The sequence below is a fragment of the Musca autumnalis genome, unplaced genomic scaffold (genome assembly GCF_047663935.1).
Source record: "Musca autumnalis isolate F117 unplaced genomic scaffold, ASM4766393v1 scaffold_3, whole genome shotgun sequence".
Lineage (NCBI taxonomy): Eukaryota > Metazoa > Arthropoda > Insecta > Diptera > Muscidae > Musca > Musca autumnalis.
The window spans coordinates 25,258,378-25,371,630 of NW_027411866.1; the positions used below are offsets into that span (position 1 = coordinate 25,258,378).

The 113,253-nt window shown below is 38.7% G+C and overlaps 10 protein-coding genes across 21 annotated transcripts; 4 read left to right on the forward strand and 6 right to left on the reverse strand.

The window, feature by feature from the left end:
* Window positions 1–16,683: 16,683 nt before the first annotated feature.
* temp (protein prenyltransferase alpha subunit repeat-containing protein tempura) lies at window positions 16,684–49,316 on the reverse strand. 6 transcript variants are annotated; one of them, XM_073979391.1, is made up of 4 exons: window positions 49,292–49,316; window positions 39,225–39,459; window positions 18,760–19,130; window positions 16,684–18,686 (listed from the first exon to the last, which is right to left on the reverse strand). In XM_073979391.1, the coding sequence occupies exons 1-4, from the start codon at window positions 49,299–49,301 to the stop codon at window positions 17,962–17,964; spliced, it is 1,341 nt and encodes a 446-aa protein (XP_073835492.1). In that variant the 5' UTR covers window positions 49,302–49,316; the 3' UTR covers window positions 16,684–17,961. The 6 variants fall into 6 exon arrangements, with proteins under 6 accessions (XP_073835492.1, XP_073835495.1, XP_073835498.1 ...); XM_073979394.1 differs by lacking the exon at window positions 49,292–49,316 and adding an exon at window positions 40,102–40,297; XM_073979397.1 differs by lacking the exon at window positions 49,292–49,316 and adding an exon at window positions 39,958–40,179.
* On the forward strand, window positions 46,881–49,286 carry MagR (Iron-sulfur cluster assembly 1 homolog MagR). Its single transcript, XM_073979399.1, has 5 exons — window positions 46,881–47,100; window positions 47,211–47,264; window positions 47,327–47,402; window positions 47,473–47,547; window positions 48,855–49,286. The coding sequence occupies exons 1-5, from the start codon at window positions 47,017–47,019 to the stop codon at window positions 48,956–48,958; spliced, it is 393 nt and encodes a 130-aa protein (XP_073835500.1). The 5' UTR covers window positions 46,881–47,016; the 3' UTR covers window positions 48,959–49,286.
* A 6-nt stretch (window positions 49,317–49,322) lies between the features above and the next one.
* On the reverse strand, window positions 49,323–50,897 carry Arp6 (Actin-related protein 6). The gene is made up of 2 exons (XM_073979398.1): window positions 50,462–50,897; window positions 49,323–50,404 (listed from the first exon to the last, which is right to left on the reverse strand). The coding sequence occupies exons 1-2, from the start codon at window positions 50,631–50,633 to the stop codon at window positions 49,347–49,349; spliced, it is 1,230 nt and encodes a 409-aa protein (XP_073835499.1). The 5' UTR covers window positions 50,634–50,897; the 3' UTR covers window positions 49,323–49,346.
* A 2,422-nt stretch (window positions 50,898–53,319) lies between these two features.
* ND-18 (NADH:ubiquinone oxidoreductase subunit 18) lies at window positions 53,320–54,194 on the forward strand. Its single transcript, XM_073971900.1, has 3 exons — window positions 53,320–53,477; window positions 53,540–53,848; window positions 53,908–54,194. The coding sequence occupies exons 1-3, from the start codon at window positions 53,428–53,430 to the stop codon at window positions 54,086–54,088; spliced, it is 540 nt and encodes a 179-aa protein (XP_073828001.1). The 5' UTR covers window positions 53,320–53,427; the 3' UTR covers window positions 54,089–54,194.
* Window positions 54,195–54,329: 135 nt separating this feature from the next.
* LOC141396433 (uncharacterized) lies at window positions 54,330–56,094 on the reverse strand. Its single transcript, XM_073971898.1, has 4 exons — window positions 55,955–56,094; window positions 55,628–55,751; window positions 55,409–55,568; window positions 54,330–55,346 (listed from the first exon to the last, which is right to left on the reverse strand). Exons 1-4 carry the CDS (start codon window positions 56,066–56,068, stop codon window positions 54,389–54,391), a joined length of 1,356 nt encoding a protein of 451 aa, XP_073827999.1. The 5' UTR covers window positions 56,069–56,094; the 3' UTR covers window positions 54,330–54,388.
* Window positions 56,095–56,204: 110 nt separating this feature from the next.
* Usf (upstream transcription factor usf) lies at window positions 56,205–75,013 on the forward strand. Its single transcript, XM_073971897.1, has 3 exons — window positions 56,205–56,853; window positions 56,924–57,973; window positions 74,643–75,013. Exons 1-3 carry the CDS (start codon window positions 56,735–56,737, stop codon window positions 74,995–74,997), a joined length of 1,524 nt encoding a protein of 507 aa, XP_073827998.1. The 5' UTR covers window positions 56,205–56,734; the 3' UTR covers window positions 74,998–75,013.
* On the reverse strand, window positions 71,719–85,584 carry LOC141396436 (uncharacterized). 2 transcript variants are annotated; one of them, XM_073971903.1, is made up of 5 exons: window positions 85,222–85,584; window positions 84,907–84,996; window positions 72,606–72,725; window positions 72,485–72,529; window positions 71,719–71,752 (listed from the first exon to the last, which is right to left on the reverse strand). In XM_073971903.1, exons 1-4 carry the CDS (start codon window positions 85,306–85,308, stop codon window positions 72,500–72,502), a joined length of 327 nt encoding a protein of 108 aa, XP_073828004.1. In that variant the 5' UTR covers window positions 85,309–85,584; the 3' UTR covers window positions 71,719–71,752; window positions 72,485–72,499. The 2 variants fall into 2 exon arrangements, with proteins under 2 accessions (XP_073828004.1, XP_073828003.1); XM_073971902.1 differs by lacking the exon at window positions 71,719–71,752 and having other exon boundaries at window positions 71,896–72,529.
* LOC141396435 (uncharacterized) lies at window positions 76,201–84,712 on the reverse strand. The gene is made up of 2 exons (XM_073971901.1): window positions 79,476–84,712; window positions 76,201–79,424 (listed from the first exon to the last, which is right to left on the reverse strand). Exons 1-2 carry the CDS (start codon window positions 79,586–79,588, stop codon window positions 79,124–79,126), a joined length of 414 nt encoding a protein of 137 aa, XP_073828002.1. The 5' UTR covers window positions 79,589–84,712; the 3' UTR covers window positions 76,201–79,123.
* Window positions 85,585–88,477: 2,893 nt separating the features above from the next.
* LOC141396405 (gamma-glutamylcyclotransferase-like) lies at window positions 88,478–89,761 on the forward strand. Of its 5 annotated transcripts, none has more exons than XM_073971850.1 (4): window positions 88,478–88,726; window positions 88,965–89,121; window positions 89,189–89,322; window positions 89,382–89,761. In XM_073971850.1, exons 2-4 carry the CDS (start codon window positions 89,017–89,019, stop codon window positions 89,695–89,697), a joined length of 555 nt encoding a protein of 184 aa, XP_073827951.1. In that variant the 5' UTR covers window positions 88,478–88,726; window positions 88,965–89,016; the 3' UTR covers window positions 89,698–89,761. The 5 variants fall into 5 exon arrangements, with proteins under 5 accessions (XP_073827951.1, XP_073827947.1, XP_073827948.1 ...); XM_073971846.1 differs by having other exon boundaries at window positions 88,479–88,726; window positions 88,828–89,121; XM_073971847.1 differs by having other exon boundaries at window positions 88,479–88,726; window positions 88,838–89,121.
* A 6,346-nt stretch (window positions 89,762–96,107) lies between these two features.
* Window positions 96,108–97,589, reverse strand: LOC141396404 (enoyl-CoA delta isomerase 2-like). 2 transcript variants are annotated; one of them, XM_073971843.1, is made up of 2 exons: window positions 96,463–97,588; window positions 96,108–96,405 (listed from the first exon to the last, which is right to left on the reverse strand). In XM_073971843.1, exon 1 carries the CDS (start codon window positions 97,374–97,376, stop codon window positions 96,480–96,482), a length of 897 nt encoding a protein of 298 aa, XP_073827944.1. In that variant the 5' UTR covers window positions 97,377–97,588; the 3' UTR covers window positions 96,108–96,405; window positions 96,463–96,479. The 2 variants fall into 2 exon arrangements, with proteins under 2 accessions (XP_073827944.1, XP_073827945.1); XM_073971844.1 differs by having other exon boundaries at window positions 96,280–96,405; window positions 96,491–97,589.
* Window positions 97,590–113,253: the final 15,664 nt, after the last annotated feature.

Below are 113,253 nucleotides of genomic sequence, written 5' to 3' on the forward strand. Positions count from 1 at the left end.
GACATGTCAAGTAAGTCAATTGTAGAGTTCATAAGGGGGAAGATAAACCATCAGTAATGCCAATATGGTGTTTTTTCTTGAATTTAACGATTTTTCAAAGTCAATGTAAACAAATGGAAACAAACTAGAATTAGTAAGTCCCAATTTACATTAGGCGAGTTTACTTGCGGCAATTGTCAGTTTGATGGAGAGAGAGGTGAGGCATATGGTAACCCTTTGCCTCTCAGCCCCCTCTCTCACCTACAAACTGACAATTGCCGCAAGTAAACTCGCCTAATGTAAATTGGGACTAATTAATAACAATCAGTAATGCCTCTATTGCGTTTTTTTATTTTTAAAGACCTTTTTGATGGTAACATTTAAAAATGTTATGTAAAATGACAATGTAATTATTTTAAGAGGTGCCAAAAAGACGATTATTTGAGAATATTGGCTGTTCTGGAATGCAATAAAGATGCTTTTTCTTGGTGAAAGATAAAAAATGGCTTTGTGTTTCTTATGGAGATTTAAACAAACAGTTATGTCAATATGGCATTTTTGAAAATTTGGAAAGCGGTGAAGACAATCTTCCTAATATACCTTGATGTCTACCTTTTTTTCAAAGTGACATTTATACAAATTCGATGCCAGACATCTAAATGATAAACATCATTAGATTTTGTCAATAGTTTAAAAACTTCAATATACATTCATTATTAGTTTTAGTTACTCTTTCTTTAATTAAATTATCTATGCATTACGTTGATACAATTACGTTTGCCAATGCAGCCATTTGACCTTGAACTTGTGGCATGTTTGTATGTTTGTTTGTGTTTATAAAGTGTCATATTTATCATGACATTGATATTGCTTCAAAGCATTTCATGTCAACAGCAATTTGTGTCAGTGACCCCATTATGAATGGCTATTTGTTTTTGTCTAAGAAAAAAAAGTAACATTCCTTTCATGGTGATATGTTTACCAATAATAGCTCCGTTCCTTTTGCGTACAAGAATCTCCAAGTTTATTACTCGAAAAGCGTTCCTTTACTTCAAACACCATACATTTCATATGGGAGCAGTTTACAACTTTTACTACATCTGCCGGTTTTACCATTTTTAGAAGTAAAGGAACAAACCAAATGTATATGTCTCCCTGCAATTATAGCTCTGTTCCTTTACGTGCAAGAATCTTCAAGTTTTACCAGTTTTTACTCGAAAAGCGTTCCTTTACTTTAGACACCCTACAATTATAAAATTATATGAGCGGTTTACAACTTTTACTACTTTTGCCGGTTTTACTATTTTCAAAAGTAAACGAACAGACCATATAAATAGTCATAAACTGTAATGGAAAATGAGGTTAGGTTATGTCTGTGAGTTTAAGTTTTTTTATTATTTTTTGCTGCAAATGAATTTCCATTAAGATAAAATGTAAAAAACTCTAAAATACTTACCCATAATAATTAAGTCGAAAGCAAGTCATAATTAAAGAAATTTAAAATAACCTCAGAAAAGTTATGGCTGAAGAAAAAATTGAGGTTAGGTTCATGGCAATCACGAATATTTCCCTCGGAATTTTCCGCACGGAAACTAATTTTAAAAACTGAAATTCCTTTAAAATCACTTTTTTGAAACATTGAAAATTACTAGAAATGTTTAATTATGGAATATTCTCTCCGACAAAAAAATTCCCTTTTTGAACATAGGTTAGGTTAGGATAGGTTGAAAGGAGGGGCGAGTAATCGCCACATGTCCTGGTGGACATACACATAAGCCATGAAGTAGGCCTGTTGTGCGCTCTAGTCTAAGTTTTTTGAAGAAGGGAACTCTACTATAATTTATTTAAGAAACTGTGTTCCCTTAACAAAATCCCGTAATTGTTTTAGGTAGTCTACAATTACCTGATTATGATCTGGTATTGTGTCGCTCCCTAAAAACTGGGATCTGATGTTTGCGAAAGCGGGGCATTTGCAGAGAAAATGCTCCAATGTTTCATCATCCTCTCCGCATGCCCTGCATACGCTGTTGTCTGCACAATTAATTTTTTGCAGATGAGCTTGTCAATCCAGGTGACCTGTAAGAACACCTGTAAGTCTACTCAACTCTGGTTTACCTAGCAGTAATAGGTTTTTAGTTTTTTCCTCATTTGGGTCTCCCCATAGGATTTTTGTGGTTTTCCCTAATTCCTCTCTATTCCATAGGGATAAATGGACATTTTTTGCCCAAATTTTTAACTCTAGTCGAGACGCGTTTAGTGGCTTTGCGTTCGCTAAGTTTACGGTTGCTAATTCCCTTCCCTTTGTCGCCAGAGAACTTGCTATCTCATTACCTCTATTCCCCGCATGTTATACGCTCCGTGCCATGTTGAGTATAGCTGTTGATTGAATTTATACAATCCAAGACTGTTTGCGATTTTACTGTCTTGGATGTTATTGCTTTGATTGCAGTTTTACTGTCCGTAAGGACGTTTACAGTAGTTGGTCTCGTGTTGGTATTAAGCCAGTTCAGACACTCTGTGATCGCTCGGATCTCCGCTTGATGGACCGTATTGTGATCCGGCAAACGAAGAGATATTTCGGTCCCTGGTTCTTCAATAAAGAGACCCAGTCCCGTTCTCTCACCTAGCATGGAGCCGTCTGTATTACAACAGTTTCCAGTCGGCATTTGTGCTGGATTTCCGCCTATTCACGAGTCTCCGTCTGGAATTAATGCCTCGCATGAGGTATACGGTCCGATACAATGTTATCCATTGACTCTCCCGTTGTTACCTGTAGAATGTTGTGATGGTATGTTACGTGGTCCTTACTGATCCACTCGTCCATCGCTTTAAGACGAATAGCTGCGACAGCCGCTATTGGGTGTATATATGTATAGAATAGTTTCTAATGCCCTCGTTGATGTTGTCCTCATTGCGCCGCTTACACTTAGACAGTACATTCATTGGACTTTCTGTAGTATATTACTATTACACTTTTTATCCATAGCTGTGCACCAGACTACTGAAGCGTATGTTAGAATAGGTCTAACTACGCTTTTGTATAGCCAGTGTGTCATCTTAGGATTAAGACCCCACTTGGCGCTTATAGCCCTTCTACAGGTTGACCAACATCTATGAGCTTCATTGGCTCCTTCTTGAATATGGTCTTTCCATTTAAGTTTCCTATCCAGAATTACTCCCAGATATTTGCCTTTGTTGGAAATATTGATCGTCTTGTTTAGGAAAACTGGTTCTTCAAAGTGTCCCAGTTTTGCTTTCCTAGTAAACAGACATATTTCCGTTTTTTCCGGGTTTACATTAAGACCTCTTGGTCTAGCCCAGTTGTACGCTAGTTTTGGGGCAGATTCAGCTCTTCTGCATAGCAAGTTTGGTTTCTTACCCCTCAGAAGTATTATAACGTCGTCTGCATAACAGACTGGGCCAAATCCCTCATCGGTTAAAGTCCTTAATAGGCTATTTATGGTAGTGACCCATAGGATTGGGGATAAAATCCCCCCTGTGGCGTACCCTGACCAACTTTGTCCTTTATTTTTACGTCAAGTAGCCCGCAGCTTATCCATCTATTCCTTAGCATGTGGCTTATCCAGTCCCTAAGGGCCCAATTCACCTGAAACTTATCTAAGGATTGGATAAGGGTTTCGGTGCTGACGTTGTTGAAAGCACCCTCGATATCAATGCATACCGCTAGTGTATACATCTTCCTGTCGAAGGTGCTCTCGATATGGTGTACAACCTCATGTAATGCGGTTTCCACTGATCTACCTTTAACGTATGCATGTTGTTTGTATTTAAGCATATCGTCTGAAATCTTGCTCTTAATCATGGTGTCGACTATTCGTTCCATGGTTAGGCTTATCGGACGGTAAGACTTAGGAATTGCGTAACTTGCCTTCCCAGGTTTGGGGATAAATACTACCCTCGCCTCCTGCCAGGCTTTAGGGGTATACGCAAGTTTTAAGCATGCGTTAAAAATTCCAGATAGTTTGGGCGCAATGTAGTCCATCTCTTTCTGGAGTAAGGCCGGAAATATCTCATCCGGCCCCGCTGCTTTGAAGAGTTTGAAGCTCTTGATGGCATCCTTTACCATCGCTTCATCAATTGTTGGTGCTTCCTCTGTAACACATTCCCTAACTACCGGCACCCCTGCGTGCGTCGCAGTGTTCGGCGAGAAGTGTGTATTCATCAAAAGCCCCAGCGTGTCCTCGATTGTTTCCATCTTATTTCCCATATCTTTCACCATGATCTCGGTTTGTGTATGGGTTTTCGATAGAAACTTTTTTATTTTGGATACATCATTTACGCTGTCTACCTGTTCACAGAAATGTTTCCAGGTATATATTGTCATTCCCCAGCTTCAGCACAGTTGCGTTCGATGTTGACAACTCTGGAGAGAAAAGAAAACATAAGTTTTTGTGACATATTATACAGGTTCTCGGTCGAGACCTCGTATTTGCATAAAACAGTTGGTAGTTTATATGGTTTAGTCCAGAGACCTTGTTCTGAATAGTCCAAGGTTCCTGGATCAAGCCAATATGGATTTTACCTGTATTAATTTGCTCCATCAGGGCCATGGTTGCCGTCTCGCTCCGATGGAGGTTTATCTGGATGACCTCAATCATTGGTCCTCCAGTAAACGGGCTTCTTGAGAGTCGGTGATTACGGCATCGACTCCCTTTTCATTGTTGCTGGGAGGTAAAACCTCTTCGCTATTTTGTTTGGCTTTCTCGCTTTCGCCGATTACCGCCTTTCCTGTTTTGAAGCGGACAGCGTTGGAGATATAGAAAGCCCTGCCCTTAGTCTTTGTCAGACTAGCCATGGAGAGATGGTCAATTCCGACCACAAGTAGAGTTCCGTCCTTCTGCTCCTCCCTGTGGAAGACCTCCCACCTCTTCACGTCCAAGTCCTTGTTTTGGCTACCAAAGACTTCGAGCATGCGTTCCGTCTCGAACTTGCTGCCCCATCCTCTGACGAATACCGAAGTTTTTGTTAGTTGAGGAATTTGGTCTTTCCTCACCAACTTTAGTTTGCCGCTTTCCCATGGAGGTATTATGCTGCTGATAATATCCTTGAGGGCGGCAACGTTTGCATGCTGGGCAAATTGGAACACCATCACTTCCCCTTTGACCCCGCTGCTGATAATTTGAATTGGATCACCTCCATTCATTATGTGATCCAATATTTTATTGTTGACCATTTCCTCAATTGCTGGAAGATGGTCTTTGGGTAGCTTTCCGGAACCTCTATTGGTATCGATCACTGCATAGCAGAGTTTGTCCCTGTAGCGTTTCTTGGCTACCTTGGCGTAAGATGGCGACTCTCTACCAGTCTCCGCAGCCCTCTTCCTCTTCTGTGGTCCGGGACTTCTTCGCAGAATCCCCAGGCACTGCAGTCGACTCCGCGGCTGGGCACACCCTCTTCACGTTCGAGCTGACTTTGTCGCCCTCTGCCAAAGGATTCTCGCAACAGTCTCCTTTGCGTGGTACTTGACGCGGTGCACTCGAGACGTTTGGGGATGTAGAGCTCTTTTTCTTCTTCGTCGGCTTTACAGTGTTCTGCTCTTCGGGGGATCTGATCCTCTTCGCCGCTTCCGAAGAAGTGGAGGGAGTGTTCATGATCCCTGTGGGAGCATCCTGCGATATAGCCTTTTTCCTTGCCCGTTGCTTCCTGAACTTGCGTCCAGGCAGCTGCTTCTTGTGTGTTGTGAGCTTTGAAATGCTGTCGCTCACTTCGTCTGCCATCTTGTGGACCTCCTCCTTTTCTGGGATTTCCATGACGGTTATATTATTTTTGCTTTCGCTATCGGTTTGGAGTCTGAGTCGCTACCTGTATCTGAAGGCTGGGTCGAGCATGAACTTCCCCTTAGCTTCTCAGTCTCTTCCTCCCTGTATCTGCCCTTAGGCTGTGTGCTTGTCACATTACCTTCGACCACAGGTGCCAAGGCACCCACACCTGTGGGAGAGATTTGCTCACGATCGCATGATGACGACGGGGTGTGACTCGTAGGCAGATCAACATCACCCGCCGGTACTGGGTTTATTAGGCCCTGCACCGTAACTTTTTCACTTTTGAACATAATATGGATATATAAAAAATTGTGAATTTGGGAAAAGAAAACAAATTCCGCTCGAAATTTTATTCATGATTGCCTTGGTTCTGACTTAGTTTTGTATAATAAATAGATTAAAAAATTAAGATTAATGGGCCGATTCCGTACAGCGAGGAGAGTCATGTCGCGTCGTCTATCGTCTCTGTGACAAAATTTAAAAAATGCACTACGTACAGCGCACAGTGCGAAATATGAGCACTTTAGTGGAACTTTACTCAAATTTTGAAGTACGTACAAATCATGATATTCATATGAAAATCCATAGGTATGTATCCCACCATAAATACCTCATACTTAATTTTGCAATTTTCCCCGCGAAACAACCAGAAATGATCGTAAAAGTTGAGCTTTTTATTCATTATTTTTTTTTATTTATAAATAGCACATCGATTTACTTAAGTTAATAAAGCGATAGTAACATATGTTAATCCAGTAGGCTATGACTTTTCGTTCTTGTTGTATTTTGGAGGAAATTGTGATTTTTTGGTGTTTACAGAATTGCAAAATATGATTTAGTTTTTTTGTTATTTGTCCGCAAAAAAATTGCTTGTTAAGAAGTTCTTGAGAAAAAAATATATATATTCTTTGGAAGATTTCTTTATACCCAGCGTGGACCAGCGTACTAAAATTTATATCATTTGAAAGGTAGGAACTTCCTCTATTGGGAAATTAAAAAATTAGCTGCGATTATTTGCGATTCTTAGTAATATGCCATGATTTTCAGTATGACCCCGAAAATATCAAATAACAGTATTTTTCAAAAGTGGAGAGAAGAACCGACATTGGAAGCTATTGTCGGTTTTGTTATAGAAAAAATGGGTTCGCCATTTCTAACAAATGATGCTCTTAGTAGTCTGAAAACTACTCTTGCTGTTGTAATTGATACTATAAAGAAAAAATGGAAGAAATGTGGTCGAAATTTGACTTTTTTTAGCAAAAAAAATGCTAAATGGCTTGGATGTAACGTTAAATTCTCGAAGGCGGTAAATGGTGGATTTCTTAGTAGTACAAATGCATGCAAACCTATAAAAGAATTTAAAAATTGTCATCCAAAAGTTCAAACCAGAAAAGTAAAACACATTGTGCAGACAACTAGCTACGAGGAGTTAGCTAAAGCAACTTCTACAAGCCTATACCAATCTGGAAAACGAAACTCTGCAGCTTTAGTAAGGGAACTAGCATTTGCTTCTCCAGAAAGGGGCAGCTCAATAAAAAAAGACTCGGAAATCTTTATCAAAATGTTCACCAAAATTAACACCAGACGAGGCTCTGGCGCTACTCATCGATACCAACTTATCATCAAACCAATATAACACTGTTAGAGATCAAGCTGAAAATCACGGTTGCACTTTGTATCCACCGTATTATTTAGTAAGGGAGGCAAAGCGGTTATGCTATCCTATGGACATTACTGTAACAGAAGTTTCAGCTGAAGTATCAGTCCAGTCCCTTCTAGACCATACTGTTGCGAGACTATGTTCAGGGCTAGAACACATTCTTTCTTCTTTATCAGACGTTAATAAACTAAATATTATCGTAAAATGGGGTTGTAATGGGTCAGAACAAATTAACTATCGCCAAAAGTTTACGGACACACAAAATTCCGATGACAGTATGTTCAGTTTATCAATGGTACCAATCCAATTATGCGCCGTAAATGATAATGGAGAAAGCCACGCAGTAATTTGGAAGAATCCTGCTCCTTCATCCACACGATATTGTCGACCAATAAAGTTTATGTTTGCTAAGGAAACAATCATTGTAATTACCTCAGAGGAAAACAAAGTGAAAACACAAATAAATCAACTTAATCCTACCACTATACTTGTTGATGGTAAGGCTTTCCAAGTTACAGCAAACATGATATTCTGTATGATAGACGGTAAAGTTGCAAATGCGATTTCGGGATGTACATCTTCACAAACGTGCTATTTATGTGGAGCTAAGCCAAGCGAAATGAACAACATAAGCAAAATATGTCAAAAAACTATAAATGAATCTCATTTATCCCTTGGACTATCACCCCTCCATGCATGGATACGATTTTTTGAATGTATATTGCATATATCATACAAGCAGGATATTCAGACATGGCAAGCTCGAGGAATTGAAAATAAAAACAAAGTTGCAGAGAGGAAAAAATATATTCAACGAAGGTTTAAGGAGGATTTTGGCTTGCTTATAGATTTCCCAAAGCAGCAGACCGGAAACACTAATAATGGCAATACTGCGAGAATATTTTTTAGAAATGCAGAAAAGTCTTTAGAAATTACGGGAGTTAATTTGCAATTGATCCAGCATTTTCATGTCATATTAGAATGTATAAATAGCGGTCGTAAAATTAATCCCGAAAAATTCGAAGAATACGCCAAAGAAACACTTAACATATATGTTAAAGAATATTACTGGTATCCAATGCCTGTGACTGTACATAAAGTACTGTGCCATGGAAGAGATATCATAAACTACAGCATTCTTCCAATCGGAGAACTTTCTGAAGAAGCCCAGGAAGCAAGAAATAAAGACAGTAGAAAATATCGCGAACTTTTTTCAAGAAAAACTTCGCGAATTGATACAAATGTGGACTTATTTCATCGACTCTTGATTTCATCGGATCCTCACATCACAAGTCTTCATGTTTTCCATTATATAGAACGTTCTAAACAACATTTTCTACTGATATATATATGTATATACATCTGTAGAAAATGTTGTTTAGAACGTTATATATACCTCAAATTTGTGTGTCCGTCATATCTGGGCGCACCGGAATGTGGCTCCACGTCCATAATATTTTACACAGAAGTTTTCTATCCACTATCGACATAAAATGCTTAAGTACATGTATATACATAAGAAAAAAGTGACTGAAACCTTGAAAATATGTCATATGGGGGGCTGCTCTTCAATGTGGGCTAAACCAAAACGCGAACAGATATTGACAATATTTTGTACACATGTTCCCCGTCCACTGAAACCCCAATATACCAATTTTCAGCAATATCGGCTGAAAAATGAACCAAATATCTAAAAATGATCACCACCGATACATGGGGGCTATAGGAAACCGCGGAGCTAAGTGGTCCATATATATCCACATACGACCCACAAATATAAGAAACATTTTTGGAAAATTTTAGTAACCTACGTCCTTTGCGTTAAAAGTTATGAGTAAAGTTCCACTAAAGTGCCCATATTTCGCACTGTGCAGCGATAGAAAATAATCGTCGATAACAAGTTATTTTTATTTTTTTTTTATTTTATTTTTATTCGTTAGTAAAAATGAACGGCGACAGCTAATTTGTTGTCGCCGGAAAATGAACATTACGGCGACAAAATTTAACGTCGTCGTGCGACTTTTGTCATACGTAATGGAAAAATTGTAACTGGCAACGCGACACGACTCGCCTCGCTGTACGGAATCGGCCCATAAATATACTTTTGTACAGAAAATTTAGAGCGAACATAAAAAATAATGATTTTGGTGTTTCTTTGGAAAAGCCGAAAAGTGAGTGGGATTCTCATTCATTTGGGAATACTAGACACTTAAAGAGTTCGGTTTTTCACTAAAAAGGCATCATTTCAAAAACTGAGAAGCCAATTGATAATTCCCTTCGCCGGGATGAAATCATGATACTGGTAGCGATCAGTAAAATTTTGCAACACTGTCAGTTCGTTTTGAAAAACATTACTCTCTGTAATAGAGGGTAATAAATGAAGTTGAGCCAATGGGGGGAATAATCCACTCAAGCAATCGAAATGAGATTGAATCTTCAACAATAAACAAAACAAACAATAAAAAAATAATTTTAAAATTACCAAGTAGACCACCACCGCTAGTTTTTAAAGCAATATAACGTTCTATAAAGAAGTTCCTCGTAATGTTACTTAATATTGCTAAACATACATTATGGCTAAACCATGGGTAGGGACAAGAACTATGTATCATTTTAAAAAGCTATGCTTAAGAAATCTTTTAAAACCCCTTATTTTTTAAAAGGTGTCAAAAAGACCCACATCGCTTTCATATAGAGGTATAAAATGTTCTACAAAAAATGTCTTCGTGCTGTTGTTGACAATATTGTCAAGTATACTTTACGTCTAAATCGTAGATGGGATAAGGGATATGTATGGTTCTATAGAGGCCTGCCTATGAAATCGTTTAAAATATCTCATTTTCTAAAAGTACCAAAATGGTCCCTATCGCGCAGGTAGAGGTTAGCAATGTTCTACAAAAAAATTCTTCGTACCGATTTTGACAATATTGTCAAGTATACTTCATGTCTAATATGTAAGGGAGGCGAGGAAAATGAAGGATTCTAAAGTGAACTGCTAAAGAAATCCTTTAAGAGCCTTACTTTTTTTTTTTAAATTATCTAAAGTGTCCACATCGCGGGCAGCTAGAGGGTTAAAATGTTCTACAAAAAAGTTCTTCGTACCGCTGTTGACAATATTGTCCAGTATATTTTATGTCTAAAATGTAAGTGAGGCAAGGAAAATGTAGGATTCTAAAGAGACATGCTTAAGAAATCTTTTAAGAACCTTACTTTTTTCAAAATTATCTAAAGGGTCCACATCGCGGGCAGCTAGAGTGTTAAAATATTCTACAAAAAAGCTCTTCGTATTGTTGTTAACAATATTGCCAAGTATACTTTATGTCTAAAATGTAAGGGAGCCAAGTAATATCTGGGATTCTAAAAAGGCCTGCTTAAAAAATCTTTCAAAACACCTCATTTTCTAAAAGTACCAAAATGACCCTTATAGCGCACAGCTAGAGGTTTACAATGTTCTACAAAAAAGTTCTTCCTACTGTTGGGGACAATATTGTCAAGTATACTGCATGTCTAATATGTAAGGGAAGCAAGGAAAATGTAGGATTCTAAATGAACTACTTAAGGAATCTTTTAATAACCTAACTTTTTTAATAATTATCTAAAGGGTCCACATCGCGGGCAGCTAGAGGGCTAAAATGTTCTACAAACCAGTTCTTCGTACTGTTGTGGACAATATTGCCGAACATACTATACACCTGAAATGTAAGGGAGGCAAGGAATATCTAGGATTCTGAAAGGGCCTGCTTAAGAAATCTTTTAAAACACCGCATTTTCTAAAAATACCGAAATGGTCCCTATCACGCATAGCTAGAGGTTAACAATGTTCTAAAAAAATACATCTTGCCACTGTTGACAATATTGCCGAACATACTTTACGTCTAAAATAAAGGGAGGCAAGGAATACGTAGGATTCTAAATGGCCTGCTTAAGAAATCTTGTAAGAATCTTATTGCTTTAAAAAATATCTATAGCACCCATCTCGCGTGCAGCTGGAGGTTTACAATGTTCTACAAAAAAGTTCTTCGTGCTTTTGTAGACAATATTGCCGAACATACTTTACGTCAAAATTATAAGGGGGGGCGAGGAATATCTACGATTCTAAAAAGGCCTGCTTAATAAATCTTTCAAAACACCTCATTTTCTAAAAGTACCAAAATGGCCCTTATCGCGCACAGCTAGAGGTTTACAATGTTCTACAAAAAAGTTCTTCCTACCGCTGTTGACAATATTGCCAAGTATATATTACGTCTAATATGTAGGAAAGGCAAGGAAAATGTAGGATTCTAAAGTGACCTGCTTAAGAAATCTTTTAAGAACCTTACTTTTTTAAAAATTATCAAAGGGTCCACATCGCGTCAGCTAGAGGGTTAAAATATTCTACAAAAAAGTTCTTCGTATTGTTGTTAACAATATTGCCAAGTATACTTTATGTCTAAAATGTAAGGGAGCCAAGGAATATGTAGGATTCTAAAAAGGCCTGCTTAAGAAATCTTTAAAAACACCACATTTTCTAAAAGTACCGAAATGACCCTTATCACGCATAGCTAGAGGTTTGCAATGTTCTACAAAAAAGTTCTTCGTGCAGTTATTGATAATATTGTCAGGTTAAGAAAGGCAAAGAAAATGTAGGATTCTAAAGTGACCTGCTTACAGAATCCTTTAAGTGCCTCACCTTTTTAAAAATTATCTAAAGGGTCCACATCGCGGGCAGCTAGAGGGTTAAAATATTCTACAAAAAAGTTCTTCGTACCGCTGTTGACAATATTGTCAAGTACACTTCATGTCTAATATGTAAGGGAGGCAAGGAAAATGTAGGATTCTAAAGAGACCTGCTTAAGAAATATTCTAAGAGCCTTAATTTTTTAAAAATTATCTAAAGGGTTCACATCGCGGGCAGCTAGAGGGTTAAAATAATCTACAAAAAAGTTCTTCGTATTGTTGTTAACAATATTGCCAAGTATACTTTATGTCTAAAATGTAAGGGAGCCAAGGAATATGTAGGATTCTAAAAATGCCTGCTTAAGAAGTCTTTTAAAATACCTCATTTTCTAAAAGTACCAAAATGGCCCTTACCGCGCACAGCTAGAGGTTAACAATGTTCTACAAAACAGTTTTTCGTACCGCTGTTGACAATATTGTCAAGTATACTGCACGTCTAATATGTAAGGGAAGCAAGGAAAATGTAGGATTCTAAATGAACTACTTAAGGAATCTTTTAATAACCTAACTTTTTTAATAATTATCTAAAGGGTCCACATCCCGGGCAGCTAGAGGGCTAAAATGTTCTACAAACCAGTTCTTCGTACTGTTGTGGACAATATTACCAAACACACATTATGTCTAAAATGTAAGGGAGGCAAATAATATGTAGGATTCTGAAAAGGCCTGCTTAATAAATCTTTTAAAACACCTAATTTTTTAAAGGAACCAAAATGGCCCCTATCGCGCTTTGCTAGAGGTTAACAATGTTCTACAAAAATGTTCTTCGTACCGCCGTTGACAATATTGTCAAGTATACTTCATGTCTAATATGTAAGGGAGGCATGGAAAATGTAGGATTATAAATGAACTGTTTAAGAAATCTTTTAATAACCTTACTTTTTTTAAAAATTATCTAAAGGGTCCACATCGCGGGCAGCTAGAGGGTTAAAATATTCTACAAAAAAGTTCTTCGCATTGTTGTTAACAATATTGCCAAGTATACTTTATGTCTATAATGTAAGGGAGCCAAGGAATATGTAGGATTCTAAAAAGGCCTGCTTAAGAAGTCTTTTAAAAGACCTCATTTTCTAAAAAAACTAAATGGCCTTTGCCGCGCACAGCGAGAGGTTAACAATGTTCTACAAAAAAGTTCTTCGTACCGCTGTTGACAACATTGCCAAGTATACTTTATGTCTAAAATGTAAGGGAGCCAAGGAATATGTAGGATTCTAAAAATGCCTGCTTAAGAAATCTTTTAAGAACCTTACTTTTTTCAAAATTATCTAAAGGGTCCACATCGCGGGCAGCTAGAGGGTTAAAATATTCTACAAAAAAGTTCTTCGTATTGTTGTTAACAATATTGCCAAGTATACTTTATGTCTAAAATGTAAGGGAGGCAAGGAATATCTAGGATTCTAAAAAGGCCTGCTTAAGATATCTTTTAAAATACCTTATTTTCTAAAAATACCAAAATGGCCCCTATCGCGAACAGCTAGAGGTTAACAATGTTCTTCAAAAAAAATTCTTCCTATCGCTGTTGACAATATTGCCAAGTATACTTCATGTCTAATATGTAAGGGTGGCAAGGAAAATGTAGGATTCTAAAGAGACCTGCTTAAGAAATCTTTTAAGAACCTTACTTTTTTAAAAATTATCTAAAGGGTCCACATCGCGGGCAGCTAGAGGGTTAAAATGTTCTACAAAAAAGTTCTTCGTATTGTTGTTAACAATTGTTCCGCAGTTGACTCCTTTTTTGGAAAAATCGTTTTATGTTAGAATTTCGCGTGTTTATAACTATCTGCCACCATGTCTCAAGACATTTAATTCCTCCTTAAAATGTTACAAGAATAAATTATGTGCTCATTTTAATCGTAATCAAATACAGCGTTCACAAATGTTGCCTTAGTTTGTAATGATATATTGTTGCATAGCTGATTCTATTAATGATTATTTTGTTATATATTTTCATTTCTTAATTTACATGCTTTTGCTTTTATTTATGTTTAATTCTATTCATGATATGCTAAGAAATATTGTTAGATATAAGTATCTGAGAGTAGTTATTGTATAGCTGTTTTTGGAACCGCTCATGGCCCTATGGGCTAGGTTACTGTGTTTGTCAAATAAAAATTAAATTAAATTAAAAAATTAAATTAAATTAAATATTGCCAAGTATACTTTATGTCTAAAATGTAAGGGAGCCAAGGAATATGTAGGATTCTAAAAAGGCCTGCTTAAGAAATCTTTTAAAAGACCTCATTTTCTAAAAGTACCAAATGCCCCGGGCACAGCTAGAGGTATACAATGTTCTACAAAACAGTTTTTCGTACCGCTGTTGACAATATTGTCAAGTATACTGCATGTCTAATATGTAAGGGTGGCAAGGAAAATGTAGGATTCTAAAGAGACCTGCTTAAGAAATCTTTTAAGAACCTTACTTTTTAAAAATTATCTAAAGGGCGCATATCTCGGGCAGCTAGAGGGCTAAAATGTTCTACAAACCAGTTCTTCGTACTGTTGTGGACAATATTACCAAACACACATTATGTCTAAAATGTAAGGTAGGCAAAGAATATGTAGGATTCTGAAAAGGCCTACTTAATAAATCTTTTAAGACACCTAATTTTTTAAAGGAACCAAAATGGCCCCTTTCGCGCTTTGCTAGAGGTTAACAATGTTCTACAAAAATGTTCTTCGTACCGCCGTTGACAATATTGTCAAGTATACTTCATGTCTAATATGTAAGGGAGGCATGGAAAATGTAGGATTATAAATGAACTGTTTAAGAAATCTATTAATAACCTTACTTTTTTTAAAAATTATCTAAAGGGTCCACATCGCGGGCAGCTAGAGGGTTAAAATATTCTACAAAAAAGTTCTTCGCATTGTTGTTAACAATATTGCCAAGTATACTTTATGTCTATAATGTAAGGGAGCCAAGGAATATGTAGGATTCTAAAAATGCCTGCTAAAGAAGTCTTTTAAAAGACCTCATTTTCTAAAAGTACCAAAATGGCCCTTACCGCGCACAGCAAAAGGTTAACAATGTTCTACAAAAAAGTTCTTCGTACCGCTGTTGACAGTATTGTCAAGTATACTTCATGTCTAATCTGTAAGGGCAGCCAGGAAAATGTAGGATTCCAAATGACCTGCTTAAGAAATATTCTAAGAGCCTTACTTTTTTAAAAATTATCTAAAGGGTGCACATCTCGGGCAGCTAGTGAGTTAAAATGTTCTACAAAAAAGTTGTTCGTGCTGTTGTTGACAATATTGCCGAACATACTTTATGTCTAAAATGTAGGGGAGGCAAGGCATATCTAGGATTCTGAAAGGGCCTGCTTAAGAAATCTTTTAAGAACCTTACTTTTTTAAAAATTATCTAAAGGGTCCACATCGCGGGCAGCTAGAGGGTTAAAATATTCTACAAAAAAGTTCTTTGTATTGTTGTTAACAATATTGCCAAATATACTATATGTCTAAAATGTAAGGGAGCCAAGGAATATGTTGGATTCTAAAAAGGCCTCCTTAAGAAATCTTTTAAAAGACCTCATTTTCTAAAAGTACCAAAATGGCCTTTACCGCGCACAGCTAGAGGTTAACAATGTTCTACAAAAAAGTTCTTCGTACTGTTGGGGACAATATTCCCAAACACACATTGTGTCTAAAATGTAAGGGAGGCAAGGAATATGTAGGATTCTAAAAATACCTGCTTAAGAATTCTTTTAAGATCCTTCCTTTTTTAAAAATTATCTAATGGGTCCACATCGCGGGAAGCTAGAGGGTTGAAATATTCTACAACAAAATTCTTCGTATTGTTGTTGACAATATCGCCAAACATACCTTATGCCTAAAATGTAGGGCAGGCAAGGATTATGTAGAATTCTATAAAGGTCAGCTTAAGAAAGCGTTTAAACACCTTATTTTTTAAAAATATCAAAATCACCCTACAAAAAAGTTTTTCGTACTATCGTTGACAATTTCTCCAAACATATTTTATATCTAAAACAAAGGGGAGACAATGAATATGTGTGAATCTAAAATGGTCTGTTTTATAAATCTTTAAAAACGTAATATTTTTTAAAGGTACCAATAATGACCCATATCGCTTGCAGCTAGTGGGTTAACATGTTCTACAAAAAATTTCTGCTTACTATTGTTGACAATATTGCCAAGTACACTTTTTGTCTAAAACGTGGGGAAAATAGGGAATATGTAGGATTCTAAAAAGGCCTGTTTAAGAACTTTTTAACCAAGGTATTTTAAATGACACCATAAAAAACCCAATCGAAAAGAGCTGGAGCAATATAGTGTTCTAGAAAATTTCTCCTGGTGGTGTTATTAACAATATCGTCAAGCAGATCTTGCAGCTAAAATGTAAGGAAACCGAAAAATCTACATGTTTTTTAATTACCTACCTATTTTATTTATAAAAATACTGTCTTTTTTAGATAACATTGCTATTTAAAAACTCTAAACGAATTCTTTGGTAACAAATCATGCAATTATTCCTATTATTGCTTCCTTTTCCTTTGTGTTAAACAATACATTTATAAATTTCAACAATTTTGTTTATAACATTTTTATTTATCTTAACATTTAAAATAAAATTACACATTTTTTTAGAGATAAACAAAGATTCATCATAATTATACAAATTCAAAGAGAATGAAAAGATATTTTAACATACCATTTCATATACATATAGATATATAACAAAACTACATACATACATACATATATTTAGAGATGGCAGAAGTTGAAACCGAAAAAAATAATTAAGCTAAATTTTACATGAAAATTAAAAACAAAACAAAGTTTAATTTTAGCTAAAAAAAATCTCTTGTTGTCTATGAGTTCGGCCAGCAGCAAATATTGTCGTTTTAGATGTTAATATTCTCCATAAAACAATTTCAAATTATATGAAAAAAGACTAGATAGATTACCAGAGTAAATCTTTGCAGGTTACAAATAGGATAGAATATAGAAAACCAGAAGGAAGTCTGTAGACTATGGCCGACTTTCGTATTGTCAGTTGTTCTTAAATCGATTTCCCCACTACTGCAATTTCATAAAATGACTCTAGTATGGAACTTTAAGAACCCCTAGTTTCAGGCACAAATACAAAGCAGCCTATCTAAAGAAAGTCCAGCATACCCTTGGTTTTTACAGGTAGACAACTTCTTTTCTATATATAGTTCAAATATTACTCTTTATAGACGAGCAGAATAGTCTTTATGAACTACTTCAAGGAATCTTTATGGACAACCTCTAGGATGTCTTTATAGAATACCTCAAGAACGTCTCTATATACAAACACATAGAAAGATGTTTTGTAGTATACACAAAGTTGATTTTGTTACTACCAATTGCCAAGAGCAGAGCAGCTTTTTGGCAGACTATCACATAGGAGACTTTCCGAACTAAAAAAACTTGAATGGAAAAATATGAAAAACGACAAACCTGCTGTGGAGCACATACATACATATGTATGTTGTATATAAAGGGAGTTAAAATGAGAGATAATCAAGTTGAACACCAGTATGTTTTTGTTGTTGTTGCTTGTATCATGTGCTGCTGGGAAGACATTAAGCTTACTATGACGCAAAAGTAAAGATATTCTTTTAATAATATGACCGTTGAAAAGTGAGGAGTACTCCAAAAAAAGGATCTTATTTCTCCATTATCAAACTAAAGCCAAGCCAAAGCATCTCCCAAAGTAACTCAAAACATGTGAAACAGACCCTCAACCCTCACAACATACACACACTTCCAGTTCTTCAACTCTTTTATCTTCTCAATTTCTTCCCTTCTAATAATTTCAAATAACTACCATAAACTAAACTAAGCAGCTCCCGATTCATAATCAAAACCCAAAAATAGTGAACACCATTTTCGATGTTTTGAACCCAAAAGACTTTCCGATTTCTTTAAGGCCCGCAAAAACTCATACGAATTATAATCGAATTTCTTTAAATGCGTATTAAATTGTTGCTGTTGTACCGGTGTGGCAGGCGGTGAATAGATACCCATCAGATCTCCACTTAGCAAACGGACACATTGTTCCACAATAAATTTGAGTGATGCACGACGATGCAACTCAAACGATTCCCTTTCGCCGTACATATTCTTTTGATCATCACACAAACGCATATCGTGGGCAGCCAAATTACAACAATAAAGGAACGATTTTAAACGGGCTTCACCAATTGCCGCCTGATCAACATCTGGCAGCATAATATTAATAATTTGTGCTGGACACTGGACATCGGCAATTAAATAGTAATTAATTAGCTCTTTAAGATCGCGTAGATGATGCAGTTCTTCCGTGTCATAATATGACATTTGATAGGCAAAGGTTATCAAAATTTGACGATAATGATAGCTGCTATAGTCGCTAATGTGTTTGCGCATGAATTTCTCGGTGCGCATTATTTCGGCTCTTATCAGCATGGGGGCATTGCGCAGCACCCATTGGCGGTGAGACCAGGCATGATAGTTACTCGAACTGCGATCAGCACAGCGTTCACAGATGCCGATCTCGTGATGCCAATCAATGGCATCGTGACCTGGAAAAGGGAACAAAAAAAAACACATTATTAGAAATCAGATTTTGAAACACCAATTTCCACTGCTACTCACTCTGAAATGAATATAACCACCGTCTATAGGCAAATGCCTCATTCGATTTGGGTTTCTTACTGAGAACCAAAGTGGAGAATTTCAATTCACGATTCATTTTTAAACGATTCTTTTGCACCAACTGCCGCCGTATATGCCAAAATGTTGTGACATCAGGATTTATTAGTAGCGCCACATTCAGGTACTTTAACAAATTATCACTTTGTTGAACATAACGTTGCACGGTTTGCTTCTTATAGCCCATCAGCATACGGTGAGCATGGTCGTAGACATGTTTGGCACACCATGATTCCAAACCGAGATTGTGCTCGACATGTATAACAGGGGATTTGTTGCGATTCAGCACTGTTGGTATGATTTCAAAGGAGGATCTGTAAGAAAGTGGACAAAAAGGAAAGAATTAAAGTAAGAAAAAGAAAAGAAAAAAATAAAGAAAAAGGAATAAAGAAAAGGAATAAGGAAAGAAATACAGGAAAAAGGGGTGATGTATGATCTAGAACACAAAGCCGACAAATAAACATCGCAAACCCACGGCAGCGGATTCTTTCGTACCGGATTGACCCGGAACAACACAAAATCATCGTTCCGGCCAGCGGCTGCCACCTCAGTGTACATATGTTTTTGTTTCGTTTTTCTGTGTTGGGAGCAGCATATCCCGGAATGCCTGCTCCGAATTATTTTGGTCCTTGCGGAGACGGAGGTAAACCCAGGACCAATTTATTTGTGCTCAGCAATTTGTCACATTCGCATCTTCACCCATATCCAACCTTCGGTAAGATGCAATAGGTGTCAGGAGTGGGTGCATCTAAGGGGTTGCTCTGAACTTGTTCACGTGAAGGACTACGACAGGGATTATGTTGCTGCATGCTGTGTAAATACAGTCCCCAGTGAGTCGTCATCGGATTACGAAACTCCCTCGTCGTCTGATTATGAGACTCCCCCGCAGTCCCCTCGACAACAACCGCACACGCAGCCTTTAACACCAGCCGTTGTTGTCCCAATCCCGGAAAATGCATTCTTTTTGCAATTTAATTGCAATGGACTCCGAGGTAAGTTCGAGGAAATAGTAGATTTCATGAGTCGGAGGAATATCAAGGTCGCTGCAGTGCAAGAAACCAAGCTCAACAACAACTGTAGCTTACAACGTTGTGATGATTACAACGTGTTAAGGAAGGATCGCACCAGAAGTAGAGGTGGGGGATTAGTAAACCAAACCTATCTCGCTTGAGCCTGTCTCTAATGACCCGTACATTTGGGGTTAGCAGTCAGGTGTGGAACTGCCGAGATGGAGTTGCTGTATCTCAGATTACGTGCCTAACATTAGCCCGCTTTTGGAAGGTCATAATCGTCTGGTCCTGGGAGACTTTAATGCGCATCATGAGATGTGATATTCGGCCCTCGGGAACGACCAGAGAGGTACAGCGCTGGCCGAGCAGATTGACAGCTCTACGTTTTGCACGGTCAATGAGGCCGCCACTACCAGAATTAGAGGAGAGTGTCACAGCTCGCCAGACATAACCATCGTGTCACCTGTCATTCCTATTGGGTGGGAATGGATCGCACCGTGCAAGACATCTGCCCAGTATGCGGCATGGGCCCGCACGATACTAAGCACCTATTCAACTGCCCCGCCAAGCCTATTCATCTGACTCCAGAGGATCTGTGGTTACATCCCATCGAAGTAGCCAACTTCCTGGAACTGGAGATAGACCTAGAGCCAGATTGAACAGGAGAACGAATATACATAATAATAAAACACTGTTACAACAACAACAACATCGTGTCACCTGGTCTGAAAAATGACGCCACCTGGCAACTCGTCATTTCCCTTAGATCAGACCATCCACCCATAATTGTCTCCATTAGCAGACCACCCGATTTCATCACTTCTGAAAGCCGCACGTTCGTCAATCATAGGAAAGCTGATTGGCCGAGTTTCAAAGAGTTCACCAATCACCGCTTCAGAGAACTGTCCAATCCTTCTGATGTTCCGGTAGCGGAAAGGACGTTCAGCAACGTCATCACTGCTGCAGCCGCTCGCCATATCCCTGCTGGTCGAATACCCGAAGTAAGACCAAACTTCCCAGCAGAGGCGACGGGATTAGCAAATGAGCGTGATGAGTGGTGGATGATCGTCGAGGACGATATTCGGGGTTAGCAGTCAGGTGTGGAACTGCCGAGATGGAGTTGCTGTATCTCAGATTACGTGCCTAACATTAGCCCGCTTTTGGAAGGTCATAATCGTCTGGGACTTTAATGCGCATCATGAGATGTGACATTCGGCCCTCGGGAACGACCAGAGAGGTACAGCGCTGGCCGAGCAGATTGACAGCTCTACGTTTTGCACGGTCAATGAGGACGCCGCTACCAGAATTAGAGGAGAGTGTCACAGCTCGCCAGACATAACCATCGTGTCACCTGTCATTCCTATTGGGTGGGAATGGATCGCACCGTGCAAGACATCTGTCCAGTATGCGGCATGGGCCCGCACGATACTAAGCACCTATTCAACTGCCCCGCCAAGCCTATTCATCTGACTCCAGTGGATCTGTGGTTACATCCCATCGAAGTAGCCAACTTCCTGGAACTGGAGATAGACCCAGAGCCAGATTGAACAGGAGAACGAACATACAAACATAATAATAAAACACTGTTACAACAACAACATCGTGTCACCTGGTCTGACAAATGACTTCACCTGGCAACCCGTAATTTCCCTTGGATCAGACCATCTCCCCATAATTGTCTCCATTAGCAGACCACCCGATTTCATCACCTCTGAACGCCACACGTTCGTCAATCATAGGAAAGCTGATTGGCCGAGTTTCAGAGAGTTCACCAATCACCGCTTCAGAGAACTGCCCAATCCTTCTGATGTTCCGGTAGCGGAAAGGACGTTCAGCAACATCATCACTGCTGCAGCCGCTCGCCATATCCCTGCTGGTCGAATACCCGAAATAAGACCAAACTTCCCAGCAGAGGCGACGGGATTAGCAAATGAGCGTGATGAGTGGTGGATGATCGTCGAGGACGATATTCGCACTGTAGGCTGCCAGAGCCTCTGCAACCGCATCAGTGTGAATGTCCCTTAGACCTGCCTGGTATGCACGTTGATCTAGAGGTTCTCTTTTATATCTTTGGACCTCTCTCTCCAGATAATCTCGATAATCCTTCCTAACTTGCCTGAGGGGTTCAGGCATATCCACCAGATGGTGATTTGGGTGGTCTTGCCTATAGCATCCAAGCAAGTACAGCATCGTCAACATCCTGTTGTGTCGACTCACAGGAAGGATCTTTGTCTCCTCATGTAAATGGTCCACTGCAGACATGAGGTGACACCCGGTAGCTGTTCTCAGGGCAGGATTCTGACAGATTTATAGTTTATCCCATTACGTATCACTTACGTTAGCAACCCACGCTGGCGCCGCAAAGCTTACCACAGACCGACCTATCGCGTTGAATGTGGTTAACAAGGTTTCTTTATCCGCACCCCAAGTGCTGCCGGCTAGGGACCTTGTTCCTGTTTCTCAGCTTATCGCAAATAACTGTAGTATGCTGGGACGACCTTTACATGCTATCGAATGTGACCCCTAGGACTTTGGGGTATTTTGAGGTCGGAATAACTGCACCGTCGACCTACACATTCAGTGGGAGCTTCATTTGCGCCGTCCATGTGGTGAACAGTGTGGCTGTTGAGTTAGTGGTGGGTATTTTCATATTCCTCGCGTGGAAAAACTCTACAAGATCAATGAGATAGGCATTTAGCCGCGTACGTAATTAACTCAATGCCGTCGGGAGGCGGTGGAATTGCAAAGAGGTAGAGGTTAAACAGTTCCGGAGATATCACCCCTGCTTGGGGAACTCCCTGCTTCACACTGCGGTGTTTGGACTTCCTGTCTTTGAATTCCACGTATGACTGGCGACCACACAAATAGTTGTTGACCCAGCGTTTCAGACAAGGCCTGATGGTAGTATTCTCGATATCCTCGAAAAGCCTAGCATGGCAGACCGTATCAAACGCTTTGGTCAGATCCAATGCTACCATTACTATTCTGTGACATGGTTTGTCCTGGTTGAGTCCTCGTCCAATATATGTGGAAATGGCGTGCAGTGCTGTTGTGGTAGTATGCTGCTTCCGGAATCCGTGTTGATGATCCGCAACTGGATAACACGTTCTGATGCTGGGGAGAAGTAATGCCTCGAGTATCTTTGCTACTGGCGATAGAAGAGAAATCGGCCTGTTTGACTCACCTCTACTGACATCTTTGCCAGGTTTCAGCAGCGGGACCACTCTACCCATCTTCCAGGCATCGGGAACTATTAGGATGGCTAGCTATAAGTTGAGGACCATGCTTAAATACTCGACTCCTGGGTCATCCAACTGTTTTAGCATCACCATAGAAATTCCGTCAGGTCCAAGCGCTTTGGATGACTTTGCGCCTCGGATAACATCTGCAACATCATATATCGTAAATTGTGGCAGTTCTTCCTCGGCTGGAAGAGATCGCAAACGACGAAAAACACTTCCCACGCCGTAAAACATGACAGATGTCCGTTCGTCTCTCCTACCAGGCTTCGATAGCGCCTTAACCGTTGTCCACAATTTATTACAGCCGGCTCCAATGTTGCAGCACTTCAGATGTTCTAGCCACTTTTTCCGCTTGTGTTTACCGAAAAACACCTCCCTTCGCCCGGTCGCTATCGGGGTGCTCGATAAATTGTCGGCAGAAATAGCCAGCGCAGCTCTTCGAATCTGTTACAGCCACGCCGTTAAACATGACATCCATGTCCGTTCGTCTCTCCTACCAGGGTTCGAGAGCGCCTTAACCGTTGTCCACAATTCATTACAGCCGGCTCCAATGTTGCAGCACTTCAGATGTTCTAGCCACTTTTTCCGCTTGTGTTTGCCGACTAATGTAGTGACTTCCATTGTCAGTTCCCTGACTTTAGGGGTCGTTAGGCTTCGTGCGGCGAAGCTCATCACGCTCATTAGCTAATCCCGTCGCCTCTGCTGGGAAATTTGGTCTTATTTCAGGTATTCGACCAGCAGGAATAAAGCGCGCGTCTGCAGCAGTGATGAAGTCTCGGAATTTCCTCTCTGCTAACCGAACATCAGGCGGATTGGGCAGTTCTCTGAAGCGTTGATTAGTGAACTCTCTGAAACCTTGCCAATCCGCTTTCCCATGATTAATGAAAGTGCGGCGTTCAGAGGTTATGAATTCTGGTGGTCTGTTTATGGAGATGAGAATTGGGACACGATAGATATGTCAGGCGAACTGTGGCAGTCTCCTCTAATCCTGGTGGGTGCGTCCTCGTTCGCAGTGCAGAATGTGGAGCTATCCATTTGCTCAGCCAGATCTGTACCTCTCTGGTCATTCCCTAGGGCTGAATGCCATAACTAATGATGCGCATTGAAGTCCCCCTAGGACCAGCCGGTTATCACCTCGCAACATAGATCTGATGTTAGGCAAATAACGCGGGGCACAGCTATTGACCGGCGTGATATATACATTCAGCAGTTCTATCTCGGCGGTTCCGCACCTTACCGCTACCCCTATACACTCCAAGTATGGGTCCCTAGATCCCCAGCTCAGGCGAGATAGGTCTGTACTAGACAGACTGGTGCAGTAGGAATGTAAGCCCTCCACCCTCACTTCTCGTACGATCCTGGCGAGGAACGTTGTATCCATCACAACTCCGAAGACTGCTGTTGTTGCTCAGCTTCGTTTCCTGGCTCTCCGCGACCATAATATTTCTACGACTCATAAAGTTCACGATCTCATTGATCTTGGTTCGAAGACCATTCGAAGACCAGTTATGCTGCAGGAATGTCACATCCTCGGGAACTGGGACAGCAATACGTGGTGTTAATGGCTGGGGTTGATACTGCTGTCGGGGAGATTGCGGGGGAGTTTCATAATCCGATGATGTTGATGATGAAGACTCACTGGGGTTCATGTTGCTTCAGCACGAAGCAATATAAACCCTGTCGTAATACTACCTCAGGAAGGTTAGGACTGAACAGTTCCTGAAACGCACATATCCTTGGCACCCGTTGCATCTCATTGACACTGACCTATGGTGGATGAGATGTTGACAAACGGTGCAAAACCGTGGCCCGGGGTTACTGTCAATCCGAAGCAGGCATTCCGGGACATGCCGCTCCCAAAATAAAAATAAAGACGAACACGAACAAGTAGTTGCTGAGGAAACGGCCCCTGGCCGAGAAGATGATTCCTAGGGTGAATCCGGTACATAGAACCGGCCGCCGCGGGATTGATTGTTGAGTTGGTCCACTTTTATTAATTTCTTAAAGTATTAGGCGCAATATCCTACCGGCATAGCTAAAAATGCAGTACATAGCCTTCGTTGCGGGTAAGAAACATTCCAGCAGCGAAGGGTCGGCGTTTTGGTATAGACCCCATAAAACGACACCTTTCGATTTTAGACATTTTCCCAATTTTGGCCACAATATGCAACACAGATTTTCGTCCACCAAAATGTGTGGAAAACATGATAAGGAAATCTTTCTACATTTTGGATTTGTGGACTTGTATTGAAGTACACTGACGTAGGGGATGGAAGATACCAAGCAACGGTCCTGACCGGTTTTAATCCCAGGATTTATCTTGGTCCCTCTTTCATCTCAAGTGGACACTGACCTCCCCGTGGTATCACCTGGGGAACTGCCTTTAACACCCGTTAAAGGTAGTGAGCTAACATGTGCCGCGAGTTCTCCTATAAGAACGTTAAAAACTTGGGTTTGGGCGTCGGGCTAGTAACCCTCCCCTAGAAAAAAGCAGCCTACTATGAAAAAACGAAAGAAAAGAAAAACAACCCCCTCTAAAGTTGACGAACCCCGCAAAAGTTTTAAGGACCATGATCTGCGAATCTGCACCTGGAATGTTCGCACTCTTTATAGAGAAGGTGCAGTCTTCGCATTGGCAGATGTACTTGAAAAGTACAAGGCCGATATTACTGCCATACAGGAAATACGATGGATTGGGAAAGGCGTCACAACAACACCTAAAGGTGACGCACTGTATTATAGCTGCCATGACGTAAAGCATGAGTTTGGTTGCGGATTCGTAGTTAGTCGGAGACTAAAACATCTGGTATCCAGCTTCACCCCAGTGAATGAAAGACTTGCTGCAATTCGAATAAAAGCTAAATTCTTCAACATCAGCTTTATTTGCGCTCATGCTCCCACTGAAGAGAAGGACGAACAGACCAAAGATATATTTTACGAGCACTTAGAAGAAACATATGACCGTTGCCCTGCCCATGACATTAAAATCATTCTAGGCGATTTTAATGCCAAAATTGGAAAGGAGAATATCTTTGGCCCAACAGTCGGGCGATTCAGTCTCCACAGTGAAACATCCGACAATGGTATGAGGCTGATAGACTTTGCAGCTGCAAGAAACATGGTAGTTAGCTGTAACAGATTTAAGCATCTCGATATTCATAAGGGCACCTGGCTGTCGCCAGATCAGAAAACTAGAAATCAAATTGATCATGTTGTGATAGATGGAAGACATTCATCGAGCGTGTTGGATGTACGATCGTTCCGAGGCGCAAACATTGATTCGGACCACTACCTTGTTGCAGCAAAGGTACGCACCCGCTTAAACGTAGCAAACAAAGTACGAACAGACACAACACGAAAGTTAGACATCGGTAAGCTGCAATCACAACGGATAGCCACAGCATATTCCACTCAACTAGCCCAATTGCTTAATCAAAGCACTCCTCATCCCGATAACATATCAGCGCAATGGCAAAGCATTGCCCACTCCATGCAAACAGCCGCAAAATCCATACTTGGATACCAGAGGCCTCCACCAAGGAATCCATGGTATGATCAGAAGTGTCGTGCTGCCACCGAAGAGAAAAATGCGGCAAATAGGGCTATTTTACAATCCGTAGCAACGCGTAGCGCACGAGAGAGATACAGGGAGAAAAGGTGAGAGGAGAAACGTCTTTTCCGCAGGAAAAAGAGAGAGATGGAAAAGCGGGAGTGTGAAAAAATCGAGATGTACAGGAGCCAGAATGAAGTCCGAAAATTCTACCAAAGAGTCAAGCATACAGATAGTGTACTCAGGATATGGAAAGAACATTTTTCAAATCTGTTGGTATCCAATAGCAGCGAAGACGAAGATACCACAGTCCCAATCCCAGAAGATGGTATTGAATGTATACCGCCCAGCCAAGATGAGGTAAAGACAGCAATAAATCGGCTGAAGAATAATAAGGCAGCAGGAGCCGATGGCTTGCCAGCCGAGCTGTTCAAAACCGGAGGCAATACGCTGATAAGGTGTATTCATCAGCTAGTTATCGCCATCTGGCAGGAAGAACGAGTACCCTACGATTGGAACCTGAGTATCCTGTGCCCCGTCCACAAGAAGGGAGATAAGACTGTATGCTCTAACTATAGGGGCATAAGTCTACTCCCTATTGCCTACAAGATCGTGTCAGGGATATTGTACGAACGACTAAAGACTATTGGCAACGAGATAATTGGACCATACCAATGCGGCTTTAGACCTGGCAAGTCCACCATTGACCAGATATTTACCCTGAGGCAAATCCTGGAGAAGACCCAAGAGATGCAGATCGACACATATCACCTTTTTGTCGATTATAAAGCCGCATTCGACAGTCCCCTCCGATCAAAGGTATTCCATGCAATGTCTGAATTTGGTATCCCGAAAAGCTCATCCGGCTTTGTAAAATGACTTTAAGTGATACGAGGTCCTCAGTTAAAATAGGAAAGAACCTCTCCGAAGAGTTTGGTACCAAAAGAGGTTTCAGACAAGGTGACAGCCTTTCGTGTGATCTCTTCAACATCCTGCTGGAAAAGGTTATACGAGAGGCAAACGTCAAAAGAAGTGGCACAATCTACACCAATAGTCACATGTTACTTGCTTATGCTGATGATATAGACATCATGGGCCGATCAGTAAAAGAAGTAACTGATACCTTTATAAAGGTCGAAGGAGAATCTGCTAAAGTGGGTCTGACGGTAAACGGTGAGAAGACCAAGTTGATGGTTTCGACGCGCAATGCGTCCATTGAGCTCGGACCGACTGTGGAAGTTGGTTCCTATAATATTGAGGTAGTAAAAGACTTCGTCTACCTCGGCACCTCCGTAAACACAACAAACGACATCAGTTGTGAAATAAAAAGAAGAATTGTATTGGCCAACAGATGCTACTTTGGATTAAGTAAGCAGTTTAAAAACAAAGCCACATCTCGTCAAACAAAAATAACGCTCTACAAAACACTGATACTACCGAAGCCTGGGTACTTGCGCAAGCAGACATGGCAGTGCTTGGTGTGTTTGAGAGAAAAATTCTTCGAAAGATCTACGGACCAATCTGCGTTGACGGTGAATATCGACGTCGCATGAACCACGAGCTGTATCTGCTATACAACGACATCAGTATAGTTAAACGTATCGAGATGCAGCGATTGCGTTGGCTAGGCCATATCATAAGAATGAGCGATGATGAACCCGCTAAAAAGGCGTATGAATACATGCCACATGGCGGTGCACGCAGAATTGGCAGGCCAAGGAATAGATGGCGCAAACAAGTGGATGATGAGATGAAAAGGCGCGGTATTCGAGAAAGCGAAGCACTAAACAGAGAGAATTGGAGATCTTTTCTTAGTTCGGTCTATGGAAAAAGTGTTCTGTAATGGGCCAGCTAAGCAAGTAAGTAATTGAAGCACCTTTAGTTCAGGATTACCTACAACACTAGAGACTCAAAATGTCCTGACAGAATCTTTTATTCATTATTATGATTATTCCACAGTGGTTAGAGAACACTTTACATTTACTTAAGCTTAATGCAAAGTGACATTGAAACGACAGCAGACGTCGCTGGGAGCAGATTAATAAAACGAACACAACAAAGCAGAAGATAAAAATATCATAAATATTTATACGTGTTTGTGTGGAAACATTTGTGGGAAGGTCTGTCCACTACAACAGTAATGCTGAGTAATGAAAAGATGCTATGGGAAATGTGATAAAAAGGTAGGCGCAGTCAGTTGCATAAAGTATTTAAATTAATCGATATTTTCTAGAGGTAGAGATGATGGATGAATAGGAATTTTTAAAATCCTCCCCGGAGAAAAGTTTTATAATGAAAAAAGAACTTTGTAAATAATGCCTATAGCATGTTTATTTATATGTAACTGGAAACATTACGTCAAATAAACTCCAATAAAGGATTTAATCCCGGCAAATATCTCTAAGGTTAACATGACGTTTGAGCCTTCAAACCTTTGAATTTCAAAAACTAAAATTCAAAACGAATTTCTTGGGAATTTCATAAATCTCTCTCACCTCAAATTCTAACAACAAAAATTCTCGATTGATATCAAAATCTATAAATTCCAAACCACAACAAAATGTTCGATAAAAAAAGTATTGAATGCCAGAAGATTTTGTTTTTTTGCTAAAATGCGCCAATAATTTATGCGGTGACAGTAACAACGCAATATAATTGTGTTTTGATGATGTCGGAGACTGGCGGCGGCCGCCACCCTCCTCCAAGAGCGTTTTGTATGTTCAATTGGTGAAACCTATTAAATGTTTTATTTTTTTTCTTACAGAGTGAGCAGCATGTATTTGTATGTTGATTTAAGTTGATCTTGATTTGTTTCAATTGTAACAAGAAATCCTAATAAATTGTAATAAAAACTTGTAGTGAATCTAATAAATTAAACCATTGACCAACTACGGTGAGGCGATATATTGGGGTGTAACGAAACATTGTTAAAAGTTAGCTGACAGATAGCTCTTAAAATGTTTGCATTGGATTATGTTTGAGGGTATACAGTTGCCACTTTATAAGATGGATAAACCATGCCGAATTATGCAACTATTTTTTCTACAAAAGTTCTACTTTGAGAAGCTGAGCCGTAGATGGCAACTGCAAAGCGTTTGCCTACTAACTAGAGCTATCTGGACCGCGAGTTCACAACGTGATGTACGTTTTCTACTTTCTCAGATAAGAACCTGTGTAGTTGCTAAGAAGAGTCTTAAACTAATATTTCTCTCTAATTTCAGCGGAGGTGATATTACGGCTGTAAGAATGGAATGCAGCCACCATATTCTCGTCCATATACATGCCATTCGAGAGCCCTGATCCACCGGGTAATGACGTGGAGAAGCTTGTCAAAGAGATGGGTAGCACTTGCCTCATCATCCTAGGATGTGATGCCAATGCTCACCATTTTCAGTGGGGCAGCAGCGACACAAATGCCAGAGGTGAGTCCGTATTCGATTTTATCTTAAAATATAATCTCAGAATATACAACAGGGGAAATGAATACACTTTTCAAAATAGAATCAGGGGGGAGGTTATAGACATAACCCTCACTAATAAAGACGAATCTATTATCAGTGACTGGAGGGTATCGGAAGAATGCTCCTTTTCGGATCATCGGAAGATACTCTTCCAAGTCTCTGTTAATGGTATTCGACAGCCACCATTTAGAAATCCACGGAAAACCGACTGGAACAAATTCAATGAACTAGTAAGCTCCAAGCTGGGAGTATCACGATACCCCCAAACAGCCACAGAGGTTAATAGTGCAGTGAAGCACGTGACAGAGGTTTTGGTGGACAGCTGTGAGACCGCCTGCCCACTCACTTACCCAGGCAGAAGATGTCAACCGGTCTGGTGGTCGAAAGATCTGGCTAATCTCAGGAAGACTAGCAGAAGGCTCTCTAACAAAGCCAACAAAACGAAGTTGTCCACAGATTGGGGGAACTACAAAGTATCTTTCAATAAGTACAACAGTGAAATAAAGAAGGCTAAACGCAGATCATGGGTCTGCTTTAGCGAGTCTATAGAGGGAGTAAAGGATGTAGCCAGGTTTCGTAGAGTACTGTCGAAGGACCCTAAATCCATCGGCAGTATCAAACGGGATGATGGCACATGGACTAACTCCGGTCTAGAAACTCTGGATCTCCTGGCCAAAACCCACTTTCCCAACTGCATGGATGCACCAGATCGCTCAGCCGATCCACCAATGTGCAACCAAGCCACAGGGGAAGTGAGTGTCATCGAGGAGATTATAAGTCACACCAAGATAGCTTGGGCGATAAACACTTTCAAGCCTTTTAAATCACCTGGTCCAGATAGTATCTTTCCTGCATTGGAGGTGTTGATCCCACACCTGGATCACATTTATAGGGCCTGTCTACGTCTATTGTTCACACCGGCTCTGTGGAGGGAGGTCACGGTGACATACATCCCCAAAGCGGGAAGTCAAGTCACACGCTTCCCAAAGACTACAGACCAATCAGCCTATCTTCCTTTCTATTGAAAACGTTAGAAAGATTGCTTGATCTAGGAATAAGGTCCAAGCTTGAAAACAGTGTTATTAGTCCTGCCCAACACGCCTACATCAAAAGCAGATCGGTGGAGACTGCACTTAATGAAGTCGTTGGTTTAATCGAGAGGAATATGATGGGCTAAAATTATACGTTAGCAGCGTTTCTCGATATAGAAGGCGCCTTTAATAACGTCAAACTCGAATCCATCCACAATTCACTTTTGAACTTAGGTGTTTCCACCACACTGATCAATTGGATCGATGGAATGCTTAGCGGCAGGATAATCAATTCAAATATCGGTGAGACCTCCATTCGGAAGTCTGTCACCAGGGGCACACCACAAGGTGGTGATTAACGAAATACTTAAGGAATTTGACCAACTACGTATAAAGACTGTAGCTTATGCTGATGACGTGGTCATAATGATCACCGGGAAGTTCCCACAAACGCTATCGGAACTCATGCAAGGAGCTTTGGCCAAACTATCAAGATGGGCACACAACAATGGACTTGGAGTGAACCCATCTAAGACAGAACTGGTTCTATTTACGAACAAGAGAAAAGTCAAACCATTCACCCTACCAACGCTGGATAGAGTGGCCCTAAAGCTCTCCCTAGAGGCCAAGTACCTTGGCATTCTCCTGGACCACCAACTAACGTGGAAAAGGAATGTCGAAGAACGTGCCAAGAGAGGCCTTATAGCCCTTTATTCTTGCAAGAACTCTATTGGTAAGAGTTGGGGTTTGAAACCACAGGTCATACACTGGATTTTTACGGCCATAGTTCGCCCCATTCTGACTTATGGTTCATTGGTATGGTGGAATGCACTAAGTAAGACATCCCTTCTCCATAAGATTAATGTCGTTCATAGAGCGGCATCTCTCCTAATTACCGGTGCCATGAAAAGCACTCCACAGGCTGCTCTCAATGTATTACTGGATCTTCATCCGATGAATCTCGTGGTGCAGGAGTTGGCAGCAATGAGAGCTCTCCGACTCAAGGAGTTAAGTTCATGGCGTAACTTCGACTACGGCCATGCTGCTATCTTACGACAATCTGGACTATCAGTGGGATTGGAGGTAATCAGTGACTATATATCACCACAATTACACTTCGACGATATTGAAGTTTGGATACCTGACAGAGAAGCCTGGACCCACAACTCCCCACCTCTACCCGGTATAGAGGTTTATACCGACGGATCCAAGATGGAAAAGGGAACAGGAGCGGGCGTCTACCGCGGTACCCTCAACTTACGGATCTCGTACAAGCTAAGCGAAAATTGTAGCGTCTTCCAAGCCGAAATCTTTGCGGTCACGAAAGCAGCAGAATTGATTAAAAACATGGAAGGGGATATAGCCGGACCGGTGACTATCTATGTGGATAGTCAAGCGGCCCTAAAATCACTTAGATCCCATTCAATCAAATCTGCTGCGGTCTTGCACTGCAGGAAAGCTTTGGAGGCCCTACGATCAATCGTTACCTTGTGCTGGGTCCCGGGGCATTGCGGCATCGAGGGAAATGAAAAGGCGGATGAACTGGCACGTCGCGGATCTGAGTCAAACGACATCGAAATCGATAACTCAATCAGGCCACCCTTGTGTCACTTCTTGCGGTTCCTAGAACAAGCATACAGGGAGAAGGCTGGTCAGATTTGGAATAACGAACCTGGCTGCAAGGTATCAAAGGCAATCTAGCCCAACCTCTCCAAACGGAAGACCACTTCTCTACTCTCTATGAGAAAACCCGACCTAAAACTAATGATTGGAGTTATCTCGGGACACTGCAGGATAAGATCAATGACCTGCAAATGGGATAGAGATGACCCCACGGACTACTGCAGATTATGCGAAGACGAAGAAGAAACTGAGACGATTGAGCACTTATTATGCCGTTGTCCAATGCTCAGGACCAGAAGAATTCAAACAATGGGTGAACATACGTTCTCCCATCTGAGACAACATTCTGCCAAGCCGAGCCGACAACACTGCTTCTTCTTGCCAAGGGTCTGAAGTGGCTTTAACATGAACAAACTACAGCATCTTAATACGGCAAAACCTCCTTACTCGCTCTCTCTTTAAAAATAATTTCTCAATCCGTAGCACTTACTTAATCATTCTCAACTATCTTCTAATTTACTTAATTATTCCTTTTTCTTACTTCTAAACTCGATACCTCCTATGCTATTATTTCTTTCTTTTCTCCTACCCTTACTATAGGATGAACACAATGGACCATAAGGTCTCCGAGTGGAGTGGCTGTCCAACACGACAGCTGCGCGTCCTTTAACCTAACCTACTTTCTCATTACTTTCTAGATTGAAGAGACAGAAGAAGATTGAGAAGAGGCACAGACGTTCGAGTCTTGCAAAGTGCAGGAGTTCCTTGTTGAAGATAAAAAGAAGCCTTCTTCTTGTCGATAATTCAAGATCCTTTTTGGACCTTTGTGGGAACAAAATGCCAAGTTTTTGGCCACCATATTTCAATGGTTAGCACGCCGGCTTTACACCCTGAATATCAAGTTTCGGGCCCCAGACAAGACAATTTCACCATTTGCCAACTTACCATGATCTTTCCTTAGTCACCTGATAAGATCAGACTATGTAACATGTTGTCTTAGGAGATGCTTTGGTTATACTCATCTTTAGTTATTTTCATCGTGTTCAGTTGGCCAAGGCACCCACACTTAGGACAATCCCACGGCAGCGGGTTATTTGTACCGGATTGACCCGGAACTACACAAACTCATTGTTCCGGCCAGCGGCTGCCACCTCAGTGTACATATGTTTGTATTTGTTTCGTTTTTCTGTATTGGGAGCAACATATCCCGGAGTGCCTGCTCCGAATCCTTTTGGTCCTTGCCGGGACGGAGGAAAACCCTCGGTTTGTCACATCCGCATCTTCACCCATATCCAGCCTTCGGTGAGATGCAATAGATGTAAGGAGTGGGTGCATCTAAGGTGTTGCTCTGGACTTGTCCACGTAAGGGACTACAACAGGGACTATGTTGCTGCATGCTGTGTGAATACAGTCCCCAGTGAGTCGTCATCGGATTACGAAACTCCCTCGTCATCTGATTATGAGACTCCCCTGCAGTCCTCTCGACAACAACCGCACATGCAGCCTTTAACACCAGCCGTTGTTGTCCCAATCCCGGAAAATGCATCCTTTTTACAATTGACTCCGAGGTAAGATCGAGGAAATAGTAGATTTCATGAGTCGGAGGAATATCAAGGCACCGCACGGCCAAGCTCAACAACAACTGCAGCTTACAAAGTTGCGATGGTTACAACGTGCTAAGGAAGGATCGCACCAGAAGTGGAGGTGGGGGATTAGCTTTCCTATCGCACCAGTCTGTCCAATACAGACCTATCTCGCTTGAGCCTGTCTCTAATGACCCGTACATGGAATGTATGGGGGTAGCAGTCAGGTGTGGAGCTGCCGAGATAGAGTTGCTGAATGTATACATCCCGCCGAGAAATAGCTGTATCTCAAATTACGTGCCTAACATAAGCCCCCTTTTGGAAGGTCATAATCGTCTGGTCCTGAGGGACTTAAATGCGCATCATGAGATGTGGCATTCGGCCCTCGGAAACGATCAGAGAGGTACAGCGCGGACTGAGCAGATTGACAGCTCTACGTTTTGCACGGTCAATGAGGACGCCCCTACCAGAATTAGAGGAGAGTGTCACAGCTCGTCAGACATAACCATCGTGTCACCTGTCATTCCTATTGGGCGGGAATGGATCGCACCGTGCAAGATGTCTGCTCCAGTATGCGGCATGAGCCCGCACGATACTAAGCACCTATTCAACTGACCCGCCAAGCCTACTCATCTGACTCCAGTGGATCTGTAGTTACATCCCATCGAAGTAGCCAACTTCCTGGAACTGGAGATAGACACAGAGCCAGATTGAACAGGAGAACGAACATACAAACATAATAATAAAACACTGTTACAACAACAACAACATCGTGTCACCTGTGGTCTGACAAATGACGTTACCAGGCAACCCGTCATTTCCCTTGGATCAGACCATCTCCCCATACTTGTCTCCATTAGCAGACCACCCGATTTCATTACCTCTGAACGCCGCACATTCGTCAATCATAAGAAGGCTGATTGGCTGGGTTTCAGAGAGTTCACCAATCACCGCTTCAGAGAACTGCCCAATCCTTCTGATGTTCGGGTAGCGGAAAGAACGTTCCGAGACATCATCACTGCTGCAGCCGCTCGCCATATCCCTGCTGATCGAATACCCGAAGTAAGGCCAAACTTCCCAGCAGAGGCGACGGGATTAGCAAATGAGCGTGATGAGCTTCGCCGAACCAACCCCAATGACCCCAGAGTCAGGAAGCTGACACTGGAAGTTAACAGGCTGGTCGGCGAACATGAGCGGAACATGTGGTTAAATCATCTGAAAAGTTGCAACATTGGAGCCGGTATAGGTGAATTATGGGCAACGGTTAAGTCACTCTCAAACCCTGGAAGAAGGGAAGATAGGACCTTAGTCACGTTTGGCGACGTTATGTTGACTGACCCTAAGAGGTGCGCATGGTATTTCAATCGACAGTTTGTCGAGCACCCCGAGAGTGACAGGGCGAAGAGAAGAGTATTACGTCGCATCAGATCTCTTCCTGCCGAGGATGAAACACCACAATTTACAATGGATGATGTTGCCAATGCCATCAGGAACGCTAAATCATTCAAAGCCTTGGGCCCTGATGGAATCTCCAAGGTAATGCTGAAGCAGCTGGATGAGCCGGGAGTGGAGTATCTCACTAAAGTTCTCAACTTGTCGCTATCCACCCTCATTGTTCCCGAAGTCTGAAAAATTCGCAGGGTGGTCCCACTACGGAAGCCCGGCAAGGATGCCAGCAAAAGTGAATCGTACAGATCGATTTCACTTTTGTCGCCCGTAGCAAAGACCCTTGAGGACTTAGTCCTCCCCAGTATCAGAAATAGCTATCAAGTTGCCGATCATCAGCATGGATTCCGTAAACAGCACAGCACGACAACTGCGCTGCACGCTATCTCCACATATATTTGTCAAGGACTCAACCAGAGACGACCGTGAACAGATGACGATAGAACAGTGATGGTGGCTCTTGACTTATTAAAAGCCTTTGATACAGTCAGGCACTCCACGCTGTTTGAGGACATTGAGCAGACAAACCTCCGGCCAAGCTTGAAACGTTGGATAGTCAATTATATTGTGGACGCCAGTCGTACGTGGAATTCAGGAACAAGAAGTCCAAACCCCGTAGAGTGAAACAGGGAGTTCCCCAATGTGGGGTAATATCTCCGGAACTGTTTAACCCCTACCACTCCTGTATTCCGTCCCGTCCAGACGGCATCGAGATCGTAACGTATGTGGATGATTGCACGATCCTGGCGTCGGGTACCTATCCTGATGACAGCTGTGAGAGACTGAACAACTATTTAAGGAATATGCATATTTCCGCCACAAAATCAACAGCCACTCTGTTCACCACATGTACAGCGCAGTTTGGAAGAGAATTGAATGTCGTGGTCGACGGTAGCAGAATTCCGACCACAAACTGCCCCAAAATCTTAGGGGTCACATTCGACACTACTTTCACGTCGTGCGCGCACGCCACAACTATCTGCGACAAACTGAAAAGTAGGAACCCTCAAGAGGCAACACTTGGGGTGCACATAAAGAAACCTTGTTGACCACATATAACGCGATAGGTCGGTCTGTGGTAAGCTAAGCGGCATCATCTTAAAAAACATATTTTGGGCCATTAAATCGATTTGGAAACTTGTTTAGAAAATTCCCACTTCTTGGCGTCAATATGGTTTATTAAAACCCATTTGGAAATCAAGGATATTCTTGAAAATTCTTTTAAAAATTCAATGTTTCTGTACTTCTAGACTCTATTGCGACTTTCTTTAGAAATCCAACGTCTCGGCATTTCTAGACTGTATTGAAACTTCCTTTAGAACCCCACGTTTCTATTCTTCAAGGCTATATTGAAACTTCATTTTGAAACTTCCTTTTGAAACTCAATTTTTATACTACAAGACTATATGGAAACTTCCGATAGTCTTTTTGGAGTCTTTACGTATCTGGACTTTTTTATGGGATTAAAAACTTCCTTTACAATCTCCAAGTGCCTGGGCAATTATATGTTCTAAATGATTGCTTTAGGAACTTCATGTGTCTGGGCTTTGAGATGGTCTTCAAAACCACCTTTAGAATCTTCAAGTGTCTGGGGCCTGTTATGGTTCTAAAAACCTCTTTTAGAAACATCACGTTTCTGGACTTTGAGGCAATCTTCAAAACTTTCTTTAGAATCTTCACGGGTCTGGGCTTTTATATGACCCTATAAACTTCATTTAGGATCTCTACGTTTCTGGGCTTTGAAATGGTCTTCAAAACCTCCTTTAGAACCTCGACGTGTCTGTGCTTTGGAATGGCCTTCAACACTATATTTAGAATCTTCAAGTGTCTGGGCTATGACTATTTGGTCCTAAAAATTTGCTTTAGAAACTCCAATACATGAAAAACACAAATACGTTTTCTTTAAAATTTCATTTAAAATCTTCATGAGTCTGGGTTAAGGTGGTCTTTAGAACTTCCTTTGGAAATTTAAGAGTTTGGCCTTTGAGGTGGTCTTCAAAACTTACTTTAGAATCTTCACGAGTATGGTCTTGAAAACTTCCTTTAGAATCTTTACGTGTCTGGGCTTTTATGTAATCCTAAAAACTTATTTTATAATCTCCAAGTCTGGACTTTGAGATGGTCTTCAAAACTTCTTTCGGAAACTCCGCCTGTGTAGTATTAGTATTGATGTGTTCTTAATAAAGTGGGCATAAATTGAATACTCTACCAGCTGGCGGAAATGTTTACCACAGGCAGATCTTTACGTCCTGATCACAAAAATATAAAGTTTGTTGGGGGGAAGTCCATACTTCCCGAGATATGGGCCTCTTAAGTTCCAAAAATTCCCTTGTTAAAGTAAGAAAAAAAGTTAAATTAAAAAAATTTTGTTTTCGTGCCCTAAATTAGCTCCTGTCCATAGGAGAAAGTCTTAAATTCGCGGCCAAAGGCCGGCCACTTAGAAAAAAAATTTACAATTTAAAAAACATTTTCAGATTTTTTCCGTCAGCTGGTAGAGTATTCAATTTGTTCCATAAAGTGTACATGTTTGGGCAGATTATCTTGAAGCTATCTATTCGATTTTTTTTTTTTTTTTTTTTTTTGAAAGAGCTAAAAAATCTTTCTTGGCTTCTGGCATAACATGGAATTTTCTTTGGAAATTAAACTTTCGTTTTTATAGAATATCTACGTTCCAGGGGTTTTGATTTTCTATAGATGTTCTATAGAACCTCCCTGAGCTTCTATGTATTTAAAATTTGCCAATTTAATATCCTTTTAGTTTCTTGCAAAATTCTCTCTCACTCTCTATCTCTTTTCTTTCTATAGAAAAAAAAACGAATTAAAAAAGTCACTGCAAATTAAATAAAAATTACCTTATTTTATTATCGCCCAAACTCTATGTTTTGTTCGTTACGCCCCAATATTGGTGCATGTTTGGTGCAGTAGTCGTAGTACCTATGACAACTGTCATAGGAAACATACGTTTGTCGCGCGTTAATTTAAATTTATTTACGCCGCTCATGTTCAATTTACGTTCAATAAAGAATATATTATGGCCCAAGTTAACCTTGACCTCTCCTCCATACAATAGAGGTTAGTTATGGTGACACAAGGTAGACAAACAAGGCAAATTTAAAATTTTTCTATGTGAAATTTTCGTGACAAAATTAATATCAAATTTTACATTTCAAAAAGATTAATTGACATAAATTACCGCTACGTGAAGGAGAGGAAAAGAGAGACTTACATTGAAAGGCAAAGGAAATAAATAACGGTTAGATTGAGAAAAAGGTTTTGTTTGATGACAAGTGTCGGAAAAAAGCAGAGAGAGAGAGAGAATTAGGGGGAGAGAGAACTCCATAAAGGTTATCTATAATTCTGCGGTAAACAAACCAAAGTAAAAAAAATGGATAGTAAGTAGGTAGCAAGGGTGAGGTATGGATACAAAGAGGAGGAAAAAGGTTGTTTATATTCTTTACTTACAATTCAGTGTCCTTGAGGAAAACGGCATGCATATCATTGATGATTTTTTCGCATAAAACCATGGATTCATTGTCAGAATCTGAATCCATGATTGGTGTACTTGTTTCTTTTTTTGCAGTTGTTTGTTTCTTTCTTATTTTTGCTTCTTTTTTATCGGTAAAAAATTTTACAACTGCATTAATTATTTTCCGTTTTTTGTTTTTTGGTGTGCTGGTGTGCTTTGCGTTTTTTATTTCTGCAAAATTAACAAAAAAAAATGGATACACGTTTTAGAACGAATAATTTAGGACATTGTTTTTCCCCAAAAAAAAAAAAAATCAACAACAACAAATAAAAAGAAAACAGAAGAAAATAGGAAAATTCCGCCAATAACAAAAAAAATGACCACTTCAGCTAAAAAACAACGTATGTTTGGTTTATGCTTTATATTTGTTTCTGTCTTATTTTTTATACCAAAAAAAATAATGTATTTTTAACAAATAATAAAAAACAATGAAGTCTCGTATCCCCTCACAAAACAACAACAACGGCAAACAAGACAAAAATTCACTCGCACACGACCGAACAACACACAAAACACTGACAACCAATTTCAATTTCAGCGGGCATCGAAGTCACTCGCCACTCTGTCGAGATGACAACAAATATTAATTCAATAAAATTAATTTAAATAAATTTTTTATTCTTGATACGCCCCAACAAGCCCCAACAACAACAGTAAACATAACAACACTTTAAATGACTCTCCACACAATGAGAGAGGGAGAGAGATTTTATCTAGCTCCCCTTCAAAGAGCCGCTTAATATGAAAAATATATTTTTTAACTTTATTAAAACTTTCTAAATTCAAAATTTTCCAGCAATAAATTTATTTTACTTTTTATTTTTTAATTGAAAAGAACTACTGAAAGAAACACCAAATGACAACAATCCCATATGTTGGGAGAGTAATGTCAACTGATTATTGCTATAAAAAGCGCCAAATTGATATCAATGTGGTACACGAAAAAACCGCAGTATTGTGTTTCCAAAGGTCAGAACAGAATCAATCGTCGCTTGATTCCCCAAATGTCAAATTATAAAGGAATGCCAGAGTCTCTTTGCAAATCCACCTGCGTTCCCCTTTATGAGGCTCTGGCATTCCTTTAGGCAGCCATCAGACCATCTGCTTTTTCACATGTATGTTGTCACTTTGGGTATACTAATATACACATAGCCCAGAAAGTCTGCGTTCACCTTACTACTTTTCAAAAATGATGCTAAAACTTTAATAAATAGGTAAATGAGATCAGTTTTTCTTTCATAAATATGTTATTGGCACTCTTTAGTACCAGAATAAAAAGAAATATTCCTGAAAATATATTATTATTGCGAAGACAACGATAGAAAAGTGTTACAACTGCTAAATTAGAGCCCCAAAAAGTCTGCGTTCACTTTGTATGTTGCAATAATACCGTTAGTTTTTTTGAATTTTTTTGAAGTTTTCTCCCATTTTTAATCAATATTGTCACAACTGGTCATTCTGTGAGGTCGCTTGCGCACTTAACTTAAAAAAGTAAGTTATTTCAAGAATGGAAAACAAGGCACAAGAAATTGGCATCAATAAAAGGAAAATTCTAGGTAAATTTTGGAAAAAGCTATCGAAATATTGGCGAAATTGTAGGTAGAACATATTAGTCCATACATAGAGTGATAATTAACTATATACAAACCAGAATTTTTATGTCAAAACCCAGATCTGGGCATTATATAGGAGCCAAAACCTTACAATCTCAGCAGTATGCTTTGAAACGTTATGTTGTTGCAACCAAAATTCCGTAGTCCTTCTGCATTTTGGTTCAAATTGCGCTTCATGATGTTTAGGTAACCATACTTGTCCATTGTCGATTCAATAAATACAAGTTGGCCCACTCCAGAAGCTGCTACACACCCCAAACCAAAACAGCACCATCGCCATTTTTTACAGTGGAAAACAAGATTTTGCTTTTCAAGCGCTGTTCGAGTTTTCTCCACACAGTTTGAAGTCCTTTCATTGCAAACATATAGAACATGCTTTCGGCCAAAAATATGACTTGATTCCGGAATACTTGAAGGCTTGTTTATGTATTCATTAGCAAATTCAACATGCTTCTGCCTGTTCACTAGTGATATTGCGGCTTTCGCCGTGCGACTATACCATGATATCCAGCTTTATGCAGTATTTTTCTGGCGGTTTGTGTACAAATACTTTTTTTGGATGCCATTTTCACATTTTCAACAATTTTTGAAGTAATTATCGGACTGTTTGTTTTAACTTTACTAGTTATGTTACGCTCCTGCCGTTCTGATAATATTTTTGACCATCTAACACTGAGCTTTGACCGTCCAGATCTGGGCATTGACTTCAAAATTCCGATTTTTTATAGTTAATTATCAGTCTATGTATGGACTAATGTGTTCTACCTACAGTTTCGCCAATATTTCGATAGCTTTTTCCAAAATTTACCTAGAATTTTCCTTTTATCGATGTCAATTTCTTGGCCCTTGTTTTCCATTCTTGAAATAACTTACTTTTTAAAGTTACGCCAAGTTTACACTTGCGCTCCAAAATCCACTGGATTTCACGAAATCCTGAAATACACCCCAGTGTTTACACTTATTTTTTGTTGATTTCAAACATATCACAATGATCAAGGTAGATGCATATGCGCAGCTGATCGAACATGAATTTTCAAAACAAGTTGTTTTAAATTGAATTAATCATAAGAAATATACGACAATATAGAACTTTACAACTTTATTTGGAAAATTATCCTAAAATTATCTATATATGGTATTAATTGTGTATAGTACTAACAAATGAAAAAATTAAAAAAATGATTTTATCGTTAAGTTATCATAATAATAAATTTTGATAGATAAAAGTTGTGCTCAGAACCTGCACAATATTAGTACTTGCAGTAGTTTTCCCGTTTAATGCTAAAAATACGTTCCCGTACTTCGAAATCTAGCAAGAATTGCACTTCTCTTTAAACAAATATAGCGCCGAATAACACCCTCTTCTCCTATTTTCTGCCATATAATTTTGGCCTAGTAGAAACTAGCAGCAAGCATGTTCATTGGCATCTAATATGATAGCTGATACGTTGATTTTGACATTTCTGCTCGAGTTTTTGCAATTTCCATCATGGTTCCGTTCCCGTATTTTTAGGAAATTTGTATGGGGGAGAAAATTTTGACAATTCGATCTATTTTCTAAAATTACTATTAAAAAGTACGGGAACACAATGAAAAATAGCATTGTAACAAAGTACAGTTGGACCTCGATTATCCGTGATGGTCGGGACCGGAGGCATTACGGATAATCGATTTTCCCGGATAATGGAGGCAATGCTTTTATGCAGTTTTTGAACATATTTTGAAGTAAAAATTGCATAGTATCGTACAATAATATGAAAATCTGCAATTTTTTCAAGTTTGTTACGGTAATCCACCAAAATTGTAAAAGATACTTAATATCATCATCATCAGGTTCATCTGAATTGACTTTGTCCCATGGTTTTTGTGATACAATAAATACACAAATTGTGTAATACGGGAGAATTTCCAGTTTTTGTTTGTTTACCTTTTGTTTGCTTAATCAAATTAATTGGAAAGTGTTCTTTTAATGCCGGGTAATGAAGTTTATAACGAAAAATAGAGGAAATGGAACAAAGTTTAACATTTCTTTTCTATCACGGATAATGGAGGTTCCCGGATAATCGATTCACGGATAATCGAGGTTCAACTGTAATTTAATATTTTTTCACGTTGTTTACAAATTTTGATACTAAAATTTTTTTGTTGCAGCAATTCGCACATCTACCTTGTTTATTGTGATACGTGAAAAGTGTTGCAACTTTTGGTACATTTTTAGACAAAAGCAAGGTTGTATATCATGTGTACTGTGATTTCGATGTTGATTTCGCTGAAATCACGAAATGAGATGATTTCATTTTTGTATGCGAAATCATGATAAATTTTGCTTGATTTCGCGCGAAATCACGAAATGCCTTCGAAATCACGAAACGACGCCGAATGTAAACCAAACATTAAGTATGCAAGCGACCTCACAGAATGACCAGTTGTGACAATATTGATTAAAAATGGGAGAAAACTGCAAAAAAAATCAAACAAACTAACGGTATTATTGCAACATACAAAGTGAACGCAGACTTTTTGGGGCTCTAATTTAGCAGTTGTAACACTTTTTTACCGTTATCTTCATAATAATAATATATTTTCAGGAATTTTTCGTTTTATTCTGGTAGTAAAGAGTGCCAATAAAATATTTATGAAAGAAAAACTGGTCTCATTTACCAATTTATTAAAGTTTTAGCATCGTTTTTGAAAAGCAGTAAGGTGAACGCAGACTTTCTGGGCTATGTGTACAGAGCAGCTGATGTCATACATGTGAAAAAGCAGATGGTCTGATGACGGCCTTATAATTGGACATTTGGGAAGCAAGCGGCGATTGATTATGTTCTGGCCATAATCTTGGAGTTCGTTTACACACAAGGCATATCGACCAGGGGCTGGATTCTTGTTCTATGAAAATTTGAAATGAAAAATATTTCCTTTATAATTTTTTTCATTTGACAGTTTTCTCCCATGGTAGAATAAGAAAAGGTAGCAGCAATACACAGCTGACTGAACTGGGTTGTAACGTTAGTGTCAAATTTCATATGACATTTTATACATTTATTTCTATTTCGATGTACATTAGGGACATATATTTTTTGAGAAAAAAAAATATATCATTCGGAAAAAACCATTTCCCAGAAAGACTTCTTCATATCAATGATATGTAACCTCCTCCAAGTTCGAACGATAAGCCGCGCAGTAAATCACCGCTTGTAGAGGCGATACAACGTTTGTTAATATGTGAGGTATTTTGTTAAAATTTAATAAAATAAAGCCCTAATAAACATGTGCTTCTTTGATTTCTAAAACAAAACATTGAAACAGCTTCTCCTTTTTCTATGAATTTCCAGCGACCCCAAACTTTTCTGCAAGAATTCTACTTTCTGCGAAAATTTATGCATTTAGTGGAATGATGTGGGAACATAAAAATTGAAAATGTAACGAATTTTCATTCATGTTTTCCAAAATATTCAACCAAATGTGAAAAATAATTAGTTTTTTAAATTCCAATAATTTATAGACATTTCCTTGTTTTGTTTACAAATACAACTGGCAGTTACGTTACAAACAAAAACAAATTCCTTTGTGGTTGTTGTTCGAGTTGTATTTGTTGTAGTATTAACTTTACCTTGTATTTGTTCTACCATGGTTTTCTCCTTTATAAAAGTTTTCATTTCACATTTTCATAGAAACAGAATTGAGCCCCTGGGCTACACTACAGTAATTTCATTGAAATTTTAATATGAAATTATGCGTCTCTAGATCGACGTCCATAGTAGAGTAAAATCATAAAATTGCTGTAGTGGGGAATTCGATTTAAGAACACCTAATTTCATGAAATTTTTTAATGAAATTCACGCTAGTGTGGACCGGGACTAAACGCTAGAGTAAATGTACTCTTACCTAATATTAGGTTTGTCTGGTTACCCTAAAATTTGTAACAACTTGTACCAATTGTTGCTGGAAGTCGTCTGTTAACACAAAAAACCAGCAAAAGAGAGCGATTTGAGAGAGACATTTTGACAGTTCTTTCACTGAGAGTTTGCAAATTCTTGCTGGACAAATTTCTTCTAGCAAGAACTTTTAACTCTTCTTCTTCCTGAAAACAATCAATCAGCTGTTGTTAATTTTTTTGTTGGTTTATGTTTGTGAAAATTAAAAGCAATTTTATTGTGGAAATAACAAGCCTAACTGTATTGTTTTTTTGGAGAACAAGTTTGCAAAGCGGAAAAATCCTTTTTTTGGTTAATTTTCCGTTTTATTTTTAATAAAAGACAACATGTTTGGTTCCTTTATTGGCGGACAAATTGTTCTGTTTTGGCAAGTCAGGTGTTTGCTTGCTGGTTTTTGCTGGGAAAGTGTCTGTTTACTTTTTACAATTTTCTAGCAAAAGAGAATAAAAACCCCTTAATCTCTGAGAAAGTTCTTGCTGGACAATTCTTGCTGGGAAAGTAACCAGACAGACTTATTGCTGCGCCAACAACTTTATAGTACGTCGATGGTCAGACTAGCACGATTTCAACATGGCGACGTCAAGTTTAAAGGCGAGGGGTATGAAGTAGTGAAACCCATGTACATGGTTTTCTGTGTTTGTTATGTTGCCTCTTCTTGTTTTTCGTTGCAAGATTATTTCTTCCATTTTCTTTCATTTTTATTTTCTCAAGCAAACGTTAACAACAAAACAAACATAAAAAGATTTAATAAAAACATTTAATTAATGAAATAGTGAAAATTTAACTATTAATATTAATTTAATTAATAATGTTAATTATTTTATGTTGTTTTTTTTGGTTTATTTATGTCTTTTTTGTTTTTATTGGTATGAGAAACACAACAAACGCGAACGGTAAAATAAAGAGGACACGCAAAAATCTTAAATTTCACGTTAACATGTGTGGACACTAACGAAACTTGAAAAGAAACTTTACCGAAATTGGTTTCAAGAAACCTTGCTAGTCTGACCATCGACTACGTTTACATTTTCGAAATCGAGTGGATTTCAGCTGTCAATTCCTTTGCGTATACGTGAAATGATAACTCATCTGAAATCTATTGGATTTCATTTGCCGTATAATGTTAGGTTTACATTTACGAAATCCAATTGGTTTTAACTGCCAATTCTATTGGATAAACCTCAAATGAAATCCAATGGATTTCAGATGAGATTTCATTTGACGTATACGCAAAGTCCCGGCCCACACTAGAGCAATTTCAATGAAATAATTTCATGAAATTAGACGTTCTTAGATCGAGTTTCCCACTACAGCAATTTCATAAAATTACTTTAGTATGTCCCGGTCCACACTAGAGTGATTTCATTGAAAAAATTGCATGAAATTATGCGTCTCTAGATCGACCTCCATAGTAGAGTAAAATCATAAAATTGCTGTAGTGGGGAATTCGATTTAAGAACACCTATTTTCATGAAATTTTTAATGAAATTCACGCTAGTGTGGACCGGGACTATGGAAATCGATCTAAAAACGCCTAATTTCATGAAATTATTTCATGGAAATCGCTTAAGTGTGAACCGAGACAAAGGAATTGAAAGTTGAAATCCACTCGATTTTGTAAATGTAAATGTATTTTAAGCAATGGAATTTACATTTGAAATCGAGTGGATTTTGTAAATATATGGTCTGTTCCTTTACTTCTGAAAATGGTAAAACCGGCAAAAGTAGTAAAAGTTGAAAACTGCTCCCATATGAATTGTATTGTGTCTGAAGTAAAGGAACGCTTTTCGAGTAAAAAGTTGTAAAACTTGAAGATTCTTGAACGTAAAGGAACAGGGCTATAAACGTACTATTAAAGAGCTTATAAAGGGGAAATAAAAAAATTTGCCTAATTTTAACGTATATGAAAATATAAACATGGGAAACCAGTTACTTCAACAACATGTCAATTGTCATTTGCATTACCACTAATCTGTCAAAATGTCTGATAAATTAGACATGGCAATCCAGTTGCAAATAAATGTGGTGACCCTATCATATGTTTCATAAATATCGATTTGACAGATAAAAACAAAAATACAAGTTTGGAGAGAAAGAACGCGAAAAAGTTACGTGCTTTAAAGAAAGGAAAACAAAAACCCAAAATTAACTAAATTTAAGTGAAAATTATTCGAAAAATGGCAACAAAAGTTGTAGCCACAGCAACAGTAAGAGCTTTGAAAGGCCGCAAACTATTCCCCACTCGGGCGGCTTTGACATTGGTAAGAAGAAAGAAATTGTAAACATTCAGACAGATTTCATAACAATTCACACAGAGAGAGGAGAAATAAATAAACATAATAAATGAAATTGTTGCTTTCCATTCCCACAGACTCCAGCAGCTGTACAACGTATTAAGGATTTGTTGAAAGGACAGCCGGAATTTGTAAGTTTATTTATTTTGGTGTCTTTGGGATGTGGTGAAATTAATTTGGAATTTTGTTACAGACTGGTCTCAAAGTTGGTGTACGGCAGCGTGGTTGTAATGGTCTATCGTATACCCTAAATTATGCCAAAGAAAAGGGTTTGTAGTTTCATATAATTTCAAAAATTAATGTAATTTATTAATGGTTTTATTTTATTCTTCCATTCAGATAAGCTGGATGAAGAAGTAGTGCAAGATGGAGTCAGAGTTTATATAGACAAAAAGGCCCAATTATCATTATTAGGTGAGTATTTGGATACCCTCAGACATTTTCCTGGCATCTACGTCTTTACCCGAAAATACAATGTTTTAATCTTGTGAAATGTTTTGGTAGACAAATGACGTATTAACGTTTTCTTAGTCTATGTTTTGTTGTTACGTTGCATTTATCACGTGGTTCATTATGGTGAGAAGATCTAAGCAATGATAAGCGTGCAACTAACATAATTAGGGGGTCGATTATCTATAGCAATTACAACGCCAAAATTACTTTATGTGTGGCAACTTTCAACTGAAGTTGCGAATCTCAGTTGACGAAGCGGCTATTTTTCTGCAACCACATATTTTCAGTTGTAGTGAACATTTTCGAAGAAAAATAGAAAGGAAAAAATATTTTCTTAACAATTGTTGATTCTTTGCATCATTAATTAATTTTGTGTATCAAAAATAGGGTGAAAACAACAGTTTGAAATATTAACTGATAAATTCAATTTTGGCACAATTTGTCCTGTATCAAGTGGACAACTTAATTCAATATGTTTGACAATGTAGATTAAGCCATGCACTTGTAAACATTGCCATGGGACTTTTGGAAACTTCCCTGCGCAAAAAATCTCAACGCTGCGCACACTTTTAAAAGTCATCCTTTAACGTTTCCTGTGGCAGTCGAAAATATACCTTAAACCTAAAATAATTTACTGATTATACAGATCTTTCCAACATGAGCATCAACAGTGCATATGGCAATTCCAATGGATTCGACTTGTCCTTCAAATTTCTTCTAATAGATGCAATGTCCTGTAAATTTTCTTCATCGTCAAAAAATAATTCCAACCATTGTTCCACAACATCCCATACGGGACAAGGGAGACTTCTCTCATATCAATGAGTGCACCCCGATTCATATTTAGCTCAATGATATGGGACCTACTGTTTATCGCCGAGTCCGAACGGCGTGTCTTAAGACACCACTTGTGGAGAAGTTTTTCAAGGCTGAAATACTCAGGAAATGTCGCCAACATTACTGAGGGGTATTTTGCCACCGTTGAAAAATGTTTTGATGTTGCTTGGACGAGGAATCAAACCCCCGACCTTCTGCGTGCAAGGCGGGCGTGCATACCATTGCACCACGGTGGCACCCAAAAAATAATTCCACTGAACTTATAATTGAATTGTGTGTTTGAAAAAACACTGATCGATAACAACATTTCAGTCGTGCTGGTAATTGACAATGCAACTCAAGTATAGTGGCAATGCATAATCGACCCCTATGATGCATTTGAATATCAAATTTAAAGCATTCTAAAACCAATTTTTTATTTATTTTTCTAGGTACCGAAATGGACTATGTTGAGTCTAAGCTTGCCAGTGAGTTTGTCTTTAACAATCCCAATATAAAAGGCACATGCGGCTGCGGCGAATCGTTTAGCATATAAATAGTTCATTTTGAAAGAGAATCAAACGTATGTGATCCCAATAGCTTGTTATTTTAGAAAAAAAAGAATATCTAAAGGATTGTAAAGAAATGAAAATAAAAAGTTAAATAAAAATCTAAATGTAAGGACGCTAGAGATTATCATCTCTTATTTACTCATAATGTGAACAACACAAATTCACTATTGTTGCCTAGATAATAGAGCTTTTTGCTTAATTTTTTTTCTTTGTTGTTTAGTACACTAGAATAGTTCAATGTTGCTTTAATTTCATAAATAATAAAATGTAAACAATGCAAAAATAAAGGAATGATTAGACACTAAAGCAAAACTAACCTTTTTCCATTTGAAAGAAAACCAAGGCGAATTTTTAATTCCTTCCATTTGTTTATTATCTTCCATTGCTACTTGCTGTATAACCATTTTCTTCATATTCATCTCGAGTGAAAAGGATTTCCTTGAAACCATCACTGCTGGCCATCTCTTTGCCACCATACCAACCATAGGTTATGGGATCATCGGGAAATATCAACGACACTTCTAAATCGTCAGGAGCCAAGGCCCGTATTTCTTTCTTAAGTCGTGGCACAAAGCCAGGAAACAGCGATGAACCACCAATAACTAAAATATTCCTCAGCAATTCATGATGGGCATATGGTGGACAATCTTTCAAGGCGTCTATGACAGCTTCAGGTATACCAACCTGTTGTATTCCCACATCAGAGGGGTTGAATAGCAATTCGGGTACAGTAAAACGTTCATTACACAAACGCATTGATTGCTGATCACTATCATCTTCTTCCTCTTCGGCATCTCCACCACTCTTCTTAGAAGGACTTTTACGTATATATCCCCTTTTGACGGTGGTAAAATCTGGCAGCATATATTCCACTGTAATTTCCGAACGTTTTTTCGCATCCGTATGAACCTTCATATCATCGGCGAAATTTTGTGATACAAAACAAACATCTTCTTTAATTTGATTTACCACATATGATTCATCCATTAGATTAATGTGGCGATATGATATGATTTCCTTCATGTGATTGGTTAAGGCCTTGCCACCCACTTCAATGCGCCGTATGCCTTTCAATACTCGTTTTCCTCTTACAAACGGTACTATGTGGGTGAAACTATAACCCACATCTACTACTATACAATTCAGTGCCTGCATTGAAGTCTCCTCGCCACTATCAGCACAGTAGTTATATGCAGCCAATTCTGCTGTGGTAGATTTATGTATACCACTACAATGATATTCTTCAAACAATATCTCCACCATTGTCTCCTGGATACTGGCGAAATTCAGCTGAGGTTCAGTTACTAGAATATTACGATCTTCCAAATTAATTCCTGAGCCTTCATTGCTAAAGAAATAATCCCAGACTGTTTTTTGTATATCCCAATTCAATAGATAGCCTTTTTGGAAGCATAATATGTAAAATAAACCTGAAGAAGTAGCTGATTAGTAAAGTACCCGCCTCTATGGAAGTGGGTTTAACAAACCTGAAGCATCCCTGCACTCATCGATTTGATTGCCAATAAAGGCACGTCGTCTCTCTGCTTTGGCTTTCATAATACAATTTAACGACACTTGGGGATCATCGTGGGAAGCCAAACCCAGTTTGGCAGTATAGGCTCCATTGTCCAACACCACAGTAGATCCACTATCGTCCATAATACTTCGAATTTAAGAAGGAAATAAATGCGGACGCGAGTCTTTTGCTCTCTCTCAATGGCTCTCACATGAAAACAAAACAACAAATTCTTCTTCTTTAAAATGTGTATCTCACTGAGGATTGTTAACATTCAATGTCTTCGAATTAAATCCGATCCATGGCAGAACTACGAGGTAGTGGCATCGTAAAATGTTGAATATGTTATGTCAAAACTTTCTTTATGTTGTTGAAGAAATTACAACAAAAATAATTTTTTTATAAATGGATTTGACTTTTCATATTCGATCAGCTGGTGTGATACCACTACCTGGTAGTTCTGCCATGATCCGATCCAATTTCATAATCATGGTAGAATAAAGTAAAGGTAGGCCACAGCTAAGAGCTGATTGCAATTTGTTTCTTTTTATGGCCTAATCTGTCAAAAGCAGGGTTGACATTTTGTACTGTTTTTGATATTATGCAATCATAAAGGTAGATGTATCGCTGAATTGTTCCAACAAAAAACTTCTGCTGTAACACTATAGCTTCGTTCCCGTACTTTTTAATGGCAAAACTCGTAAAAGAGAGAACTGCAAAAAATTTGTTCTCACACACAAGTTTTTTGAAATAGTTCGGGAACGGAAAAATGGAAAATACGTCAAAAAAAAAACTGGAACAAATGTCAAAGTCGGCGTATCAGCCAATCAGACGCCGGCAACCATGTTACTATTTTTTACTCGCCCAAATTTGACGTGTAAAAAGTTTTTAAAGAGAGTGTCATTCAGCGCCATTTTTGTTTAAAGAGAAGTGAACATTTTACAACTTTTTTGTGTTCGGGAACGCTTTTTCGAGTAAAATGTGTAAAAGTCGGTAAAATTGTAAAAACTTTTTAGTTCTGGAACACAGCTTATATCTTCAAATTGAAAACAAAAAATGTGTATTCGCGTGGCAAAATAAAATTGTTGATTTTTTTAGCAAAACTTACGAATGAACGATTTATCAAATATTGATATTAATTTAAATTTGTTCCAAAAGTACGGGAATGTAAAAATTACAATTTTTGTAAAAATTCTGCTGACATTTATCTGCAAATCGGATGCCAGCAATCACTATGTCAGATTAGCCAAACTTGTCAAGTAGAAAAAAAGTGAATTACATTTTTTCACTGTCATAAGTTTGGGAAGAACTTTTGCTGGAACACTTTTCTAACGAGAATATTCTGGAGCCTAGCTAAAGAAATGTTTTTACACTATATGGCACTTTTAACATATAAAAAATGAAGCTCTAAGTTCCATATGTTTTTGTAATACGGGATAGCTATGCAGGTACATCTACCATTATTATTGTACCATGCCATTTGACGTTTTAAGCCATGGCTGCAGGGTGACATTTCTCAGTGATTTTCATACCTGGCCTACCTCCACTTTATTGTACCATGTTCATAATTATGCTTGGTTTACATTAACGAAATCCACTCGATTTCAACTGTCAATTCCATTGCTTAAACGTCAAATGAAATCCAATGGATTTCGGATGAGTTTTGATTTGACGTATACGCAAAGGAATTGACAGTTGAAATCGAGTGGATTTCGTAATGTAAACCAAGCATTACTCCCATTATAATTCCATTATTCATTCGATGCCAATATGAATTAAAGAAAATGCAGATGTCTTTTTTTAACATCTTCATCTTTATTTCCAATTAACCCCTTTCAACTACAAAAAATAAACTCCTTTTCTTTGTTTAAATTGTTAATTCACAATCAACTATTGACATTTTATCGGCTTCCATATTTGTTTTTCAACAAGAAAATTAAAATTTTAAAGTTATTTGGGGGGTACAATCAAAGACACAACAAAATAAGACATATTTTGCTATCATTCTTCAGTGAATGGCTTTTGAATTATAGTCCCGGGCCACACTACAGTAATTTCACTGAAATTTTGATATGAAATTATGAGCCTCTAGATCGACGTCCATAGTAGAGTAAAATCATAAAATTGCTGTAGTGGGGAATTCGATTTAAGAACACCTAATTTCATGAAATTTTTCAATGAAATTCACGCTAGTGTGGACCGGGACTAACATAATGGTATATCACGATATGGTGAAATAACATTTTTTTTCTTTTATACAGTTTTACGTATTTAACCGAATTTACGGATCCAATTGACATAAAATTATTCTTGAATAGATCCTTGATTTCGTTTCTGATACCATTCCATGAAATGTTCCACCTTGGTTGCGATTTTGAATTAACTGCAACCTGTTAAAGGTAATGTTTCTATACAAAGTTTCATAAACATTTTTTTGTTGCATGCATTTTGTCAGATCTTTATTACTTACATGCTTTGTTCCAGAACCTGCAAGAAGCTACTATTTTTTACTACGATAACAATTTTTCCTTTATGTTATCGAAGAAAATAGTAACAAATAGTAGATTCTTGTAGTTCTGGAACAGACCATATGTCTTTGTTGAGTTTGTTAATTCACTATGAACTGCTTACAGTTTTAACAGCTTCCAATATGCTATAAGAATTGGGAGGATATTTGTGTTTCATCCTACGGTCACAGGAACCATTATTACACCTCATTCCTAACCAGCCAATATTTTTTATTTCATTCATGAAAAAGTCCTCTTCCCATTTGATGTTTTTTCTTCTTCTTACTTAGCAACACTCACAGAGACTTATTAACAAATAGCATTTGTCAAAAACATATGTTGTGATTTTGCTAAATTTGACAGTAGACAAATTATTTTTTTATGTAATAACTTTTTGTTTCGCTATTCCAAGTTCATTAGCACACAGAAAATGTCCTTGCTGAGGCAAATTGTCCAGGCCACCAAGAATACTCAACAATGGTAAGTTCGGTAGCGTTTTACACCTTGAACATGTTAATATTGAGACGAGATTTGTCAAATAGGTCTCCAGTGTTGAGTCGCGGCATGGCCTCAATGCGCGACACCCCAGTCATTGATGTGGACACCGCTTTGGCCAAACCTGAAGATCTTGAGCAGAAAAACAAATTACAAGGCACCATTACTGTGCCTGTTAAAGTTGATATCAGTCCCATTACTGGTGTTCCCGATGAACATGTTAAGACACGTCGTGTACGCATCTATATGCCACCCAAGAATGCCATGCAAAGTGGTACCAACAATTTGCATACCTGGCAAATTGATTTCGATAATCGTGAACGTTGGGAAAATCCCTTGATGGGTTGGACCTCAACGTAAGTAACACATTTTGTCCATAACGATGGTAAATTGTTATTGAATACTTTCTTTTTAGTGGTGATCCATTGTCCAACATGCACGTTAACTTCTCTTCTCCCGAAGAAGCTATTACCTTCTGTGAGAGAAACGGCTGGCGTTGGTTCATTGAACGCCCAGACAAGCCAAAAACTGACCGTGTCAAGAATTATGGCATTAACTTTGCCTGGAACAAACGTACCCGTGTCTCAACTAAGTAAACATTGTTAAAATTTTCTTTAGATTAATCAAGGAGTGATTGTATGTCGAAATGTGAAGTATAAAATTGCGATGGAATGCAAATAAAATTGAAATGAATTCCCAAAACTTGTAACGGCAAAGATAAGCCAATGACAATTTCTTCGAAACACAATATGAAACATGGAAAGGAATACAAGATTATTATCAAGATCAACAACTTTTCTTGGGATTTAGTATGAAACAAAATTTGAAACTGCCCGATTAAGTTTAGATTTCCATAGAGAAAGGTATTAAAAGGGTTTTATTTATTTATTTGGCATTTATCTCCATCCTTCGTATTTTTTATAAGATCTTCCATCAGCATATTTCTTCGATGGTCCAGGGCTTTTGCTTCTCCGACGATTATAATCCTTCGTATCTCTTCGATAATGTGGGCTCCTACTTCTGTTCCGCGAATATTGTTCCTTATGGTAACTTCTGGGGGTATCTTTGTCTCTATCTCTACTAGATTTCATATTGTCACGACTTCTGCTACGTTTGTGCCGATCACTTTCTTTTAGCGAACCTTTGTGTAATTCATTATACAAAGAATGGTCGCGTCTTTGATGGAGATCGTTGGAGGTATTTCTATATTTATCGTAATCTTTTGTTGTATGAGGACTTCTTGGCGAATATAGATGCTTTTCTGCTTCCCTATTAAGATATTTGCCATTACTTCTATTATACTCTTCGTTATACCATTTTTTCTCCCGTTCATGTTTTCTTTCCCTTCTTTCATAATATATATTAGAAGCTTCCTTATCCGGTTCATTGGTGCGTTTTCTTTCTTCACTCCTTCCATAAACGCCACTTGAAGTCTTGTTTATTTCCCCTTGGTATCTTTCTTCCTTCCTTTGATAATCCTTACCAGATTCTTCATATTTGCTATGTCTCGTCCTATAATCACTCTGCGTACTATGTTTGCGATCTTTTGATGTCTCTTTGTGGCTTTTATGGTCATTTTTATCCCTTGAGTGTTGTAAGAACCTATCTATATTTCTCTTATCAAAGTTCTTTCTATTTGATTCATGTTCAGTCTCATGTGTCACTTTTTCTTTGGCGCTCCCAAGGGCTCTTTGATTTCCTCTATATTGTTCCAATGCCTGCATTTGTAACAGGACTAACGCACGCATCTCCTCTTTAAGTGTTGGTTTGGTTTTACGGAATTTTCGCTTTTTACGTTTGGCCTCACGTTTCTTTTCGGCCACAATATCCGCCAGAGAAGATACTCCTTCAGGTCTATCAATAAGAGGGAAATTAGTCAGACAAAATGAACATTTTCCCCATATTTATCTACTTACACTTCTTCGACAACATTATTGTTTATTTTTGTTGTGTTTTCTATGGTAAATTCATAGATGGCCAATTTTTCATCACGACTAAAGTTTCCTTGCAACTCATTGAAGTTTTGTGGAGCTTCCACTGAGGAGTTTCCCAAAAGGTTTTGTAATTCAGGTGTTGCTAAAAGAGGGAAAGGAAAACGTGAATATATGGAAAAGGGTGTCTTGAGCTGTTCGTACATAGCGTAACAGAGTTGTCTGTAATAAGACTATCGGGATAGTTGGCCTTTTTGTTTTTGTGACATCTATCGGTGTGGGATATTTCGCCCTTTAAGACTGATGCTGATGAATTTGTGTTAAAACTCTGAAAAAGAAATTTTCAGTGATTATATATTTAGACATTGTCCATTGGGCAAGCGACAGAACGTTGATATACTTCAGAAAATTCACATCAACGTCCAGATTATATTAGAAAGTTTTTTTAACACTTTATATTCTTGGAATGTATAAAATTTGTGGAATGTGCTTTGAATGTACCAACTTTGGCGGTAATTTCATTTTTCTCACCTTAAGTACTCCTTCTTGCGTCCACTTTAAGCGTTCGAGCAGTCTTGCTAATCTGGCTTTGTATTCTAGAATAAATTCTGGGATTTCTTTAGTATTTCCGACTGAAACTTCCATTATTCAACTTTATTATTATTTATTATTTTTTACTTTTTTATAAACAAAACTAAACAGCTGATTCAGCTGATTGATTATCTCTCTCTTCTCTCCACTAAATACAACTCTGTAATAATTTTGGGACAATTTGTCAGCTGATTCACTCTTAATGGGACAAAATGAAAAAAGAAAAATTAATAAATAATTTTGTAGGCTGGAAAAAGAAAATATTTGTAGATATATAAAATGTAAAGGATCTATAGGAGCACCCTTTCCTATTTCCTAGCTCCTATTAAATTATGTCACAAACAGCTGATATTCTCCTGACAAAAAACAAATCATTCATCTTAAATTGATTGCAAAATATGAACTATGAAGTGACAGCAGAAAAAGGTACATCATTCACTGAAAAATGTCAACACATAACTCTATTTTTTCATAATAAACAAAAAATTATCGAAGAAAAAAATAAAAAAAATTCCAATAAGAACAAAAACTAACGCCCCTTTCGAATATGCTAAAAACATTGAAGACTACAGATAAATATTAAATGCTATTGTGTATGAGTGCTTGTGTATCATTTCCGAAATTCTTTGAAAACCTTATCTCCAGCTATTCTTAATCCCCGAAAACGACGAATAGGTTTCAAGATTGATTTCTTCTGACTTTCTTGTGGTCTAACTTCTTATGTTTACTATTATGGATAATCACCGTAAAAGGGCCCGCCTAGAGTTGGTGCCAACACAATCTACAAATGATTGTTTACAGGGAGTGGCAGGCACCACACTTGCAATTGGAGGACAAAGGTGAGAAATATCCCCGCTTCCCCTATAAATAGTTTATGTTTACACCCCTTATTTTGTTTTTGTCTTGCAGTTTCATACTAAGCAGCAATGGAGCATCATCACTTCCCGCCAATATTTTACTATCTATATGTGATGAAAATTCAGATGAATCGGAAGAGTATATTATAGATAGTTCAGTATTGCAACAAATCAAACAGGAGAATAATGTAGTGGCCGCCACACAGACAACATCCACATCCGGCTCCGGCCATACTTCACAACAACAGCCAGCCACGACTCAACTGTTGACCACAGTGCCACAATATCGTATTATTAATCAGTCAGGGAAAACAATAATAAACCACAGCAACAACAACAATAGCAATTTTACCACAACACCACCCACCACCAACAATAACACAGCACTGGTCAATACTTCCTTGTCCGCTAATACAACTCTTATCCCAACTAGTATGCAATTATCAAGTGGCTGTGAGATTTATGTTATCAAAGAAATTCAACAACAACCTCCTAAACAGTTGCTCTCTGATTCTATAACAACAAATAAGTTACCCAATAATACTACCATCAAACTGGAACCTATGTCACCAACTTCTTCCTCATCATCGGCTGGAACTATGCAAATATTGCGTACAAATGCTAACAATGTCACCACGTCATCCAATAACAAAAACAACAATAATCAACAGCCAAAGCAACAAACTATTGTCTCGAATCTTGTGGTGAATACCGCCAACATTACTGCTGCTGGCGGCGCTTCTGTACAACAAGAAGATTCAAGTAAACAGCGTAGCCTCATATTGGAAGCTTATAAGAAACGTGATGATAAACGTCGGGCAACCCATAATGAGGTGGAACGGCGACGCCGTGATAAAATTAATAGTTGGATATTTAAATTAAAAGAAATGTTACCCTCAGAAATGAATAATGCTGCTGTGCTTAGCAGTGGAGTATCACTCACAAAGGAGTGCATTAATGGTGTTAATAACACCCCACCACGTCTTTTAATACAACAACAACACCAACAAGGCTCAACTCGTACACCTCCAAGTGATTCAAAATCTCAGATATTAATAAAAGCATGTGAATACATTAAATCAATGCAAGAAGAAATTCAAAGGTAAGTAAAGTTGAAGAGGCTCAGAGAGAGAGAGAGAGAGAGAGAGAGAGGAGTAGTGATAATTGAATTGTTCTCTTTGAAATGTAGATTTTAAATGTATGGTAGATAGATGATCTTTTAGGTCTTCTCATGGGTGTGGATATATCTATAGGAAGCAAAAGAGGGTCCGAAATTGATGAGAATATTGTTGAGATGGCAAATTTCAATGCTTAGGATACTGCCACTAAAACTATTACTGAAGTATTTATATTGAAAGTGCTGAGTTTTGATGCTGAGGCTTCCGGCGTCGAAGCTACTTATAATGAAGTGTTCAACAATGTTTCTGCTGAAAGTAGAAATGTTGAGATTTTCGGCGCTGAAAATATAAACAATGAAAGTGAGTGCCAGGTTACCGAATGGCATGAGCATTCCATGTAATGCATTTATTCCACAACTTCGTAGAAGCATTGGCTAGTTCGAAAATTCGCTAGCGCAATGTACAAGCCGATGCTGAGAACCCACAAAATACATATATAGGCCACATTCTTACCGTGTAATTTCTCTCGGACTTTACAAGAAATTTTCTATGTAGTAAATGTCCTGTACAGTAAATGCCCTTCGTGGATATCGATTGCGCAGACTCTGTAGTATATTGTCTTTTTAGAATCCTAATGTAGATTTCGTTGTTGACTATCTTCTGTACACTAGCTGACCATTTGGGTATGTTCCTCTGAAAAATGCGTGATCTCGTTGGACATCTATTGTGTTGTAGATGATCTAATACGGTGGTGTTCAAAATATTTTGTACATTAGTCTCTCTGATCGAGTCTTTCTTTTGCTAAACCACGACAGGTGAGAATTGTAGCATACAACGAGTAAAAATGTGGCAGGTGTTGATGGGATACTCATTGATAGGAATGCACGCTTGGAGCCAGCCTTATAGCTCGTCGGAGGGGGGGTCCGAATGCCTTCAATGATCCCTACGCCACTGAGCATACATTTGAATATAAAAGATACGTGCATTTTTGCTTGAGTGTATAAAAGGAGATACAACAGAAAAGGAAACGGAAACAGCTGAATGAAACAAGGGTCATGTTAAGAGATTAACAGAACGGAAAAGGAAAGTATACAGAGATTGAAAATTGGACAGTGGAGAAAGAATGTAGAAATATTGAGAGGGAGAAACGAAAGAGATCAAATGATGTGGACAACGAGATGTTTTGTTGTCGTAGAAACCCACCCAACCATGGCTGCAACATGCTGCGTCCAAGCTAAGAGTAGTTAGTTGTTGCAGCCCCATAGATGTTCATAACAAACCTTTACCTACATTACAGGGAACACAAACAGATTATTTTTAACTTACTCGAAATTCATTTTTTTTTCTCTTTATTAAATAATTCAGAAACCAACATTTGACTCTCTTAGAAGTAAATTAATGAAGTTATAATATTCTGTAATCTCATCTATCATTATTTATGATTCCAAATGAAAAGTAAGGGCATATATATTAATGAAAGATGGACAAAATAATTTCATTAGATTCGCTCTACTAATTCAATTTATGATTTAAATGTTGTTTATATATTATGAAATTTAAAGGCTTTTAATCAAACAATGACGAAAGGTCGTAATGATGGAAACAGAAATATAGAGAAAAATACTAGTTTGAAATATAGAAGAGAAATAATGAAATTATTTTCCCGCGTACATATGCAATCTAGTCGATGGGTAATTTATATTTTAATTATAAGGGAACGGGATATTATTATTACCAAATAAAAATTAGAAAATTATAAAAAAAATTAAATAAATTATATATATATATATATCCATGAAAAATTAACACTATATAGTGGAATAATAATGAGACAAATTAAATCAAAAATAATATCTATCGGTTGTTGGACAATCTGTAAGTCGAGTGTTATTTGGAGGGAAAACAACAACAAAAGATCTTGAAAAGTGTATATTGAGTTTCTTTTGCTTTCAGTTTTTGTTTAGAAAAATGTATCTCGAATTTTGCTTAAAGTTGCATGTAGAGTGTAATTTTACTTTTCTTGTTACAAGGGAAAAAAACACTGTTCTAGTTATTTGGGCATGTTGGGTATCAAAACCATATTCATATTCCAAAATGCAACCAAAGGATAGAGAAAGGGTGACCATATAGTTCAGTAATAATTTCTAATAATTGTCAACATGTTATTTAAGGGAAAAGTATTACATTATTTTAACCAGTTTTAGCATTTAAAACGTAATTAGTTTTAGTATAGTATATTTAGTATATTTTAATAATAATGTTTGGCTAAAATCAACGAAAGATTACAAGTTAAATATCATTGGAAACTATATGTTTGCATGGTCACTCTTTCCCTTTCTCTCTTCATCATTATCATATGCAAATTTAAATAAAAGAGGTTCAATGACTTACGTTGGTTCTCTGTTGTGGTTTCTCCTTCGTTGAAAGCGCTTTCGACGTCGGCAGAGTGGAACCAATGGGGACCACGATAGTACAAAGAGACTGCAGGTAAAGGTGTGCTCTGTTGGTTGCGTTCTCAGAGAGTGTTATTCAATAATGAGAGAGTGTAGAGTTTTTGTGATGGTTGCTTAAAAATGTTAAGTTAACAGTAAGAAATGTTAAACAGCAGAGTTACAACATTCACACACACTTGTAATTATCATGTTGGTTAACAGTTGTAAAGGAACATCACTTAACATTGCACTGGCAGTAAATCTCAAATAGGTTGACACTGATTTTTTTAATGATCATTAATGGTCATAAATTCCAAAAATTTATATGCACAAGCTTGTGTATATTAGGTGATATTTCTTTTTTTTTACAAACAAACCAACGGTATCAAAAATTTGTACACTTCACTTTCTGCTGAAATATTCTGTAAAATTTTTATTTAAGATTTTTTTTCCTTATGCAAATGCGATTATTGTTTTCTTTCTTCTTTTTGTTTTATATATTTTTTTTTTTCTTAACATTCATGTAGAGACTTTTGTTGTATGTTTTCTTTCCATTTTTTTCGCACTCTATGACTTTTTTATTTTCAAACAAATTTCTTTTTTTTTTTTTTTTGAGAGCAAAAATTTAAACCAATTAACCAATGCTTATAACACTCGAAATCAATGTTTTGAAGAAGTTTAGGCAAATATATATAAAACACTATGTCGTGACTGAATTAAAGCAAAATTTCTCTGATTCTTGATTAGGTATAGGTAATTTAATGATATTTAGCAGCACTTATATGGACAATTAGAATGTCGGATTTTCGCAAATTTGTATTTCTTTTACATTAGTCGAATTTTCCGGCGGCACTTCTTTTCATGGAGGAAAAAGGCTAATTCGATAGATATTACACTACGATAAAATTGGTGTTTGGGGATTTCTCGCACTTTTCACAAAATGGAAACTTGGTTTGGGCTGGGATTTTTATGGATATTTGGGGTTTTCTTTCACTTCACATTTTTTTTGGACAATCAATGCGGCGGTAGAACACAGAACATTCGATTCGTTTACGTTGCGTTTGTTGAGATGACCAGTGAGAACTAAATCTGCATATGGGATCTCCACAAATTGAGCAAATTTTTGTGTGCCAGCAGCAGAATAGCTTGCAAAAATTTCGATCTCACCTAACCTTAGGCAGGTTAGCCTGTTGCAATATTAAGCAATTCAGCCTATAGGAATGAAGAAATATCAAATGAGAAAAATAAAACCAAAACCTGTGCGCAAAAGAAAAAAAAAAAATAATTACCAGTTGAGGTATTTTAAAGCGTATATTGTGAGAGAAATCAATCCAAATACATAACCATGTATTTATTTGAAAGGAAAAATCTCCTGACATAACCTCGTCATGGAATCCTATGCGAAAATGCTAATAAAATGAAAAAAAATTTTCTCTTAGTTTTTTCCTTTACCAAAAAAAATTAAATGGGAAAGAAAAACGAAAGGCGTACTTACTAGGCAAAATAGAGTAAACTCAAGAATAAAAATTATAATTTTTATAAGTGAAAATAATTTCCACTTAAGCACAACTTTAATGTAGGTTAAGAAAGACTTTTAACTTTTTATTAACTTTTCTTGTAGTTGACGGTATGAGCTTCACTAAACCAAATGAACGAGAAAATCTAAAAAATTCTAGAGGAACCTTGGTAATGATTTCAACTAACGTTTCTATTCCAAAAAATGTTGGTAAAAGCATAAAAATAAATAAGGGTAGAACGTCAATTGGCTGATAGGTAATTCGCATACGTTCACGCATATTGTTCACAGAGGTCGCCGTACTGAGCCGTTAAAATTTAAATGCAAAAAAAATTAATAAAAATGCAAAAAAAAATTAATAAATAGCTATTGCAAGAAAAATCCATAGTCAATGCAAGCGCCATTACAATTTCCCCCAGCCAAAATCAGCATTGGGGTAAACATTTTTTTTTTTTACATCCAAAGCTGATACCGCTTGCATTCACAACATCTACTGTCGTATGTCTTTTGCGTGGTATATGCCCACCAGGTTTCCCTGTAAATCCTCAAGCTCATAGTTGGAATTGCCGAGCTTTCGACGAATTCGAGACTTAAGAAAAGTTGGTGCCAGTTTCGCGTTGTAACCTTGAGAAAAGTTACTCTGTTTGAAATTTCGCCGATAGACCTCCTGACCTACATCATAGGACACCTCTTTGCTTCGAAGATTATAAGTCCTCTGATTCCTTTCAAATTGTTTTTGGATTAAATCCCTAGCTTTGTTGCCTACTATAGCAAGAGAATCATCTTTGCTAAAATTCACTGTTCTGTCTTCAAGCATATTTAATTGACGTAGAAGGGGATAAGTGGAACCATTTGTCACCATATGTTGACCGAAAACAAGATAATATGGTGCTGTCCCGATAGCAAAATGGAATGAGGATCTAAGTGCACAACAAATCTTACCAAGCATTTGATCCCAATCCTTCTGGTTCGGCGAAATATATGATTTGACTGCTGCGAGAACTGATCGATTTACTCGTTCAGAGGCGTTTGCTTGAGGAGCATGAACGGCAGTAAACATGTGGTGAACTTTATAACGCTGAAGAAACTTGCTGAATAGGTTGGATCTGAACTGAGACCCGTTGTCTGACACTATAGTTTCAGGGACGCCATATGTATAAAATAATTCGTTTTCCAGATAATCAATAATTATGTCAGAGGAAAACTTTTTCACTGCCTTTAGGAATGGAAATTTCGTCATATGATCCACGACCACAAATATACCTATGTTTCCAACTTTAGATCGCGGGTAGGGTCCCAAAAAATCTATAAATATCTTCTGAAAGAACCTGTATGTTTCTGCGGTTTTACCCATTGGTGGTCGTAGGGGCTGGTTAGGATGCTTTGTGGACTTACAAATTTCGCATCCGTTTACATAATTTTTCACATCAACTACCATGTTTGGCCAAAAGAAAAATTTCCTCAGAACATACAGAGTTTTATTTATACCACCATGAGCGGACAGAGGGTCATCATGGGCCCTCTTTAACACCTCGGGAATCATTTCCTGTGGGATCCATAATTTCCACGCAAGATCATCTTGGACTTGTTCCCCTGTTGCGTGTTCCATACGTCGATAAAGATACCCGTCAACTATGCGTAAGTCCGGCATCTTATCTATAGCCTTCTCTACTTTTCCTAAAAGTTGCTTATAGCTATCGGATTTAAAAATGGGAGAACTCAAGTCAACAAACATACCACTATAATCCTGAGAATCGCTTTTATCAGACACTTCAAAAACGGAGAAACTACTCACCTCAAGAGCGGACAAGTCATCTGAGTTGGTTCGGGAAAGTGCATCAGGCACTACGTTCTGACTACCACGCCTATGTTGTATTGAGAATTTGTAGCCTTGAAGCTTCAAAGCCCATCGAGCAAGCCGCGTGCTGAGGTCTGTTTGGGACATGAGCCACTTCAATGACGCGTGGTCAGTGATCACAGTAAACTCATGTCCTTCCACATACGCTCGAAATTTTTTAATGCTAAGCATTGCTGCCAAGCATTCTTGTTCGGTCACCGAATAGTTACGTTGGGCTTGGTTGAGTTTCTTTGACATAAAGGCAATAGGAAACTCTTCGCCCTCCGCATCTTTCTGGACCAATACACCTCCTATACCAGTTCTACTAGCATCACAGTGTATGTAAAACGGCTGTGAGAAATCTGGGCTATGTAGAACTGGGGCGGTGCTCAGGTGGGTCTTTAAAGTCTCAAACGCTTTTTGAGCTTCATTATTCCAAATAAACTTGCGTTTTGTCTTAGTGAGATCTGTCAGAGGCGTGGCAATAGAAGCGTAGTCCCTGATGAATTTCCTATACCACCCCGTCATCCCTAGGAATCTTCTAATTTGTTTAACAGAGTTCGGCACAGGAAAGTCAGTGATAGCTGACACCTTTTCTGGGTCAGTCTTTATGACACCACCTCCAACTAAATGGCCAAGATATTTCACCTCTGCCACGCAGAAGTTACTTTTCTCCACATTGATGGTTAGCCCTGATTCGCGTATCTTACCAGCCACTAGCCTTAGAACTTCCAGATGTCTTTCGAAAGATTCCGAAACAATCAGCAAGTCATCAAGATAAACAAACACTTCCGTCCTGAGAGCCGGTGGAATGACCTTATCCATGAGACGCGACATGGTCTGAGGCGCATTACACAAGCCGAATGACATGACCGTGTAATGGTACAACGGTCTCCCAGGAACGGTGAATGCTGTTTTCTCTTTTGACTGCCGATCCAACGGAATCTGCCAAAAGGCATCCTTCAGATCTAAGGCAGTTATATACTCGGCTTTTGGCAGACGACTTAAAATACCATCAATGTGGGGTAACGGATAAGCGTCGCCTACAGTAACTGAATTTAACTTTCGACTGTCCAAACACAATCTATTTTTCCCCGGTTTCCTGTGAAGGACAACAGGAGACGACCATGGACTGTTTGATTCTTCGATTACCCCAAGTTCAAGCATTCTATCTAGTTCATCGTATATCAATTTTTCAATGGCCGGTGAGACCGGAAAATGTCGTTGCTTAATTGGCTTGGCAGAACCAGTGTCTATAACATGTTCAAGGACACGAGTTCTCCCTAATCCTTCCTTAGCAAACGACGGAAAAAGAGCAACAATTTTATTTAGTTTTTGCCTTTGTAACTCAGAAAGCTGAACTTGTGGGGTAACCTCGGATATCATAGACATCGAATCAGACATGTAATCCTTACACAACAAACCTGACGGAAGCAAATCAAATAGGTTCCAAAAGTCCACCCCTAAGAACAGATCCCTATCTAAACTAGGTATAATAAAGATTGTAATATCCTTCTCCAATCCTTTGAACGTTATCTTTGTGTCTACGAAGCCTACAATATCCTGGGTCTTGCCATCTGCTGTTTTCACAAAAGATTTCAACTTTTTATAAAATTTCCCTGACTCCAAGTACTTCCTAGCAGCTCCTGCACCTACACAACTCAGAGAGGCTCCTGTATCCATCAACCCTAACATCTTCTCCCCAAAGAGGATGACCTCAGCATATGGTCGAATATCGGAAGGTTTATCTAAAACTGAGCACACAAATTTCTTATTGAAACTTTTCACCTTCTTCCAGAAGTCTCGAATCCGCCTAGCCGACCTAGATGTTTTTGGAATTTCGTTGAAGATCCTGTCTCGTGCTTCATAATACTCCTTTACACGTACATGTAAAGGTTTGAATGTGTGTGTGGTTGAAACAGACCTATCCGAATCAAGTTCATTAAAGTTTTTGGTACTAATTTTGTTATTGTCACATTCGGGTATGGTATCAATTGTAGGTATTTTTGGTCTTTGGAGTATCGTTACTCCACATCGGGTTTCTTTCTCGGTGCACTCGTTTGTGCACCCGAACGACAGTTTTTTGGGTTACATCTTTTGCATTGCGGTTTGTAAGTATCGGGAGCACCGCAACCATAACAAAAGATTGTCCTTTCAGACAGGCAGTCCTGGTAGCGATGTCCTTCCTGATGACAATTCCAGCAATTTAAGCTCAAAGCAGAAATTTGGTCGTTTTCGGCAGGTGGTAACTCTACATCGTCGTCTACCAACACTTCATCTATACCATAGACCTTTTTCCCTATCATAGCTGGTTTAGAAAACCCACTTCCATGCTTGCGTCGAATGTCCTGAAGGAAAAATTCCCTCCTCCTGCATACATCCCTGAGCTCTTGAATCGAGGTGATTTTTAAATTTAAAATCTCGTGTTGAATTTCGGGTAATAAATTTCTTCTTAAAACCTCCACTAACATACCACTCGATAAAGGCTCCTTCAATCTATCTGTTAATTCGACCACCGAATCATAGAAATTATCAAAGCTTTCGCCCTGTTTTTGTTTTCGGTCCCTAATGAGTTCCCTAATGTCAACATCAGATCGTGAATCACCATATTGTTGTCGCAAGGCCCTGCACAAGTCACTCCAAGATACATGGGATACTGACCGATGGTAACGCCAAAACCAATCGGCGGCCTTTCCTTCGAAAAGTGAACTTGCGTTTCGACAAAGCAAATCGAAATCTCCTTGCAGCGTTTGTACAGTAAGCGATTCGATCCTGTATATAAAGTTCTCTACACTAATGCCGGCCGTATTACCCGTGAATTTTATCCTCCAGTTTGCAATGATGTGAAGGACTTTGTCTGGTCTTGATGACAAATCTGAAGATGATGGCTGTTGAGAGCCAGGAGGTACAGAATTACTCGTATTCAAGCGACCATTGTTCTGAGAATTATTTAGAGGATTTCCGAACATTTCATGGAATGTGCGTTCAATCTCTTCTGCAGTCCGCATTCGGTTTGGAGGTGTTGGTTGGTTAGCGCCAGGCACAGCAGAAGCTGAGGTGCTTTGCCCGTTTAGGTTTAGTCTAGAAAAATGTGACTCAACATTGCTCTGAACTAAACGAGAGATTCGGTTGTCAAGGCTAGCAAGGAGTTGAGCCTGTTGTTCGGAAACAATCGAACTGATCATTTGGTGAAGATCACCAGAACGAATATTAAGAGTGTTATCTACAACAGTGGTATTCGTTGGCACCGCAGAAGCAGAGCTAGACTGGCCTTCAATTGGTAAACTGCCTGCTGGTTGAGCAGAGGCTGCCTTGGTTTGGGACCTAGTACAAGCACCGGATGAACTGGGGGTTGAAGGCTCGCTATACAGTCTTAAATTGCAGACTGGGCAGTACGGTCTTAATTTCTCGCATTTTGCCAGACAGGATTTATGGAATGTATGTCCACAATTGGTCTTGACAAATGTGGTTTTGTTCCTAATCAATGTCGCGCATCCTCCGCATACAGGAGTTTCCTCTGAAGGGTCGTTAATCGCCTCTTCATTACCTTGCACAAACGCCATATTGAAATAATATTATGAAATTAGGTAAGAACAAATGATCTATCAGGGAACGAAAATCCCCCTACTATTAACCGCTAATTAAACGAATAGTAAATAGGAACTTTAAAGCAATGGAATCAATCAAAAACTGAGAAAATTCCAGGTCCTTAAAAGGATATATTCAGGAAAGCCGACGTACTCTCTACCCCTGATCGTAAATATTGGGAAAACTATAAAAATTATGTCGGAGCTCAAGCTAAATATTAATCCGAAGCTTTTCGAATCGAGTAACTCTTGAGCAATAAATTTCCAAAATATTCATATAAAGTTAATCACAAAATAAACAAATAAAGTGATTTATTGTCCTTTGTCCAATACGATATATTTTGGAAACCACTTCAGGAAAAAGATCACCAATCTAATTCAAATTATATTTCTAAATAGTATTTTGAAAATAGTTTAGTACTTCTTTTCCTGTTAATGACCTATAATCAAGTTCAACGTTGAATAAAAAAAAAAAAACAAAAAAAAAATCTTGGTATAACCAAATGTATCTAAAATCGAAGTCGATTGGGAAAAATCAATGAAAATCGCTACAGGAAAAAAAGTATATTAGAAAAAGAAATCCTATCTCGATTGGACCTCGAGTATGCTTCGTGAAAATACAGCAAACAAACTATTACTATATACTTCGGTTCATTCGGGAAACAATTTGAAAAGAAAATACCCAAAACTGACTATTAAAATCAATCAAAGTGTTCGCTTTTTGGAATGGCCTTCAAGATCAAACGAATTCTCGATATTTCCGTTACTCTTTAGATTTCTAATGAAATGGGCTCAATATTGAAGAATGAAAACTGAAAAAAATTATTTTTTTATACAAATGTTTAAATTCTTAGTGAATTGAAAAACACCAGAGCAAACGAATAGAGAAATAAAGCCGTAAAAAAAATATTTAGTTATGCGATCCTTGAGTATATTTTCCTAAATTTATAAGACAGCCGATAACTATATTCAACCGTAACTAAATTCGATAACCATTCAACGGGAAAACCAGAACTGGGTTCCCAAATTACTTCGAAAATTTGACGTAAAGATAATTCCCAGAATGAAAACAAATTCTAAAAAAAAATCCCAAAAATGGTTGAACAACAATCACGTGATCAATATCTCAACAACGCAACAATAACTAATGTTTGTAGTATTAATGCATGAATAGCATTCAAAATATCGTCATATAAACGTTGAGTTCAGAACTCCACTTGAATGTGAAGGTAAGCGAATAATTTCTTATAAAATGGATATGCTGGCTGCTACTGCTAAAGTACCGATTAATTTTTCACTAGGTGTAAGTACAGAAATATTGGCATGTACTATAAACAGAATTAATAAGGGATCAGAAAAAATTATACCAAAAGCTTTAAAACTTTGAGTGGTAGTTAAAACAAAAATGTATAAACACTTGTAGAAGGTTAGAAAAAAACAAGACTAAATTTTGAGTAATAAATCAATTTCTGGACTCAGGTCCAAATTCTTGGAGTATATATAGAACAAAAGAAAAATTGGGAAAAAATTAAAATCGTTAACGCTTTACACTCGAAAAAGAAATTAGTTATAAAAAATATAATAATTTTCAAAAGAATAAAAGAAAATGATTAAAAAAAATACTTTCAATCAAGAAAACGGAATACCTGATTTCATATATCAATGTTAATCTGTTTGAGAACCCTATGGTAGCAAAGGTTTGTTATTTAAGGACATCATTTGACTCAAGGAAAGAAAAGAGAAAGTTGAGGATAGAAAGAAAAACTCATACACTGGTATGGAAATTCTATTCCATATTTCCAGAAGAATGATAAAGGCTATGGCTATATTGATCCAAAGTATTGGCAGGTTGGATCTAGCTAAATAAAGTCCAGAAGCGGAATTCCACACCAATCTCTGGTACCAACAAGACCATAGTGTAATTGAAAGGAAAGTATTTTAAACTAATGGCCATTTAAGGATGACTAACTGACCCAAAATGTATTCCTATTAGTTACTCAATACCTTAAAAGGGGGAAATAAAAACGAGATAGAATGATAGTATGTAAATGATTAACAAGTTTGAAAAGTATTTTTGGTGAAGCCGAATAACTGTGGCAAACTGCCAGATGGTGATCTTTAAAGTATACTATTCTTATTCGGGCCCCACGTTGGGCGCCATTTTATATTATATACTGTAGCATACAACGAGTAAAAATGTGGCAGGTGTTGATGGGATACTCATTGATAGGAATGCACGCTTGGAGCCAGCCTTATAGCTCGTCGGAGGGGGGGTCCGAATGCCTTCAATGATCCCTACGCCACTGAGCATACATTTGAATATAAAAGATACGTGCATTTTTGCTTGAGTGTATAAAAGGAGATACAACAGAAAAGGAAACGGAAACAGCTGAATGAAACAAGGGTCATGTTAAGAGATTAACAGAACGGAAAAGGAAAGTATACAGAGATTGAAAATTGGACAGTGGAGAAAGAATGTAGAAATATTGAGAGGGAGAAACGAAAGAGATCAAATGATGTGGACAACGAGATGTTTTGTTGTCGTAGAAACCCACCCAACCATGGCTGCAACATGCTGCGTCCAAGCTAAGAGTAGTTAGTTGTTGCAGCCCCATAGATGTTCATAACAAACCTTTACCTACATTACAGGGAACACAAACAGATTATTTTTAACTTACTCGGAATTCATTTTTTTTTTCTCTTTATTAAATAATTCAGAAACCAACATTTGACTCTCTTAGAAGTAAATTAATGAAGTTATAATATTCTGTAATCTCATCTATCATTATTTATGATTCCAAATGAAAAGTAAGGGCATATATATTAATGAAAGATGGACAAAATAATTTCATTAGATTCGCTCTACTAATTCAATTTATGATTTAAATGTTGTTTATATATTATGAAATTTAAAGGCTTTTAATCAAACAATGACGAAAGGTCGTAATGATGGAAACAGAAATATAGAGAAAAATACTAGTTTGAAATATAGAAGAGAAATAATGAAATTATTTTCCCGCGTACATATGCAATCTAGTCGATGGGTAATTTATATTTTAATTATAAGGGAACGGGATATTATTATTACCAAATAAAAATTAGAAAATTATAAAAAAAATTAAATAAATTATATATATATATATATATATATATATCCATGAAAAATTAACACTATATAGTGGAATAATAATGAGACAAATTAAATCAAAAATAATATCTATCGGTTGTTGGACAATCTGTAAGTCGAGTGTTATTTGGAGGGAAAACAACAACAAAAGATCTTGAAAAGTGTATATTGAGTTTCTTTTGCTTTCAGTTTTTGTTTAGAAAAATGTATCTCGAATTTTGCTTAAAGTTGCATGTAGAGTGTAATTTTACTTTTCTTGTTACAAGGGAAAAAAACACTGTTCTAGTTATTTGGGCATGTTGGGTATCAAAACCATATTCATATTCCAAAATGCAACCAAAGGATAGAGAAAGGGTGACCATATAGTTCAGTAATAATTTCTAATAATTGTCAACATGTTATTTAAGGGAAAAGTATTACATTATTTTAACCAGTTTTAGCATTTAAAACGTAATTAGTTTTAGTATAGTATATTTAGTATATTTTAATAATAATGTTTGGCTAAAATCAACGAAAGATTACAAGTTAAATATCATTGGAAACTATATGTTTGCATGGTCACTCTTTCCCTTTCTCTCTTCATCATTATCATATGCAAATTTAAATAAAAGAGGTTCAATGACTTACGTTGGTTCTCTGTTGTGGTTTCTCCTTCGTTGACGTTTCGTTTCGACGTCGGCAGAGTGGAACCAATGGGGACCACGATAGTACAAAGAGACTGCAGGTAAAGGTGTGCTCTGTTGGTTGCGTTCTCAGAGAGTGTTATTCAATAATGAGAGAGTGTAGAGTTTTTGTGATGGTTGCTTAAAAATGTTAAGTTAACAGTAAGAAATGTTAAACAGCAGAGTTACAACATTCACACACACTTGTAATTATCATGTTGGTTAACAGTTGTAAAGGAACATCACTTAACATTGCACTGGCAGTAAATCTCAAATAGGTTGACACTGATTTTTTTAATGATCATTAATGGTCATAAATTCCAAAAATTTATATGCACAAGCTTGTGTATATTAGGTGATATTTCTTTTTTTTTACAAACAAACCAACGGTATCAAAAATTTGTACACTTCACTTTCTGCTGAAATATTCTGTAAAATTTTTATTTAAGATTTTTTTTCCTTATGCAAATGCGATTATTGTTTTCTTTCTTCTTTTTGTTTTATATATTTTTTTTTTCTTAACATTCATGTAGAGACTTTTGTTGTATGTTTTCTTTCCATTTTTTTCGCACTCTATGACTTTTTTATTTTCAAACAAATTTCTTTTTTTTTTTTTTTTGAGAGCAAAAATTTAAACCAATTAACCAATGCTTATAAGGCCATGTTTATATTATAGACTTTTGCAGGGTTAACCTTCTTAATGAGGATTTATTTGACGTATACGCAAGGGAGTTGACATTTGAAACCCAGTGGGTTTGTTTAATCCGGTTATATATAAACGTACTATAACACTCGAAATCAATGTTTTGAAGAAGTTTAGGCAAATATATATAAAACACTATGTCGTGACTGAATTAAAGCAAAATTTCTCTGATTCTTGATTAGGTATAGGTAATTTAATGATATTTAGCAGCACTTATATGGACAATTAGAATGTCGGATTTTCGCAAATTTGTATTTCTTTTACATTAGTCGAATTTTCCGGCGGCACTTCTTTTCATGGAGGAAAAAGGCTAATTCGATAGATATTACACTACGATAAAATTGGTGTTTGGGGATTTCTCGCACTTTTCACAAAATGGAAACTTGGTTTGGGCTTGATTGTTACCGAACCGGCTATTTTAGCAGCGATTTTATTGGATATTTGGGGTTTTCTTTCACTTCACATTTTTTTTGGACAATCAATGCGGCGGTAGAACACAGAACATTCGATTCGTTTACGTTGCGTTTGTTGAGATGACCAGTGAGAACTAAATCTGCATATGGGATCTCCACAAATTGAGCAAATTTTTGTGTGCCAGCAGCAGAATAGCTTGCAAAAATTTCGATCTCACCTAACCTTAGGCAGGTTAGCCTGTTGCAATATTAAGCAATTCAGCCTATAGGAATGAAGAAATATCAAATGAGAAAAATAAAACCAAAACCTGTGCGCAAAAGAAAAAAAAAAATAATTACCAGTTGAGGTATTTTAAAGCGTATATTGTGAGAGAAATCAATCCAAATACATAACCATGTATTTATTTGAAAGGAAAAATCTCCTGACATAACCTCGTCATGGAATCCTATGCGAAAATGCTAATAAAATGAAAAAAAATTTTCTCTTAGTTTTTTCCTTTACCAAAAAAAATTAAATGGGAAAGAAAAACGAAAGGCGTACTTACTAGGCAAAATAGAGTAAACTCAAGAATAAAAATTATAATTTTTATAAGTGAAAATAATTTCCACTTAAGCACAACTTTAATGTAGGTTAAGAAAGACTTTTAACTTTTTATTAACTTTTCTTGTAGTTGACGGTATGAGCTTCACTAAACCAAATGAACGAGAAAATCTAAAAAATTCTAGAGGAACCTTGGTAATGATTTCAACTAACGTTTCTATTCCAAAAAATGTTGGTAAAAGCATAAAAATAAATAAGGGTAGAACGTCAATTGGCTGATAGGTAATTCGCATACGTTCACGCATATTGTTCACAGAGGTCGCCGTACTGAGCCGTTAAAATTTAAATGCAAAAAAAATTAATAAAAATGCAAAAAAAAATTAATAAATAGCTATTGCAAGAAAAATCCATAGTCAATGCAAGCGCCATTACAGAATAAAGAGAACATATGGTGATGTTGTAGTCACGTTAACGGGCTTAAATGTCGTTTAGGGGCACCTCTCGGATCGGGCTGAAATTTTTAAACTAGATAGCCCTTGGCATCCTGAATACAACAATATATAATTTTCCAGGGGAAAGTCCATACTTCCCGAGATATGGGTCTTGACATTTCGGAAATTTCGTATTTTCACACCTTTAGGTTGTTTATGGGCACTTCTCGGATCGGGCTGAAATTTTTAAACTAGATAGCCCTTGGCATCCTGAATACAACAATATATAATTTTCCAGGAGGATGTCCATACTTCCCGAGATATGGGTCTTGACATTTCGGAAATTTCGTACTTTCACACCTTTAGGTTGTTTATGGGCACCTCTAGGATCGGGCTGAAATTTTTACAATAGATAGCCCTTGGCATCCTGAATACAACGATATATAATTTTCCAGGGGGAAGTCCATCCTTCCCGAGATATGGGTCTTGACATTTTACAATTCTAACGTGGGCAATATGGGCATCGTTTTAAAGCTTATGGAGAGTACGTTTATCCACGCGACCTATTTTTACACCTGTTTATTGGAGAATGTATTAAATGTCTGTTCAAAGCCGGCTACTTAGGAAACTTTAAATTTACAAGAAAGTTTTGTTTGCGTAGCCCACTTTTGTCATTTGTCATTGTCCACTTTTGTCCCTGTCCATAGGAGAAAGCCTTAAATCCCCGGCCGAAGGCCGGCTACTTAAGAACACTTTCAATTTAAAAGAGAGTTTTGATCGCGTAGCCCACTTTTGCCCCTGTCCATAGGAGAAAGTCTTAAATCCCCGGCCGAAGGCCGGCTACTTAAGGTAGTCAAGACCCATATCTCGGGAAGTACGGACTTCCCCACGGAAAGCTATATATCGTTGTGTTCAGTATGCCAAGGGCTATCTACTGTAAAAATTTCAGTCCGATCCCAGAGGTGCCCATAAACAACATAAAGGTGTTACAAGTACGAAATTTCCGAAATGTCAAGACCCATATCTTGGGAAGTATGGACTTTCCCCTGGAAAATTATATATTGTTGTATTCAGGATGCCAAGGGCTATCTAGTTTAAAATTTTCAGCCCGATCCGTGAGGTGCCCATAAACAACCTAAAGGTGTTACAAGTACGAAATCTCCCAAACGTCAAGACCCATATCTCAGGAAGTATGGACTTCCCCCCGGAAAATTGTATATCGTTGTGTTCAGGATCCCAATGGCTACCTATGGTCAAAATTTCGGTACGATCCGAGAGGTGCCCCTAAACGACACTTGTTCCCGTTAACGTATATGGATGATCTTGACTGATCGATCCAGTAATTGTTTGTTGTAACTTAAAAAAAATTAACTAAATTTACTTTACTTATTTATTTCCCTCTAGCCTCCGCGAGTGCCTTACGGAAAATGAAAATTTACGTTTGAGCAATCAACGTTTACAGGATGAAATAAATGACTTGCGTAGCAAACAGCAGCAACAAACAGAACAAGCTCTCACCAATCACAACAAACACAATAGCAATACAAATTGTAACAGCAATGCCCTTTTACTTAGCCCCAGCGATGATGATGAATGTGAATTAACCTTAAATTCTTTAAATACCACATATGCCAATGTGCAACTTTTCTCACCTAATGCTAGGGCCATTATTGGTCCGGCAACAACAACGACAGTTAGCTCAAATACGGGTATAATTTATGCTAAGCGTGAATTAATTATAAGAGATTATGTGGATTAAAAGAAAATGAAGAAAAGAAGAAGTGGAATACAAGAAGAAAATGGAACGAGTCCGCAGGAAATACGATTTTATGTAGATTTCTATGTTATGTGATATTAAAAAAAAAGAAATGTCACACAAAAAGTTTTAGTTTTGAATTTTGTGTAGTTGAAATGTTTTTAATGTTATTATTTTTATTTTATTATTTAAAAATATTTAAATTTTTTAGTTTATTTTTATGTTTAATATTATTATTTTTATTTTATTATTTAAAAATATTTAAAATTCTTTTTTAGTTTATTTTTTATGTATTATTTTATTATTTTTTCTTTTTTTACCATTTGTAGTCTTAGTAAACATAATGATTTTATTCTGTATACCTCATTGTTTGTACGATTTTTTTATATTTTTATAAATTATTATTATTGTTAATATTAGGAATATGGCCAAAAAGAGAGTATCGTATGTAATCCCTTTAAAAGGAACAAATAATAATGCCGTTCTATGAAATATTTATTTCCGGCCATTTAGTTGTAGCAAGCTTTAATTGATCTTCAAATTATTTGAATTTATTTTTTTTTTGTTTTACAAAAAAATTATATTATTTTATATTTTTTTTTTACAAAAAAAAAAAATATATTATTTTTTATTTATTTTTTTTTTTATTTTACAAAAAAAATTTTTTCTGTGCAATATAGAAAGTTTTTGGTTTTGATTTACTTTTGTTTTAATTTCTTTGAAACAAAGAAAGAGAATAGTGCAATAATTCAATAAGAAAAAAATGTTAACATTGTTATGCCTAAGAAATTAACAAAAACTAAATACAAATATTAAAAATACACAAAAAATGTTAATTTTTAAATACAAAAAGTTAAACAGAAACATAACCTTTTTTCTTATACATAAAGAACTTAATAGTTTGCAAATATAAAATAAGAAAATTAAAAAAAAAATCAAATAAAAAACATTGTTACAATTTAATTATATGACAAAAAATGATCTAAAGTAGTGCTTCCTATTTCAAATTTCTTTCTAGCAAATAAACTGCAAAACACACATATAAACTCCTAGCGTTTCTAAATTCCTAAAGTATTTATTTTAGAATCTAAACGGTTTCTTTGTTCCAAAATTAAAATCCTAAAATAAAATTTCAAATTTTATACATAATAACCTAGCTTTTCTGAAATCCCACTTTCAAAATACATTATTTGTTTATTATTTAGCAAAAAAAAAAGAAAAAGAAAAAAAAAAAACAAATATTGAAAACAATAAACAATGCAATATAACACAAAATACTTTTAAAAATATATATCATAAAATAATATAGAAACACAAACAACACATGTTAACGAATGAACACATAATACACACAAAAACAAATATTAAAAGCCAAAACAAAACAACAAACCATAATGTTGTAAGGATGATTTTTTTCACATTGTTATAAAACAATTATATATCTCTAGTTATATATACAAACAATATATACATGAATGTATTAAAATGCAAAAAAAAAACATACAAACAAATCTAGTTATTATTATATATCATTGTTATAAAGATTTACATAAATTTTTATTAAAAACCAAAACAACAAATTTATTATAAAGAAAACAAATACCTACCTAGTTATCAAAACAACAAATAATTTCTTTTATATAGTCAAAAATTCTTAAAGAACAAATTTTAAATAAATTGCAAAATTTAATAAAAACAAAAACACAACATGTTAATATCAAAAAAGATAAAAATAAAAAAAAAAACAAAAAACACACATAATAACAAACAAGTTAAATAGTTGAATTTAATAGAACAAATAAAAACAACATTGTGAACAAAGAAAAACTAGCTCAAAATTGCAAGATTTTCAAAAATATTAACAAAATATTTCGCGCTTCATTGTAGTCGATTATTTAACTTTTTTGATTAAGCATAGTTAAAGAATCGATTTGAAATTTTTATCGAAGCTTGTTCTTGAGGTGCTGATTACAACAGTATAGTTCTTTCTCGTGGGCAAGCTTTAAAAATAAATATTTGATCAAGTGCAGTTTAAGACCTTTTCGAGGATAGTTTTGACATTTTAACCAAAGTTTTTTTTCGTGTTCTGGGCCATATCTCCAGGAAAAAGGCCCCAAAAGCTTAAAAAACAAGTAAAAAAGTATCAGTTAGCTTTGCGGACAGAGATATACCCTCAGCCTGTGTATATTGAAAAAATTTTTCTCAAAAAACGTATGTATTTAGGGGGTTTTTAAAATGTTGGATGTATGAGCCGACAAAAATGTTGATTAGGATTAAAGATCAAAAGTTTTGCGGAGGAGATACTTAAAGGAATGGATGGACATTGACCATTATGGAAGTGGATCTCCAGCCACCGCATATGGTGCCATAGGGAGTTTTTAAACCCTTCGGGCTGTTTGCTCAAGAAGCATGGACTTGCCCCTGAAAAAAATTTTACCATCGTAATTGAGGCAGCGAATGCAAGTTGCTTCAACAAAAATCAATGTGATTCGATTGCAGGTCTTAAAGTGAACTTATTCGAAATTTTGTGTGGGAGGTACCGGATGGAGTGGACAAATATAGTCCATATTTGAACATGATCTATATCTGGTAGATATATTAGGACGTGTAAAGCATGGACCAATTCGGCCACTCCCTTCAAGAGTTACCGTACGAATAATTTTTCCGAACATTTTTGAACTTTTGTGGGGGAGGTACCTGAAGGAGTGGACCGATATGGCTTATCTTCGAACTTATACTTATGCTTGGACAAAATATTACTAAGGCCAAATTTTGGACCGAATCGGCAAATCCGTTCGAGAGTTCTCTTGCGCTCCAACCACCTCAGACGGTGTCATAGGGGTTTTTTGCAACTTTCAGGCTATTTTTTCAGGAAGTATGGACTTGCCCCTGATGAAACTTGTACCGTCGTATGGGGGGCAGTGAATACAAGTTGCTAAAACAAAAATCAAAGCGATTCGAGACATGGCCCTAAACTGAACTTTTCCGAAAATTTGTGTGAGAGGTACCCGAAGGAGTGGACCGATTAAGTCCATATTGGAACCTTATATAAGTCTGGTAGACATTTCACGATTTGCAAAGTATGGACCAAATCGGTTACTCGCTTCAGAGTTATCGTACGTACAAATTTTCCGAACATTTTCGAACTTTTGTGGGAGAGGTAACGGAAGCAGTGGACCGATATAACTCATCTTCGAACTTAAACTAAGTTTGGACAAAATATTACGAAAGCCAAATTTTGGATCGAATCGGTTGATCCGTTCGAGAGTTATCGTGCGCTCCAGCCAGACAGACGGACGGACATTGCTCAATTGACTCCAAATTGTCTGAAACACATTTCGTCCAAACATACTTGTGGTCTAAAACCATTATTTCGATGAGGCACATTTTGCCCGTATGAAAGTGTATATACCCTCGTTAGCATAAATGCTGAAGGTATAATAAATATTTAGGGGTCGATCATCGATAACAATTACCGTTGAGTAGCGTTGCCAGTTGTCAAAATTGATCCACGTATAGCAACTCTCAACTGAAGTTGCGAATCTCAGTTGACGAACCGACTATTTTTCAGCAACCACCAATTTTCAGTTGCAGTGAACATTTTCGAAGAAACAAGAAGTAAAATAGAAGAAAAAATTAACATTTTGTTAACAATTATTGATTCTTTGCATCATTAATTAATTTTGTGTATCAATATGGTGAAAATAACGTCAAAGCAACAGTTCGAAATATTAATTGATAAACTGAGTGAAAATCCAAACTTAGCCCGAGGAGTTCGGGTTTTAGGTGAAACCAAAGACACAGCGGATGAAGCGTGGAGGTCCATTTCGGACAGTTTAAACAGCCATGGACCTCCAACACAAACACCTGAAGAGTGGCAGAGAGTCTGGATTCACTTTAAAGCAAAGTTGAAAAAGAAAATGGCTCAAAAATAAAGAAACTTCAACGCCACTGGTGGTGGTCCATCACAAGAAGTGAATTTATCGCCTTTGGAGCAGACAGCAGCAAATCTTTTGCAAATGAATTTGGTGACAAATACAGTAGGTTCTGTTTAAGTACAAATGACGAACATCCTCCATCTATATAGCCAACTACACCAGGGAATTTCGTTTTTGAATACAAATGGTTTTTATTTTGCCTTTTTTCCTCCTCTGTCATCTTCGAAACGATCCAATTTTGGCACAATTTGTCCTCTATCAAGTGGACAACTTCCTTCAATACTCTCGACAATGTAGATTGAGCCATGCAAATTGTTGAAATCATTGCCATGGGGCTTTTGGAAACTTCCGTCCTCCAAGAATCGCAACGCTGCGCACACTATTAAAAGTGGGGGTATTGTTGTTGATCTGCAACTTACTTTGAAGTCATCCTTTAACGTTTCCACAACGTAAACTACGGCATCCTTTGGCAATGGAAAATACGCCTTAAACCTGAAATAATTTACTGATTATACAGATCTTTCCACATGATCATCAGCTTACAATGCAGATGACAATTCCAATGGATTCGACTTGTCCCTCAAATTTCTTCTAATAGATGCAATGTCCTGTACATTTTCTTCATCATCAAAAAATAATTCCACCGAACTTATCATTTTTTGGGACAGCAAATAAAACTTGACGATCCGAAGATTCAATGGTTATATTCCAATCTTCGGTTGTTTTCCAAATTTGCTCGAAAACTAAGCCAAAATATTAAAATATTGTCCAGAATACACAAAAGACTTATCCAAAGCGGAATTATTTTTAAAATGTTTTTTTTTTTTTGGCGAATAGAGGTCACAAGTTTGAAAAAACACTGATCGATAACATGTTTATCGACCACCCAGTTGAGTTGACATTAATGGTACAACATTTCGTCTCAGTCGCGCAAACAACTGACAACGCAACTCAAGTTTAGTGGCAATACAAGATAGACCCATTAATTAACTAGGCGTTTACACCAGACTGTTTGTCTTCAAATACAACTCTGATTTACTAACACATACATACATTTGTCTCCCAGCTGTCCATCATTTGTTCACAGACAGTAAGGAAGACAAATTTTTGGCATTTTTGTAAAAATCAGTGAGATAATAGGTGTGTCTTTTTACGTGATAATTTGTAATAGGTGTGTCTTTTTACGTGATAATTTGTAATAATTATTACGAAATGTTACTAAATGCTGTCTTTTTACACAAAAGTTCAGTAAAAGAGAGCGAAGTGAGAGAACAAGTTTGACAGTTGTTTGCTGAGAAATTGCTAAAAGTTGCTGAAAGAATTTTTCCCAGCAACCTTTAGCAAGTTCGATCAGCTGTTTTTTAATCATCTGCAAATGGTCAGCTGCTCAATGTTTATCTTATTTTTTGTGGAAAAATACTATAAATATTACGACTCAGGTTTATTTATTGATTATTTTATTAATATATTAATAATTTTCTATTTATTTTGCTTAAAAATGAAGAATTTTTTCATTGCTTTGGAGTTATTTTTTCGTTCATGCATTGGCGCCAATGTTTTTGTTTTTGGTTATCAACTGTTATCTTGCTAAAGTTTACTAAATGCTGTCTTTTTACTTTTTTCTCTATTTTCGTATCAAAGAGTAAAATCTCTCTTACTCTCTGAAAAGAAGTTACTGAATAATTATTACTGAAAAAGTAAAAAGACACAACTAATAATTATTACGAAATGTTACTAAATGCCGTCTTTTTACATAAAAGTTCAGTAAAGAGAGCGAAGTGAGAGAACAATTTTGACAGTTGCTTGCTGAGAAATTGCTAAAAGTTGCTGAAAGAAATTTTCCCAGCAACATTTAGCAACTTCGATCAGCTGTTTTTTAATCATCTGCTAATGGTCAGCTGCCCAATGTTTACCTTATTTTTGTGGAAAAATATTATAAATATTAAGATTCAGCTACATATATTTATTGATTTTTTATTAATATATTAATAATTTTTGATTTATTTCGCTTAAAATTGAAGAACTTTTTCATTACTTTGGAGTTACTTTTTCTTTCATGCATTGGCGCCAATGTTTTTGTTTTGGTTATCAACTGTTATCTTGCTAAAGTTTACTAAATGCTGTCTTTTTACTTTTTTCTCTATTTTCGTATCAAAGTGTAGAGATTTTACTCTTTGATACTCTCTGAAAAGACGTTACTGAATAATTATTACTGAAAAAGTAAAAAGACACAACTAATAATTGAAATGTGTTGAAAACAAAAGAACATGAACAAAAACAAAATATGTAAACGGAAAACAAAAACAAATCGATGATTTTCATTAAAAATTTTACAACTGTTTTTGCAGTTGTCTGGACGCCTACGTCACAGATTTAAAACTTTTCAACGATTTAAGACCATACCCAGCGAAAAGTTTGCCTCCAAAGAGGCAGTTAAATGATACGTACAAGTGATTTGGAAGTGCATCAAATTATGCATTTTCACTCATGATTTTTACAAGGGAGTGACCACCGCATTTTAACTGACCCTTTGACATTGCATTTTAACTGAACCTTTGGGACTGCATTTTAACTGACCCCAAAGGGGTAAAATAGGAGGCAGTCCAGAGCACGTGTTTTGAATAACAAAATAAAATGCATTTATTATTTGTGTAAAACAAAAATATTAATAACTTTATTAAATTAACACAAATTATGAAAATTCTCTATTGAATTTAATCGCAAACATTTGTGTTTCCTCCGCTCTTCATTTAATCCAAGCTTAAGTGCTTTTGCTTCATCTGCTAAATGGGTTTGATATTGTCTTCCCATCACCAGTTAAGATTTCGACATGTACTCCGACAGCACTCCATTGGGAAATTTTCTTCTCGTGAGTTACCGGAAAAATGTTCACAAATTAAATATTATTTAGTTTGTATTAACAAATGTTTGGAAAAGTTAACACGATTATCTCTTTTTGGAAATATATTCCGCTGCCTGTAGAGATGTACAAACTGATTTATGTACATGTGGGGATCTCTAACAACTGGTAATAAAATGTAGTGAACGAAGTGCCTTTTTCACGACTCCGTTGAACTGCATCCGGATGCTGTTAAATTGTGAGGAATTGGAGTGCCTTTTTACGACTCCGTTGAACTGCCTCTGGATGTTGTTAAAATGTGACAAATGGGTGTGATTCTTTGGATTGCATCCAAATGCGGTTAAAATGTGAGGAATGGAGTGCCTTTTTCACGACTCCGTTTTAACTGCATAAAAACATGCCGTGAAAGAACTAGTCTACATTGCACTACTTCCAATTTATTTTGCTGGGTATATCCTAAGACGATGACCCAAAAAGTAAAAAAAAAAACTGCTGTAAAGGCCTTCTATAACAAAAGAGGCGTCTTCTATACAAAGGAGACTGTCGTAGGGGACTTCTGTAGCAAAGGAGACCAACATAGGGGGTCTTCTATAGCAAAGGAGACCGTCGTAGAGATCTCCTAAAGAATAGGAGACCACCGGGGGGTGGTGGAGTAGTTTAGAACTGTACAAAATAGCCCTGTTCCTTTACGTTCAAGAATCTTCAAGTTTTACAACTTTTTACTCGAAAAGCGTTCCTTTACTTCAGACACAATACAACTCATATGCGAGCAGTTTACAACCTTTACTACTATTGCCGGTTTTACTATTTTAAAAAGTAAAGGAACAGACCAAATGCATTCAAAGAATAGGAATAGAAAGAATATTTCTTATTCATTCACGCATTTCATATGCAAAATAATTTCACAGTATCTATATATAAAAATAATAAAAAATGTAATATATGTACACCTTTTTGATGTGTGCTATACTACAAATAAATTCATGCAATAGTTTATTTAAGGAAATGGCATCAAGAGCATCATTGGAAAATCCAAAATACTTTCAATGAACACCAAACAAAAGTGCAAATTTTTACTTTTGGTTTCGTGTACTCTGGTGGTATGGCTGATATCTTCGATTAACATTTTCGTTGTTGAAATAAAAAAGTTTAAATAAAATACAGATATCGTGGTATTGTAGGCATATAACTTCTCACGGTGGATTATATTCAGGGTGGAGCTCCCGAATTTGTTGATACTGATCTTGAGATATTTGATTGTATTTATTGGGCTTTATGTACGCCTTGATCTTCTTCAAGGCAAGAGCTATTCTAGTATGTGCTCCTGCCGGTTTAGCCACTGTTGTTATCTGGACATATGTACAAATCTTTGTTTAAATTGTTATAAACGGTATCTCCTGATTGCCACTTGGCTTCCTCCTCCGGACTTTTGAATGACCCCTGCCCATTAATTTTATGCGGCAATATATCTCTGTGTTATTTTCGAAACTCATCTCATCGGGCCCAGAAGTTGTCCCATATGTGAAATTGGGATAGTTTTGTATTGGCAGTGAGACCTTCTGTGTTTCTGTAATTATTTTATCATTCAGGAGATCTACGCCCTCGGTTACCTCTGGTCTTCCTGCTTCTATCGCTGTAAGTGAAACAAATTTAAGTAAATGATCCTAATGCTATGTTTACATTTACGAAATCCACTCGATTTCATCTGTCAAATCCATAGGTTAAACGTGAAATGAAATCCAATGGATTTCAGATGAGATTTCATTTGACGTTTGAGCTATGGAATTGACAGATGAAATCGAGTGGATTTCGTAAATGTAAACTTAGCATAATAATAATTATAAAAATGTTTACCATTTTTTTATTAATTCAACACATAATGGGAGATCTGTGTCATTTATTTTTCTCTTCATTTTCCAACGTATTCAGCATACTCGGAACTTGAATTTGGAGAGAAATTTTTGGAGGCGGCACTTGTTGAGGGTTAATAAAATAAAGAAAACTACATTGTTTTATTTATACAGTCGTAATCGCTTATAACGTCGGTCAAGGGAAGACGAAATTCGGACGCTTTAAGCGAAAGCCGTTACAAACGATATTAATAAAATGAGGTGACTTTGTACTATATATTGATTTCTGGGTATCAACAATAGCATCTATATCTTGTTCTTATGTGAATCAAAAACTCGACGAATTTACAAACGATTAGTTTTGTTTTTTTTTAATGTTTACATCTTTCCAATGATAAAGAAAGCGTAGTTCCCAATGATCTTTTAATGTGTTGTGCAATGATTAGCAAATTACTAATATCTTTCAATTTGTCAAGGTAGTTAAACTTTGTTTCACAATGTATATAATATATTTAAAAAAAGAAGAAATTAACCTCTCTAAATAAACAAACATTATCGGGTATGTGATTAAAACCGAATCGACTCGATTTGCAGAATCGAAATGGTATATAATCAGAGTGCCGTTGATGATATATATAGTTTTGCTTCGCAAACGCCCCTTATTTGAATAATATTTTTAAAATCCATTTTCGATTTCATTAAAATATACACCAAAATTGGAGATATACGATTTCGATTTATGGCAAAACGATGCGAATCGTTTTCCGTCACATACCTGACTATATACAAAACATGATTTACTTATTTCAAATTTATATATTTAATTCCCCCCAAAAAAACCTTTCATTTTGTTTAAATTGTTTGTTTCAAAATAACTCAATGAATAACAACAAATCTATATATACAGTAAAAAATATACCTTTACAGATATATACATATATAAATATATAAACTAAACGAAATTCCTAAAAATTTAAATCTTAATAACATCCATAATATATACATAAAAACAAACAGTTTTGAAAATAAATATTAACAATAACAAAATAAACAACAAGTTATTAAACAAAAAATGAGTAATAAAACAGAATAAAAAACATTTAATGAAAAAAAAAAACAACAAACAAATTAAAGTTCAATTAAATAAACAAATCTAATAAAACGAATATATATAATATGTGGTTTTTACTTATATAGGGTAATTATCAATTTTTCCTTGAACATTTTCCGTATAGTTTTTACTTATAAAGGGTATGGAACGTACCTTTAATGGAAAACGTGGAAAACTGTTGTCATAATTGTGTACAGGTGAATTGTATCTTAAAGATATATAAAATTCTGCCAAAATCAATTTCTTGAATAGAGAAAAAAAACGTACAAGAATCCATCAACAAAATCCAATTGGGGATTATTCTGAATAAAAACTCCCCGTGAGTTTTCTCACTTTCTCCTTTATGTTTGGCACGGCGGAAAGACAAAATTCACGGAAAGTTTTCATTCACAATAACCCCCATTATTTCATTATTGATAAATAAACTACATATAAAATATGAAAAAAAAATAGTTAAAATTGACTCACATTGACATTGTATATTGCCGTTTCGAAATGTTCGTTGACTATTATCCTTTTAAACCTAAACTGCATGTAATAGGTAGGTAGGATCATGAACGTAAACTCCCCATGAGTTTTGTCTCTCTGCCGTTGCAACTTAGTCCATATTTAGGTTAGGTTAGGTAAAAGGACGCGCAGCTGTCGTGTTGGACAGCCACTCCACTCGGAGACCTTATGGTATTGATGTCAACGCCTGCACGTTGTCGTAACAACAGAGAATAACGAATTCAAATGAGAGCGTGTCAGCCGTTGTTTAACAAATGGACATTACTCTCCCATCAATTCTCTCTCATTTATATTGGACATCAATGCCTTATGGTCCATTGTGTTCATCCTATAGTGTGGGTTGGAGAAAAGAAATAAATTGCATAGAAGGTATCGAGGAAAGAAGTAAGAATAATTAAGTACTATGGATTAAAAGACATTGAGAAATTATTTTAGATAGGAGAGCGAGTGAGGAGATTTTGCCATATTAAGGTGCTGTATTTCGTTCACGTTGAAGCTACTTCAGACCCTTGGCGAGAAGAAGCTGTGTTGTCGGCTCGGCTTGGCAGAATGTTGCCAGAGATGTTATTGTATGTTCACCCATTGTTTGAATTCTCCTGATCGTGAGCATTTGACAACGGCATAATAAGTGCTCAATCGTCTCTGTTTTTTCTTCATCTTCGCATAATCTGCAGTAGTCCGTGGAGTTATCTCTATCCCATTTGCAGGTCATTGATCTTATTCTGCAGTGTCCCGTGATTATTCCAACCATTAGTTTCAGGTAGGGTTTTCTCATAGAGAGTAGAGAAGTGGTCTTCCGCTTGGAGAGGTTGGGCCAGATTGCCAGCCAGGTTCGTTGTTCCAAATCTGACCAGTCTTCTCCCTGTATACTTGTTCTAAGAGCCGATTGAAATGACACAAGTATGGCTTGATTGAGTTATCGATTTCGATGTCGTTTGAAGCTGAAAATACATCCAACTTTTGGGTAAAGTTTTGTGTCATTTTGGCCGTTTTTACACTGTTCGGCATGATGCCGAAAAAATCAAATTCATTTAAAATATATGCCGGCAAACAGATCAACGCTGGATTTTGTTGTCGGCGTCGCCCCGTTGTTGTTGTTTTTTTTTTTCTCAACGCCCAACACAAAACTTTACTCAAACGTTGGATGTGTTTTCAGCTAGACTCAGATCCGCTTTTTCATTTCCCTCGATGTCGCAATGCTCCGGGACCCAGCACAAAGTAACGATTCATCTTAGGGCCTCCAAAGCTTTCCTGCAGTGCACGACCGCAGCAGAATTGATTGAGTGGGATCTAAGTGATTTTAGGGCCGCTTGACTATCCACATAGATAGTCACCGTTCCAGCTATGTCCCCTTCCATGTTTTTTATCAACTCTGCTGCTTTCGTGACCGCAAAGATTTCGGCTTGGAAGACGCTACAATTTTCGCTTAGCTTGTACGAGATCCGTAAGTTGAGGACATCGCTGTAGACGCCCGCTCCTATTCCCCTTTCCATCTTGGAGTCATCGGTATAAACCTCTATACCGGGTAGAGGAGTGGAGTTGTGGGTCCAGGCCTCTCTGTCAGGTATCCGAACTTCAATGTCGTCGAAGTGTAATTGTGGTGATATATAGTCACTAATTACCTCCAAACCCACTGATAGTCCAGATTGTCGTAAGATAGCAGCATGGCCGTAGTCGAAGTTACGCCATGAACTTAACTCCTTGAGTCGGAGAGCACTCTTTGCTGCCAACTCCTGCACCACGAGATTCATCGGATGAAGTTCCAGTAATACATTGAGGGCAGCCTGTGGAGTGCTTTTCATCACCGGTAATTAAGAGAGATGCCGCTCTTTGAATGGTATTTATCTTGTGGAGAAGGGATGTCTTACTCAATGCATACCACCATACCAATGAACCATAAGTAAGAATAGGGAGAACTATGGTCGTAGTCTATATTTACATTAGGCCATTTTTCTTGCGGCAAATGTTCAGTTTGTTGGTGATAGAGGGTGTTGTTTCACCCCTCTCTCTCCTTCAAACTGACAATTGCCGCAAGGAAAATTGCCTAATGTAAATATGGACTTAAAGGAGAGTGTATGAAAACTCTCGGGGAGTTGATATTCATGATATTAAAAGGGTTAATATTTTCATTAGTTTTGATGCTGTTCCATAATTATTATATATTTATAAATATACATTTATATTTTTGTTAAGTTTATTGTTTTTACAACCACAATCAAATTGTTGTTTGTTTATAGTTTTTTGTACTCCAAAAGTCAAAGTGCAAGGCATGGTAGAATAAAGTGAAGGTAGGCCACAGCTAACAGCTGATTACAATTTTTTTCTTTTTATGGCCTAATCTGTCAAAAGCTGGGTTGACATTTTGTACTGTTTTTGACATTATGCAATCATAAAGGTAGATGTATCGCTGAATTGTTCCAACAAAAAACTTCTGCTGTAACACTATATCTTAAAATTGAAAACAAGGGCAAAAAATATGTATTCGCGTGGCAAAATAAAATTGTTGATTTTTTTAACAAAACTTACGAATGAACAATATATCAAATATTGATATTAATTTAAATTTGTTCCAAAAGTATGGGAATGTAAAAATTACAATTTTTGTAAAAGTTCTGCTGACATTTATCTGCAAATAGGATACCAGCAATCACGATGTCAGATTAGCCAAACTTGTCAAGTAGAAAATAAGTGAATTACATTTTCACTGTCATAAGTTTGGGAAGAACTTTTGCTATTTTTGAAACTCTTTTCCAAAAAGAATTTTCTGGAGCCCAGCTAAAGAAATGTTTTTACACTATATGGCACTTTTAACATATAAAAAGTGAAGCTCTAAGTTCCATACATCTACCATTATTATTGTACCATGCCATTTGACGTTTTAAGCCACGGCTGCAGGGTGGCATTTCTCAGTGATTTTCATACCTGGCCTACCTCTACTTTATTGTACCATGGATATTTCATTATTAGTTGATACCATGGTGGAATAATAAGGTGTAATGCCAAAAACAGCTGATCTTCATACCAGTTGCCAAAATGCGTTATTGTGAATAAAATCACATACAAAATGCAAACAAGCAATTCACAGTAATGCATTATTGTGAACAAATTTGACGTTTGACATGATTTGATGTAACACCTTCTTATTCCACCATGGTTGATACCTAATAGAATAAGAGGCTAATAAAATATCATTTGTATTAAAAGAATCTTCTTCGTTTAAACATGTCTTTTTAAATTTCCACATGAAATTTGCGAAAATCCCGGAAATTCATTTATTGCCACTCGGTGGTAATATTGTTCTGACAACTACTATATAACAACAATAACCAAAACAAAAACACTCTCCGCCAGTAAGTGTCATTACATTGCCAGCAAAAGAAAGTCAATGCAAAAAACCTCTTTTCACATACGTTTAAGGAAACATTAATAAATAAATCAGATTTTTTTAAATCTTGTAAGACAGGTGGTAAGTCATATACAAGACATTTATTATTATTCACAAATTGTACACCGTAAAATGTGTGTGCGTTTATGTTCTCCTTAAATGACAATTAACATTTTGTTCAGCTGTTTTCAGTCTGTTTGGTCACATTACAGCCTAGACAACAACCCGATAAAATAAATTTAGTAGAATCTAAAACGCATTTTACACTTGCACTTAAAACAGGTGTTTTGGGAATTTACGTACGTAATTTATTTGATAGGCGCATGTTTTATAAAACACGTTAGATATAATTTGTGTTTAAAACCCATCAAATGGCAACTAAATTTTATTACTTTGGGTTTGGAAGTAATCTTTTGGCCAAGCGTTTACACTTACAAAACCCAACGGCCGTTAGAGTTGGTGCGGGAAAATTAGAGGTAAATATTAAACATTTTAAATGTAGTTTATGACTAATATAAACTTTGGTATCTCGTTTTGTTAAAGAACTATAGCTTGGATTTTTATTTCCCCTCAAAAAGATGGATGGGAGCGGCTGCAACAATTGTCCCAACTAAAAACGATCACGTTTGGGGCGCCATATGGGAAATTGATAGCTGTGATTTGGAACATTTGGATAAGTGGGTAAAAAATTTACTTTTACAATTCATATTTTTTAACTGATAATTCCACATTTTAGTCAAGAAGGTGTCCACGAAGGCATTTATACCCCAGTAAGCGTACAAGTTTATTGTCCCAGCTTAAATAATTCCATAGATTGTCGAGCCTATCATTTGTGTAAACAGCCACAGGGTCATTTGAAATCTATGCCCACAGAAAAAGTACCCGAGGAAAGGCAACCGTCATTGACCTATTTAAAGACCTTGGTAAAAGGAGCGGAAGAAACGGGCATACCTTTGGATTATGTACAGTGGTTAAGAAGTATTCGTCATAATTCCAAAATTGCAGAATATTTTGAAAAGGAACTGGAATTGGAAAATTTTCATTTACAATAAGAACAATAAGGAATGTTGTCAAACGATTATTCAAAATATAGTACAAAATTGAAAAACCATAAAATTTGATGGAATAAATGAAGGACCGCAAATCTGATAACAATAGGAAAATTAGGCGAACTAGGGGCGATCCTAAAATTGTATTTTTAGACATTTTTGTACATTATACTCGAAAAAGTCAAAATCTTGTCCATTGGGCCCCCAAAATGGCGTCATGATGTATTTCTGGATACCTCGGTGTCAGAAAGAAGAATTTCATATTCTTTCGTTCGAAGACCTTCCTGTTTTTTGACTTATGGCTATACTCCAATGACGATTGGTTTTTGTCGGCGACTCCAGTCAGAACTATCCCATGTATACATGTCCATCCCATCGAAACAGCCATATTCCTTCAGATACACCCAGAGCCAGAGTAAGCAAGAAAACGAGCACACAAACATATCAAATACTGTTACTACAACAACATCAAGAACTATCCCATTTGAAAATAATGAGAAGAAATGGAGGGGTGGACCTATTTGAGACCAAGCGATTCAATGGACGATAAACAGTCTCCAAAGATATTCTCGGCTTTTTGAACAAAATATTTGGCCTCTATTGATATTCGGTTGTTCCACCTAAGGTAGAAACAGAATCAGCTCGTTGCTTGCTTGGCTTGCTTTCCAAATGTCAAACTATAAAGGAATGATAGAGCCTCATCCCAATTCCGCCGTCGTTCCCCCATATAATTTGACATTTGGAAAGTAAGCCAAGCAAGCAACGAGCTGATTCTGTTTCTATCTTTATTCCTTCAGTTTGAAGCAACAGCAGGATTTCACTCCATTCTGTTTCCTTCGAAATCGCTTTTTGTGCCTTTACAGGCCCCTTTATAGTTGAGGCTGTTTTTTGTCCGGGCTGATCACTGGAACTGGCTTAGCTTTAGACTCCATCGAAAACCTTATCGGCCCTCCCTAACACAACCTTTTCTGTAGATTCGAACAGTACTGAAGCAACAGCAGGATTTCACTCCATTCTGTTTCCTTCCAAATCGTTTTTGGTCCTTTTACAGGACCCCTTTATAGTTGAGGCTGTTTTTTGTCGGGGCTTATCACTGGAACTGGCTTAGCTTTAGACTCCATCGAAAACCTTATCGGCCCTCCTTAACACAACCTTTTCTGTAGCTTTGAACAGTACTTTCCCATTGGTTGACTCATGGGGAGGTTGACTGCATAGCCTTCTTTCGGACCGTTTTGCCCCTTGGAAAGTCCTATTTCTTTGCTGCCGTTGCTGTAACAGCATATGCTACGATTGTATGTTCACTTTCTTGTTTAAGCCTGGTTCTATCTCCTGATTTAGAAATGTGACTGCTAAGATTGGTTGTACTAGAGTTATTTGAGTAGGATTGGCAGGGCAGTTGAAAAGGTGTAGTGTGTCGTGCGGGCCTGTACCGCATGCTGGGCAGTTGTTTTGAACGGTGGCACCAATCCTTGCCCTATACGAATATAGACGGCTGCATCATCCCGATGATACTGTGGTTTGTCGTGGCATATGCCGTTCTTCAGCTGCGATTATGCCGGATTGTAATCTGAGGAAAGCTTTTGTGTGGCTGCTATTTAAATATATTTGATAGGCTTGTTGACTTAGGGGTTATCTCTTGTAAAGTTGGATCTCCCTCTTTCTCTAGATCAAGAAGAGAATCCCTCCTGACATGGCTGGGTGGGGGAGTCCTCTCCACCATATGGTGATTAGCATATCTCTCACGGTAACACCCGAGCAAGAATTGCAACGAGGGCATGCTATTGCGTTTTATTTATTTTTTTACGTCTATGGAAATAAATAAATAAAATGTTCGACTCCTCATGCAGATGGTCCATTGATGACATGAAGGGGCATTCTGTTCCAGTTATCAGGTTGTCGTTCTGACAGATGTGTATACTTTTCCATGGTGTTGCATTCGCGTGCCGGCACGTCTAGGTATGCCTATATTGTTGTTGTTGTAACAGTGTTTTTGTTATGTTTATTTGTTCGTTCCTCTGTTCAATCTGGCTCTGGGTCTATCTCCAGTTCCAGAAAAGTGGCTGCTTCGATGGGATGTAGCCACAGATCCACTGGAGTTAGATGGGTAGGTTTGGCGGGGCAGTTAAAAAGACACTTCAGGGTTAGCCTAAAATCAACTCTAGCCAGGTATTTTTTTGTTTAATTCAAATATTTCGAGAAGTATGGACTTCCCCCTGAGAAAAAACTTATTTGGGCGAAAAAAAAAACGATTTGGTTGGAGCCACCAAATCAGACATGAATAACAAATGAAATGAATTTTTATCCTGCAAAGGTCCATGCATATCTTTCATATCTAGAAAAACATGGAGGATGGAGAATTTTCCGCACGAAAATAATTTAAAAAAGAGAAATTCATTCGAAATCAATATTTTAAAACTTTGAAAACTACTAGAATCTGTTAAATTTGGAATATTCTCGCCATAGAAGCAGGGTCTGTAGAAGAACCCTTTTTTTCAGAAGGGGTCTATAGAAGCACCCTTTTTTCAGAAGGGGTCTATAGAAGCACCCTTTCTTTCAGAAGGGGTCTATAGAAGCACCCTTTCTTTCAGAAAGGGGTTATAGAAGAACCCTTTCTTTCAGAAGGGGTCTATAAAAGCACCCTTTCTTTCAGAAAGGGGTCTATAGAAGCACCCTTTCTTTCAGAAGGGGTCTATAGAAGCACCCTTTCTTTCAAAAGGGGTCTATAGAAGCACCCTTTCTTTCAGAAGGGGTCTATAGAAGCACCCTTTCTTTCAAAAGGGGTCTATAGAAGCACCCTTTCTTTCAAAAGGGGTCTATAGAAGCACCCTTTCTTTCAAAAGGGGACTATAGAAGCACCCCTTCTTTCAGAAGGGGTCTATAGAAGCACCTTTTCTTTCAGAAGGGGTTCTATGGAAGCATCCTTCTTTCAGAAGGGGTTCTATGGAAGCATCCTTCTTTCAGAAAGCGCCTACAGAAGCACCCTTTCATTCAGAAAGGGGTTATAGAAGCACCCTTTCCTTCAGAAAGGGTCTATAGATGCACTTTTCTTTCAGAAAGGGTCTACAAAAGCACCCTTTCTTTTAGAAAGGGTCTATAGAAACACCCTTTCTTTTAGAAAGGGTCTGTAGAAGCACCTTTTCTTTCAGAAAGGGGTTATAGAAGCACCCTTTCCTTCAGAAAGGGGTTATAGAAGCACCCTTTCCTTCAGAAAGCGGTTATAGAAGCACCCTTTCCTTCAGAAAGCGGTTATAGAAGCACCCTTTCCTTCAGAAATGGTCTATAGATGCACCCTTCTTTCAGAACGGGTTTACAAAAGCATCCTTTCTTTCAGAAAGGGTCTAACGAAGCACACTTTCTTTCAGAAAGAGGTTATAGAAGCACCATTTCCTTCAGAAAGGAGCTATATATAAGCACCCTTTCCTTCAGAAAGGGTCTATAGATGCACCATTCTTTCAGAAAGGGTCTATAGATGCACCCTTCTTTCAGAAAGGGTCTACAAAAGCACCCTTTCTTTTAGAAAGGGTCTATAGAAACACCCTTTCTTTCAGAAAGGGTCTGTAGAAGCACCTCTTCTTTCAGAAAGGGGTTATAGAAGCACCCTTTCCTTCAGAAAGGGGTTATAGAAGCACCCTTCTTTCAGAAAGGGATTACAAAAGCACCCTTCTTTCAGAAAGGGATTACAAAAGCACCCTTCTTTCAGAAAGGGATTACAAAAGCACCCTTCTTTCAGAAAGGGATTACAAAAGCACCCTTTCTTTCAGAAAGGGTCTATAGAAACACCCTTTCTTTCAGAAAGGGTCTGTAGAAGCACCTCTTCTTTCAGAAAGGGGTTATAGAAGCACCCTTTCCTCCAGAAAAGGGTTATAGAAGCACCCTTTCCTTCAGAAAGGGGCTATATATAAGCACCCATTCCTTCAGAAAGGGTCTATAGATGCACCCTTCTTTCAGAAAGGGTCTATAGATGCACCCTTCTTTCAGAAAGGGTATACAAAAGCACCCTTTCTTTTAGAAAGGGGTTATAGAAGCACCCTTTCTTTTAGAAAGGGGTTATAGAAGCACCCTTTCCTTCAGAAAGCGGTTATAGAAGCACCCTTTCCTTCAGAAAGGGTCTATAGATGCACCCTTCTTTCAGAAAGGGTTTAAAAAAGCATCCTTTCTTTCAGAAAGAGTCTAACGAAGCACCATTTCTTTCAGAAAGGATCTAACGAAGCACCCTTTCTTTCAGAAAGGGGTTATAGAAGCACCCTTTCTTTCAGAAAGGGGTTATAGAAGCACCCTTTCTTTCAGAAAGGGGTTATAGAAGCACCCTTTCCTTCCGAAAGGGGTTATAGAAGCACCCTTTCCTTCAGAAAGGGGTTATAGAAGCACCTTTTCTTTCAGAAAGGGGTTATAGAAGCACCCTTTCCTTCAGAAAGGGGTTATAGAAGCACCCTTCTTTCAGAAAGGGGTTACAAAAGCATCCTTCTTTCAGAAAGGGATTACAAAAGCACCCTTTCTTTCAGAAAGGGTCTATAGAAACACCCTTTCTTTCAGAAAGGGTCTGTAGAAGCACCTTTTCTTTCAGAAAGGGGTTATAGAAGCACCCTTTCCTTCAGAAAGGGGTTATAGAAGCACCCTTTCCTTCAGAAAGCGGTTATAGAAGCACCCTTTCCTTCAGAAAGGGTCTATAGATGCACCCTTCTTTCAGAAAGGGTTTACAAAACCATCCTTTCTTTCAGAAAGAGTCTAACGAAGCACCCTTTCTTTCAGAAAGGATCTAACGAAGCACCCTTTCTTTCAGAAAGGGGTTATAGAAGCACCCTTTCTTTCAGAAAGGGGTTATAGAAGCACCCTTTCTTTCAGAAAGGGGTTATAGAAGCACCCTTTCCTTCCGAAAGTTGTTATAGAAGCACCCTTTCCTTCAGAAAGGGCTTATAGAAGCACCTTTTCTTTCAGAAAGGGGTTATAGAAGCACCCTTTCCTTCAGAAAGGGGTTATAGAAGCACCCTTCTTTCAGAAAGGGATTACAAAAGCACCCTTCTTTCAGAAAGGGATTACAAAAGCACCCTTTCTTTCAGAAAGGGTCTATAGAAACACCCTTTCTTTCAGAAAGGGTCTGTAGAAGCACCTTTTCTTTCAGAAAGGGTCTGTAGAAGCACCTTTTCTTTCAGAAAGGGGTTATAGAAGCACCCTTTCCTTCAGAAAGCGGTTATACAAGCACCCTTTCCTTCAGAAAGGGTCTATAGATGCACCCTTCTTTCAGAAAGGGTTTACAAAAGCATCCTTTCTTTCAGAAAGGGTCTACAAAAGCACCCTTTCTTTTAGAAAGGGTCTACAAAAGCAACCATTCTTTCAGAAAGGGTCTATAGAAACACCCTTTCTTTCAGAAAAGGGCTATAGAAGCACCATTTATTTTAAAAAGTGTATATAGAAGCACCCTTTCTTTTAGAAAGGGTCTATAGAAACACCCTTTCTTTCAGAAAAGGTCTGTAGAAGCACCCTTTCTTTTAGAAAGGGTCTATAGAAACACCCTTTCTTTCAGAAAAGGTCTGTAGAAGCACCCTTTCTTTTAGAAAGTGTCAATAGAAGCACCTTTTCTTTCAGAAAGGGTATATAGAAGCACCCTTTCTTTCAGAAAGGGTCTACAAAAGCACCCTTTGTTTCAGAAAGGGTCTACAAAAGCACCCTTTGTTTCAGAAAGGGTCTACAAAAGCACCCTTTGTTTCAGAAAGGGTCTAAAAAAGCACCCTTTTTTCAGAAAAGGTCTATGGAAGCACCCTTTCTTTTAGAAAGCGTCTATAGAATCACCCTTTCTTTTAGAGAGGGTCTAAAGAAGGACATTTCTTTCAGAAAGGGTCTAAAGAAGGACATTTCTTTCAGAAAAGGTCTATAGAAGCACCTTTTCTTTCAGAAAGGGTCTATAGAAGCACCCTTTCCTTTAGAAAGTGTCTAAAGATGCACCCTCCTTTCAGAAAGGGTCTACAGAAGCACCCTTTCTTTCAGAAAGGGTCTATAGAAGCACCCCTTTTTTTACCGAATCGACAAAAATATTTATTTCTTGGACATAAATATGGAAATAAAAAATTGTGAAATTGGGGAAAGGGAACAAATTCCGCACGGAATTTTTATTCATGATTGACCTGAAAGTAAATCCACAAAGTAAATAAACTCTCTGTCTCTGATAGAAGAATGACAAAGGGTGGGAATTCATAATATCCACAGATATCCATATTATATGTGAGAGAATTTATAGGAGATTATTGTCGCTTTACTAAACAACGAATGGCATAGGCAAAGAATAATTAATTTTGCGATATCTGACATTAAAGTGGAATTAGTAAATTCGAGATAAAACTTGTTGTTAAAAAGTGGAACACCTTATTGCAGGGGTCGAGGAGAGTAAGTGTGCTACAAAATGGTGTTTTTCCCATTACTTTACGTTTTGAATCTTTTCAAAGATTGTAATCTAGAAATAGACTTTATTAAATCAACATTGTCAATGTACTGAAAGTGTTTTAGCATTCTTCTTATTATTACAGGTGATAACCCCTTGGCATAACAGTGTTCGGACTGTATCAGAAAGTATATTCTACACTTGGAAGCAATCATAAAGGCAATTAATCGTTGACAGCTGTTTCGGAGCGTAGAGCATAGCTTTGGAAGAAGTCTTAGATCTTTGTCATAAGCAATCATTTCAGTACCTTGCTTGGGATGTTTAATTCTATCAATTTCCTATTAAAAAAGTAAAAAGTTTAAACGCTTTATTAAAAAACAGTCCTATATACATACTTCTTATAAATTAAAACTTAAAGTTTACTTTTTGATTTTTGTAAAAAATCAGCAACTGCCTTTTGATAGACGGGTCCGCGGCGTAAACGCCCCAGTTCCTTAAGTTCGGCTTGTAGGGCTTTTAAAAGTTGCTCCCTATGCTGTAAACGCATTAAACTCTTCGTTACCGTTACCGACTCCCATGGTAGCTGGGCGTACTCCATTAATTTAGGCCATAATCTCGATTCCACATCCTGCAAATCATCATAGATTCGAGTTACAAAACCCAATTGTTCTGCCTTTTCGGCAGACAACTTTTCACCAAATAACAACAGCTTGGAAGCCCAAGATTGTCCAAAATGCTGAGTAAAAGTATATGATGAGCAGGCTTCAGCACATAAACCCAACTGGGAAAATGGTGTCTGAAAGAAGGCTCCTTTGGTACAAACACAAATATCACACAAGGCTGCAAGGGTAAAACCAATGCCAATACAGGGTCCATTTATCAAACAAACAATAACTTTGGGACACACAATAATCGTCTTCACCAGGGAGCGTAGTATGTAATTTGCCCCAAAGAAATAATCTTCAGGATCACGATATTCCTGCAACTGCTTAAGATCTGTACCGGAACAAAAGAATTCCCCAGCACCAGTTAAGACAATCATTTTTACATTTTTGTTATGAGTGGCCTGTTCGATGGCTGCTATCAAATCGTAAACTGCATTGCGATTCAAGGCATTTCTGCTTGGAAGACGATTGATTTTGATCACTAAAATATTGCCACGAAGTTCCTTTATTAATTCACTTTTTCTTGGTTTATTGGATTTTCGTAAATCTTTATCACGTTTTATTATATCTTTCAGCGACATGGGTGGTGCTGGTTCCACAATGGGATCTTGCAAATCTTGTTGTTCGTACTTTAAACTTGCCATCTTGCTTCTTGGCTTTTAGTTCTCTACTGAATGAAGGAAAATAACAAGCTAATTGAAGAGGAGCGGACGGACTATCTTTAACAAGTTTGTATACTTGTTTGCTTTTGTTTTGTTTATTGTCTTGTTGACTTGCAGTGGAAAAGAGAATAACAACATACACACGTATTTATTTATTCACTGATAACAACTGATCACTGGATCAACTTGTCTTAAAGCTGGAGTACATACTACTGTTATAAGTGAAATGCATACCCACAGCCACCTACATACCTTTGCGGGCTACCATATACTTTACTTTACTCTCACTTTAATGATCATTATGTAGTCGCTTTGTTGTTTCTTAATTTGCCATGTTGTTTTTGTTTTATAAACAAATGTGTTTGGAGACTGTTAATTATTTTGTTTTTGATTAAGTTTTATTTTAAATTTGTCTCTAATTGATATTCAAAGCACAGCTTTAAAGAAAATAACATCTAGGCAATGCTCACAAGAGAATAACATAACATTGTAGTGCACTTTAAGCATTCCTATGTAAAGTGCATTACAGAATGCACAGTGGGATGCTCTCAAAACAACAGGGGAAGGAATGTTCTAACGAATTACCCTTTTTTTAGAAAGGGTCTAACGAAGTACCATTTCTTTCAGAAAGGGTCTAACTAAGCACCCTTTCTTTCAAAAAGGGTATATAGAAGCACGCTTTTTTAGACAGGGTCTGAAGAAGTACCCTTTTTTAGAAAGGGTCTAACGAAGTACCCTTTTTTAGAAAGGGTCTAACGAAGTACCCTTTTTTAGAAAGGGTCTAACGAAGTACCCTTTTTAGAAAGGGTCTAGGTTAGGTTCAGGATGCGTAACTGCCATGCTGGCAGCCACTCCACTCGGAGACCTTGAGGTCCATTGAGATCATGCAAACTATTGAATTGTGTGTGTTGCAGAAGTGAAAGATGTTGTAGTGATGTGTGGTTTGGGCTATTCGATTGTGGATGATGGATATGGCTATGTGTGTTGATGTTGATTGGGCGATGGTGTATGAGAGATGTGATGGTTATGCATGGGTTACTTGTAGTACGGCTATATGGTGGTTGTGCTTGTAGATGGTGATGATGTGTAACTGATGGCTATATGGTGATTTGTGCATTCAGGTGATGACTGTGCAAAAATATATGTTATATATCCGTAGATGATGATGCGTGGCTATTTCAGATGATGATAGTGTGTGTAGATATTGGTGGTGTGGAAGACAAGTGATGTGGTGCCTGTTGTGGATGGAGCTATGTGGTGCTGTGTGACTGTGGGTGATGATATATGTCTGTTGATGTGATGTGCTGTGTGTGTGGGGGGGGGGGGGGGGGGGAGATGATAAAGTTGGAATGGTTGGACAGGAAGGGAAGCGGAAATTGGTATGACAAGAGAGAAGAGTAAGAATAATTAGTGACTGTACTGGAGAAATCAGGTTATTTTAAGAAGGAAGATGGTTTAGTAGCTAACTACGATTTAATTACTAATGGTTTTAGGTCTGTGCTGGCCTGCCCCAGAGCAACTTAAGGCTCTTGCAGTAAAATACCAACACTGTAGGGTCAATAGAGGCGAAGTAGGAAAGAGATTCAATCACATGTTCACCAAATAGTCTATGTCTTTTGACCATCAGTCTAGGACATCTACATAGAAGGTGCTCCATTGTCTCCGTTTCCTCCTCATCCTCACATAACCTACAGTACTCAATGCTGTTGCCATCCCACTTGCAAGTCATGGATCTTATTCCGCAGTGACCGGTTATTACCCCCACAACGGTTCTGATTTGCACAGCGAGAGGAGGGACGAAGTTCTACGCCATGAGATAACCGGCCAGATTGACTTAGATACTTTACATCCAGGCACATCTTGCCAAACTTTAACGGTTTTCTCTGCGTAGAGCTTACTGAGTTTGTCGAGGAAAAAGCAGAGAGGTGGCTTGACACAATCCTCTACCGTGAGGTCCGAGGATTGGGATCCTATTCTAGCCAATTCATCAACTATCTCGTTCCCCTCAACATTGCAATGTCCTGGAACCCAACAAAACCTAACAACTATGTTACATGTTTTTAAGAGAGACCTGCATCTTTGAACTATCCTGGACTTAATACTGTATGACCCTAACGCTTTTAGAGCAGCCTGACTGTCCACATAAACAGTGACTGCCTCATCTATAAGGTCCGTCATTCCCACTATTAATTTCAAGGCTTTCAAAACCGCAAAAACTTCTGCCTGAAAAACACTACAATTGTCATTAAGCTTATATGAGTTCCTGATGTACCCTTTCTTTCGGAAAGGGTCTAACTAAGCACCCTTTCTTTCGGAAAGGGTCTAACGAAGTTCTTCACAAAACACACCAGATCCCGTGCTTTCTTCCATCTTCGACCCATCGGCGAAGATCGACAAAAAGGGTCTAACGAAGTACCCTTTCTTTCAGAAAGAATCTAACGAAGTACCCTTTCTTTCAGAAAGAATCTAACGAAGTACCCTTTCTTCAGAAAGGGTCTAATGAAGCACCCTTTCTTCAGAAAGGGTCTAATGAAGCACCCTTTCTTCAGAAAGGGTCTAATGAAGCACCCTTTCTTCAGAAAAGGTCTAATGAAGCACCCTTTCTTCAGAAAAGGTCTAATGAAGCACCCTTTCTTCAGAAAGGATTTAATAAAGCACCCTTTCTTCAGAAAGGATTTAATAAAGCACCCTTTCTTCAGAAAGGATTTAATAAAGCACCCTTTCTTCAGAAAGGATTTAATAAAGCACCCTTTCTTTCAAAAAGGGTCTAACGAAGCACCCTTTCTTTCAAAAAGGGTCTAACGAAGCACCCTTTCTTTCAAAAAGGGTCTAACGAAGCACCCTTTCTTTCAAAAAGGGTCTAACGAAGCACCCTTTCTTTCAGAAAGGATCTAACGAAGCACCCTTTCTTTCAGAATGGATCTAACGAAGCACCCTTTCTTTCAGAAAGGATCTAACGAAGCACCCTTTCTTTCAGAAAGGATCTAACGAAGCACCCTTTCTTTCAGAAAGGATCTAACGAAGCACCCTTTCTTTCAGAAAGGGTCTAACGATGCACCCTTTCTTTCAAAAAGGGTCTATAGAAGCACCCTTTCTTTCAGAAAGGATCTAACGAAGCTCCCTTTTTTTCAGAAAGGGTCTAACGAAGAACCCTTTCTTTCAGAAAGGATCTAACGAAGCACCCTTTCTTTCAGAAAGGATCTAACGAAGCACCCTTTCTTTCAGAAAGGATCTAACGAAGCACCCTTTCTTTCAGAAAGGATCTAACGAAGCACCCTTTCTTTCAGAAAGGATCTAACGAAGCACCCTTTCTTTCAGAAAGGATCTAACGATGCACCCTTTCTTTCAGAAAGGATCTAACGAAGCACCCTTTCTTTCAGAAAGGATCTAACGAAGCACCCTTTCTTTCAGAAAGGATCTAACGAAGCACCCTTTCTTTCAGAAAGGATCTAACGAAGCACCCTTTCTTTCAGAAAGGATCTAACGAAGCACCCTTTCTTTCAGAAAGGATCTAACGAAGCACCCTTTCTTTCAGAATGGATCTAACGAAGCACCCTTTCTTTCAGGAAGGATCTAACGAAGCACCCTTTCTTTCAGAAAGGATCTAACGAAGCACCCTTTCTTTCAGAAAGGATCTAACGAAGCACCCTTTCTTTCAGAAAGGATCTAACGAAGCACCCTTTCTTTCAGAAAGGATCTAACGAAGCACCATTTCTTTCAGAAAGGATCTAACGAAGCACCCTTTCTTTCAGAAAGGATCTAACGAAGCACCCTTTCTTTCGGAAAGGGTCTAACGAAGCACCCTTTCTTTCAAAAAGGGTCTAACGAAGCACCCTTTCTTTCAAAAAGGGTCTAACCCTTTCTTTCAAAAAGGATCTAACGAAGCACCCTTTCTTTCAAAAAGGGTCTAACGAAGCACCCTTTCTTTGAAAAAGGGTGTAACCGAAGCACCCTTCCTTTCAGAAAGGGAGTAACCGAAGCACCCTTTCGTTCAGAAAGGGTGTAACCGAAGCACCCTTCCTTTCAGAAAGGGAGTAACCGAAGCACCCTTTCGTTCAGAAAGGGTGTAACCGAAGCACCCTTCCTTTCAGAAAGGGAGTAACCGAAGCAACCTTTCGTTCAGAAAGGGTGTAACCGAAGCACCCTTCCTTTCAGAAAGGGAGTAACCGAAGCACCCTTTCGTTCAGAAAGGGTGTAACCGAAGCACCCTTCCTTTCAGAAAGGGTGTAACCGAAGCACCCTTCCTTTCAGAAAGGGTGTAACCGAAGCACCCTTTCGTTCAGAAAGGGTGTAACCGAAGCACCCTTTCATTCAGAAAGGGTCTAACGAAGCACCCTTTCATTCAGAAAGGGTCTAACGAAGCACCCTTTCATTCAGAAAGGGTCTAACGAAGCCCCCTTTCATTCAGAAAGGGTCTAACGTAGCACCCTTCCTTTCAGAAAGGGAGTAACCGAAGCAACCTTTCGTTCAGAAAGGGTGTAACCGAAGCACCCTTCCTTTCAGAAAGGGAGTAACCGAAGCACCCTTTCGTTCAGAAAGGGTGTAACCGAAGCACCCTTCCTTTCAGAAAGGGTGTAACCGAAGCACCCTTTCGTTCAGAAAGGGTGTAACCGAAGCACCCTTCCTTTCAGAAAAGGAGTAACCGAAGCACCCTTTCGTTCAGAAAGGGTGTAACCGAAGCACCCTTCTTTTCAGAAAGAGAGTAACCGAAGCACCCTTTCGTTCAGAAAGGGTGTAACCGAAGCACCCTTCCTTTCAGAAAGGGTGTAACCGAAGCACCCTTTCGTTCAGAAAGGGTGTAACCGAAGCACCCTTCCTTTCAGAAAGGGAGTAACCGAGGCACCCTTTCGTTCAGAAAGGGTGTAACCGAAGCACCCTTCCTTTCAGAAAGGGTGTAACCAAAGCACCCTTCCTTTCAGAAAGGGTGTAACCGAAGCACCCTTTCGTTCAGAAAGGGTGTAACCGAAGCACCCTTCCTTTCAGAAAGGGAGTAACCGAAGCACCCTTTCGTTCAGAAAGGGTGTAACCGAAGCACCCTTCCTTTCAGAAAGGGTATAACCGAAGCACCCTTCCTATCAGAAAGGGTGTAACCGAAGCACCCTTCCTTTCAGAAAGGGTGTAACCAAAGCACCCTTCCTTTCAGAAAGGGAGTAACCGAAGCACCCTTTCGTTCAGAAAGGGTGTAACCGAAGCACCCTTCCTTTCAGAAAGGGAGTAACCGAAGCACCCTTTCGTTCAGAAAGGGTGTAACCGAAGCACCCTTCCTTTCAGAAAGGGAGTAACCGAAGCACCCTTTCGTTCAGAAAGGGTGTAACCGAAGCACCCTTTCGTTCAGAAAGGGTGTAACCGAAGCACCCTTCCTTTCAGAAAGGGTGTAACCAAAGCACCCTTCCTTTCAGAAAGGGAGTAACCGAAGCACCCTATCGTTCAGAAAGGGTGTAACCGAAGCACCCTTCCTTTCAGAAAGGGAGTAACCGAAGCACCCTTTCGTTCAGAAAGGGTGTAACCGAAGCACCCTTCCTTTCAGAAAGGGAGTAACCGAAGCACACTTTCGTTCAGAAAGGGTGTAACCGAAGCACCCTTCTTTTCAGAAAGAGAGTAACCGAAGCACCCTTTCGTTCAGAAAGGGTGTAACCGAAGCACCCTTTCGTTCAGAAAGGGTGTAACCGAAGCACCCTTTCGTTCAGAAAGGGTGTAACCGAAGCACCCTTCCCTTCAGAAAGGGTGTAACCGAAGCACCCTTCCTTTCAGAAAGGGTGTAACCGAAGCACCCTTTCGTTCAGAAAGGGTGTAACCGAAGCACCCTTCCTTTCAGAAAGGGAGTAACCGAAGCACCCTTTCGTTCAGAAAGGGTGTAACCGAAGCACCCTTCCTTTCAGAAAGGGAGTAACCGAAGCACCCTTTCGTTCAGAAAGGGTGTAACCGAAGCACCCTTCCTTTCAGAAAGGGTATAACCGAAGCACCCTTCCTATCAGAAAGGGTGTAACCGAAGCACCCTTCCTTTCAGAAAGGGTGTAACCAAAGCACCCTTCCTTTCAGAAAGGGAGTAACCGAAGCACCCTTTCGTTCAGAAAGGGTGTAACCGAAGCACCCTTCCTTTCAGAAAGGGAGTAACCGAAGCACCCTTTCGTTCAGAAAGGGTGTAACCGAAGCACCCTTCCTTTCAGAAAGGGAGTAACCGAAGCACCCTTTCGTTCAGAAAGGGTGTAACCGAAGCACCCTTTCGTTCAGAAAGGGTGTAACCGAAGCACCCTTCCTTTCAGAAAGGGTGTAACCAAAGCACCCTTCCTTTCAGAAAGGGAGTAACCGAAGCACCCTATCGTTCAGAAAGGGTGTAACCGAAGCACCCTTCCTTTCAGAAAGGGAGTAACCGAAGCACCCTTTCGTTCAGAAAGGGTGTAACCGAAGCACCCTTCCTTTCAGAAAGGGAGTAACCGAAGCACACTTTCGTTCAGAAAGGGTGTAACCGAAGCACCCTTCTTTTCAGAAAGAGAGTAACCGAAGCACCCTTTCGTTCAGAAAGGGTGTAACCGAAGCACCCTTTCGTTCAGAAAGGGTGTAACCGAAGCACCCTTTCGTTCAGAAAGGGTGTAACCGAAGCACCCTTCCCTTCAGAAAGGGTGTAACCGAAGCACCCTTCCTTTCAGAAAGGGTGTAACCGAAGCACCCTTTCGTTCAGAAAGGGTGTAACCGAAGCACCCTTCCTTTCAGAAAGGGAGTAACCGAAGCACCCTTTCGTTCAGAAAGGGTGTAACCGAAGCACCCTTTCGTTCAGAAAGGGTGTAACCGAAGCACCCTTCCTTTCAGAAAGGGTGTAACCGAAGCACCCTTTCGTTCAGAAAGGGTGTAACCGAAGCACCCTTCCTTTCAGAAAGGGAGTAACCGAAGCACCCTTTCGTTCAGAAAGGGTGTAACCGAAGCACCCTTCCTTTCAGAAAGGGTGTAACCAAAGCACCCTTTCTTTCAAAAAGGGTCTAACGAAGCACCCTTTCTTTCAAAAAGCGTCTAACCCTTTCTTTCAAAAAGGATCTAACGAAGCACCCTTTCTTTCAAAAAGGGTCTAACGAAGCACCCTTTCTTTGAAAAAGGGTGTAACCGAAGCACCCTTCCTTTCAGAAAGGGAGTAACCGAAGCACCCTTTCGTTCAGAAAGGGTGTAACCGAAGCACCCTTCCTTTCAGAAAGGGAGTAACCGAAGCACCCTTTCGTTCAGAAAGGGTGTAACCGAAGCACCCTTCCTTTCAGAAAGGGAGTAACCGAAGCAACCTTTCGTTCAGAAAGGGTGTAACCGAAGCACCCTTCCTTTCAGAAAGGGAGTAACCGAAGCACCCTTTCGTTCAGAAAGGGTGTAACCGAAGCACCCTTCCTTTCAGAAAGGGTGTAACCGAAGCACCCTTCCTTTCAGAAAGGGTGTAACCGAAGCACCCTTTCGTTCAGAAAGGGTGTAACCGAAGCACCCTTTCATTCAGAAAGGGTCTAACGAAGCACCCTTTCATTCAGAAAGGGTCTAACGAAGCACCCTTTCATTCAGAAAGGGTCTAACGAAGCCCCCTTTCATTCAGAAAGGGTCTAACGTAGCACCCTTTCATTCAGAAAGAGTGTAACCGAAGCACCCTTTCGTTCAGAAAGGGTGTAACCGAAGCACCCTTCCTTTCAGAAAGGGAGTAACCGAAGCACCCTTTCGTTCAGAAAGGGTGTAACCGAAGCACCCTTCTTTTCAGAAAGAGAGTAACCGAAGCACCCTTTCGTTCAGAAAGGGTGTAACCGAAGCACCCTTCCTTTCAGAAAGGGTGTAACCGAAGCACCCTTTCGTTCAGAAAGGGTGTAACCGAAGCACCCTTCCTTTCAGAAAGGGAGTAACCGAAGCACCCTTTCGTTCAGAAAGGGTGTAACCGAAGCACCCTTCCTTTCAGAAAGGGTGTAACCAAAGCACCCTTCCTTTCAGAAAGGGTGTAACCGAAGCACCCTTTCGTTCAGAAAGGGTGTAACCGAAGCACCCTTCCTTTCAGAAAGGGAGTAACCGAAGCAACCTTTCGTTCAGAAAGGGTGTAACCGAAGCACCCTTCCTTTCAGAAAGGGAGTAACCGAAGCACCCTTTCGTTCAGAAAGGGTGTAACCGAAGCACCCTTCCTTTCAGAAAGGGTGTAACCGAAGCACCCTTCCTTTCAGAAAGGGTGTAACCGAAGCACCCTTTCGTTCAGAAAGGGTGTAACCGAAGCACCCTTTCATTCAGAAAGGGTCTAACGAAGCACCCTTTTATTCAGAAAGGGTCTAACGAAGCACCCTTTCATTCAGAAAGGGTCTAACGAAGCACCCTTTCATTCAGAAAGTGTCTAACGAAGCCCCCTTTCATTCAGAAAGGGTCTAACGTAGCACCCTTTCATTCAGAAAGAGTGTAACCGAAGCACCCTTCCTTTCAGAAAGGGAGTAACCGAAGCACCCTTTCGTTCAGAAAGGGTGTAACCGAAGCACCCTTCTTTTCAGAAAGAGAGTAACCGAAGCACCCTTTCGTTCAGAAAGGGTGTAACCGAAGCACCCTTCCTTTCAGAAAGGGTGTAACCGAAGCACCCTTTCGTTCAGAAAGGGTGTAACCGAAGCACCCTTCCTTTCAGAAAGGGAGTAACCGAAGCACCCTTTCGTTCAGAAAGGGTGTAACCGAAGCACCCTTCCTTTCAGAAAGGGTGTAACCAAAGCACCCTTCCTTTCAGAAAGGGTGTAACCGAAGCACCCTTTCGTTCAGAAAGGGTGTAACCGAAGCACCCTTCTTTTCAGAAAGAGAGTAACCGAAGCACCCTTTCGTTCAGAAAGGGTGTAACCGAAGCACCCTTCTTTTCAGAAAGAGAGTAACCGAAGCACCCTTCCTTTCAGAAAGGGTGTAACCAAAGCACCCTTCCTTTCAGAAAGGGTGTAACCGAAGAACCCTTTCGTTCAGAAAGGGTGTAACCGAAGCACCCTTCCTTTCAGAAAGAGAGTAACCGAAGCACCCTTTCGTTCAGAAAGGGTGTAACCGAAGCACCCTTCCTTTCAGAAAGGGTGTAACCGAAGCACCCTTTCGTTCAGAAAGGGTGTAACCGAAGCACCCTTCCTTTCAGAAAGGGTGTAACCGAAGCACCCTTTCGTTCAGAAAGGGTGTAACCGAAGCACCCTTCCTTTCAGAAAGGGAGTAACCGAAGCACCCTTTCGTTCAGAAAGGGTGTAACCGAAGCACCCTTCCTTTCAGAAAGGGTGTAACCAAAGCACCCTTCCTTTCAGAAAGGGTGTAACCGAAGCACCCTTTCGTTCAGAAAGGGTGTAACCGAAGCACCCTTCTTTTCAGAAAGAGAGTAACCGAAGCACCCTTTCGTTCAGAAAGGGTGTAACCGAAGCACCCTTTCGTTCAGAAAGGGTGTAACCGAAGCACCCTTTCGTTCAGAAAGGGTGTAACCGAAGCACCCTTCCCTTCAGAAAGGGTGTAACCGAAGCACCCTTCCTTTCAGAAAGGGTGTAACCGAAGCACCCTTTCGTTCAGAAAGGGTGTAACCGAAGCACCCTTCCTTTCAGAAAGGGAGTAACCGAAGCACCCTTTCGTTCAGAAAGGGTGTAACCGAAGCACCCTTTCGTTCAGAAAGGGTGTAACCGAAGCACCCTTCCTTTCAGAAAGGGTGTAACCGAAGCACCCTTTCGTTCAGAAAGGGTGTAACCGAAGCACCCTTCCTTTCAGAAAGGGAGTAACCGAAGCACCCTTTCGTTCAGAAAGGGTGTAACCGAAGCACCCTTCCTTTCAGAAAGGGTGTAACCAAAGCACCCTTTCTTTCAAAAAGGGTCTAACGAAGCACCCTTTCTTTCAAAAAGCGTCTAACCCTTTCTTTCAAAAAGGATCTAACGAAGCACCCTTTCTTTCAAAAAGGGTCTAACGAAGCACCCTTTCTTTGAAAAAGGGTGTAACCGAAGCACCCTTCCTTTCAGAAAGGGAGTAACCGAAGCACCCTTTCGTTCAGAAAGGGTGTAACCGAAGCACCCTTCCTTTCAGAAAGGGAGTAACCGAAGCACCCTTTCGTTCAGAAAGGGTGTAACCGAAGCACCCTTCCTTTCAGAAAGGGAGTAACCGAAGCAACCTTTCGTTCAGAAAGGGTGTAACCGAAGCACCCTTCCTTTCAGAAAGGGAGTAACCGAAGCACCCTTTCGTTCAGAAAGGGTGTAACCGAAGCACCCTTCCTTTCAGAAAGGGTGTAACCGAAGCACCCTTCCTTTCAGAAAGGGTGTAACCGAAGCACCCTTTCGTTCAGAAAGGGTGTAACCGAAGCACCCTTTCATTCAGAAAGGGTCTAACGAAGCACCCTTTCATTCAGAAAGGGTCTAACGAAGCACCCTTTCATTCAGAAAGGGTCTAACGAAGCCCCCTTTCATTCAGAAAGGGTCTAACGTAGCACCCTTTCATTCAGAAAGAGTGTAACCGAAGCACCCTTTCGTTCAGAAAGGGTGTAACCGAAGCACCCTTCCTTTCAGAAAGGGAGTAACCGAAGCACCCTTTCGTTCAGAAAGGGTGTAACCGAAGCACCCTTCTTTTCAGAAAGAGAGTAACCGAAGCACCCTTTCGTTCAGAAAGGGTGTAACCGAAGCACCCTTCCTTTCAGAAAGGGTGTAACCGAAGCACCCTTTCGTTCAGAAAGGGTGTAACCGAAGCACCCTTCCTTTCAGAAAGGGAGTAACCGAAGCACCCTTTCGTTCAGAAAGGGTGTAACCGAAGCACCCTTCCTTTCAGAAAGGGTGTAACCAAAGCACCCTTCCTTTCAGAAAGGGTGTAACCGAAGCACCCTTTCGTTCAGAAAGGGTGTAACCGAAGCACCCTTCCTTTCAGAAAGGGAGTAACCGAAGCAACCTTTCGTTCAGAAAGGGTGTAACCGAAGCACCCTTCCTTTCAGAAAGGGAGTAACCGAAGCACCCTTTCGTTCAGAAACGGTGTAACCGAAGCACCCTTCCTTTCAGAAAGGGTGTAACCGAAGCACCCTTCCTTTCAGAAAGGGTGTAACCGAAGCACCCTTTCGTTCAGAAAGGGTGTAACCGAAGCACCCTTTCATTCAGAAAGGGTCTAACGAAGCACCCTTTTATTCAGAAAGGGTCTAACGAAGCACCCTTTCATTCAGAAAGGGTCTAACGAAGCACCCTTTCATTCAGAAAGGGTCTAACGAAGCCCCCTTTCATTCAGAAAGGGTCTAACGTAGCACCCTTTCATTCAGAAAGAGTGTAACCGAAGCACCCTTTCGTTCAGAAAGGGTGTAACCGAAGCACCCTTCCTTTCAGAAAGGGAGTAACCGAAGCACCCTTTCGTTCAGAAAGGGTGTAACCGAAGCACCCTTCTTTTCAGAAAGAGAGTAACCGAAGCACCCTTTCGTTCAGAAAGGGTGTAACCGAAGCACCCTTCCTTTCAGAAAGGGTGTAACCGAAGCACCCTTTCGTTCAGAAAGGGTGTAACCGAAGCACCCTTCCTTTCAGAAAGGGAGTAACCGAAGCACCCTTTCGTTCAGAAAGGGTGTAACCGAAGCACCCTTCCTTTCAGAAAGGGTGTAACCAAAGCACCCTTCCTTTCAGAAAGGGTGTAACCGAAGCACCCTTTCGTTCAGAAAGGGTGTAACCGAAGCACCCTTCTTTTCAGAAAGAGAGTAACCGAAGCACCCTTTCGTTCAGAAAGGGTGTAACCGAAGCACCCTTCTTTTCAGAAAGAGAGTAACCGAAGCACCCTTCCTTTCAGAAAGGGTGTAACCAAAGCACCCTTCCTTTCAGAAAGGGTGTAACCGAAGAACCCTTTCGTTCAGAAAGGGTGTAACCGAAGCACCCTTCCTTTCAGAAAGAGAGTAACCGAAGCACCCTTTCGTTCAGAAAGGGTGTAACCGAAGCACCCTTCCTTTCAGAAAGGGTGTAACCGAAGCACCCTTTCGTTCAGAAAGGGTGTAACCGAAGCACCCTTCCTTTCAGAAAGGGTGTAACCGAAGCACCCTTTCGTTCAGAAAGGGTGTAACCGAAGCACCCTTCCTTTCAGAAAGGGAGTAACCGAAGCACCCTTTCGTTCAGAAAGGGTGTAACCGAAGCACCCTTCCTTTCAGAAAGGGTGTAACCAAAGCACCCTTCCTTTCAGAAAGGGTGTAACCGAAGCACCCTTTCGTTCAGAAAGGGTGTAACCGAAGCACCCTTCCTTTCAGAAAGGGTGTAACCGAAGCACCCTTTCGTTCAGAAAGGGTGTAACCGAAGCACCCTTCCTTTCAGAAAGGGTGTAACCGAAGCACCCTTCCTTTCAGAAAGGGAGTAACCGAAGCACCCTTTCGTTCAGAAAGGGTGTAACCGAAGCACCCTTCCTTTCAGAAAGGGTGTAACCAAAGCACCCTTCCTTTCAGAAAGGGTGTAACCGAAGCACCCTTTCGTTCAGAAAGGGTATAACCGAAGCACCCTTCCTTTCAGAAAGGGAGTAACCGAAGCACCCTTTCGTTCAGAAAGGGTGTAACCGAAGCACCCTTCCTTTCAGAAAGGGTGTAACCAAAGCACCCTTCCTTTCAGAAAGGGAGTAACCGAAGCACCCTTTCGTTCAGAAAGGATGTAACCGAAGCACCCTTCCTTTCAGAAAGGGAGTAACCGAAGCACCCTTTCGTTCAGAAAGGGTGTAACCGAAGCACCCTTTCATTCAGAAAGGGTGTAACCGAAGCACCCTTCTTTTCAGAAAGAGAGTAACCGAAGCACCCTTTCGTTCAGAAAGGGTGTAACCGAAGCACCCTTTCGTTCAGAAAGGGTGTAACCGAAGCACCCTTCCTTTCAGAAAGGGTGTAACCGAAGCACCCTTCCTTTCAGAAAGGGTGTAACCGAAGCACCCTTTCGTTCAGAAAGGGTGTAACCGAAGCACCCTTCCTTTCAGAAAGGGAGTAACCGAAGCACCCTTTCGTTCAGAAAGGGTGTAACCGAAGCACCCTTCCTTTCAGAAAGGGTGTAACCAAAGCACCCTTTCTTTCAAAAAGGGTCTAACGAAGCACCCTTTCTTTCAAAAAGGGTCTAACCCTTTCTTTCAAAAAGGATCTAACGAAGCACCCTTTCTTTCAAAAAGGGTCTAACGAAGCACCCTTTCTTTGAAAAAGGGTGTAACCGAAGCACCCTTCCTTTCAGAAAGGGAGTAACCGAAGCACCCTTTCGTTCAGAAAGGGTGTAACCGAAGCACCCTTCCTTTCAGAAAGGGAGTAACCGAAGCACCCTTTCGTTCAGAAAGGGTGTAACCGAAGCACCCTTCCTTTCAGAAAGGGAGTAACCGAAGCACCCTTTCGTTCAGAAAGGGTGTAACCGAAGCACCCTTCCTTTCAGAAAGGGAGTAACCGAAGCAACCTTTCGTTCAGAAAGGGTGTAACCGAAGCACCCTTCCTTTCAGAAAGGGAGTAACCGAAGCACCCTTTCGTTCAGAAAGGGTGTAACCGAAGCACCCTTCCTTTCAGAAAGGGTGTAACCAAAGCACCCTTTCTTTCAAAAAGGGTCTAACGAAGCACCCTTTCTTTCAAAAAGGGTCTAACCCTTTCTTTCAAAAAGGATCTAACGAAGCACCCTTTCTTTGAAAAAGGGTGTAACCGAAGCACCCTTCCTTTCAGAAAGGGAGTAACCGAAGCACCCTTTCGTTCAGAAAGGGTGTAACCGAAGCACCCTTCCTTTCAGAAAGGGAGTAACCGAAGCACCCTTTCGTTCAGAAAGGGTGTAACCGAAGCACCCTTCCTTTCAGAAAGGGAGTAACCGAAGCAACCTTTCGTTCAGAAAGGGTGTAACCGAAGCACCCTTCCTTTCAGAAAGGGAGTAACCGAAGCACCCTTTCGTTCAGAAAGGGTGTAACCGAAGCACCCTTCCTTTCAGAAAGGGTGTAACCGAAGCACCCTTCCTTTCAGAAAGGGTGTAACCGAAGCACCCTTTCGTTCAGAAAGGGTGTAACCGAAGCACCCTTTCATTCAGAAAGGGTCTAACGAAGCACCCTTTTATTCAGAAAGGGTCTAACGAAGCACCCTTTCATTCAGAAAGGGTCTAACGAAGCACCCTTTCATTCAGAAAGGGTCTAACGAAGCCCCCTTTCATTCAGAAAGGGTCTAACGTAGCACCCTTTCATTCAGAAAGAGTGTAACCGAAGCACCCTTTCGTTCAGAAAGGGTGTAACCGAAGCACCCTTCCTTTCAGAAAGGGAGTAACCGAAGCACCCTTTCGTTCAGAAAGGGTGTAACCGAAGCACCCTTCTTTTCAGAAAGAGAGTAACCGAAGCACCCTTTCGTTCAGAAAGGGTGTAACCGAAGCACCCTTCCTTTCAGAAAGGGTGTAACCGAAGCACCCTTTCGTTCAGAAAGGGTGTAACCGAAGCACCCTTCCTTTCAGAAAGGGAGTAACCAAAGCACCCTTTCGTTCAGAAAGGGTGTAACCGAAGCACCCTTCCTTTCAGAAAGGGTGTAACCAAAGCACCCTTCCTTTCAGAAAGGGTGTAACCGAAGCACCCTTTCGTTCAGAAAGGGTGTAACCGAAGCACCCTTCTTTTCAGAAAGAGAGTAACCGAAGCACCCTTTCGTTCAGAAAGGGTGTAACCGAAGCACCCTTCTTTTCAGAAAGAGAGTAACCGAAGCACCCTTCCTTTCAGAAAGGGTGTAACCAAAGCACCCTTCCTTTCAGAAAGGGTGTAACCGAAGCACCCTTTCGTTCAGAAAGGGTGTAACCGAAGCACCCTTCCTTTCAGAAAGAGAGTAACCGAAGCACCCTTTCGTTCAGAAAGGGTGTAACCGAAGCACCCTTCCTTTCAGAAAGGGTGTAACCGAAGCACCCTTTCGTTCAGAAAGGGTGTAACCGAAGCACCCTTCCTTTCAGAAAGGGTGTAACCGAAGCACCCTTTCGTTCAGAAAGGGTGTAACCGAAGCACCCTTCCTTTCAGAAAGGGAGTAACCGAAGCACCCTTTCGTTCAGAAAGGGTGTAACCGAAGCACCCTTCCTTTCAGAAAGGGTGTAACCAAAGCACCCTTCCTTTCAGAAAGGGTGTAACCGAAGCACCCTTTCGTTCAGAAAGGGTGTAACCGAAGCACCCTTCTTTTCAGAAAGAGAGTAACCGAAGCACCCTTTCGTTCAGAAAGGGTGTAACCGAAGCACCCTTCCTTTCAGAAAGGGAGTAACCGAAGCACCCTTTCGTTCAGAAAGGGTGTAACCGAAGCACCCTTCCTTTCAGAAAGGGTGTAACCTTTCTGAATAAAAGGGTGCTTCGTTAGACCCTTTCTGAATGAAAGGGTGCTTCGGTTACACCCTTTCTGAACGAAAGGGTGCTTCGGTTACACCCTTTCTGAAAGGAAGGGTGCTTCGGTTACACCCTTTCTGAACGAAAGGGTGCTTCGGTTACTCTCTTTCTGAAAGGAAGGGTGCTTCGGTTACACCCTTTCTGAACGAAAGGGTGCTTCGGTTACACCCTTCCTTTCAGAAAGGGTGTAACCAAAGCACCCTTCCTTTCAGAAAGGGTGTAACCGAAGCACCCTTTCGTTCAGAAAGGGTGTAACCGAAGCACCCTTCTTTTCAGAAAGAGAGTAACCGAAGCACCCTTTCGTTCAGAAAGGGTGTAACCGAAGCACCCTTCCTTTCAGAAAGAGAGTAACCGAAGCACCCTTTCGTTCAGAAAGGGTGTAACCGAAGCACCCTTCCTTTCAGAAAGGGTGTAACCGAAGCACCCTTTCGTTCAGAAAGGGTGTAACCGAAGCACCCTTCCTTTCAGAAAGGGTGTAACCGAAGCACCCTTTCGTTCAGAAAGGGTGTAACCGAAGCACCCTTTCATTCAGAAAGGGTGTAACGAAGCACCCTTTCATTCCGAAAGGGTCTAACGAAGCACCCTTTCATTCCGAAAGGGTCTA

Coding starts and splice junctions, on each gene's coding strand:
- MagR (XM_073979399.1), top strand. CDS start 47,017: ATGGCAACAAAAGTTGTAGCCACAGCAACAGTAAGAGCTTTGAAAGGC. Junction 47,101..47,210: donor CTCGGGCGGCTTTGACATTG/GTAAGAAGAAAG, acceptor CCATTCCCACAG/ACTCCAGCAGCTGTACAACG. Junction 47,548..48,854: donor GGCCCAATTATCATTATTAG/GTGAGTATTTGG, acceptor TTATTTTTCTAG/GTACCGAAATGGACTATGTT.
- temp (XM_073979391.1), bottom strand. Junction 19,131..39,224: donor TTCCTCAAGGACACTGAATT/GTAAGTAAAGAA, acceptor ACTTTCTTACAG/ATCCTCCTTTGAAATCATAC. Junction 18,687..18,759: donor GTGGTTATATTCATTTCAGA/GTGAGTAGCAGT, acceptor TCCCTTTTCCAG/GTCACGATGCCATTGATTGG.
- Arp6 (XM_073979398.1), bottom strand. CDS start 50,633: ATGGACGATAGTGGATCTACTGTGGTGTTGGACAATGGAGCCTATACT. Junction 50,405..50,461: donor TGAGTGCAGGGATGCTTCAG/GTTTGTTAAACC, acceptor CTACTTCTTCAG/GTTTATTTTACATATTATGC.
- ND-18 (XM_073971900.1), top strand. CDS start 53,428: ATGTCCTTGCTGAGGCAAATTGTCCAGGCCACCAAGAATACTCAACAA. Junction 53,478..53,539: donor ACCAAGAATACTCAACAATG/GTAAGTTCGGTA, acceptor TTTGTCAAATAG/GTCTCCAGTGTTGAGTCGCG. Junction 53,849..53,907: donor TTGATGGGTTGGACCTCAAC/GTAAGTAACACA, acceptor CTTTCTTTTTAG/TGGTGATCCATTGTCCAACA.
- LOC141396433 (XM_073971898.1), bottom strand. CDS start 56,068: ATGGAAGTTTCAGTCGGAAATACTAAAGAAATCCCAGAATTTATTCTA. Junction 55,752..55,954: donor CGCAAGAAGGAGTACTTAAG/GTGAGAAAAATG, acceptor TTTCTTTTTCAG/AGTTTTAACACAAATTCATC. Junction 55,569..55,627: donor AGACAACTCTGTTACGCTAT/GTACGAACAGCT, acceptor TCCCTCTTTTAG/CAACACCTGAATTACAAAAC.
- Usf (XM_073971897.1), top strand. CDS start 56,735: ATGTTTACTATTATGGATAATCACCGTAAAAGGGCCCGCCTAGAGTTG. Junction 56,854..56,923: donor CTTGCAATTGGAGGACAAAG/GTGAGAAATATC, acceptor TTTGTCTTGCAG/TTTCATACTAAGCAGCAATG. Junction 57,974..74,642: donor ATGCAAGAAGAAATTCAAAG/GTAAGTAAAGTT, acceptor ATTTCCCTCTAG/CCTCCGCGAGTGCCTTACGG.
- LOC141396435 (XM_073971901.1), bottom strand. CDS start 79,588: ATGATAAGTTCGGTGGAATTATTTTTTGATGATGAAGAAAATGTACAG. Junction 79,425..79,475: donor TTGGAATTGTCATCTGCATT/GTAAGCTGATGA, acceptor AAATTATTTCAG/GTTTAAGGCGTATTTTCCAT.
- LOC141396436 (XM_073971903.1), bottom strand. CDS start 85,308: ATGATCCTACCTACCTATTACATGCAGTTTAGGTTTAAAAGGATAATA. Junction 84,997..85,221: donor CGGCAATATACAATGTCAAT/GTGAGTCAATTT, acceptor TCTCTATTCAAG/AAATTGATTTTGGCAGAATT. Junction 72,726..84,906: donor TTCCACGTTTTCCATTAAAG/GTACGTTCCATA, acceptor TCATTTTATTAG/CATTTTCGCATAGGATTCCA.
- LOC141396405 (XM_073971850.1), top strand. CDS start 89,017: ATGGCAACTAAATTTTATTACTTTGGGTTTGGAAGTAATCTTTTGGCC. Junction 89,122..89,188: donor TTGGTGCGGGAAAATTAGAG/GTAAATATTAAA, acceptor GTTTTGTTAAAG/AACTATAGCTTGGATTTTTA. Junction 89,323..89,381: donor GATTTGGAACATTTGGATAA/GTGGGTAAAAAA, acceptor TCCACATTTTAG/TCAAGAAGGTGTCCACGAAG.
- LOC141396404 (XM_073971843.1), bottom strand. CDS start 97,376: ATGGCAAGTTTAAAGTACGAACAACAAGATTTGCAAGATCCCATTGTG.